Genomic DNA, 123489 nt, shown 5'->3' on the forward strand with positions numbered 1-123489 from the left:
GCTACTTGAAACGCTGAGGCAGGAGACTCGCTTGAATCCAGGAGGTGGAGGCTGCAGTGAGCCTCGATTGCACCTTTGCACTCCAGCCTGGGTGACAAAGCAAGACTCCATCTCAAAAATAATTAATTAATTAACTAATTAAAATAAAATACAGTTGTACCACTATAGAATGTAAACCTGAAGTTGCTTTCCAAGCATTTTGATGACCTTTGTTTATAAAACTTACAGAAATAGAAAAAGTTGTTTAACAATCATTAATTCCTATCAGGCTTTAACTGTGTATAGAGCATTCACCTTACCGCTGGGTCAGGAGACTACTAAAGAAGGGAGCATCATAGTCTTTGTTCCCAGGAAAAACTTATTTTAGCTGGGAGAGACCAAGAGTAGTAGGAATTACTACTTCATAAAACTCAGGGATAGGCTGGGCACAGTGGCTCACACCTGTAATCCTAGCACTTTGAGGAGGGTGGACTGCCTGAGCTCAGGAGTTTGAGACCAGCCCGGGCAACATGGTGAAACCTCATCTCTACTAAAATACAAAAAATTAGCTGGGCGTGGCAGTGTGTGCCTGTAGTCCCAGCTATTCGGGAGGCTGAGGTAGGAGAACTGCTTGAACCCAGGAGGCAGAGGTTGCAGTGAGCCGAGATCGCGCCACTGCACTCCAGCTTAGGCAACAGAAAGAGACTCCGTCTCCATTAAAAAAAAAAAAAAAATCAGGGATAGAAGGGCTCCTGAATGCATTAGTCTTACTGTTGTAAGATATGAAGAGGCCAGGTGCAGTGGCTCACACCAGTAATCACAGCACTTTGGGAGGCTGAGGCAAGAAGACCACTTGAGCTATGATCAATGACACTGCAATCCAGCCTGGGTAGCAGAGCGAGACCCCATCTCTAAAAAAAAAATATAGGTCAGGCGCAGTGGTTTATGCCTGTAATCCCAGCACTTTGAGAGTCCAAGGCAGGCGGATCACGAGGCCAGGAGTTCAAGACCAGCCTGGCCAACATAGTGAAACCCCATCTCTACTAAAAATACAAAAAAAAACTAGTTGGGCATGGTGGCAGGCGCCTGTAGTCCCAGCTCCTGAGGCAGGACAATCGCTTGAACCCAGGAGGCAGAGGCTGCAGTGAGCCAAGATCACGCCATTGCACTCCAGCCTGGGTGACAAAGCAAGACTCCATCTCAAAAATAAATAAATTAATTAACTAATTAAAATAAAATAAAATTCAGTTGTACCACTATAGAACGTAAAACCTGAAGTTGCTTTCCAAGCACTTTGATGACCTTTGTTTATAAAACTTACAGAAATAGAAAAAGTTGTTGGTCTAACAATTATTAATTCCAAAAAAGCTTTAATTGTGTATAGAGCATTGATCTTACCATTGGGTCAGGTGACTACTAAAGAAGGGAGCATCATAGTCTTCGTTCCCAGGAAAAACTTATTTTAGCTGGGAGAGACCAAGAGTAGTAGGAATTACTACTTTATAAAACTCAGGGATAGGCTGGGTGCGGTGGCTCACACCTGTAATCCTAGCACTTTGAGGCAGGCGGACTGCCTGAGCTCAGGAGTTTGAGACCAGCCTGGGCAACATGGTGAAACCCCGTCTCTACTAAAATACAAAAAATTAGCTGGGCATGGCGGTGTGTGCCTGTAGTCCCAGCTATTCGGGAGGCTGAGGTAGGAGAACTGCTTGAACTCAGGAGGCGGAGGTTGCAGTGAGCCGAGATCGCGCCACTGCACTCCAGCCTGGGTGACACAGACAGACTCTGTCTCCATAAAAAAAAACAAAAACAAAAACAAAAAAAACTCAGGGATAGAAGGGCTCCTGAACCCGCTAGTCTTACCGTTGTAAGATATGAAGAGGCCAGGTGCAGTGGCTCACACCTGTAATCACAGCACTTTGGGAGGCTGAGGCAGGAAGACCGCTTGAGCTATGATCAATGACACTGCAATCCAGCCTGGATGACAGAGCAAGACCCCGTCTCTAAAAAAAAAAAAAAAGCTGGCACAGCAGCTTACATCTGTAATCCCAGCACTTTGGGAGGCCAAGGCAGGCGGATCACGAGGTCAGGAGTTCAAGACCAGCCTGGCCAACATAGTGAAACCCCGTCTCTACTAAAAATACAAAAAAATTAGTTGGGGGTGGTGGCAGGCACCTGTAGTCCCAGCTACTTGGGAGGCTGAGGCAGGAGAATCGCTTGAACCCAGAAGGCAGAGGTTGCAGTGAGCCAAGATCGCTCCACTGCACTCCAGCCTGGGTGACAGAGTGAGACTCCATCTCAAAAAAAAAAAAAAAAAAGAAAAAAAAAATGATTTGAAGAACTGAAGGCTCAGTGAGTTTGTGTCCACACAGAAAGTCAGTAGCAGAACTGGGTCTAAAATTCCTAACCTAGAAAATAAAAACAAAAGATCAAATAGAAACTTGCACTGTAATTGTGATACCAATTGAAGAAAAACTTAACCAGGTAAGCAGAGGCCAAGGCTTCACTGCTGAGGCTGAGCTTCCCTGCTACACTCTGCTATTTAACAGCACAGCCGCCAGGAAGGGAGTTCGGGTGGGCAGATAAGGTAGAGTACACCTAACCAGCAGGTGATGTGAAACAAGAACCAAACGTTAAAATTTTTTTTCTAAGAGCTAGGCGCGGTGGCTCACGCCTGCAATCCCAGCACTTTGGGAGGAAGAGGCGGGCGGATCACGAGGTCAGGAGATCGAGACCATCCTGGCTAACACACGGTGAAACCCCGTCTCTACTAAAAATCCAAAAAACTAGCCGGGCGTGGTGGCAGGCTCCTGTAGTCCCAGCTACTCGGGAGGCTGAGGCAGGAGAATGGCGTGAACCCGGGAGGCGGAGCTTGCAGTGAGCTGAGATCGCGCCACTGCACTCCAGCCTGGGTGACAGAATGAGACTCCATCTCAAAAAAAAAAAAAATTTTATTCTAAGACTACCCTCCTGATTCTTACTATACACTTTTTTTTTGAGACGGAGTCTCTTTCTGTCACCCAGGCTGGAGTGCAGTGGCGCGATCTCGGCTCACTGCAAGCTCCGCCTCCCGGGTTCACGCCATTCTCCTGCCTCAGCCTCCCGATTAGCTGGGACTATAGGAGCCTGCCACCACGCCCGGCTAATTTTTTGGATTTTTAGTAGAGATGGGGTTTCACCGTCTTAGCCAGGATGGTCTCGATCTCCTGACCTCGTGATCCGCCCGCCTCTGCCTCCCAAAGTGCTGGGATTGCAGGCGTGAGCCACCGCGCCTGGCCTTTTTACTATACACTTTTTATATTAAATGATGAGAAATCAAAGCCCCCAAATGGTTCCAACTTAAAGTCTAACCTCAAATCCAACAGATTTTTTTTTTTTTTTTTTTTTTTTTTTTTTTGAGACGGAGTCTGGCTCTGTCACTCAGGTTGGAGTGCAGTGGCGCGATCTCAGCTCACTGCAAGCTCCGCCTCCCGGGTTCACTCCATTCTCCTGCCTCAGCCTCCCAAGTAGCTGGGACTACAGGCGCCCGCCACTACGCCCGGCTAATTTTTTGCATTTTTAGTAGAGACGGGGTTTCACTGTGTTAGCCAGGATGGTCTCGATCTCCTGACTTCGTGATCCGCCCGCCTCGGCCTCCCAAAGTGCTGCGATTACAGGTGTGAGCCACCGCGCCCAGCCAGATTGTTAATTTTTGTAAATTTCAACCCATAGCCACACCATCATCCTAGCTCTGCTGTCCTCAGAACCTTCCTATTCCATCTCCAAGATCACCACCATGCTGACCTAGAGAGACATCCCCCTGAAATTCATTATATACCAGCCATACACAGAATGCTCATGACTTAAAATTTTTTCCTATTTTCCTGGCATCAGGAATCTTAAGAGGGACTTTTCAGTGTCACCTGTTTCATAATACAGCAGAATCAGAATATCTGTGATGTTTCCAAAAGGAATAAAAGTAGCACAAAGAACTGTCCTTCACCCCCTTTGCAGATACCAAGAGCATTCTGAATCAATGTCTCCACACTTTTGGTGCAGTTGCTCCAACACCTTGTTAACATGAGCACAGGGAGGAGAGGAAGGGAGGGGTCCCAATACTCTTCTGGGTATAACAAAACCACTTGTGAGATACACTCCTCTCCCTATCCCTCTTCTGACCTACATTTTTTGCCCTGGTTTATGGTGACAATTTCCTGAATGGGATCGCCTTCTTTTTCTCTCCTCCGTTATCCCAAGAAAATACAAATACGATTATATTACTCTTCTGGTTGGTATTCTTCAAAAGCAGTCCAATGGCCAACGGAGAAAAATCCACATTTCTTAGTATAGCATATACTAAGTATGGCCAGACTCTGGGTTTTGACTCTCGCTGCTTGTCTCCATTCAGGCAACAGCCTGGCTCCCACCTTGGCTGCTTGGTTAACTTTGCATCTTTCAAACCCATCTCTGGACTCAGAGCATCCCGAAAGTTTACCCTCACCTCTCCGGATGGGGCGGTCATTCCCCAGTCTGGTTTCAACATCACCGTCCATCATACAATCGCCATCACAGCATTCACCAACTCGTGCAGTGAGGCTGTTCTCGTAATTTCCCAGCTATTCTGGGACCTCCTTCCTCTAATGGACCAGAGCTGTGGAGTTTGTGGAACGAACGAATGAGGGCTGACGTCACGGTAGCAGATCGCAACCACCACTCTGGGTCCAGGGTCAGAAGGGGTAGGGAAAAGGGATCTGGGCAGCTCTAGCAGGCACCACTCACAGGTCGAGAGCGTGAAGCACCACAAGAGACCTGGCCCAGGATGCGTAGGGCCATGGGTCCGCACCCCGCCCACTCTGCCCACCCCCAGCTCAATCTTGGCACTGCCTGCGAGGACCCTGCCTTGCTCCACACCACCCTACCCTTTGTGAACCCTCTCGGCGGCCGCCATCTTGCTTCCAGCGCTTCCGCCGGAAGCCCGCACCGTGCCCCACCCCATCCGGCACCAGATTAAGGAAAGAAGGGGCCGTCCGGAAACAAGGACATCTCCTTTAGATCTGTTAAGGTGACACCAGATTTTTTTTTTTTTTTTTTTGAGACGGAGTCTCGCTCTGTCGCCCAGGCTGGAGTGCAGTGGCGCGATCTCGGCTCACTGCTAGCTCCGCCTCCCAGGTTCACGCCATTCTCCTGCCTCAGCCTCCCAAGAAGTTGTAACTACAGGTGCCCGCCACCACGCCCGGCTAATTTTTTTTGTATTTTTAGTAGAGACGGGGTTTCACCGTGTTAGCCAGGATGGTCTCGATCTCCTGACCTTGTGATCCGCCCGCCTCGGCATCCCAAAGTGCTGGGATTACAGGCGTTAGCCACTGTGCCCAGCCGAGGTGACACCAGATCTAAAGGAGCCTGCCAAGAGGGATGAGCATTCTAAGGACTGCCTGGATGGGGCACTAAGGAAGCACCAAGCAAGCTCCAGGAGGGAAAGCAGGCAAGGCTGGAGCCGCAGGGAAAGTAGGCTGCAAAGGGATGTGATCTTGGCCTTTAGGATGTCATTTTACTGTCACTTTGAACATCAAAGAAACCACAAGCACTGAAGACTTCAGCACCATTTGCTATAGTCACAGACCTCCCATTTTCCCTGCTAGGGGAAAACTTGGTTGCAGAATCTGGGGAACTGGATCCGCTGACTCGAATGCAGCATAAACTGACTGCAGGAAATAAGAGGGGACAGGACACACCCCAACCGAGTTCAGGAAGGGAAGGACGGGGCTCAACTAACCAACTGGGATCTGCAGATCTCACCGTATGTCCTTGGGGTGTGCGCCAACCCCACTCTGCCCCAGATTTTCCTGGGCCAGACCCATGGTCTGCTCTGACCACATCAGATCTCTGTTCCCTCTAAGTTAAATGGGGCTAATGTAACAATCATACTGTAACAGAACAGTGTGGGACAGGATCATATTTAACAGTTCTGTGTATCTTGCTAATCTTTGTCAGCTTCAAGTCAAGAAAGAATAAACTATCACTGGAACCAATTCACATCCTAAAGTTACTTCCAGTGAAAACCGGAATTCATAGAGTAAAACTGTGGTCAGAGACAGAGGCAGTTTTATGGAGATTTTTTTTCTTTATTGGGAAACGTAAGACTTGGGTACATCAAATAAAACCAATTTCTGGGGGAAAAAATCAAAACCCACAATAAAAAAAAAGTTAACACTGTCTGGGCCACAGCAGAACCCAAAGAACATATTCGTATAATTGAAAAATTCTAGGTGCTTCATAATTGACCTTTTGATACAAAATGACCTATTAAATTTGCAATTTGTAATCCTTGGTGTTGAGGTCCATAGGACAAGCTAGGAAGTCTTCAAACCTTGAGTTGAATTCCATAAGGGGTTATTTGGCTTTTGAATCCTGTAAAGAAAAGCACCAACACAAATAAATGCATAATCAAATAATTTAGATTCATTAACATATAGTGGATAAAGGAAGGTATTCTAGAAGAGAGTTTCTCAACCTCAGTGCTATTGACACTTTGGACATTCTGTTGGGTCTGTCCTCCTGTGTACTGTACAACATTTAGCAGCATCTCTGGTCTTTACCACTAGATGACAAGGCTCCTGAGGCCCTTGACAAGAGGGTCATGACTATGCCAAGTCAACCCTCCCAACACACCAGCTCTGGTCCTTACCATGTGCTTTTTCCTTAGCTTATTTTACTGTCTCTTCTTTCCCTATCTGGAGACACCTACAACCATCAACCAGTACTAGTTTTATTATTCACTCAAGCTCCTGCAGACAAAGTCCACAGTCCTCATGATAAGAAGTCACCTGCAACACACTCCGTGTAACTAACTGTACTTATTGTATTCCCAGAGCTAAGCAGTGAGCATATATACAACCTCAGGTCAAACCACAAAGACAATGCTCATAGGAACAATGCTCATAGGAACAAAAATGAAAATAGCCACACATACGGTTTTTCCTTGTCTAAGAGGTAGCAGCAGCAACAGCGCCCACCTTCTGGGCAGCTTCTTTCTTGGCATGATGAGCCTGTAGAACTGCTACAGCTTCATCCACCTGCGAGAAATCTTCAGGTGGTCAGTGAATCTAGGAGAGCTACTCCACCCCTCCCCAGTGCCCAGACCTAGTGGTGGACCAAAGCCAACTGTACAGATGATCCCTAGGCTTCTGGTGCTAACTACTTTCCCAAATACCCACTGCAGCCTCCAGTCACAGTCAAGGCATGACGAGAGGGGTCCTGGGGGCAGCAGATCCCACTTTCTGCTGCACCTGGGCATCCAAGTTTGCCCCCAGTCTTCCCAAGCTGAGAACTGAAGCTGCAGGGTCTGAGCCCCAGCTCACCTTGGAGCGGAGAGACTCGGGGGACTCTAACATGTGCAGCAGCTCAGAGTTGTCTATCTCCAGCAGCATTCCCGTGATCTTCCCAGCCAGATTTGAATGCATTGTTTGGATGAGTGGGAACAAGCGTTCTCCTATGGGGAGGATAGTTAATAAAAAAACAAATCAAATCCCAGTAAACAATGGACACTGGTGTCCTAGCTGGCATCAGGCTCTGGGACCCTCTTCTTCTGCAAGCAAGTGGGTCACTCACCCAGCATCTGCTTCTGTTCCTGGGGGGGTGCTGCAGCCAGCATGGAGGCAGTCAGTGGCTCCTGCCCCTGCACATGGACCGCAGGCTGGGGTGCCTGGGAACCAGGAAAGGCAGTGGGTTAGCACTGAGGAAAGGACAACACCTGATGGTGGTTGAGTGCCTGTTCAATATCTGAACATCTGACTATGTGAAAGAGGAGAGGAGGTGGCTGTCCTTGCTCTAAAGGAACTAATTTCAGTCCTTGAAGGATTGAGGGGTGTGTTGAGGAACAGAGTGGTATGGACATAAACACAACCAATTACAATGAAAATGGCATGCTATCAGAAAGCGAAGTGAAACGTAAATAATAAAACAAACCTATAGTGCTAGGCAAGCATTTTCTGACATTTCCTTAATACACCCAAAGTTACTCAAGAATGAAAAGCCTTGATATAAATAAGGGTAAACACTTGTATATAACCTTTTCCTGAAAATTAGTTTTCCTTTAGGGTAAATCTCAGTGCAGATTGGATCAAAGGGAGTAAATATCAACACATTTATAATTACATTCCACATCACCTTAATTCTACCAAATGTTTTTGTATCAAATGCTTAAAAACGGTCAACATGCAACGTCAATGCTAGTCAAAGCCTTGCAAAGAAAAGGTATTTTACATAGCATCAAGTTCTAGGAAATCCCCAACTTAGAGAGTATGAGACAGGACAGTTAAAGAGTAATCTCCTAAGCAGCTTATGGGCCTGAAGGCTTAGGGTGACACCTCCACAGCAAATTGCTATTAGGCTCTGAAACAAACTAGTTGCATCTAGAGCACAGGTCTAGAGACAGCAAGTTACAGCTTAGAAAATCTAAGCTCTAGGTTCAACCCCTTCACCTCCTACACACACTTTACATCTTTGAAGCTGAACATCCGATCTGTAAGTTGAAGTTATTTCCTGCATTAATGTACCAATCATCTTGCAGAGCAGCCAAGGATCCAATAGGTCATTGGATGCGGAAGTGACCTGGAGGCTCAAACAGCTGAATGAGCACATTATTTCGTACAAACAGAAGAGGAAGCACTGGCTGCCCGCTCTGAGGCATTTCTGAGTGAACTGGCATCAGGCAGAGCACTTTTAAGCCCCTTCTTTCCCACTAGTGAGCCCCTGAAGGGCAGGGACAGTGAATCAGAACATAGCGTCATAACACAGAGCAGGCATTTAATACCTGTTGAAGGAATCAAAAGCACAGCTTCTTTTACATCAAGTGGAAATGGGGGAAATCCTTTTAAGCATTCTGTCTGGTGAACCTCACCTGCAGAGGCTGTATGGCAGGATGAGGGCTGCGGACACTGGAGGCGTATTTGTAGGGGGCAACAGCCCGGGGAGCAGCAGCAGCAACAGCAGCGCGTGGCGCTAAGTTCTGCACAGCTGTGGGAACGCCTTAGGGAAAGAACAAATACAATTAAAGCCCATCAGTCTGGGCAAAGACCCGTCAAATCCCATCTTTCCCCCTTCTGTGTGCATCCAATACCACCTCCAGACTGGCAGCTGTCAGTCAGCCCTTGCTGGGCGGCACCAGCCCCACCAAAGTCCATAGCCAAGCGGTCCGGGCACTCAGACCCTACAACAGACCAGCAAATGCACATCAGTGTTGGCGGCAGATGTCCAACTGGCCACGTCCCACGGAAGGAGAAATTTCAAAGCACGTTTACGCAACACATTGCACAGGGGGCCACTACTACTTTCGAGGATGAGCCAAAGGATAACATACAACTCTTTCCACATCTTGGAATACAAGACATATTCTGTATACACTGTTTCCTTGTATTCCTCACCCCACCCAAAAGAACAAGCTGCCTCTGTGGTCATCCAGCTAGCAAACTTCTACAACTAACCTTTTTCACATAGGTCACCGATGAGCAAAGAATGTTAAAAGCAACTGACACACCTAGAACTCATACTGTTTCTCTGCTCCTGAAGTGGCCACCTAAGCACACAGCTAAGATTACAGAACCAGGACTCGATAAATTCGAGCCCAACAAACTGACCAACCCAGGACAGAGCCTAGTCATCCTGACTCCCTCCTCCCCAGGCCACACTTCTAAAGGCCAGTTTGCTCACCGACTCTCTGAGTGGTAGTAGGGAGGCCACGAGAGGCCGGAGCATTACCAGTTGGAGCCAGATGGCGAAGAGTTGGACGAGGCCCAGACTGGCGTATAGCACTTGGCATTCCTTGGAAGCCTGGTGAAGAGAAAAATTGCACATCATTGAGAAGTGATGTGGACCAGAACCTAGGCTGTGCCTCAGAGTGGGGAAGAAGGAAAGGCAGGGGAGACCAGGACAGGTATATCCTGGGCTGTCAATTACTGTTCCCCACCACCTACCTTGAGGTCTCCCACCTTGCTGCCAGCGTGGATTAGGCCTCATCTGTGCTAACTGGTTAGGTGTATAATATGGAGGCCTTCCCTGAGCCTGTAAGACAGAAGAATACCCAAACACCCCCTTAAGGACTGAACCCATCCTAGAGAAGTATCTCATCTCATCTCACTAACCAGGACCTAAGCTAATTATTTAAATGTTCTTTCTATTCAAGAGCTGAGGGGTCAGCTAATGGGGACTGTTTTATGCTACCACTGCCACTGTGGGTGTGTGTTTGTGACCATGGGTAAGTCCTTCATTTTTACTTGAAGGGTCCTTATTGTGACATTCTAGAACTCTAATAACGAAAAATCCCTCTCCCCAACCACTGCAGAATACTGCCAGCCGGCAGGTTCCCAAGAGCTGTGACCAAACAGCACACCCACCTGTGGGACTGCTGGCACAAAGTAGCCACCCGCTGCAGGCTGGAACTGATTTAAGATGGCATTGGCAGGAAGTGCTCTCATTCCAGCCACTCGTTGCATATACTGGTTGGTCAGGTGAGCCTTTCTCTCTTCCTTCCTCTGGGCCAGGGCAACATATAGTGGCTTGGAGCCCACAATGCGTCCATTCATCTCAGTGACTGCTTTGGTTGCTTCTTCAGGAGATGAGAAGCAGACGAAGCCAAACCCTTTGCTTCTTCCATCCTCCAGCATTACCTACAAAATGAGACCAGCTACTTAAGAAATAAGGTGTCCCTGGCTGGGTGTGATGGCTTGTGCCTGTAATCCCAGCACTTTGGAAGGCTGAGGTGGGAGGGCTGCTTGAGCTCAGGAGGTTGAGACCAGCTTGAGCAATGTAGTGAGACCTCATCTCAAAAAAACAAAGGGCCAGGCGCAGTGGCTCATGCCTGTAATCCCAGCACTTTGGGAGGCCGAGGTGGGTGGATCACGAGGTCAGGAATTCAAGACCATCCTGACCAACATGGTGCAACCCCGTCTCTACTAAAAATACAAAAATCAGCTGGGCGTGGTGGCACACACCTGTAATCCTAGCTACTCAGGAGGCTGAGGCAGGAGAACCGCTTCAACCCGGGAGACAGAGATTGCAGTGAGCCGAGATCGCGCCACTGCACTCCAGCCTGGGCGACAGAGCGAGACTCCATCTCCAAAACAAAACAAAACAAAACAAAACAAAACAAAACAAAAACACCAACCAACCAAACCAACAAAAAAAACAAAACAAACCTACAAATAGGAAAAAAAAGGATGTCCCTGGGTGGGGAGGGAACTATTCAGAAGAACCAGAAAGCCTGGGTTCTGCTGCAGTCACTGAGTCTAGGTCAGGGTTCTGGCACAGGATTTACCCCAGACCAACTAAGTCACAACCTCTAAGGTATCTAGGTGTTTTCTTTGAGTCCCCAGGTGATGCTAAAGTTCTGAAACACTATGATATGGCTAATAATAAAACCAGGAACTCAAAGATGTTTCCTGATACCTGGTGGATAGCTACTCCGGGTAACCACAAAACATCTTGAGAGTAGTACTGAGCAATTTATTTTCATATCTCATATGCTTCAAGACCTCGGTGGACAAACTCTAACAAGCTCTTACCAACGTCAGGATAACACTTTTGGAATACCACGTGTGGACAGGAGTCCTAAAATGTTCAGGTAACCAATGACTGCCACCATTAATTCAATGAGATGACCAGCTCAGAGATAGGCAGCCTAGATTCTAGTCTCACTTGCCTTCCTGAGGCTCAATTTCCAAGAAATACTCCAAACAGCTACAAAACCACAGGTCTACTGGTTCAGGCAGTCTTTTCCCACATTAAGTTCATCATTCACAAATGGCATTCTTCCTAATAGACAAGGTTATTCACTGTCTTCTCTGGTGTGACTGTCATTGTTTTATGTCTTAGTTAATGGCCCAGAGAGCCTCCTGAAGTGGAGGATAGGGAAGTAAAGAAGTGCATCACTCCATAACTCTCTACCAATGAGATGGGCCAGTAAGGTATGTGAATAAAAATGCCACACCATCATAATGAAAATGGGGACAATTCAAGGTATGGCTCTTCTGCTCTCTTAACAAATGCCAACTTGACTACTAGGCAGATAAGCAAGGATAGAAGATCACTCCTTACACTGATGAGGGCCAGTCAAGGGGGGGGTCATAGCAAAAACGAAAGGGTAAGAACTGGGCAAACCCACAGTTGGCCTCTGGCCAACTCCCTACTACAACTGATAACATTGCTTTCCACATTCCCAGGTTGGGAGCAAAGTCCACTAAGAGCCAGGGCAGGGCCACTAAGCCCTTACCAGCCCACGTGGCTTCCCTTCTCATCAACTAAAGGATTTTGTGGCATCTGGTACACCTGTTTAGCAAGACCGGCGTCTGCATCCGGCCATAACTCAAAATGTTCAGATGGCACCAGTTTCCATCCTGCTCCCAAAGTGCCAAGGACAAGCAGTACACCATCCCCATGTAGTCAGCATTCTCTTGTTCAAGGACTAAAATTCCTTATCTTTAAAATGAGGTTCCTACTTACCCTGCTAACTTAGTTGATATGATTATCAAAGAAAATCAAGCAAATGATGCACACTACGAAACATAGAAAAACCTTCCACTCCCCTTTCCTCTCTTTTTAAGACCAGGGTAGAAGTTCCCAAGCCCACCTCCAAAATCTTCAAAATACCTTCATTCTCAAGGAGAAAATGTGGCAGAGCTGTAGAGACAGGCCCCAAGACAAATGGAAAACAACCTGTCTGGATTTCCTCTGCTCATTCTGTAGCACCATCTGTCCCCACACCGGCACGAGGCAGCAAGGAATGGGAAAGATTCAGGTGCTCTGAGTTGGCAAGGAGGGGCTGGGTCAAATTCCTCTCCAGACTCCAGTGCTTGGGAAACAGTGTAATGTTAACCTAATGAAATGTCATTCTCCAGAATGCATCCAGAAATTTTGCTAGAAAAACGTAGTAGCTACTTTCAGAAATGAACATAATTTAAATGCTATTCCTTCAATGGGACAAATGCCAATAAGCCTATAATGGAATACCACTGCTTTCAATCCCCAGATCGCAGTATAATACCTTAGCACTGGTAATTGATCCAAAAGGAGAAAATTCTTTCCTTAATTTCTCATCATCAATAGTGTCATCCAAGTTCTTAATGTAGAGATTCACCCCCTGAAGGAAAAAGATCACTGTTAACTACACTTCTATATCACAAATATTCCCTAAGAAAGTGGTTCCCCAAGGGTGGCCCCAGACCAGGAGCACCAGCATCTTTGGGAACTTGTTAGAAATGAAATTCTCGGCCGGACGCGGTGGCTCACGCCTGTAATCCCAGCACTTTGGGAGGCCGAGGCGGGCGAATCACAAGGTCAGGAGATCGAGACCATCCTGGCTAACACAGTGAAACCCCGTCTCTACTAAAAATACAAAAAATTAGCCAGGCATGGTGGCGGGTGCCTGTAGTCCCAGCTACTCAGGAGGCTAAGGCAGGAGAATGGTGCGAACCCGGGAGGCGGAGTTTGCAGTGAGCCGAGATTGTGCCACTGCACTCCAACCTGGGCGACAGAGCGAGACTGTCTCAAGAAAAAAAAAAAAAAAAGAAAGAAATGAAATTCTTAGGCCAGACCCCAAACCCAATGAATAAGAAAAACTCTGGGGCTGGAGCCCAGCTATCTGTTTTAACAAGCTCTGCTGATGAATCTGATGCAAGTCCAAAGTTGTGAAACTACTGCCCTGAAACTGACAGGATCATCAGTGCACTCACCTTTTGTCACCTCTCCCCACAGCTGTTCTGGTGACCACTCACCCACCCCAGCAGGGGTCTTCTTGAAGCCATGCCAAACAAAGGAGTCTCATTTAAGTAAAAGGAACCTACATGGCTAAAAGCAACAGGCTGAGGCTTCCAAAATAGAGAGCTTCTTGATGAATAAACCCATCTCTTGTTTCTGGTTCTATAATAATCAGTCATATGTAGTAGGTATATATCCTTTTAAACCTCATCTTTTTAGGTAAAATGGGAAGAAGAACACACTCCAAGTCCTCAAAAAGAAAGCCCGCTAAACATAGGGGTGTTCTGCAAATATTTCACAGCAAATCCCATTGCTAGGCTGGGCCAAGACCACCTTACCTGATATCGACTAATTCTCTCCTGTTTCAACTGTTCAAATTTCCGTTTTAACTCTGCCTGCCGTTCTACTTTCTTTTGTGCACGGCCTACAAATATGATTTTACCACTTATTTCTTTTCCATTCATCTCTTCCACAGCCTAGAGAGGAAAAATATGTCTTTAAAATAAAGTTGCAGCGATGGGGTCTTATTCTGGAGGTCTAAGTCCCAAAAAATATTCTTTCTACTATAGGACTAAAAACTAAATTCACTCCACCTCTGAAGTCTGTCACACAAATCCAAACTTCCTCATCTGTAAAGTGAGGTTAATATTTAAATGGGTTATTGATCCAGATAATATAGAAATAGTACAGGTGTATAAACACAAGTGTGCTGACATGAGCCTAGGGCGATATAATATTCCGGCTGCCAGTAAATTCTGCAGGTGCTTTTGTGGGTATTTAAGTGATAAATATTGAGGGTCTGGCACAATGCTTTGCCCACAAGTAGCTGCCGTGCTGTTATCAAATCAGCACTCACTGGGCTTTAGTTCTCTCACCTTTGCAGCATAACAAACGTCTGTCCTATTCTTTCAACAACTGATAGCTGAGGTGACAGGTATGTGCCAAGTGCTTTGTAAACACCTACATGAAGTTAACATGCGGAACCCAGGAAGATGATCCCAGAGTATAGTAATGGTACATCTACTACCAGATACTCAGACCGTCCCAGCTCTAGGTAGGTGCTAGCAAGACCCTACCCATACTCTGGGGCAACCTCTTAAAAGCTTTTCCCAATCTTTGTGGTATACTCACCTTATTGGCATCCTCGTGTTTTTCGTAACTCACAAAGCCAAAGCCTTTGGATTTCCCATTGGGATCTCTCATCACCTTGACACTTAGGGTCTTACCTATTACCAAAGGACAGAACTATTAGTAACACCATCTTGAGCACAGCTCAGGAACAGAAGGCTTCCCTCTGGAAACTCACTTGAAGCAAATCTCTGGAGCAGTGCCCTCATCTCTTAAGAAAAAACAGATGGGTCTGGTAGACTGTGAAAGGAGACAAGGAACCCCAACTTACCAAACTGACTGAATAGCTCTTTCAGACTCTCATCATCCACCTCTTCCCCAAAGTTTTTGATATAAACATTGGTGAATTCCTTGGCTTTGGCTCCAAGCTCAGCTTCCCGCTCTTTGCGAGACTTGAATCTGCCCACAAATCTAAAATGAAACCATGAAGAACAGTAATTACCCAGAGGAATAAAACATGATGTCCAGGGACCCAAAGGAATACAGGTTAAAGACTGACAGGAGAGGTTAAAACACGAGATCCCCATCCACCACCAAGGAGGCTCAGAGATACCCCAAGTCCCCAGCAGAAAGAGAAAAAGGCAGGACTATCCTGTGAGGACCAGCCCCAGGGCTCCTGGCTTAGACCAGGGCTATTCCTACCACATCACACTGCCTTCATGAAGAAACCTGATGGCCATGTTTTTAAAATGTTCATTTCTGTGCAACTATGTAAATGCATAGAAAAGGTCTGGAAGGATACAAACCAAACTGTTAACAGTGGTTAATCCTAGATATGAGATTGTTGGAGTGAAGGGGCACCCTTTGCTTTTTAAATTTATTTATTTTGGTCTGTTATACTTAAAAGAAAATTTATCCATGCACTGACATTTTTGTATTTCTTTTTAGTGATATCTGTAGATCAACCACTGCACACACAGACATTATAAAGATAACCCATCCTCTGGCATACTGAATGACACAAAGGACAAAAATTATTTTGGCTTGTAATAGCCAAGACTTATTGTCTCTTCTTCTCCCCATATGGCTTTGGTAAGTTCCCCCTCTCTGCATTCTACAGTAACAACCACATCAAAGCAACAAGGTCTGTTATGAAGTTTTTCTGCAAAGGGATGGGATTTTTTCATTGTCACCAAGTATTACTGTGGAGCCAGCCTTGTATTAGGTCACTGAGTCATAAGTTAGAAAATGGAGAACCGCGGGGACAATTTGGCATCAACCACTAGCGAGGGACCCATGGACAGACCTGAATCACAGGAAAGCCAAGGTCACACTGCTAGTATACAGCTCCTGGTCAGTCCAGGGCCCTCTCCACTCTGCCGCTGGCCAAGACCCCGACTCAGAGTGAGCTTAGAGCTGCTTTCCAGCCAGCCCCAGTTGTTGATGCTCACAAAACCCACAGACAGATGCCTTTAAGGGAGAGGCGGCAGGCAGGCCATGGCTTGGGCAGGAAGCCCACCTTGGCGAGTCAAAAGGGCTGCCACGGCTCAGGCAGGGAGACTCACCAGCCCTGGAGTGGAGAGGTAGGAGCAGGCCACACTTGGGCCGAGAACCAGTAGCCGCCTTGTGTGTGCCAGTTAATAGCGAGGTGGGGCCACGGCTGGCTCATGCGATGGTTGTTGCTCCGGACTGGGACACTCACACTTTGCGGTCATTGAGGAGCATGCCATTCATCTTCTCGATGGCCTTGTCGGCAGCCTCTTGGGTCTCGAAGTGGACAAAGGCATAACCCTTAGAGCCGTTCTCATCACACACCACCTGTCAAAGACAAGGCGGACCACTTTAGCAGAACTGGCCAGCTCCTGAGACATGAGAACCTCAGGGTATCTTGTGCCTGAGGAGACTCTAGCCCATCCATGGCCAATGGTGGTCAAGTACACCAGTATAATTTTTCTAACACCTAGCACAGCACCAGGTGCCTAGTAAGTGTTCCATTTACAAAGGTAGCCCTACTAAGATGCTTCTATTCCAAATGTTTTATTTTTATCAAAAACAAACAAACAAAAAATACTTAAAATTGGGTGCTGTGGCTCATGCCTGTAATCCCAATGCTTTGGGAGGCCAAAGCAGGAGGATCGTTGGAGCCAGATCGTTGGACAATGGAGACCCTGTCTCTACAAAAAAGAAAAAAATTAAATGAGTGTGGTGGCACGTGCCTGTAGTTCCAGCTACTTGGGAGGCTGAGGTGGGAGGATGGCTTGAGCCCAGGAGGTCGAAGCTACAATGAGCTATTACTAGACCACTGCACTCCACCCTGGGTGACAGACAGAGCAAGACTCTGTCTCTTTAAAACACAACAACACATTTTAAGAGATCTGGGTGCAAACCACGGTGATGCAGAAAACAAAACATTTTCCAAGGCCACAACAGATTTTCAGTGTAGTATGGCATTAAACATATACACCACCACCGTTTAAGTTTTAAAGTGCTCAGCATAGAACAGATACGTAGAAGGAATAGAGTGAATTTATGCTTCTAAAGTGATTAAGTTTCCTCAAGACTAGAGACACTTCTCTGGTCCTCTACTTTCCCCCATCCCAAAAGAAAAACGTGGGCTTTCCAAAGCTAAAGAATAGGAAGGATATTTCAGGCTGAGTAAAGAACAAGGGTATGAAAGCGTGTGCTGGTTACGCTGGGTATGGCCCTGAGATTACCTATGGGAACTTTTAGGATTCCATGTCCAGCATTTTGAAAATTCCCATATCTTGTTCCCCAATTCCAAGATAGTTCTCTGTTTGGTATTTATCTTGTTTTCAAGAATCAATTAATTATTCTGCTAAAATCATTTAATCAATGTTTACCTTGCAGGACAGTATGTTTCCAAAAGCAGAAAAAGTATCATAAAGTGCCTTGTTATCTATAGATTTGTCCAGGTTCTTGATGAAGACGTTTCCCACACCAGATTTTCTCAAAGAGGGATCCCTCTGAGACCACATGATGCGGATTGGCTTTCCCTTAATCACATCAAAGTTCATGGTGTCCAAAGCCCGCTCAGCTGTAAGAGAGAAACACATTTCAATAAGGAGAGAAAACGTCAGCTCCCACAGGCCAACAGCCTAAGAACAGATTACTCCAGGACTTTTCAAGGTAATCACTCTTGATAAAAGGCAACTCTATTAAAATAAAAGGGCATCAGATTCCTCCAGCCTGCACTGTTAGTAAGGGAAGCATAAGTTCCAGCTAATGACTCTACTTCATGACAGAAGTCTAAACACCCTTCTGGGTCTGTGCCCTTGTTGGATAAAGGGGCCACAAGTAAAGATAATCTAAATGGCCTTAATGACACCAAGATCCAGTGATAATACCTCACATTTGACTAAGCTTTACCACTTAGAAGAGACTTTGCAGACTACCACCCACCATGACTCAGGTGGGACAGCTGAAATTATACATTTTACAAAATGAACAAACTTATGTTTAGGGTAACTAAGCTGTGCAGCTAGCTAGTAATTACGAAACTAATACTAGATTATCTGATTTATTTTTCAGTGAGGTATTGCATCAAAGTTATCAAGTCATTTAGTCTGCAATCCACCTATGGAGACAAGTGACAAAACCTGTAAAGCAAATGATCTGGAAAAAAAAAAAAAGGTGCTATCCCTGAATTCAGAATTCAGTCCAGTTTATTTTCAATTTCTGAGAACAGAAATTGACTTAAACAAAAAAGCATCAGTCATCAAAATGGACACAACTGATCACACATGGAAAAGTTCTCTGTACTATCACAAGGATAAAACCACCATACCTTCTGCCTAAGTAGACAGTGCGCAGATGGCAGGCCCTGCACCCACCTTTTGAAGCCTTAATGGAAGTTCTGTAGAATTCTAGGACTTCAGCTACCCTGGGTGCTCAACCAACTTCCCCATCCAACACCTTGGAATGCTTCCTTAGCTTCCCAACCAAGTCCGTGTGTACACCAGAGACAATTTAAAGAACCAAAGGCTGGGCTGGGTATGGTGGCTCACTCCTGTAATCCCAGCACTTTGGGAGGCCAAGGCGGGTGGATTACCTGAGGTCAGGAGTTCGAGACCAGCCTGACCAACATGGTGAAAACCCCATCTCTACTAAAAATACACAATTAGCTGGGCATGGTGGCGGGTGCCTGTAATCCCAGCTACTCAGGAGACTGAGGCAGGAAAATTGTTTGGACCCAGGAGTCAGAGGTTGCAGTGAGCTGAGATCGCGCCATTGCACTCCAGCCTGGGCAGCAAGAGTGAAACAGTGTCTCAAAACAAACAACAACAAAAAGAACCAAAAGCTAAAAAATAACACCACCTGCCAGCCAAAACACTTCTCATCACTAATCGCAACAAGGATGCCCAGATCTGGTGGCCACTTTTCCTTAAGGCTATGATGGCATCTCCTAACGGTGACATCACCCAGAACCTCCTCCATGAGGGGATTTAGACAGGGTCAGAGCAGTGGAACCTGCTCCTTGCCTCAGGACAACATCTCACTTAAAGGGGGGACAAAATTCCCCAACTCTGCCGCTCCACAAGCTCAACTGTTTCATTAGCCGGGAGAATTTATTTTCACTCATTATTTCCAACAACTTTCCCCACCCCCTTCAGAAGGTGGGCCTCATCTGTGTGGGGGGTAGTTGGGAAAAGGGGAGATGACAAGACCGATCCAAGTCAGGAACAGTCCAGGGAAAGAGGACTTTGCTTGTGATGGCTATCAGAGATAGATAGCTGGGATCGCAAACTATTTCATTAATTAGCAGTAAAGGAGCCCACTTCAACAACAGCTCCTCGTCTATTTCCAGACAGCACTGCACAAGGCAAGCCGGCTTAGTCTGACAAATCTGGCTGCACTTATTTATAGCAGGGAGAAGTCCTGCAGAAGTATGTGTTGGCAGACACACTGACCAATAGCTTCTGCTATCTCTAAGTGACACGACTTTTGTTCAAAAGTCAGTAAGGCAGACAACAGCTAATGTGGTACATTATCCCTTAAAAAGACCACACTCAGCTACCTTTGCGCTCCTATGGCCATGGACAGAACTCAGCTTGGAGCACACTGGATTGACAGTAGCAATACCTAGTCCCTCTCAACATGTCCAATTCTCTGGTCTCAGCCGCAACCTGGGCAGGTAGTAACTCTGGGCCTCAGACAGAAAACAAAGGGGGGACCCCAAAACTAGGGACCTGGAGATGCTTTGCCATAGAATGGCTTGTTTCTCCCAGTAATGATCTCTGCAGTTGTTCCCTTTTAATCTGGAGTCACGTGCAGCCTCTGATCAGGTTTCCTCTGGCCTCCCTCCTGCCACGCCTGCAGCATACCTCTCTCCATGCTCCACGCTAAGGCCACAATCTGAGGTGGCAGAGCACTGTGCTGGGAGTCCTAACTTGGCTTCCAACTTTTTGCATTCGTTCTCCTTCTCAGGAGTCCCATTTTCTTCAGATTAGATGAAATAAAAGGGCTCTGACTAGTGCAAAGCACTGTTACAGCTGAGGTGACAAATGACACCAGATTTTCAAGTGACGCTTCCCTAAACTACCTCCACGACACTCTACAGCACAGAGCCTGGATACCATTTGTCCAGAGTAAAGCACTTCTCCACTCCAGTGGCAAACACACAGACCAAGGAGGTGGCCTGGCACACGCAGCTTTTGTGGCACTAACCTAAGTCTCTGCGAAAGTTTAACGCACAGAAACCTTCCCCCTGCTTCCTGCCTGCCCTGACTGATCCTTTATCAGCACAACATCAGGTAGTCAAGGTTAGTAAAGGTGGCGGAGCGGGCAGGAGCTTTACAATGTAAAACTTTCGCGGGGAATTGTGTTTCAAACGTCCCGCCTTTTTGGCCAGCCTGTGAGGGGCACAAGCAAGGATCTCTAACAGCCCAGCCCCACTGACAAGGACCACACGCAGTGGAATGCCAGTGGCTTCACTCTAATCCTGTTTTACAGTCTCCTTGGTTTCCAACCCCACTACCAGCAACACTAATAAGTAGCCCAAGGTCACCCAGTTAGCAAGTGGTAGAAACAAGATTGAAACTCGAGTCATCTGATGCCAGGTCCGCGTTCTCAATCTCCGCACCCTGCTCCCAGCTTCGGTGGCAACATGCTGTCGTGATGCCGCCCTCCTCGGCAGGAGGGCCCTGCCAGAAGACGACTCCCGGGGTCCTCCGGGCTCCCACGCACGTGTGGGCACAGCTTCTACTCACCGTCGGCCGGCTGCTGGAAGTTGACGTAGGCATAGCCCAGGGAGCGGCGGGTGATCATATCGCGGCAGACCCGGATGGACAGCACAGGCCCCGCGGGGCTGAACTTTTCGTACAGCATGGCCTCGGTGACGTCCGAATGCAGGTCGCCCACGTACAGGGAGGCCATGGGGTAGCTGCTGGCCGCAGCGTTCATCTCCCCGCCCCCCACCACCCCGAGCCCCGCCAGGAGGACTTCTTATCGGGCCCGCCGCAGGACAAAGGGGCGCCTTCGGAGCCCGGGCCCGCGCCGCGGCTCACAGGTGGCACCGGCGCGGCGAGGACGAGCTGGAGTCGGCGGGCTTGGAGACGGGACGGAAACGGGAGGCGGGGGCCGGCTCCCACGGCCGCAGCACCGCAGACAAAAGGCTCTCCGCACAATACGGCCCTCCCCGCGACTTTGCACTTCTCCGCGGTCCTGGTGCGAAGCTCCAAATTTCAAAAAATCAAAGTAGGAAAAAAATTAAACGGGGAATCCCCTTCCGAAGGGTAAAAATCCTTTAAGAGGCGACCGGACGCTGCCCACGGCGGCCTCGGGGACACGCGTTTCTCTATAAATATAGGCCTCGGGCTCCGGCGGTTTAAGATTACAACCGCCGGGGCAGAGGGAAACCAAATCTTTGTGGGCGCCGACTCGGCGAGCCCCGGGCGGGCGGCGAAGGGCAGCACGGACACGTGGTGCGCCGGGGCAGGCGCGGGGCGCGGGGCTCGGGGCCCGAGCGGGGGGAGGGCACGGCGGGCCGGGCGGGCGGCTCACCCCCGGACCGACGGACGGAGACCGACGGACGCCAAGCGCTGCGGCGGCGGGCGCGGGGCAGGCCGGAAGCGTACGAAAGTGACTTCCCCGCGGGTTCTCCGAGGATTCGTTTTTTCTTTTCCTTTTTTTTTTTCAGGATTTTGAAGCGTTTTCAGATTTTTTTTATCTTTTTCTCTTTTTTTCCTCAGGCTGCGAAGCCCGAAAGCGGCGGAGGCGGCAGCGACCCGGGGCGGAGAGAGGCGGCCGAGGGAGCCACCGCTCCATTTATACCCGCCCGCCCCGGGCGCTGCTGGTCGAAGGGCGCCTCGCGACCTGGGCGCAGTCGTGCCCGCCCACTCGGCCCGGGGGCCCGAGGCGGGGCGGCCACGCGAGAGCGACCCGGCGCGGCCGCGCGGCGCTACAGCGACCCCTGGCGCCGGGAGGACCGCCCAGCTCGCGGCTGCGGGAGACCCCAGGGCCCCTTTCTATAACAAATAAATCTTAACACCCTCCCACCCATCACCCGGGAATGGAACCTAGGAGCCATTTAACCTGCACACACGCATGAGGTTTAAAATTAAATGGTATGGGGCTGGGTGCAGTGGCTCACGCCTGTAATCCCAGCACTTTGGGAGGCCGAGGCGGATGGATCATGGAGGTCAGGAGATCGAGACCATCCTGGCTAACGCGGTGAAACCCCGTCTCTACTAAAAATACAAAACATTAGCCGGGCGTGGTGGCATGCGCCTGTAGTCCTAGCTACTCGGGAGGCTGAGCAGGAGAATAGCTTGAACCCGGGAGGCGGAGGTCGCGGTGAGCCAAGATCGTGCCACTGCACTCCATCCAGCCTGGGCAACAGAGTGAGACTCCCTCTCAAAAAAAAAAAAATTAAATGGTATGCCAAATTGTGAAATGAAGGTGACATAAAATAAGTTAAAATAAAATAATAGGTGGTCCAATAGGTAAATGTCTGGGTCCAAATACAATAAAGATTTGAGAAGTTTTCAGGATACCGTTGACCTAGAGGTAGAATCGTCAGGAACTAGAAATGCAAGCAGTATCCATGGGTGATGGGATTTTCTGAAAAGATGAGCACATTTTGGTAAAGCTTCAATGAAACCAAACACAAGCATCCCCTCTATTGACATGCTGGTGGCATTCCCGGACATTTAGTTTGTGTTTAAGGGCACAGAAATACTTTCTGTTCCTATGTTTAAAGTTTCTTCTAGGCTTGGATAATTATAAAAAGACTTTTCATCTGCATGAGAGTCTGGCAGGTCATTTGAAAGTCGTATCACAGGCCAGGCGTGGTGGCTCACGCCTGTAATCCCAGCACTTTGGGAGGCCGAGGCGGGCGGATCACTGAGGTCGAGAGTTCGAGACCAGCATGACCAACATGAAGAAACCCCCGTCTCTCCTAAAAATACAAAAAGTAGCCAGACATGGGGGTGCATGCCTGTAATCCCAGCTACTCAGGCGGCTAAAGCAGAAGAATCGCTTGAACCCGGCAGGCAGAGGTTGTGGTGAGCTGAGATCATGCCATTGCACTCTAGCCTGGGCAACAAGAGCGAAACTCCGTCTCAAAAAAAAAAAAGTCATATCACTTTATAGGACTATGTTATATGGGACTGTCCACACGCATTACAAGATATATAGCATCCCTTCTTCCATAAGTGCCAGGAACCACCTTTGCCATCACTGTGAAAACCAAAAACAGAAATTGCCAAAAGACACAGACATCCCCCTTCAAAAGCACTGATTTAAGTAAATGACTAAAGAAATATGTGTATTTATATATTAATTAATTCAAATAAATGGTTAATCTGAGCCTACTCTATGCCAATGTCAATACAGGGGCTGGAGATACCATGGTGGACCAGAAGTCACTCCCTCTCTCATGGAGTTTATATTCTAATAACTATATTAAATCAAGAAACATTGGCTGGGCACGATGGCTCACACCTGTAATCCCAGCACTTTGGCAGGCTGAGGTGAGCGGATCACCTGAGGTCAGGAGTTCGAGACCAGCCTGGCCAACATGGTGAAACCCCATCTCTACTAAAAATACAAAATTAGCCGGGCATGATGGCACGTGCCTATAGTCCCAGCTACTTGGAAGGCTGAGGCAGGAGAATCGCTGGAACCCAGGAGGCAGCGGTTGCAGTAAGCTGAGATCATGCTACTGCACTCCAGCCTGGGTGACAGAGCGAGACTCCGTCTCAAAAAAAAAGGAACATTTATGGGAGTGCTCCTTCTATAGATTCCCTCCTCAGGAAAGTCTTCCTAGACCTCCTGTGGTCTAAAGTAGCCGTCAACATTGTTAATCACTATCACACCAACTTGTCTTCTTGTCTTCAAGCCTGTTATTCCTACCCAAAATTATGTTGTTCTATATCTGTTTACCTGTTTAGTATCTATCTTTTCCACATTGGTATATAAGCTTCATGAGAACAGGAATCTAGAATAGTGCTTAACATAGCACGTACTAAATGTTCAGTAACTGGCCAGGCAGGTGGCTCACACCTATACTCTCAGTGCTTTGGGAGGCTGAGGCAGGAGGATCGCTTGAGCCCAGACATTTGAAACCAGCCTGGGCAACAGAGTGAGACCCTATCTCTACAAAAAAAAATTTTCTTTTAATTGGCTGGGTGTGGGGACACATGCCTGTGGTCTCAGCTACTTGGGAGTCTGAGGTAGGAGGATCGCTTGAGGCCAGGAGTTGAAGGCTGTAGTGAGCTATGATCATGTCGCTGCACTCCAGGCTGAGCAACAGAGTGAGACTCTGTTACTAAAAAATAAATAGATAAATAAATATTCAATATATGTTTGTGTGTGTGTGTGTGTGTGTGTGTGTGTGTGTGTGTGTTTTCTTGTTTTTTTTGTGGGGGGGGTATGAAATCTTCCTCTGTCACCGAGGCTGGAGTGCAGTGGTGCAGTCTCGGCTCACTGCAACCTCTGCCTCCCAGGTTCAAGCAATTCTCATGCCTCAGCCTCCCAAGTAGCTGGGATTGCAGGCATGCGCCACCACACCTGGCTATTTTTTTTTTTGAAACCAACTCTCGCTCTATTGGCAGGCTGGAGTGCAGTACTGCGATCTAGGCTCACTGCAACTTCCGCCTCCCGGATTCAAGCAATTCTCCTGCCTCAGCCTCCCGAGTAGCTGGGACTACAGGTGCGTGCCACCACACCTGGCTAATTTTTGTATTTTTAGTAGAGATGGGGTTTCACCATGTTGGCCAGGATGGTCTCAATCTCTTGACCTTGTAATCTGCCCGCCTCGGCCTCCCAAAGTGCTGGGATTACAGGGGTGAGCCACCACGCCCAGCCTTTTTTTTTTTTTTTTTTTTTTTGAGACAGAGACTTGCTCTGTCACCCAGGCTGGAGTGCAGTGGCGTGATGTCGGCTCACTGCAACCGCCACCTCCCGGATTCAAGTGATTCTCCTGCCTCAGCCTCCCAAGTAGCTGGAATTACAGGCACCCACCACTATGCCCAGCTACTTTTTGTATTTTCAGTAGAGATGGGATTTCACCATGTTGCCCAGGCTGGTCTCCGACTGCTGACCTCAGGTGATGTATTCGTCTCGGCTTCCCCAAGTGCTGGGATTACAGGCGTGAGCCACACACCCAGCCTGTGTATTTTTTTTTTTGTTTTTTTGTTTTTTTTGAGACTGGGTCTCGCTCTGTTGCCCAGGCTGGAGTGCAGTGGCGCGATCTTGGCTCACTGCAAGCTCTGCCTCCCGGGTTCACGCCATTCTCCTGCCTCAGCCTCCCGAGTAGCTGGGACCACAGGTGCCCACTACCACGCCCGGCTAATTTTTTGTATTTTTTAGTAAAGATGGGGTTTCACTGTGCTAGCCAGGATGGTCTTGATCTCCTGACCTCGTGATCCGCCCACCTTGGCCTCCCAAAGTGCTGGGATTACAGGCATGAGCCACTGCATGTATTTTTTTTTAAGCAACAAAGTCTCACTGTGTTGCCCAGGCTGGAGTGCAGTGGCCTGATCATAGCTCACTGCAGCCTCAAACTCCTGACCTCAAGCGATCCACTTTGGCTTCTTAAAGTGTTGGGATTACAGGCATAAACCACTGCACCTGGCCTAAATATTTGTTAAATAAACAAATGAATACTAGGCACAGATGAGCAAAACCCACACAAGCTCTGACCTCCTGAAGCTTATTGTCTATTGGGGGAGCTTATTACCTATATTACTTTGGGCAAGCTAGTTCACATCTCTGACCCTCAAATTTCTCATCTGAACTATACTAATAAACCTTATTAACAATTAAAAGGGTTATTGTGAGAATAAATGAATACATATAAATACACATAAATTGTTTGGATTAATTTTTTTTTTGAGATGTCTCACTTTGTCGCCCAGGCTGGAATGCAGTGGTGCGATCTCAGCTCACTGCAACCTCTGCCTCTCAGGTTCAAGCGATTCTCCTGCCTCAGCCTCCCTAGTAGCTGGGACTACAGGCATACATCGCCACACTGGGCTAATTTTTTGTATTTTAGTAGAGACAGGTTTTCACAATGTTGCCCAGCCTGGTTGCGAACTCCTGAGCTCAGGCAATCCGCCCCCACCTCAGTCTCCCAAAGTGTTGGGATTACAGGTGTAAGCCACCATGTGCCCAGCCTTGGATGAATGTTAATAGCTATTACTATCAAGCTACATTTGTACTAAGAAAGGAGGCGGAGGCCGGGCGCGGTGGCTCACGCCTGTAATCCCAGCACTTTGGGAGGCTGAGGCAGGCAGATCACCTGAGGTCAGGAGTTCGATACCAGACTGACGGACATGGAGAAACCCCATCTCTACTAAAAAAACAAAATTAGCCAGGCGTGGTGGTGCATGCCTGTAATCCTAGCTACTCCAGAGGCTGAGGCTGGAGAATCACTTGAACCGGGGAGGTGGAGGTTGCGGTGAGCCGAGATTGCGCCATTGCACTCCAGCCTGGGCAACAGGAGTGAAACTCTGTCTCAAAAAAAAAAAAAAAAAGTAAAATAAAAAGAAAGGAGGGGAGTCCCTAAATGAAGTCAGGGAGAACAGCATCTATAAAGGCCCTAAGTGCCAGGCGTGGTGGCTGCCGCCTGTAATTGCCTGTAATTCCAGCACTTTGGGAGGCCAAGGAGAGCAGATCACCTGAGGTCAGGAGTTTGAGACCAGCCTGACCAACATGGTAAAACCCCGTCTCTACTAAAAATAGAAAATTAGCCGGATGTGGTGGCAGGTGCCTATAATCCCAGCTACTTGGGAGGCTGAGGGAGGAGAATCATGTGAATCCGGGAGGCAGAGGTTGCAGTGAGCCAAGGTTGTGCCACTGCACTCCAGCCTGGGCGACTGAGAGAGACTCTGTCTGAAAAAAAAAAAAAAGCCCTAAGGGAGACAAACTGTGGAGTTGTGGGAAATGAAAGAGATGGCCTTAAAACACTTAGGATTTTATCCTCAGATCAAAGAGTAAAGCTGCAGGATTTTAAGAGCAAAGTGCCTTCGCTCAAATTACTTTTTTCTTTCTTTTTTTTTTTTTTGTTTTGAGAGGGAGTCTCACTCTGTCGCCCGGGCTGGAATGCAGTAGTGGGATCTCCACTCACTGCAAACTCCGCCTCCCGGGTTCACGCCATTCTGCTGCCTCAGCCTCCCGAGTAGCTGGGACAACAGGTGCCTGCCACCACGCCCGGCTAATTTTCTGTATTTTTTAGTAGAAATGGGGTTTCACTGTGTTAACCAGGATGGTCTTGATCTCCTGACCTCGTGATCCGCCCGCCTGGGCCTCCCAAAGTGCTGGGATTACAGGCGTGAGCCACTGCGCCCAGCCCAAATTACTTTTTTCTTTTTGAGACAGGGTCTCTCTCTGTTGCCCAGGCTGGAGTGCAGTGGCACAGTCATGGCTCACTGTAGCCTCAACCTCCTAGGCTCAAGCGATCCTCCTGCCTCAGCCTCCTGAGTAGCTGAGACCACAGGTACACACCACCACACCCTGCTAATTTATTTTTTGTAGAGATGTGGTCGCACTATGTTGCTCATGCTGGTCTCGAACTCCTGGGCTCAATCGATCCTCCCCTCCACGGCCTCCCAAAGTGTTGGGATTACAGGCCTGAGTCACTACACCTGGCCCCCTCAAGTTACATTTTTAAAAAACCTAGGCCGGGCACGGTGGCTCACACCTGTAATCCTAGCACTTTGGGAGGCCAAAGCGGATGGATCACAAGGTCAAGAGATCGAGACCATCCTGGCCAACATGGTGAAACTCCGTCTTTACTAAAAATACAAAATAGCTGGGCGTGGTGGCATGTGCCTGTAGTCTCAGCTATTCGGGAGGCTGAGGCAGGAGAATCACTTGAACCCAGAAGGAGGAGGTTGCAGTGAGCTGACACAATGCCACTGCACTCCAGCCTGGCAACAAAGTGAGACTCTGTCTCAAAAAAAAAAAAAAAAACCTGTCTGACTGCAAATGGAAAAGGATTAGAGGATAGGTACAAGGAGACCTATGAGGCGATGGCTGCTAAGGTGGTGGCCATGGAGGTGGAGGATGTGTGTCAATTAGGGACATACTTAGTATAATTTCTGATTAATTGGATGTAGGAGGTGAGAGAGTGAGGAGTCAAGGACGGCTCCCAAGTTTCTGGGAAACCAAAACAATTTCGATTCCTTGCATCTAAACACAAGGTTATCACTGAATTAGTCTTAGAGGGGAAAGATATGCAAAGCTACCAGAGGAGTCACCCAGACTCCAGGTCTGCAAAATCTAAACAGGCCTTCATGGGACAAAAAGTAGGGTTGGAAGAGGCTGGACAAGTAACCAGGCTAGTGATCTGAAAGGAGGCTTGTGCACATCAGTACAAATCTGCCCTTGCTGGGGTGGGAAGTGGTATGATTTTTTTTTTTCCACTGGGACTGAACCTATTCTTGGTGGGTCTATACTTGAGAGATGGTCTTGACATGTCAAGAGAAAGAATATGTTCAGGGTTGGGAAGAGGAAGAAGGAAGAACTTCAAGGTGGGGAGATGGATATAGAGGCTGCTCTCTGCAGCTATTTTTTTTTTTTTTTTTGAAACGGAGTTTCGCTCTTATTGCCCAGGCGGAGTGCAATGGCACGAACTCGGCTTACCATAGCCTCCGCCTCCTGGGTTCAAGCAATTCTCCTGCCTCAGCCTCCTGAAAGCTGAGGATTTTACACGTAGCAGAAATGTAAGAGCTTTGCCTTCTGGCATCATTTGTTTGTTCACTCAGCAAACTTATGTGGCATTCCTAAGAGCCAGGTTCTCTCTGCTCTGGGTGCTGGGGACAGAACTGTGAGCTAAACGTTCACCGAACAACCTCTTCTTGGAGAGAGTGAGAGAGACAAGCAGTGTGTGTGTGTAAGTTGTTGGAAAAAGCTTTGAATCTGAAGGTAAGAGCAAGGAAACCCCAGCCCCATCCACCCAGCAGGAGGCCAATTCTCCTCACAAAACCTCGATTTCCTGTAAGCAGCAATGGTTCTGCCACTCAGGGAGGAAGACTCTCCTTGTCCAGAGACAGGGTCTCTGAAATCCTAGAGGTCTGGCCCAAGCACCAAGACAGGCTGCACAACTGTAGACAGTAGTTGTCACATCTCCAAGCCTCCCATCTGTGTGATGAGCTCAGTAAGTCCTTTTAAGAATAGAGACCAGGCTAACACGGTGAAACCCCATCTCTACTAAAAATACAAAAACTTAGTCGGGCGTGGTGGCGGGCGCCTGTAGTCCAGCTACTCGGGAGGCAGAGGCAGGAGAATGGCGTGAACCCGGAAGGCGGAGCTTGCAATGAGCCGAGATCGCGCCACTGCACTCCAGCTTGGGTGACACTGCGAGACTCTGTCTCAAAAAAAAAAAAAAAAGAAAAAAAAGTCGGTTAGGTCAAAAGGGCTCTGCCCCTATGAATGGATTAATGCTGTTATCAAAGGAGTGGGTTCCTGATAAAAGGAAGAGCTGGGCCCTTTCCCTCCCCACCACACACTCCCTCACCTTTCCACCTTCTGCCATGGGATGACAGAAGGCCCTGGCCAGATGCAGGCCCTTCAGTCTTGGGTTTCCCAGCCTCCAGAACTGTGAGAAATAAATCTCTGTTCTTTATAAACTACCCAATCTGTGGTATTCTGTTATAGCAGCACAAAACGGATGAAGACACCAACATTTATTGAGCACCTACTATGTGTCAAGATCATTTTCAGACCTCAAACCAGGACTAAATGTGTGTGTGGCATGACCAAGAACCAGATATTAAAAGCTGAAACAAATGTGGAAAATCCATCATCTGTGGAGATCAGGGGTATGAACGAGGAGAATCATAACTGCTATTCTCCTGTTCAAGTCCCCAGGCTGAACACTGGCTACAAAGATGAGTAAGACATTATTCCTTTCCTGGAATTGGTCACAGTCTAGTGACCAACTGACTCCTGGATCAATTATTACATCCCAAGGCATATGGAGATGGGCGCCACAGACAGGGTCTCCAGGCAAAAGAGAGAGGTTTTTTGTTTGTTTGTTTGTTTGTTTGAGGCAGAGTCTCGCTGTGTCGCTCAGGCTGGAGTGCAGCGGTGCAATCTTGACTCACTGCAGCCTCTGCCTCCCGGATTCAAGCAATTCTCCTGCCTCAGCCTCCTGAGTAGCTGGGATTACAGGCACGCGCCACCACACCCAGCTAATTTTTGTATTTTTAGTAGAGACGGGGTTTCACCATGTTGGTCCGACTGCTCTCAAACTCCTGACCTTGTGATCCACCTGCTCGGCCTCCCAAAGTGCTGGGATTACAGGCGTGAGCCACCGCGCCTGACCAAAAGAGAGAGATTATCTGTACCAAGGGTGATCAGGGAAGGCTTCCTGGAGGTGGTCATGGAGCTGGACCTTTAGAAGATAGTTGCTGTTGTTGTTGTTTTTGTAGAGACGTGGTCTCACTATGTAGTTCAGGCTGGTTTTGAACTCCTCAAGAGATCCTCCCACCTCAGCCTCCTAAAGTGCTAGGACCACAGGTGTGAGCCACCACGCCTGGCCAAGAAGATAGTGTTTTGGAGTGGAAGTGGGAAGAGCATTCTGCAAACAGAAGGCCAGAGGCAGACAAGCCATTTATTGGCTTGGGTAAGTCATTTCCCAGTCCTTGGCCTTAGTTTCCTCATCAATGGATTAGAAATGGTATAAGATAATATATGTAAACCTTTACACGGTGCTAGGCACACAGGAAGCATTTAATGTACAGTGGATAATAATACTATATTATTATAATGTGACATTTTCAAGGTTGCTGTGAGCAGCTGAATAGGACTAGAACTCAGAAGTGTGTATGTGTGTGTGCATGTGTCTAGTGAGGAAGGAAACTGCAAAGTAAAGTTGAGATCTTGCAGGGGTCCTTGAATGCCATCTACAGTATGGCCTTTCCCAGAAGTAATTGACCCAATACTATTATTTGGAAATAATGACAGAAACAGACAATACTACACAGTGCTTCCTACACGCCAGGCACTGCTGTAGGCCCTGTGGAGTAACTGGCCAAGATAACAAAGCTGGCAAGAGTGGGTTGAGACTTAAATATTTTATTGCTCTAATTCCAATGCTGCCTACAATCACTTGAGGGTAGGAGTTCAAGACAAGCCTGGGCAACATAGCAAGACCCCATTTCTACAAACATTTAAAAAATTAGCCAGAGCCGGGCACGGTAGCTGATGCGTGTAATCCCAGCCCTTTGTGTGGCCGGGCGGATCACCTGAGGTTGGGAGTTCAAGACCAGACTGACCAACATGGAGAAACCCCGTCTCTACTAAAAATACAAAAACATTAGCTGGGTATGGTGGTGCATGCCTGTAATCCCAGCTATTCGGGAGGCCGAGGCAGGAGAATTGCCTGAACCCGGGAGGCAGAGGTTGCAGTGAGCCAAGATTGCGCCATTGCACCCCAGCCTGGGCAATAAGACCGAAACTCTGTCTCAAAAAAAAAAAAAAAAATTAGCCAGGCATGGTGGCATGCACCTATAGTCCTAGCTACTTGGGAAGCTGAGGCAGGAGGATCACTGGATCACTTGAGCCCAGGAATTTGAGGCTGCAGTGAGCCGTGATCACACCACTACATTCCAGCCTGGGTGACAAAGCAAGACCCTGTCTCTAAAAATAAATAAATAACCAAAAACTAACATTTACTGGGGCTTACATGCATCATTTTCTTTTCTTTTCTTTTTTTTTTTTTTTGAGATGGAGTTTCTCTCTTGTTGCCCAAGCTGGAGTGCAATGGCGTGATCTCGGCTCACTGCAACTTCTGCCTCCCGGGTTCAAGCGATACTCCTGCCTCAGCCTCCCGAGTAGCTGGGATTACAGGTGCACACCACCATGCCCGGCTAATTTTTTTTTTTTTTTAGTAGAAACAGGGGTTCACCATGTTAGCCAGGCTGGTCTCGAACTCCTGACCTCAGGTGATCTGCCCGTCTTGGCCTCCCAAAGTACCGGGATTACAGGTGTGAGCCACTGTGCCCGGCCTCATGATTTTACTTAATGTTCACAACAGTCAAGGAAAGTAGGTATCATCACTACTTTGCAGAGAGAGACCTGAGGCTCAGGCAGTTGAGTAAACTGCTTATGGCCTGGCCCCTGGCAGCTGGTAGAAAAGTGTGGCAATCACGGGCCGGGCGCGGTGGTTCACGCCTGTAATCCCAGCACTTTGGGAGGCTGAGGCGGGCAGATCACAAGGTCAGGAGATCAAGATCATCCTGGCTAACACGGTGAAACCCCGTCTCTACTACAAAAATACAAAAAATTAGCCGGGCGTGGTGGTGGGCGCCTATAGTCCCAGCTACTCAGGAGGCTGAGGCAGGAGAATGGCGTAAACCCAGGAGGCAGAGCTTGCAGTGAGCCAAGATCCCGCCACTGCACTCCAGCCTGGGCGACAGAGCGAGACTCCGTCTCAGAAAAAAAAAAAAAGAAAAGAAAAAAGAAAAGAAAAAGAAAAGTGTGGCAGTCACGGAAGTGTGCTACTCCTAACTCCTTCAAGAGACGCTGCCGTGGGGTGTGTACTTGATTGATAGCTATTGTCCCTTTGGATCCCCTGTCACATTCACGTAGGGACTATGCTTCCACCAGGCCACTCCAGCCAATGGTGAGCATAGTGGAAGCATAAATGCCAGCCTATTCCTGCCTGGCATGGGACTCTCCTAATACATATCCATTGCTTGAGAACTTATCTACCAGGACAACATTTTCTTAAAACTGTGCTACAGTGTGAAGCAATTTGTACCCAACCTTCTCTTCCACTTTTTTGCAAAGCTGACAAAGATTCTTGGCTTGGCCAAACTTTAGTCAGGTTTTTTTTTTGTTTGTTTTATTTGAGGTGGAGTCTCGCTCTGTCATCCAGGCTAGAGTGCAGTGGCATGATCTCGGCTCACTGCAACCTCCGCTTCCTGGGTTCAAGCAATTCTCGTGCCTCAGCCTCCCAGGTAGCTGGGGTCACAGGTGCATGCCACCACGCCAGGCTAATTTTTGTGTTTTTCGGTAGAGATGAGGTTTCGCCATGTTGGCCAGGCTGGTCTTGAACTCCTGACCTCAAGCAATCTGCCCGCCTCGGCCTCCCAAAGTGCTGGGATTACAGGCGTGAGCCACTGCGCCCAGCCTAGTCAGACTTCTGAAACTTCTCCTAGGCCAATCCGTGCACTTCCTTGTAAAATACAGCTTTAATAAAAGAACGCTGCTGAGTCAGTTTAGCCAACCCCCCCGACCCCAATCCGTAATATCAGATTCCTTATTTTCCACCATCCCCAAGGTGATGTCTGATCACCCAGGCCTGCATTCAGCAAGAATCCTGTTAGGTCTGTTTAGCCAGAATTCTCCTTACTTCTGATACTTCCTCTTAGAAATTTTCCATCCACTGACCCCCACCCTGCTCCTTGGCAGTAAATTCCCTCTTGTCCATGCTGTATTCAGAGTGGAGCCCAATCTCCCCCACTGCAAGATGGTCCTGAGTAAAGTTTCCTTACCATGTTTTAACGAGTATCCTTGAACAATTTTGTTCTTTAACACAACTATCAGACGTGCATCATGGTATGAAGGCTTGCCCCACCTACTTCTACTCCCTTCCCCTCCCTTTTTCCTTACAGGAATTCCCCAAATAAATTTCTTGCACATCCTACCCCATTTTGGTGTCTGTTTCTGAGGACCCAAACTAACACAGACTCTCAACGATTGTGCCTCTTGTGGATGGCCCTTAAGGTAGACAAAGCATTTCTTTTTTTTTTTTTTGGAGACCGAGTCTTGCTCTGTTGCCAGACTGGAGTGCAGTGGTGAGATCTTGGCTCACTACAACCTCCACCTCCTGGGTTCAAGTGATTCTCCTACCTCCTCCTCCCAAGTAGGGGGGATTACAGGTGTGCACCACCATGCCCAGCTAATTTTTGTATTTTTAGTAGAGACGGGGGTTTCACCATGTTGGCCAGGATGGTCTCGATCTCTTGACCTCGTGATCCGCCCGCCTCGGCCTCCCAGAGTGTTGGGATTACAGGCCTGAGCCTCCACGCAGGCCTTCCTTTTTTTTTTATGGGGTCTCACTCTGTTGCCCAGGCTGGAGTGCAGTGGCACAATCACAGCTCACTGCAGCCTCGACCTCATGGGCTCAAACAACCCTCCCACCTCAGCCTCCTGAGTAGCTGGGACTACAGGTGTGTGCCATCATGTCCAGCTAATTAAAAAAATTTTTTCTGGGGCCTGGTATGGTGGCTCACTACTGTAATCCCAGCAGTTTGAGAGGCCGAGGCGGGTGGATCACCTGAAGTCAGGAGTTCAAGAGCAGTCTGGCCAACATGGTGAAACCCCATCTCTACTAAAAATACAAAAACTAGCCAGGCATGGTGGCGTGCGCCTGTAGCCACAGCTACTCGGGAGGCTGAGGCAGGCAGATTGCTTGAACCCAGGAGGCGGAGGTTGCAGTGAGCCAAGATTGTGCCACTGCACTCCAGCTTGGGCGACAGAATGACATGCCATCTCAAAAAAAAAAATAATATTTTTTTTAGAGACGTGGTCTCACTATATTGCCTATGTTGCCAAGCTTGGTCTTGAACTCCTGGGCTCAAGCAATCCTTCTGCCTCAGCCTCCCAAAATGTTGGGATTACAGGCATGAGCCACAGTGCCCTGCTGGCAAAGCAGTTCATACCCACAAATTCATCTCATGTCAACAGGAAGCATGTTCAGCAACCCAGTTCCTGAGCACCTGGGACCAGGAGCCTGTCATGAAAGTCTGGTGACCAAAAGCAGGAAGAGGGATGCTCAGGAGAGAAGGGGACTTGCATGCTGCCCAGGATAGCTCTGCAGGCAAGCGGCTCAGCTTCCTGACCCATGATCTGGCTCTGACCCAGAAACAGATCCAGAGAAAAGAAGCCTCAGCAGTCTCCACTTACAGCTGTACCAAATCATCCCTTAAAAGTAGCCAGCTGGCTGGGCGCGGTGGCTCACGCCTGTAATCCCAGCACTTTGGGAGGCCGAGGCAGGTGGATCACGAGGTCAGGAGATCAAGACCAGCCTGGCCAACATGGTGAAACCCCGTCTCTACTAAAATACAAAAAATTAGCCGTGCATGGTGGTGCGTGCCTGTAATCCCAGCTACTCGGGAGGCTGAGGCAGGAGAATCACTTGAACCCAGGAGGCTGAGGTTGCAGTGAGCCAAGATCTCGCCACTGCACTCTAGCCTGGCGACAGAGCGAGACTCCATCTCAAAAATAAACAAACAAATAAATAAATAAATAATAAAAATAAAAACAGCATCCAGACTCTTTACTGTGGTTTGCAGGCCCTGCATGTGCTAACTGATTCTTGCCTCCTCAGTCTCATTCCACTTCATGCCTTCTTTATGATGCTCCAGCCACACAGCTCTTTTTTCTGCTCCTTGAACCCTTTGCATTTCAGGGCCTTTGCAAATTGCTCTTCCCTCTGCGTGGAAGGCTCTTTGCCCGATTCTTTACTGCCTGGCTCATCTTCACTCTGTAGGTGCCCCTTCAATATCACCTCCCACCAGAGGCCTTTCATGCCAATCCCATCTAAGATAGCACCGCCTCCACTTTGCTTTGCTACTTACCTTCTCTGCCTATTGTTCTCTAACAATTCTAGCACACCTGTCTTACTAGACTATAAACCGCACAGAGTCAGGCGACAATGTCTTCTCCACCATTGTGTCCCTACTGTCTAACACAATGTCTGGAATGGAGTAGTTGCTCCAGAAATGTTGGCTGAGTGAACAAATGACCACATAGGCTAGTGAGTCATCAGCATTTGCATGATGGCAGAAGTCGGCGGAGAGGAGAAGGTGAAACACTGGAACCCTTTGGAATGCCTGCACTGAAGGGCCAGTGAGGGGGCTGAGGAGTAGCCCGAGGGGTGGCAACGGTGGCAGTGGTGCTAGCTAGGTGGGATTTCCAACTGTAAATCCAACCAGGGAGGCTTTTCAAGATGGCAGTGACTAGAGGGTGTTTGTTGCTGAAGATAAGCTGGTTGAAGGGAGAAGATGGAAGATCCCGGAGAGAGTGAAGTGTCATGTGGCGAAGTTCCCAGGGAATAAGGAGGGGGTGGGACCTGGGGCTCTAGGGGAGGCATTCAGCCAGGACAGAAGAGTGTGTTGCCTTCCACTGTTCCTCCCAAGGAGGAGAGGAAAGAAACAAAGGATGGGAGGAGGATTCTGGAAAGGGGAGGCAGCTCCTGGTGGATGACCTGTTTTCTGGAAAAATTGGCTGAGAATGAGGGGTGCTGAAGTGGGCAAAGGGTGCAGATCATATCTTATTTGCCTTTCTGGAGCATTTGATACCATTGCCTGCCTCCTCCATGGAATGTTTCCCTTCCTTGGCGTCTGTGAGTTGACTTACATCTCCCCAACTCCATTTCACAAACACTGGTGTCTTCTGGGACCAGGCTCTGTGCTACGTTGCTGGGGATACAATAGAGACCAAAACAGCCCTGACTTCCACCTTCCTAGAGCTTATGGCCTAGTGGGGAGACAGATATTATTCAATTATTCACACAACTTCTTTTACCTCTCCAGTTGCCCCTTCTCAGAAATGTCTTTACAAGTTGGTCTTTCTCTATCATCCCTTACACGGTCCTGTTTCTTACTGTTAGGTGCTCTCTCCCCATGTAATATCAATGGTTCTTAAAGTGTGGCCTCTGGGCCAGCAGACTCACAGTCACCTGGGAATGCCCAAGACTTACTGAATCAGGGCCAGGCACGGTGGATCACACCTGTAATCCTAGCACTTTGGGAGGCCGAGGTGTGTGGATCACGAGGTCAGGAGATCGAGACCATCCTGGCTAAGACGGTGAAACCCCGTCTCTACTAAAAATACAAAAAATTAGCCGGGCCTGGTGGTGGACACCTGTAGTCCCAGCTACTTGGGAGGCTGAGGCAGGAGAATGGCACGAACCCGGGAGGTGGAACTTGCAGTGAGCCGAGATCACGCCACTGCACTCCAGCCTGGGCAACAGAGCGACACCCTGTCTCAAAAAAAAAAAAAAAAAAAAAAAGACTTACTGAATCAGAAACTTCAGGAGTGGGAGCTCAGCTCAGCAATGTGTGTTTGTTTGTTTTAAGATACATGATGGTGGGAGTCTCACTACATAGCCCAGGCTGGTCTTGAACTCCTGGGCTTAAGCGATCCTCCTGCCTCAGCCTCTGGAGTAGCTGGGACTGCAGGCTCATACTACTATGCCTGGCAGCAATCTGTGCTTTAGCAATCCCTCCAGGTCATTCTGCTGCAAGTGCAAGTTTAGACCTGACTCTGTATGCTGCTCTCCCTGGGTGGTTTCCTCTAATCGCCTGGCTTTGATTACTATCCACGCCAGTGACCCCCACAGGTGCATCCACAGCCCAGCTCCACTCTAGCGAGCTCCAACATGCTCCCTGGATGAACCATGGGCCACCTGAAGTTCATGAAGCCCCAGGCTGAACTGAGGGTCTTCCCCTGCCCCTCCTCTTGTGTCCCTGCCTGGTGTATTCAACACCGCAGGCACTTCCTCTGGGCCCTGATGGTGACACTCAGGCCTTTAGTCTCCAGGCTCTCCTCCAAGCACTCCTCCCTGGTGTATGACATCCCCTCCAGCTACCCTGGCCCTTTGGGTCTTTGCATTAGCTGTATCTTTATTCCAGGACTCACTTTCTCTGGCTGGAGCCTTTCTCATCCTCCAGGTCTCAGCTCACACATCTCCTCCTCATGGAAGCCACCCTTCCTTAGTAGGTGCGTCTGTTTCTCTATCGTGGTGCTCTGCTTATTACCATCCCAGAACATATGAAAATCCCAGAACATATGAAAATAAATGAATAAATTCATTTATTTGAAGGGTAAGCTCTATGAGGGTAGGGGTCTGGTAGGTCTTGTTTGTGCTTCAGTTCCCAGCATCTTCAGTTCCCAGCATAGGGCAGGTACTCAATTGGTCCTTCCCATTCACCCAATTGCCCACATCACAAGAGCCTGGGCATAAACCTGTTTCTCTTTTCACTCTACTCCCCCATCCAGCCACATCCTGCTCATACCTCATGGGATCCCTAGGCCTATCCTAATTCTCCCTTCCACTCCAAACAGTCTCTCAGCCTGGGTCTCTTCCCACCCCCTTCCATTCTCCCACAGCAGCCAGAGGCATCTTTCTTTCTTTTTGTTTTTCTTTCTTTTCTTTTCTTTCCCTTTTTTTTTTTTTGAGATGGAGTTTTGCTCTTGTTGCCCAGGCTGGAGTGCAATGGCCTGATCTCGGCTCACTGCAACCTCTGCCTCCTGGGTTCAAGCGATTCTCCTGCCTCAGCCTCCCGAGTAGCTGGGATTACAGGCATGCACCACCACGCCTGGCTAATTTTGTATTTTGAGTAGAGACAGGGTTTCTCCATGTTGGTCAGGGTGGTCTCAAACTCCTGACCTCAGGTGATCTGCCTGCCTCAGCCTCCCAAAGTGCTGGAATTACAGGCGTGAGCCACCGCGCCCAGCCAGCATCTTTCTAAAATGCAAATCCAGGCTGGGCAAAGTGACTCACACCTGTAATCCAGACACTTTAGGAGGCCAAGGCAGGAGGATCATTTGCAGCCAGGAGTTTGAGACCAGCCTGGGCAACACAGCAAGACCCCTGCCTCCACACACACACACACACACACACACACACAAAATTATCTGAGCATGATGGTGCCTGCCTATAGTCCCAGTGAGAGGACTGCATGAGCCCAGGAATTAGAAGCCGTAGTGAGCTATGAGCACACCACTGCACTCCAGTCTGGGCAACACAGTGAGACCTTGTCTCTAAATAAGTATGTGTGCGTGTGTGTGCGTGTGTATGTATGTTTATATACATATGTATGTATGCATAAATAAACAAATCTAAATCCAGTCCTGCTCAATTGCTTCAGTAACTCTCCATTGCCTTCAGAGTAAACTTTGTTTTTTTTTTTCCTTGAGATGGAGTTTCATTCTTTCACCCAGGCTGGAGTGAAGTGGCGTGATCTTGGCTCACTGCAACCTCTGCCCCCGCCCCCCGAGTTCAAGTGATTCTCCTGCCTCAGGCTCCTGAGTAGCTGGGATTACAGGCGCCCACCACCACGCCAGGGTAATTTTTGTATTTTTATTAGAGATGAGGTTTCGCCATGTTAGTCAGGCTGGTCTTGAACTCCTGACCTCAGGTGATCCACCCGTCTTGGCCTCCCAAAGTGCTAGGATCGCAGGCATGAGCCATCATGCCAGGCCCAGAGTAAACTTTAAATGTCTTAACAAAGGCTTCCAAAACTGTCTTTTCCTTGTCTCTGCTTTCCTCTCCCTCCTTCTCCAATCCATGACTGTGCTTACCACCTTCCAGCATTGCTCCAGTCTTTTTGAAATCTTCAGCTCAGAAATCGCCTGCTCTAGAAAGCCTTCCTTCCCTTCTTTGGGTGGACGTCCTGGAATTGCTTCCTTTCCCCACTGCATGGGGGGTGCCAGGTTGTGTCACTCTTGGTCACCATTGCACCCTGGTATCTAGCTCATGGTGGGCACATTGGCGCATCCCCCTTCCCCAACTCCTTCATCATATACCTTGTGAACTGGAGGAGTACAGGGCAGTTTTGCAGCAGTCTTAAAAGCGGAGAGATTTTGTTGTTTTGCAGGAGATGGAGGAGCAATGGTTTAGAAGCAGCAATGGGGAAGGGCCCTTCCCAGAGGAGGCTGGGAGAGCTGACAGAAGCCCTTAGGGAAGCAATGTCAGAGGGAGTCAAGTCTTCCTGAAGGTAGAAAGCTTGGGAGTGAGGAAGGCTATGAGGGATAGGTCATGAGGGAAAAAAAGCAGTATGGCCCAGTGGTTAAGGGTGTGGACTTTGGGCCATGTAGACTTAGGGGTCATCAATACGTAGGTGATAGAGTGATAGACATCATATAACTTCTGAGCTGGGAGGATCACATGAACCCAGGAATTCACTAGCCTGGACAACATAGTAAGACCCTATCTCTAAAAAAAAAAAAAAAAAAAAAAATTCGCCAGGTGTGGTGGCACACACCTGCAGTCCTACCTACTCGGGAGGCTGAGGTGGGAGGATCATTTGAGCCCAGGAGTTTGAGGCTGCAGTGAACTGTGTTCACACCACTGCACCCCAGTCTGGGTGACAGAGCCAGGCTATATCAAAAGAAAGAAAGAAAGAGAAAGAGAGAGAGAGAAAGAAAGAAATCATATAACTCAGTTCCTGAAACATGCACAGAGTGGCCTGTCTGTGGATGCTGTTGTTGCTGCACTGGAGACCACAGGGCCTGACTGGGTGTGACCCAAAGTCCCGACTGTGGTCAGCCTGACTGGCCCAGGGATCTGGGCTCTCACAGGGGCACTGGACACACCGTCCTGAATCCTGGAGCTGACACTGAGACAGGAGGATCACAGGAGGATCACAGGAGAACCCACTGAACTGGCCTTGAGTCAGCACAAGGACACAAAAGAAAGAAGATTTTGGTTTTGGAGGGCAGGGCTTGTGTGGGCACTGGTGGGAAAGCCCAGCTCCCTTCTCCTCCTGAACACCCAAATCTGATCCCCCAGTGGTTCCTCCCGGATGCCTGCAACAGCCTCCTTCTCCGTCTCCCCTGTAATCCACTCTACACATGGTAGACAGAGTCCTTTTTCAGAAATGTAAGTGAGACCATGTCGCCAGCCTCTCACCCAGCTGAAATCCTGCTAGAGGCTTCCCAAGGCTCTTAAGAAAGGAGCTGGCAAAAGTCTTTTCCAAACTGAGGTGATAAGGTGGACAATTTTAGGTGGATGTGGAAGGACATTTTAAAATTTCACCTGTGAATTAGAAAAATAGAAGTGTTATGTCATTCTTTAATTTCATGAATATTCTTGCTTAGGAGGATATAAAGGGAGCCAATTTAAAGAAAAATATTAAAGAAATGATAGTACAAGAGGAGCCACCATCGATGGTACTAGAACAAGGCTCAGGAAATTAGACCTCTCTTCAGTTTCATCGGGGGCTGTCTGTCCCTCCCTCCCTGGCTCTAGCTACACTGGTCTTGCAGGTCCTTGAAGATGTCACATGCTCATCTGCCAGGAACGTTCTGGAATGCTCTTCCCAATCTCACCCTTGCACTATATTCCCATCTTTTGCTAAAATAATGGCCCTCAGATCGTGGCTCCAGTGTCCCTCCCTGGGAGTCTCGTGATCAGGGGACCCTGCCGTCGTTATCTCATGGTCCTTCTACTTTTTCTTCATAGCACTTACTGCCATTTGTGATGATCTCTTGTGTGTCTGTGATTACATCTATGCCCCCTCTAGAATGTAAGCTTCTCAAAGCTGGACTGTGTCTTGCTCACCCTCTATGCTCAGGGCCCAGCCGGGCCAGGCACGTGCTAAGCACTCATCTGAATGCAGCATGTGCGAACAGATGCATGCACCCAGTTACTCACCCTGGTGGCTCCTGCCTCAGTCCCTGGCATGTTGACACCACTCAGATTGTGGCTGCCCCTGTGGAGTTAGGAATTGCCTCGGCATCAGCCTTCGAACAAGGGGCTCCACGCTGTCATTTTGCACCTGGCCTCACAAATGATGTAGCTGATCCTGAGCAGAAGATTGAGGAAGGTGGAAAGTAAGGACACTGGGGTGGATGACCCCTTTCAGAGCACGCAGAGAAGGCAGGAGACATGGGGTCAGGACAGTCTCTCCCAGCTTGGACCTTGTGCTGGCTTTTCTTTGAGGAGTCATGGAGATTAGATCTAGGACCTCTTCCTGGGCAGGGGAAGGGTCCCAGAAGAGCCATGCGGGTGGGGTCAGAGTTTCTGCCTTGGGTCTCAAAGGGCCTCAAGCCTGCGCCCCCTAGCCATGGCTTGGCCTCTTCCTCCTGGCCTCTCCCCACACTTCAATGTTTGCTTATCCTGGACCCCACAACCCCCTTATGCTATAGGAAGGCATAGGTCCAGAGTATGCATTGTTTTAGTTTAAACATTTAAAATATAGAAAGCTCAGAGGTGAACTTAACTAACGCCCATGTGCTTACCACTCAGAATAAGCAACTGTTAACATTTTTGCTTCAGATTTTTTTTTATATAAAACAAATAGAGCATCATAGACAGAGCTGAAGTTCCCTTTGTTCCTCTGCCCAGTCCAATTCCTCCCCTCCTTTCAATCCCAGGAGCAGTTGTTACTACTAATCTGATGTGTTTCCTTCCAATCTATTTCGATGAGCAAAACAGAATGTGTGTTAATGGAAGCATTATTCCTCACAGCCAAAAAAAAAAAAAAATGGAAACAATCCAAACGTCCATCAACTGATAAATGGATAAACAAAATGTGGCCTATCCATATAATGAAATATTATTAAGCAATAAAAATAAATCAAGTGCCAATCCATGCTAACATGGATCGGCCCTTTTTTTTTTTTTTTTTTTTTTTTGAGACAGGCTCTGGGTCTGTCACCCAGGCTGCAGTGCAGTGGTGCGATCTCTGCTCACTACCACCTCTACCTCCTGGGCTCAAGCCATCCTCCCACCTTAGCCTCGCAAGTAGCTGGGACTACAGGCACGCACCACCACACCTGGCTAATTTTTGTATTTTTTGTAGAGATGAGGTTTTGCCATGTCACCCAGGCAGGTCTCGAACTCCTGGGCTCAAGCAATCTGCCTGCTTAGGCCTCCCAAAGTGCTGGGATTACAGGCGTGAGCCACCACACCCTGTGTGATCAACCTTGAACACATTTTAAGTGACAGAAGCTAGATGCAAAAGGCTACGTATTATATGACTACATTTATACAGAATAGGCAAATCCACAGAGACAGAAGCAGATTAGTGGTTGCCAACGGGGAAGAGCAGAATACAAGTGGCTGATTAACGGGTGTGGGACTCCTTTTTGGGGTGATAAAAATGTTCTAGAATTAGGCAGTGGTGGTGGTTGCAAAACATCTGCAACCACCACTAAGATGGTTTTCCTTTCTTTTTCAAGGTCGTATAATATTCTCCTATGTGAATAAACCACATTTTCTTTATTGTTGCATCATCAATGACCATTTTTGGGTTGCTTCTAAACAACAGAAAAAACACTGAATTATATACTTTAAAATGGTTAAAATGATGACTTCTATGTACTTGAAAAAACACATAACATTGTTTACCCTCTGACCCATTTTAAGTGCAGGTTCAGTAGCCTTAAGTGTATTTAAAGGCTTGTGAAACAGACATCTAGGACTTTTTCTGGCTGCAAAACTGAAACTGTGTATCTACTAAACATGAATTCTCCCTCCCCCACCTCCACACTCAGCAATCACCTTTCCACTTTCTGCTTCTATAATTTTGACTGCTTTAGATTCTTCACATGAGTGTAATCATACAGTATTTGTCCTTTTGTGACTGGCTTATTTCTTTCTTTCTTTTTTTTTTTTTTGAGACAGAGTTTTGCTCTTGTTGCCCAGGCTGGAGTGCAATGGCATGATCTCGGCTCACTGCAAACTCCGTCTCCTGGGTTCAAGCAATTCCTGGGTTCAAGCGATTCTCCTGTCTCAGTCTCCCGAGTAGCTAGGATTACAGGCACCTGCCACTACGTCCAGCTAATTTTTTGTATTTTTAGTAGAGACAGGGTTCCACTATGTTGGCCAGGCTGGTCTCGAACTCCTGACCTCAGGTGATCCACCCACCTCGGCCTCCCAAAGTGCTGGGATTACAGGCGTGAGCCACCGTGCCCCGCCAGATCAACCTTGAAGACATCTTAAGTGACAGAAGCCAGATGCAAAAGGCTACCTATTACATGACTACATTTACACAGAATAGGCAAATCCAGAGACAGAAAGCAGATTAGTGGTTGCCAAGGGGGAAGAGGAGAACACAAGTGGCTGATTAATGGGTGCTGGGCTCCTTTTTGGGTGATAAAAATGTTCCAGAATTAGGCAGTGGTGGTGGTTGCAAAACATCTGCATATACTAAAAACCACTGAGTTGTGTACTTTAAAATGGTTTAAATGATGACTTCTATGTACTTAAAAAAAACACGTAACATTGTTTACCCTCTGACCCATTTTAAGGGCAGGTTCAGTAGCCTTAAGTGTATTTAAAGGCTTGTGAAACAGACATCTAGGACTTTTTCTCGCTGCAAAACTGAAACTGTGTATCTACTAAACATGAATTCTCCCTCCCCCACCTCCACCCTCAGCAACCACCTTTCCACTTTCTGCTTCTGTAATTTTGACTGCTTTAGATTCTTCACATGAGTGTAATCATACAGTGTTTGTCCTTTTGTGACTGGCTTATTTCACTTAGCATAATGTTCTTGAGGTTCATCCATGTTGCAGCATGTGACTGGATTTCCTTTCTTTTTCAAGGTCGTATAATATTCCCCTATGTGAATAAACCACATTTTCTTTATTGTTGCATCATCAATGGCCATTTTTGGGTTGCTTCTACCTCTTGGCTATTGTGAATAATGTTGTAATGAATGTGGGTGTGCAACTATCTCTTTGAGATCCTGCTTTATTTCGGACAAAAACTAAGAAATGATATTTGCTGGATCATATGGTCATTCTATTTTTAATTTTTTGAGGAACCTCCATACCGTTTTCCATAGTGGCTGCACCATTTCCCATTCCCACCAACCCAATGTTCAGAGAATTGGAACCCAGGGCATAAGGGTTCCAATTGCTCTGCATCTTCATTAAGAGTTCTTATTTCCTGTTCTTGTGATAGTGGCCATTTTAATGGGTGTGAAGTGATTTTATTTATTTGGATAATTTTTACACCTGATCTTAGCCCAAAGGCCAAGAAGTTATATCATTTTAATAATTTTACAAACTGTAATTTAAAAATATTTGTCTGTAGACATATTACTGCAACTCGTTTTGTCACATTGTATTTCTACATACAGAACTGGTTCATTTATTTTACTTTATTTTGTGTTTTTTTGAGACGGAGTCTCTGTCACCCAGGCTGGAGTGCAGTGGCGTGATCTCAGCTCACTGCAACCTCTGTCTCTCTGGTTCAAGCGATTCTCCTGCCTCAGCCTCCCAAGTAGCTGAGATTACAGGTGCCCGCCACCACGCCTGGCTAATTTTTGTATTTTTAGTAGAGACGGGGTTTGGCCACATTGGCGAGGCTGCTCTTGAACCTCTGACCTCAGGTGATCCGCACGTCTCTGTCTCCCAACGTGCTGGGATTACAGGCGTGAGCCACCGTGCTCAGCCGGTTGTGTGGTTTTAATTGGCATTGTTTTTCCTTTATTTCTAGTTTTTTTTTTCTTTTCTTTTCCCTTCCTTCTTCCTTTCTTCCTTCTTTCCCTTCCCTCCCTTTTGGTCCTTTCTTGCCTAGTCGTGGACCTTTATTGATTTTTATTATTATTATTTTTTAGATGGAGTCTAGCTCTGTCACCCAGGCTGGAGTGCAGTGGCCTCATATCTGCTCACTGCAACCTATGCCTCCCGCGTTAAAGCGATTCTCCTGCCTCAGCCTTCCGAGTAGCTGGAATTACAGGCGCCTGCCACCACGCCCAGCTAATTTTTGTATTTTTAGTAGAGGCGGGGTTTCACGGTGTTAGCCAGGCTGGTCTCGAACTCCTGACCTCGTGATCCGCCTGCCTCGGCCACCCAAAGTGCTGGGATTACAAGCATGAGCCACGGCGTCTGGCCCGACCTTTTTATATCCACGTGGATCTGGAATCAGTTTGTCTAGTTCCATGAAAAACGCTGGTAAGTTTGTTTTGTTGGAATAGCTTTGGAATTACAGATTTACTTATAGGTTAACTGCCACATTACTATATTGAATATTTATATCCATGAACAAATTAAATATTTCCATTTATTTAGATTTTTCTTAATTTTTTAGAGAAGTTTTGGGTTCACAGCAAATCTGAGTTTCCACACATCCTTTGCCTCCCCGCCAACCAACACACAGCCTCCCCAATATCCATATCCCCTATTTCCCACATCAAAGCGGTGCATTCCTGACCAGAGTGAAGCATTTGTTGCAATTGATGGACCTGCAATGACACATCGTCGTCCAAAGTTTATGGTTTACATTAGGTTTCACTCTTTGTGTTGTACATTTTATGGGTTTTGACAAATGTAAATGACATGTATCCACCATTATAATATAACACAGAATGATTTCACTGCCCTAAAAACCTGTGCTCTGGGCCAGGCGTCGTGGCTTACGCCTGTAATCCCAGCACTTTGGGAGGCCGAAGAGGATGGATCACCTGAAGTCATGTGTCCAGAGTTGGTTCTTGATGGTGGGTTCGTGGTATCGCTGACTTCAGCAATGGAGCTGCAGACCTTCATGGGGTGTATTACAGCTCTTAAAGATGGCACAGACCTGGCCGGGAGCAGTGGCTCACGCCTGTAATCCTAGCACTTTGGGAGGCCGAGGCGGGCGGATCACGAGGTCAGGAGATGCAGACCATCCTGGCTAACACAGTGAAACCCCCTCTCTACTAAAAATACAAAAAAATTAGCAGGGTGTGGTGGCCGGCACCTGCAGTCCCAGCTACTCAGGAGGCTGAGGCAGAATGCTGTGAACCCGGGAGGCGGAGCTTGCAGTGAGCCGAGATGGCGCACTGCACTCCAGCCTGGGTGACAAGAGAAAGATTCAGTCTCAAAAAAAAAAAAAAAAAAAAAAAAAAAAAAAAATATATATATATATATATATATATGGCACGGACCCAGTGAGTGAGCTGTAGCAAGCTTCATTGGGAAAAGCAAAAGGACAAACCTTCCACACCACGGAAGTGGACACCAGCAAGGTGCTGTGGCCGGCTGGGGTGGCCAGCTTTTATTCCCTTATCTGTCCCCGCTCATGTTCCATTTCTGTCCTATCAGAATGCCCTTTTTTCAATCCTCCCTGCGATTGGCTACTTTTAGGATCCTGCTGATTGGTGCATTTTACAGAGCGCTGATTGGTGCATTTTACAATCCCCTTGCTAGTTACAGAGTACTGATTGGTGCGTTTTACAATCCTAGCTGCGAGTGTTGATTGGTGGGTTTTACAATCCTCTTGTAAGACAGAAAAGTTCTCCAAGTCCCCACTCCACCCAGGAAGTCCAGCTGGCTTCACCTCTCAAGTCAGGAGTTTGAGAACAGCCTGGCCTACATGGCAAAACCCTGTCTCTACTAAAAATGTAAACATTAGCCAGGCGTGCTGGCACATGCCTGTAGTCCCAGCTACTCAGAAGGTTGAGGCAGGAGAATGGCTTGAACCTGGGAGGCAGAGGTTACAGTGAGAGGAGATCATGCCATTGCAAAACAAACAAACAAACAAACAAACAAAAAAGTACAACAACAAAAAAATCTGTGCTCTGCCTATTCATCCCTCCCTTCCCCTTAACCCATGACCACAACAGTCCTTTTTACTGTCTCCATAGTTTTGCCTTTTCCAGAATGTCAATTAGTTGGAATCATGCAGTACATAGCCTTTGCAGATTGGCTTATTTATTTTTATTTTTTACTTAAGATGGAGTTTTGCTCTGTTGCCCAGGCTGGAGAGCAATGGCACGATCTCAGCTCACTGTGACCTCTGCCTCCTGGGTTCAAGCGATTCTCCTGCCTCAGCCTCCCAAGTAGCTGCAGGCGCACACCACCACGCCCAGCTAATTTTTGTATTTTTAGTAGAGACAGGGTTTCAGCATCTTGTCCAGGCTGGTCTCGAACGCCTGACCTCAGATGATCCACCCGCCTTTGCCTCCCAAAGTGCTGGGATTACAGACATAAGCCACTGTGCCCAGCCTCAGATTGCCTTCTTTCACTTAGTAACATGCATTTGTTTCCTCCATTTCTTTCTGTGGCTTGATAGCTGATTTATTTTTAGAGTTGAATTAATATTCAATTGTATGGATGTACCACAGTTTCTCCATTTACCTACTAAAGGACATCTTAGTTGCTTCTAAGTTTTGACAATTATGAATAAAACTGCTATAATCATCCATGCACAGGTTTTCTGGGCGGATATGTTTTTAACTCATTTGGTTAAATATTAAAAAGCATGACTGCTGTGTTGTATGGTAAGAGTATGTTTAGTTTTGTATTCCTTTACATTTAAAAATGTTTCATAGTTTTCTGAGAAAACATCTAGCCATCTTTTGTTATATGTATATTTTGTATATTGATCAATGCAGATCAATATGTTACATGTATATTCCTAGGTGCCTTATAATTTTTGTTGCTATTGGAAATGCATTATAAATAATACATTCTTTCTTTTTTTTTTTTTTTGAGACAGATTCTCACTCTGTCGCCAGGCTGGAGTGCAGTGGTGTGATCTCGGCTCACTGCAACCTCTGCCTTCCAGGTACAAGTGATTCTGCTGCCTCAGCCTCCCGAGTAGGTGGGACTACAGGTGTGTGCCACAACGCTCACCTAATTTTTGTATTTTTAGTAGAAACGGGGTTTCACCATGTTGGCCAAGATGGTCTTGATCTCTTGACCTCGTGATCCACCCACCTCGGCCTCCCAAAGTGCTGGGATTACAGGCGTGAGCCACCCCACCCAGCTTTTTTTTGCTTTTTTTTTTTTGAGATGGAGTCTTGCTCTGTCCCCCAGGCTGGAGTGCAGGGGAGCCATCTCGGCTCACTGCAACCTCCGCTGCCCGGGTTCAGGCGATTCTCCTGCCTCAGCCTCCTGAGTAGCTGGGATTACAGGCAAGCACCACCACACCTGGCTAATTTTTGTATTTTTAGCAGAGACAGGGTTTCTCTATGTTGGCCAGGGTGGTCTCAAACTCCTGACCTCGGTGATCCACCCACCTCAGCCTCCCAAAGTGTTGGGATTACAGGTGTGAGCCTCCAAGCCCAGCCACATTGAGAGGTGAAGCCACCTGGACTTCTGGGTTGGGTGGGGACTTGGAGAACTTTTCTGTCTTACAAGAAAATTGTAAAATGCACCAACTGGCACTCTGTAGCTAGGATTGAAAAATGCACCAATCAGCGCTCTGTGGCTAGCTAGAGGTTTGTAAAATGCGCCAATCAGCACACTGTAAAATGGACCAATCAGTGCTCTGTAAAATGAACCCATCAGCAGGACATGGGTGGGGACAAATAAGGGAATAAAAGCTGGCCACCCCCCCCCACCCCAGCCAGCCACCACAACCGGCTTGGGTCCCCTTCCAAGCTGTGGAAGCTTTGTTCTTTCACTTTTCATAATAAAACTCGCTGGTGCTTACTCTTTGGGCCCGTGCCATCTTTAAGAGCTGTAACACTCACCGGGAAGGTCCACAGCTTCATTCTTGAAGTCAGTGAGACCAAGAACCCACCAGAAGGAACCGACTCTGGACACAATATGTTCTTATTTGTTGTTACTCCAATAAGCAATTAACAAGAGTGCTGTCAGAATGTGTGGGATGATCTTGTATTCAACTAACCTGTCAAATACTCTTATCAATTCTAATGCTCTGCATGTAGATTTTTATTTTCCAAATAGAAAATGAATCATGCATATAAGAATGGTGTTACCTCTTCCTACTTCCTAAGCCTCTGATTTCTATTATATTTATTACATTAGCTAGAAATGCCCATCAAATTTTGAATAAAGGGCATTCATATTTTTAACTTTTATGGGAATGCTAGAGTTTCACCGTTGAATTTGATGTTTAGGAATTTGGCAAATATCCTTTATAGGGTTAAGGTATTATCCTACTAATCCTAATTTGCTAAGATTTGAAAAATGAATGAATTCATCAAATGATTATTTATTTAAGTGATTATATACTTTTTATCTTTTAATGTATTAAGGTTCAGAACAGGAATTCTTTCCCTGTTGTTAACCTATCCTTGCATTTTTGGCTAAACTCTACTACATATTTGCTTCTAATTTAGATGTCATATGGATTCTGTTTTATTATTTAGGATGTTTGTATCTATAACCGTAACTAAGCTTGTTCTAAAATGTTCTTACCTTTAATTGCCCTGTCGTGGGCTGATGACAAGGGCATACTAGTATTACAAAACAAGTTAGGCAGTTTTCCCTTCTTTTCCACCCAGTAAAAACAGTTTGTATAAAACAGAATGTATTAGTCAGGGCTCGGCGTGGTGGCTTACGCCTGTAATCCCAGCATTTTGGGAGGCCGAGGCGGGCAGATCATTTGAGGTCAGGAATTTGAGACCAGCCTGGCCAACGTGGTGAAACCCCATCAATACCAAAAATACAAAAATTAGTTGGGTGTGATGGCACATGCTTTTAGTCCCAGCTACTTTGGAAGCTGAGGCACGAGATTCTCTTGATCCCGGGAGGCGGAGGTTGCAGTGAGCCGAGATAGCGCCACTGGACTCCAGCCTGGGTGACAGAGCAAGAGCCTGTCTCGAAAAAAAAAAAAATGTATTAGGGCTCTCCAGAGAAACAGAACCAACAGGACTTATTTTTATTTATTTATTTTTTTTTTGAGATGGAGTCTCGCTCTGTCGCCCAGGCTGGAGTTCAGTGGCACAATCTTGGCTCACTGCAATCTCCACCTCCCGGGTTCAAGCGATTCTCTTGCCTCAGCCTCCCGAGTAGCTGGGACTACAGGCGCCTGCCACCAGGCCCAGCTAATTTTTGTATTTTTAGTAGAGACTGGGTTTCATCATATTGCCCAGGCTGGTCTTGAACTCGTGACCTTGTCATCCGCCCACCTTGGCCTCCCAAAGTGCTGGGATTACAAGCGTGAGCCACTGCACCCGGCCAGGACCCATTTATTTATTATGAGAAACTGGCTTATGTGATTATGAAGGTTGAGAAGTCCCAAGATCTGCAGTTAGCAAGCTGGAGACCCAGGAGAGCCAATGTGTGTTCCAGTCTGAAAGTCTACTGGCTTGAGATCCAAGAAAAGCCAATGTTTCAGTTCAAATCTATAGAATGGAAAAGACCCATGTCCCAGCTCATACGGTCAGGCAGGAGACATTGCCTCTTACTTGAGGGAGGGGTGGCCTTTTTGTTCTATTCAGGTCTGACTGGATGAGGGCCACCCACATGGGGGCATGCAGTTTGCTTTATTCAGTCAAGTGTTAATCCCATCCAAAAACAGCCTCACAGATACACTCACAATGTTTGACCAAATAAACCGAGCAGTCCATGACTCAGTCAAGTTGACACATAAAATGAATCACATAGTGAGAATATATTCTTTGAAGGTCTGGACAACTGAGCTGTGAGTCCCAACAAGCCTGTTATCCTTTGCTCATTTGTTTGGGTGTGGAAGTGTGGGTGACGTATTTTTCATCAGGGTAATTCCCCTGGAGCCATTCTCTCCTACAAGGGCCTACATGGGATGATCCTCCCTGGCTCCTTTGGAGAAACCCTGATCTTAGTCCTTGAAGACTAACAGCATCCAGGAGACTAAAAAACGATGGGCTGTTTTATCTGTAGAAACTACTAGCCTTTGGGCGACACCATTTGGGGAGTTTGTATTTATCATAGCAGTTATGCCGTTATTCCAACTGACCACTAGAGGGCAGTAATGGCTTATAAAACCGGATCCAGTGTGACAAAAGGGCTTTAAAGAAGCTAACGTATGGTGGATTAAAAGGTAGATTTTTGCCTGTAATCCCAGCACTTTGGGAGGCCGAGGCGGGCGGATCACGAGGTCAGGAGATCGAGACCATCCCGGCTAAAACGGTGAAACCCCGTCTCTACTAAAAATACAAAAAATTAGCCGGGCGTAGTGGCGGGCGCCTGTAGTCCCAGCTACTTGGGAGGCTGAGGCAGGAGAATGGCGTGAACCCGGGAGGCGGAGCTTGCAGTGAGCCGAGATCGAGCCAGTGCACTCCAGCCTGGGCGACAGAGCGAGACTCCGTCTCAAAAAAAAAAAAAAAAAAGGTAGATTTTTTTTTTTTTTTTTTGCCCGGGCGTGGTGACTCATGCCTGTAATCCCACCACTTTGGGAGGCCGAGGCGGGCAGATCACCTGAGCTCAGGAGTTTGAGACCAGCCTGGCTAACATGGCGAAACCTCGTCTCTATTAAAAATACAACAATTACCCAGGCATGATGGTGGGCACCTGTAATACCCAGCTACTCGGGAGACCGAGACCGGAGAACGTTTTGAACCCGGGAGGCAGAGGTTGCAGTGAGCCGAGATCACGCCCCTTCACTCCAGCCTGGGCGACAGAGCAAGACTCCGTCTCAAATGAAAAAAAAAAAAAAAAGAAAAAAAAAGGTCGATTTTTTTCCCCCTTCTCTGTCCTTAGGAACTTCAGACTTCAAGAATCTAAGAAACTTGGTCGGGCACGGTGGCTCATGCCTGTAATCCCAGCACTTTGGGAGGCCGAGGTGGGCGGATCACGAGGTCAGAAGATCGAGACCATCCTGGCTAACATGGTGAAACCCCATCTCTACTAAAAACACACAAAAAATTAGCCAGGCATGGTGGCAGGCGCCTGTACTCCCAGCTACTCGGGAGGCTGAAGCAGGAGAATGGCGTGAACCGGGAAAGCGGAAGTTGCAGTGAGCCGAGATTGCACCAACGCACTCCAGCCTGGGCCACAGAACAAGACTCCGTCTCAAAAAAAAAAAAAAAAAAAAAAAAAATCTAAGAAACTTGTTCAGGCCAGGTGTGGTGGCTCATGCTTGTAATCTTAGCACTTTGGGAGGCCGAGGTGGGAGGATTGCTTGAGCCCAGAAATTTGAGACCAGCCTGGCCAACATAGGGAGACCCCATCTCTACAAAAAAATAAAATTAGCTGGGCCTCCTGGCGCGCACACTTGTAGTCCCAGCTATTCAGGAGGCTGAGGCAGGAGGATCTCTTGAGCTCTGGAGGTGAAGGCTGCAGTGAGCCGAGATCATGCCACTGCACTCCCACTCCATCCTGGGCAACAGAGTGAGACCTTGTGTGAAAAAATAAAAATTAAAGAGAGAGAGAAAAGAAAGTTGTCCAAATCATATATTCCAGTACACAGCAAATCTGGAATGTTAACCTAGGTTTTTCTGACTCCAAATTTCATGGTTTCTGGTGTGGGTACAAATCAATTATTCTTCTTTCATTCTTTTTAAAAAAAATTTGGCCGGGCGCGGTGGCTCACGCCCGTAATCCCAGCACTTCGGGCAGTCGAAGCAGGCGGATCACGAGGTCAGGATATCAAGACCATCCTGGCTAACATGGTGAAACCCCATCTCTACTAAAAAATACAAAAAATTAGCCGGGCGTGGTGGCTGGAGCCTGTAGTCCCAGCTACTCGGGAGGCTGAGGCAGGAGAATGGCGTGAACCCGGGAGCTGGAGCTTGCAGTGAGCGGAGATCGCGCCACCGCACTCTAGCCTGGGAAACAGGACAAGACTCCGTCTCAAAAAAAAAAAAAAAAATTCATTCACTCATGGAAAGCAGCATAACAGAGTGGCTAAGAATTCAGTCTCTGGAGTCAGACCATTTGGATTAAAATTCTGGCTCTTTCACATACTAGCTAGCACCATAAGTGATCTGTGCCTCAATTGTCTGATCTGTGTATGGGGATATTAGAACTTACCTTGTAAAATTATTGCAAAAATGAAATGATACATTAAAAGTGTTTAGAACAGCTGAGTGCAGTGGCTCACGCCTGTAATCCCAGCACTCTGGGAGGCCGAGGCGGGCGGATCAGTAGGTCAGGAGATCGAGACCATCCTGGCTAACACGGTGAAACCTCGTCTCTACTAAAAATACAAAAAAATTAGCCAGGCGTGGTAGCGGGCGCCTGTAGTCCCAGCTACTCTGGCAGCTGAGGCAGGAGAATGGCATGAACCCGGGAGGTGAGCTTGCAGTGAGCCGAGATCGCGCCACTGCACTCCAGCCTGGGCGACAGGGCTAAACTCCGTCTCAAAACAAAACACAAAAAGTGTTTAGAACAGCGTATGGTCCTTAATAAGTACTTAAATTCAAGCTATTATTAACTCAACCAGTATTTCTTAAGCAACTACCCTGTTCTAGTACCACTGTTCTAGGTACTGGGGTAGCAATCATACTCGTACAGAGCTTACCTGTTGGAGCTTATATTCTAGAAAGGGAGATGGACAACAAAATAAGAAAAGTTTGTATTTTTTTCCCCATGAATATGAACGAATATGGCCAAAAATAGAGCATGGAAGAGGACTGGGAGTGCTGGTGGAGGAAGGCTTGCTACCTAAATGGGGCTGTCAGAGGCAGCTGCTCTGAGGCGACATCCAGAAAAATCCAAAGGAGGTGAGGCAGCCAGCTAGGAGGCTAAGACTCATGCGCATGCGTAGGAGCAGAATATTGCGCAAAGAGGAGTGAGGATAAGGGCTGGAGGCTGGACCACACCGGCCTTCAAGAAAGGGGAAAGGGACCATGTGATGCTAATTTTATGTCGTCTTGGCTAGGCTGTGGTGCCCATGGTTTGGACAAACAAGTCTAGCTGTTGCTACGAAGGCAAACTTTGGAATGTGATTAACATTTAATTAGTAGACTTTGAGTAAAGCAGATGACCCTCTATATGGTGGGCGGGCCACTCGGTTGAAGACCTTAAGAATAATGACTACGGTCTCCCGAGGAAGGAGGATTTCTGCCTCCAGACCGCAACATCGAAATTCGACTTGAGTTTCCAGCGTTCGCGCTTGAAAATGCAACATCAACTCTTCCTGAATTTCCAGGCTGCCAACCTGCCTGCCCTGTGGATTTCAGAGTTGCCTGTCACCTGAACATCAAATGAGCCAGTTCCTTAAAATAAATCTCTCTTCTCAGGAATGCTCTAATACTGGCCACGGTCGCAGAAGGGAGGGAAGAATGGGGCGAGGACGATGAAACAGGGCCAGCGGTGAAGTGAGGTGGGGAGCCGATGGTGAGCCTGGAGCCACTGGGAGGGCGCCGGCCTTTGCACTGGTTGGGAGTCCCTGGAGGGCTCAGAGCAGAAGGGAGACTCGGTGGCCTGCAGTGTTCAAAGCGCCCTCTGGCGGCCGGGAGGAGCGGGGGCTGCAGGGACCCGGGTGATGGGAGGGAGCCTCCGGAGGAGGCGCAGGGGCGAGGGGACCTGGTGCGGGCTTGGACCTCGGCCGTGGCGCCCACGGTGAGACACGGACACTTTCTGATGTATCCTGAAGATGGAGCGGAGAGGATGTGCGGGCACTCTGGGTGCGGGCTGTGAGAGAAGAGGTGTCAGGGTCAACTCCAGGGCTTTCGGGCTGAGTAGCTGGAAGAACAGAGTTGCCATTTCCCGAGAGCAGGAAGATTTGGGGAGGAGTCTGTCCCGGAGCCGGCCGCGGGGGCAGGAGCTGGGCTTTGGACGTGTTCGTTCTGGACGCCTCTGGGCCTTGGCTGCTGATGTCCAAGCCTGCACCCTCAGGGGCCTGGGTTGCAGATGTGAATTTGGCGGCTCTGAGCCGGGCCTCGTCCCGACCACACAGGGAGGACAGCAGAGCCTGCGCGGGACCGGGGCCTGTGCTCCTCCCTCTGCTCCTGCAGCGCGGGCCTTGTCCTCAGAATTTCTCCCAGCCGCCCTGCGCCTCCCCAGGCGGGGTCTCCCACCAGGAGCACCGTCCTGGGGCCGAGGCAGCGGGGGTGACACTGACTCCTGCCCCCGTTCAGTGCATGGGGCCAGGCCCTTCAGGTCAGTGACTCACAGACAACAGGAACAAGCTTAGAAATCTTCAAACCCAGTCACCCATTAACTGGGTCCTGAGTGAGGCCCAGCAGACAGGCCTCAGTTTCTCACCAGAGCTGGCACCAGTTGGTCCAGGGAAGGCAAGTGGGTCTTGTCTCCTATGCCTCCCTTGATGAGTTAGGTTTAGCTTTGGGCAGGGATGTCTTACTGTGTTCCAGAATTGGTGGGTTCTTGGTCTTGCCGACTTCAAGAATGAAGCTGCAGACCCTCACGGCGACTGTTACAGTTTTTAAAAATAACGTGTCCAAAGTTTATTCCTTCTGATGTTCGGACGTGTTCAGAGTTTCTTCCTTCTGGTGGGTTCGTGGTCTCCCTGGCTTCAGGAGTGAAGCTGCAGACCTTTGCAGTGAGTGTTAAAACTCTTAAGGCAGTGCGCCTGAAGTTGTTCGTTCCTCCCGTTCGCAGTTGTTCATCTCTCGCAGTGGGTTTGTAGTCTCGCTGGCCTCAGGAGTGAAGCTGCAGACCTTCACCACGTTACAGTTCATAAAGGCATGCAGACCCAAAGAGTGAGCAGCAGCAAGACTTATTGCAAAGAGCAAAAGAACAAAGCATTACACATGCTGAAGAGAAACCCAAGCAGGCTGCCACTGCTGGCTTCGGCAGCCTGCGTTTATTCCCTTATCTGACCCCACCCACATCCTGCTAATTGGTCCACTTTACAGAGAGCTGATTGGTCCAGTTTACAGAGCTGATGGGCCCATTTTACAGAGCTGATGGGCCCATTTTACAGAGAGCTGATTGGTCTGTTTTGACAGGGTGCTGATTGGTGTGTTTACAAACCTTGAGCTAGACACAGAGTGCTGATTGGTGCATTTACAATCCTTTGGCTAGACACAAAAGTTATCCAAGTCCCCACTAGATTAGCTAGACACAGCACTGATTGGTGCCTTTACAAACCTTGAGCTAGACACAGAGAGCTGATTAGTGCATTTACAATCCTTCAGCTAGACACAAAAGTTCTCCAAGTCCCCACTAGATTAGCTAGACACAGAGCACTGATTGGTGCGTTACAAACCTTTAGCTAGACTCAGAGTGCTGATTGGTGCATTTACAATCTTTTAGCTAGACACAGAGTGCTGATTGGTGCATTTACAATCCTCTAGCTAGACATAAAAGTTCTCCAAGTCCCCACCAGATTAGCTAGATACAGAGTGGTGACTGGTGCATCCACAAACCCCCAGCTAGACACAGAGTGCTGATTGGTGCATATACAATCCTCCAGCTAGACATAAAAGTTCTCCAAGTCCCCACCTGACTCAGAAGCCCAGCTGGCTTTGCCTAGTGGATCCTGTGCCTGGCCGTGGGCAGAGTTGCCCACCAGTCCCGCACTGCGTGCCCGTGTGCCTGCATTACCAAGGGTGAAGGGGCAGTAATCCAAAAGCAGTGGCTGCCAGGGGGACAGGCACAGTGGGTGGCTGTTTGTACTGGATATTGGCCATTTGCAATTTACCTGCAAATCCTTGTGGGCCTGTGCTTCAAAGGGGCCATCAAGTCACTGTGCAGTGGCGGTCAGTCACCCAGCTTTCTGACATCACAAGTTGAATGAAAAGCTTTTAGTCCTGAATCAACAGGAAGAGCTCTAAAGCCTGCAAGGGGCTCTGTCTCATTCCCAGCCCAGCTATAGAAACAGGCCTCTCAGCAGCCCTTTGGGGAGAGATTCAGTGGCACAAACAGAATTTGTGCCGTGCTGAGGGCATGGCTGGCCACTGCAGCCCCACAGGTGTCTTTCTTAGTGGGCACATGATCTCAATTAACTGGGAGGACTGTGGTTTTTTTTGGTCTGTTTTGTTTTGTTGTTGTTGTTGTTGTTGTTGTTGTTGTTTGAGACAGAGTCTCGCACTGTCACCCAGGCTGGAGTGCAGTGGTGCCATCTGGGCTCACTGCAAGCTCCGCCTCCCGGGTTCACGCCATTCTCCTGCCTCAGCCTCCCCAGTAGCTGGGACTACAGGCGCCCACCACCACGCCCGACTAATTTTTTGTATTTTTAGTAGAGACAGTGTTTCACCGTGTTAGCCAGGATGGTCGCGATCTCCTGACCTCGTGATCCGCCCACCTCAGCCTCCCAAAGTGCTGGGATTACAGGCGTGAGCCACCGTGCCCGGCCTTTTTTTTCTTTGTGGAACACATCTGTAACCTTAGAAGATGAAAAATTAATTAACCTCTGTTACCGGTGATGGAACTTTCTTCCTTAGAGTGTCCTTGATGAGGATACTTATGTAACATAACCTCAGGAAGATTTAGAACTAAGACTAGCATGCTAAACCAAAAATTTAAATCTTAGCATTGGCCGGGCATGGTGGTTCACGCCTGTAATCGCAGCACTTTGGGAGGCCGAGGCAGGCGGAACTCTTGTGGTCAGGAGTTCGAGACCAGCCTGACGAACATGGTGAAGCCACGTCTCTACTAAAAATACAAAAATTACCCAGGTGTGGTGCTGCGTGCCTGTAATCCCAGTTACTGAGGAGGCTGAGGCAGAAGAATCGCTTGAACCCGGGAGGCAGAGGTTGCAGTGAGATGAGATTGCATTACTGCACTCCAGACTGGGCTACAGAGTGAGACCCCGTTCTCATAAAAAACAAAGACAAAAAACCTTAGCATTAATATTTCTGTTCAAAGAAATAATCTAGATACATTTAGGGTTTTTGTTTTGTTTTCTGTTTTTGTTTTTGAGACAGGGTCTCACTCTGTTTCCCAGGCTGGAATGCAGTAGCTGGATCTCAGCTCACTGAAACCTCTGCCTCCCCGGCTCAAGTGATCCTCCCACCTCAGCCTCCTGAGTAGATAGGATCACAGGCGTGCGCAACCATGTCTGGCTAATTTTTAAATTTTTTGTGGAGATGAGGTCTCACTATATTGCCCAGGCTGTTCTCAAACTCCTGGGCTCAGGCAATCAGCCTCAGCCTCCCAAAGTCCTGGGATTACAAGTGTGAGTCACAGTGCCCAGCCCTAGTTTTTTAGATAAACAGATTTTTGAGAGAACTTAAGATTCATCCTATTTATAACTTGGATTTACTTGATGTATAAGAATGATTTAAATCTTCAGGAAGGTTTTGTTTATACAGATAACTGAGCGTCCTGTGTGGGAGCCGCGGGAGCTGCGTGAGGGGAGAAGAAAAGGCACACACACAATACCTTTAAGGGTAAACAAGCTTTATCCCACGTAAATGGCAATGCAGATATAATAAGCAAATGATATAATAAGGAAATTAATATAATAAGCAAATTGATATAAGTAAATGACATAATAAGCAAATTGCAATGGGAAGGGGAGAAGGGAAAAGAGATATACACATATTTACACTCACCAGACTATGGAGGATTCACCACCAGACTGGGAAGCAACAGCCTGGGCTCCAGAGTCGGCCACTCATCCATGCACAGATGAGGAGAGGTCTCATGAAGCTTCAGCGCAGCTGGGACCCTAGCTCTTTTTGTAACGAGTTGTTTGGCATGAGGTCCGGTCACGAGGGCCCTTCATTATCGGTCTCAAGGAACACAAAAAGGTCAACTTGTTTTTGCGATTGTGTGTTGTTTTTCAATAACTAATGTATAGGAATAGATTGAAATAGAGATTCCTCCGAAACAGTGCTGGATGAACGCCTCAAGGGGCTCACACAACCTGTTCAGGGACTTGGTGACCATTGTTTGTGTCCATGTTCAGTTGAGTTCAAATTTAATATTTAACTTTTCTTCCACACTGAGATACTGAAAAAGAAAATCAAACCTATTCATTTACGTTTGAAGATATAAAGTTGTAAAAAGCCCCTTAGAAGCATTTGCTAAAATCTAGATTTTCAAACAAGGTTTGTAAGCTGAATTTTATTTATACTTTTTAAATATTTTATTATTATTAAATTTTAATTTTTTGTAGACATGGGGTCTTGATATGTTGCCCATACTGGTCTCCAGCTCCTAGCCTCAAGTAATCTTCCTGTCTCGGCTGCCTAAATTGCTGGGATTACAGGTGTGAGCCACCACGCCTGGCCAATAGGTTGAATCTTAAGGTTAAGAAAGAATTAGTAGTGTTTTGAACTAGTAACTTTAATAAATAGAAACTAATTGTTTACTCCAGAAATAAACTTCCAAATAGTCTTTTCTGTGACTGAAAACCATCCTCAGGACTCAACCCAAATATGCATCAAAAGGTGAATGGATAAACAAATTGGGATCTATCTGTACAATGGAATACTACACAGCAACGAAAAGAAAGAGCAACTCATTCACAGAACTTGATGAATTTCTAAAGCATTACACTAAGCGAAGAAAGCCAGACTCAAAAGTTTCCCTGCTGTCTAATTCCATTTATACATAGACAAAACCATGGTGGGCCAGGCGTGGTGGCTCACGCCTGTGATCCCAGCACTTTAGGAGGCCGAGGTGGGCGGATCACAAGGTCAGGAGTTCGAGACCAGCCTGGCTAACATGGTAAAACCCTGTCTCTACTAAAAATACTAAAATTAGCTGGGCATGGTGGTGTGTGCCTGTAATCCCAGCTACTGGGGAGGCTGAGGCAGGGGAATGGCTTGAACCCAGGAGGTGGAGGTTGTAGTGAGCCAAGATTGTGCCACTGCACTCTAGCCTGGGTGATAGAGTAAGACTCCGTCTCAAAGCAAAAACAAAAACAAAAACAAAAAACAACCATGGTGGCAGAAACACAGAAACCAGATCAATGCTTGAGACTGGAGGAGGTGATTGGCTGCAAAGGGTTTAGAGGGAGTTTCTGGGTGATAGAAATGCTCTATATCACAATTATGAGGTGATTGCCTGAGTGTTTACACTGGCATGACTCAGCAAATTTTACATTTAACATTGGCGAATTTTGTTGTACATAAATTACACCTCGATAACACAGATTTTTAAAAATAATACTATCCTGGAGACTACCAGAACCCTCCGTATTCAACATGAGGCATGAAACAGGACCATTTTTTTGGAGAATAATGTGGGAAAGGGGAGGGGGCTGTGAGGAGAGAGGCCAAGTAATCACAGAGTCACCATGGAAACCAGGAGAGCCAGCCGGGTGCAGAAGTAGAGTAGGTTCCCCCACTCAAAGTCACCGTGATTGAATGACTCTTTTCTTTTTCTCTCTTTTTTTTTTTTTTTTTTTTTGAGACAGAGTGTCCATCTGTCCCCCAGGCTGGACTGCAGTGGCGCAATCTCGGCTCACTGCAAGCTCCACCACCCGGGTTCACACCATTCTCTTGCCTCAGCCTCCCGAGTAGCTGGGACTACAAGTGCCCGCCACCACGCCTGGCTAATTTTTTGTATTTTTAGTAGAGACGGGGTTTCACCGTGTTAGCCACGATGGTCTCGATCTCCTGACCTCGTGATCCGCCCGCCTCGGCCTCCCTCAGTGCTGGGATTACAAGCGTGAGCCACTGCGCCAGCCTGAATGAGTCTTTTCTAGCAGGTGTAGAGCAGGAGTCAGGTTTCGCCTGGTGTATTAGTTACTGATTGCTATGTAACAATGACCGTAAACCTAGTGCTTTCAACAATGCCCATTGATTATCTTATAGCTTCTGTGGCTTAGGAGTATGGCTTGGCTTGCTTAGCTGGGTCCTTGGCTCAGTATTGCACAAGGCTACACGCAGGTTGTTGGCCAGGCTCACCTGGAGGATCCTCCAGGAGAAAAGCCACTTACTCAGGTTGAGTAACTTACTCAGGTTGTTGGTAGAATTCATATCCTTGTGCCATATGACTGGGCCCTGGCTTGGGCACCTGGTCTTTTTCTGGCTGCCAGCTGCAGGCTGCCCCTGAAGCCCTTGCGGCCACCCACAGTTCCTGCCACGGGGGCTTCTCCAACATGGCTGATTACTGCCTCCACCCAGCAAGGGCGTCTCTGCCTCCAGCCGGCTGAGTCAATTTTTTTTTCTTTTTTTTGATGGAGTCCCACTCTGTTGCCAGGCTGGAGTGCAGTGGCACGATCTCGGCTCACTGTAACCTGCGCCTCCCAGGTTCAAGCGATTCTCCTGCCTCAGCCTCCCAAGTAGCTGGGACTACAGGTGCACATCACCATGCTCAGCTAATTTTTGTATTTTTAGTAGAGACGGAGTTTCACCATGTTGGCCAGGATGGTCTCGATCTCCTGACTTGGTGATCCACCTGCGTTGGCCTCCCAAAGTGTTGGGATTACAGGCGTGAGCCAACTGCACCCGGCCCTGAGTCAGTCTTATACAAGGTAAGGCAGTCATGGGAGCAGTATCCCCTTATCTGTGCCACGTGATGCAGCTTGCTCACGGGAGTAACATCCCTCACGTTTGCCATATTCTTTTGGTTAGAAGCAAGTCATGGGTTCTGTCCGGATGCAAGGGGACCACACAAGGCATGGACATCATGGGGCAGGGGCAAGGAGCCACTCTGAAGTCTGTTCCACACCTGGTGACGGCAATGGAGGGAGAGATGGTTAAAGGAGAGAGGCTGCTTGCAAGGGGCAACGACAGAGATGAGGGTCAATGGGCCACTAGCTAGGGAGGGAGGGACGTGAAGCCAGGAATGGCTGGTAAGCGGGTGGTAAAATCAGTGGTTTGAAGACCTCCTTGAAGGGGGAGAATTTCTGCGACAAGGATCCTGAGCAGAGGAAGAGGAAGGAAGGGAAGTGGTGGCTGGAGAATGGGATGTTTGAAATCAGGATTCCTGAAATGAGTGGCTTTGAGTGATGGTGGGTTCTGTGAGGGATGATTGAGGGGGTGGGAAGGAGGTCAGTGGGACTGAGGGGTCTAATGGCCTGCCTGCCTCCACCCTATCCCATCTCAGTTGGCTCTTCCCACTGGGCCCCCAGGCCCCTCCTCACAGGGAATGCAGGTTATGAATCTCCTCTTCTCTGGACCTTCCAATGCCCTCTTGCCTGCCTCAGAGAAAATCTAAACCCTTCCCGTGACCCGCTCCCCTTCCCCCTGGTGGACTGTCTCCTGCCACTCTCTCCTGCTGTCTACACTGCAAGTCCACTCTAGGGTGGCCCTTGCTGCTCCCGGCCTGGCCTCCCTCCCCTCAGAGTCTCATGGCCCCCTCCCTCCCTGAAGTTTCTGTCCACGCTACCTTTGGCCTTCTCTGTCCATCTTATAGAAAAATACCACCTCTCCCATCACTCTCTGTCCCCTAATCTCCCTTTACCATCAAACATGGTACATATATATTTGCCTAGTGGTTTCTCATTTGTCTCCCCCAACAGGAACGCCAGCTCCATGCATCTGGGGTTCCGTTTTCTTCATTGCTGTATCCAGCACCTACAAGAGAACCTGGCACAGACTCGGTGCCCCATGAATATTACTGGATGGAGGCAGACAGAGCTGATCTCTGTGTCCTGAAGGGTTGGTGAGTTGATACTGATGAGTCAGAGGCCAAAGCCTTGTGATATAAGCCAGGAGCTGTTGAGAGGCCTGGATACCCTCTCTCAATTGTTTGGAAGGAGTGGATACAGAAGATACAGCATTTCACAGGCTGTAGAACTTGACAGCTAAGAGCTCTGACCCCTAATAGCTGTGTCTCCTTGAACAAATTAGTTGATCTTTTTGAGCCTCTGTTTCCTTATCTGTAAATTGGACACAATAATCAACTGAAACCTAAATCAGGGAGTCATGCAGATAAGCCCAGACTCTGCATGCAAAGCCCTTGGTACAGTGCCCACCTATGGTGAGTGCTTGGTAATTGCTGGGTAACATATATTATTTCTCTGTGGCTGTTTGTGATTGGATTTTCCACTATGATCCAAATAAGCTTTGCTTTTTTTTTTTTTTTTGAGATGGAATTTCGCTCTTGTTGCCCAGGCTGGAGTGCAATGGTGCGATCTTGGCTCACTGCAACCTCCGCCTCCCAGGTTCAAACGATTCTTTTGCCTCAGCCTCCTGAGTAGCTGGCATTACAGGCTCCTGCTACCATGCTCAGCTAATTTTTGTACTTTTTAGTAGAGATGGGGTTTCACCATGTTGGCCAGGCTGTTCTCAAGCTCCTGACCTCAGGTGATCCACCTGCCTCAGCCTCCCAAAGTGCTGGGAATACAGGCGTGAGCCACCATGCCTGGCCAAGCTTTGCCAATTTAAAAGAGACGAGGTCTCACTAATGTTGCCCAGGCTGGTCTTGAACTCCTGAGCTCAAGTGATCCTCCCACCTTGGCTTCCCAAAGTGGTAGGATTATAGGTGTGAGCCACCATGCCCAGCTCATTTACTGTTTTTCTGATCTAGGGCAGATCATTTTACTTGAAATAAGATTCAGTTTCCTCATCTGCATAATGGAGATAATAATTCCTGCCCTGGCTCCCTCAGTTAAACTGTTGTCAGGTGTGCATGAACTAACACATGTGAAAGCACTTTGAAATGTTAGGTTGCTGTATGATATGAGGTATTAGTATTTTTTCTTCTGGTTGATTGGGTCCTTTTAGGGTTGCTGGAGTTTTAGGCAATGGATGGTTCATTAGTTTTCTTTTTTCTTTTTTTTTTGTGTGTGTGTGTGATGGAGTTTCGCTCTTGTTGCCCAGGCTGGAGTGCAGTGGTGTGATCTTGGCTCACTGCAACCTCCGCCTTCAAGAGATTCTCCTGCTTCAGCCTCCCGAGTAGCTGGGATCACAGGTGCCCACCACCACACCCGGCTAATTTTTTGTATTTTTATTAGATATAGGGTTTTACCATGTTGGCCAGGCTAGTCTCGAACTCCTGACCTCAAGTGATCCACCCACCTCAGCCTCCCAAAGTGCTGGGATTACAGGTGTGAGCCACTGCGCCCAGTTGGTCCATTAATTTTCAGAGGCTCTAATGGAATACATGGGGTGCCCAGAATATGGGGGGTGACTATACTGGACTTCTTGGAGCAGAGCAGTGGAACCCAGATTTTGCTGAAAGCCCTGAGCAAAAGCATAGGCTTGAAATGGCCCTTGGGCTGAGGGCAGTGTAGGTCAGTCAGCCAGCTTTCTGAGCTTCAGGGGCTGAACAACAGCCTTGCTCCTTTTGATTCCCACATGAAGCAAAAAGAAAGAGTCCAGAGATCCTGGTGTCTATCTTTGGATATCCAACACCTGCCCTGTTTTCACCTGCCACTACCAAGTAATTAACGAGCGCCTCTCAGCAGCCCAATCCATGAGAGATTCAACTTTCACAAATCACCCCACAGCCCTCTGAGGTCATGGCCTTGCACCAGAGCTACAGGGCTCATTGTGTCTTGGGCAATGGGGAGGAGAAATCAGTGACAGTCAACAGGACAGGGAAGGTGTATGCATCGGCCAGTACCTCTTGCCTAGGCCAGAGCCAGGATGGTGACAGGAGCCCCTCAGGATGCCACATGGTACTCAATCCCTCCAGGTCATGCTGATCACCAGGCAGCTTGTGGCCCTTGGCCATCCTAAAGCAACAAAACTTCTTGTCTTACACTAGGTTTTCTGAGGGAGTTCTCTGGGGAGGCAAGCCCAGTACAGACACTGCTCCGCTGGGAGGCATCCAACCCACCCTTGTGGGATCAGAGTGGCAGGTGGTGCCTCTATACCTAGTTCCTCAAGCTCAAAGTAAACTGACCTCCAGGTCAATGTGTGCGTGTGTGCGCACACACCAGTGAGTAGCTTCTAATGTCCTTAATTCCCTCATTCCTCTCACTTTTTGAGCCATGAGGTAAAGGTGAGGGGAGAGAGACTATCTGCCAATATCCATTCACGTGTATTTCAAAGAACTGGCTCAAATGCATTTCCAGCCTCCTTTGCAGTTTGATGCAGCCAACTAAGTTCTCACAAGTGAAACATGGCTGGAGGGAGATGTGCTCCTTCTGAGTGTTTAGGACTGTGGTCAAGGCTGAGTGTGGTGGCTCACGCCTATAATCCCCTCACTTTGGGAGGCCAAGGTGGGAGCATCACTTGAGTCTAGGAGCTCAAGACCAGCCTGGGCAACATAGGGAGGCCCTGTCTCTACAGAAACTAAAAAAGTAGCCAGGTGTGGTGGTGCACACCTGTGGTCCCAGCTACTTGGGAGGCTGGGTATTCCTTGGGCCTGGGAGGTCGAGGCAATAGTGAACCAAGATCCAGTGAACCAAGATCCAGCCACTGCACTCCAGCATGGGCAACCAAGCAAGATTCTGTCTCAAAAATAAGTAAATAAATAAAAAATAAAAAAGACGGTGGTCATGTCTCTACCAGGCTCTCTTCCCTTTCCTGTTGGCTTGAACTTGTGGACACCTAGCTGCAGCCTTGTAGGCACAACAGTGCCCTAGTGGGTGGTGAGGGATCAAGACAGAAGGAATCCGGGTCTCAGGATGTCTGTGTTGAATGGAGCTTCCTGCTGACTTGGAAAGTTCACCAGGCAGTTACATGGGAGACAAATAAACTTCCATCTTCTTTCATCCACAGAATGATTGCTAGGCCTCTTTGTTATAGAGGCTGAGCCTTACCCTTCCTTACTAAGCACAGGGGAGAAGAGCATGGCAGAACCAAAGGCTTCCCAGGCTAACACAGCAGTCCAGCCCCCAGGCCTGCATGGCTGCCATGGAACATCGCCAGGATTGCATCCCAAGGGGAAGCCTGGGAAGGAAGCAGTGTCCTGTATTGGCTAAGACTGAATCAGACAGGCCTAGGTCTTAATTTTGGCTGGAATATTTATTAGTGTTGTGAACTTTGGGCACTTTCACTAACAAATTGAGTCTCAGTTTCCTCTTCTGTAAAATGGTGATGATAGCGGTAGTTACTCACAGAGCTATGTGAGAATTTTATGAGACAGTGTAGATCAATGGCTCACAAATGTTTACTGTTATTAATGGGATCAGCTAATAGACCTGATTTTTCCTACTGTCTCTCTCCAGGAAGGAGGGAAGGAGGCTAATGTCTTGAGTTTTCCACAAAGTCATAAATATTCAGTGCTAGTAAATTACAAGTTCCTAAGGCTTTCAGCACACCTAATATTTCTTAGGCACCTACTATGGGCCAGGCACTATGAGAGGGACCAGGGGACAGAGAGGCCCCTGTGGAAATTAATTTCTGCATTGCTCCTCAGAAAGCATTAGCTTTCTCCAGGCCTACAGGTTCGAGTCCAGTCACCTACTGAATGCCAATCTACCTCAGCTTGGAAAGAAATCCCAACCCTTCTTCCCGCCTCCTGATGAGGTGCCTGGGCCCCACCCCACGCAAGTTAAATCATAATCTCTGGGGCCTGGGTACCGATATTTTTATTTATTTATTTTTTGTTATATTTATTTATTATTATTTTTGAGACAGAGTCTCGCTCTGTCGCCCAGGCTGGAGTGCAGTGGTGCGATCTCGGCTCATTGCAACCTCTGCCTCCTGGGTTCAAGCGATTCTTCTGCCTCAGCCTCCTGCGTAGCTGGGACTACAGGTTCACACCACCATGCCCAGCTACTTTTTGTATTTTTAGTAGAGACGGGGTTTCACCATATTGGCCAAGCTGGTCTCAAACTCCTGACCTCATGATCCACCTGCCTCAGCCTCCCAAAGTGTTGGGATTACAGGCATGAGCCACTGCGCCTGGCCACGGATATTTTAAAATAGCATCTAAGTGTTTCCCATGAATAGGTGGAGCTGAGTCTGAACACTGCTCCTCCCCAGTCACCCCACATCACTCCAAGTGCCAAGTTTCTTTTTTTTTTTTTTCTGAGATGGAATCTCACCTGTCGCCCAGGCTGGAGTGCAGTGGTGCAATCTTGTCTCACTGCAACCTCTGCCTCCCGGGTTCAAGCAATTCTCCTGCCTCAGCCTCCCAAGTAGCTGGGATTACAGGCGTGCACTATCATGCCCCGCTAATTTTGTATTTTTAGTACAGATGGGGTTTCACTATGTTGGCCAGGTTGGTCTCGAACTCCTGACCTCAGGTGATCCACCCGCCTCGGCCTCCCAAAGTGCTGGGATTACAGGTGTGAGCCACTGTGCCCGGCCAAGTTTCTTAAACAAGGTCCCACCTGAGCATTCACTTGGCAAAATCTTCCAGGGCTCTCACTGCCTATAGGCTGAAGCCCAGACTCTGCATGATGCTCCTGGCCTTTCAATTTGGATCCAGCCTCCTCTCATTGATGACACTAACGGCTAAGATTGGTGGAGCGGTTCATGTGACCCAGGCACTCTATTGAGAGCTTTACATGTTATCTCATTCAATTACCACCTAACCTTAGGAGATGATGTCTTAGCTCAGTTTCCTCATCTGTAAAATGGGACATTCCAAGAAAAGCATTAGGTACAGTGTCTGGTACACAGTTATCACTCAACCAATAGTAGCCATTACTGCATCTTCCCCGCTTTATTGATGAGAAAGTTGAGGATAAGGGAGGTTCAGTAACTTGCCCAAGACTACATACAACTCATTAATAAAGAAGTCTGGCTTCAGTGCCCAGGCTAGCCCACCTCTCACCCTGTCACTGAGGGCCCGTGCTCAACTCAGAGCCAACGTCTACAGCTCTCCTTGATGAGGTCTCCAGGTCTTTGCACATAGAATGGTTCCCTTCCTTCTCCTCCTGGAAAGCTTCCTCCCAGAGCCCCCTACCCGCTTGACACCCCGGGCAGGGCCACATACCCCAACTCTGCTCCCTTCAGCCTTCCTAACAAACCTCCCTACTCTCATCTCACCAAACTATCATCCTGATGGAGGGTGTGCCCCCCACTCAAAGCAACTGTGTCCTTCCCAGCTCTGGCTCCACTGTGCCTGGCTGGCACAGAGCAGACCTCTGTGTTCGTTGGATTTGTTGCGAGCCAAATCCATCACAGAGCCAAGCCAAGGGTGGAGAGCAATGCCTGCTGGCAGGACAGCCTGCCTGCTCCCAGCTGTCAGTGTGCACTCGGAGTGGACACTCGCACTTGCCTTTGGCCAGGGCCTCCTGGCCACTTGCCAGAACTTCCAGTCCCTTGGCCCTGGCTCTCCCTCTGCTCTGCAGCCTCCCCGCAAAGTTGGCCAGCAGGGGGTTCACACCTAAAGGGGCCTGGACCATCCACGGCATGAGTCCAGAAGATATCTCACCTTCTCAGTTCACTTCTTCAACAAGTATTTATTGAACGCCAACTATGGACCAGGCCCTGTGCTCAATGCTGGGTACAGAGTGGAGACTGAACCAGGCATGGCACCTGGCCTCATGAGCTTACACTCGAGTGGGAGGCACAGTCAACCAACAAGTAAATTACACAAATGGATATGCAGTGGCAAATTCTCCATGAAGGGAAAGAACAGAGGCCTTGTGATAGAGGAACTCCACAAGTAAAGTAGTCGAGGAAGGCCTCTTGGACGAGGCAACGTTGAAGCCAAGGCCTGAGGGTCTGCAGAACTCAGCCATGCACAGGGTAGGGGAAGAGCATTCTTGGCAAAGGGAACAGCATATGCAAAGTGCTGGAGGTGGGAACAAGGCTGGAATGTCGAGGAAATGAAGGAAGGGCAGGTGGCAGAAGCTCAGGGAGCAAGTCTGGGACTGGCAAGAAATGAGGCTGGAAATGAGGTTGGGACCAAAAGAAGACCTTTAGAACAATAGGGTAAGAGAGTGAGGTTTTCAAACTAAAGATGATACGATATGACCTGCAGCTTTCAATTTCTCTCTGCTGCTACTGAGAACTGATTGACAAAGCAAGAGGGAAGACCTTTCTGAGGCCAGGGCAGTGATCTGGGGGAGGTGATGTGGCCTGGCCAGGATGGCTGTGGGTGCAGACAGAAGTGGATGGACTCCAGAGATAGTTTAGAAGTAGAATCTACTGGAAGTTTCCAGAAGCACTAAAAAAATCTTTATTGGATGTCCGCAACAACCCATGCAATGGGGTAGGAGTTGGAGACACCAGGAAGGCTTGGGGATAGAAACACAAGATGCAAGTCCTTGACCACAGAATCAGATCACACAGTCACCTTTCCTTCCACAATATCCCAGGGACAATGAAAGCAAGTTCAACCAAGATGCTGAAAGAGCTGGATCATTCCCATCTCATTTCAGTGGCATCACAGATTCTTTGGAGTTGCATGCTTGCAACGTGGAAATGTGTTTCCCACAGCCCCACTAGGGATTCTCAGGCTAGGAAGTTGCCAAACTGCAAGACTACATCACTGACCTGGTATCCCAGGAGCAGCAGGAGAGGAGGAGGAGGAGGAGGAGTTGTCCTTGTTCCTGTCCTGAGTGGGCCCCTTCATGATAACGGGGAAACTGGCCTTTGCCTTCTGTTACCTCCTCTGTCCCTGTCCCCAATCCTGGGAGCATGTGTGAGTTCTGTCTTCCTTCTACCACAGTCTCCCCTCTGCCTCCCTCCGGAGCACTCCCTGCCAATGACCCACTCTCTAAAATGATCCCCCCTCTCCTTGCTACTGCACATCTCAGATGGGTCCAGGAGGACAGCAGTCTGATGGAATTAGCTCACACTAAAAAATGAAAGAGGTGCTTTCCTCTTTATCTCTCCTTGAGGAGTCTGTCTTTTCAAAAGAGCTTTCTGGGTCACTCAATGATCTCCTCCCTCTTATCCACTTCTTTGAAAGGGCCCTTTTCCCCAAGGTTTCTGCAAACTCACTTTTCAGTCTGTGGAGTCTCCTCAATGCAGCCTCTGGGGAGGGTGGTTCCATCAAAGGGAGGAGGTGGGAGAATCTTCCCAGGGGTGACAACTGAAGTATCTAACCAGTGTGGAATGAGCACCAGTGAACTGCTGGCTCTGGGACTCCACAGCCTTGGATCGGCCAGGCAGTAACCAGATCGTAGGAGTCCTGGGGGAAGTGCCAGGCGGTGGGGGGCACCTGGAGTCACTTGGGGGAGTAGATATTTACCAACGAGTACAGAAGGGTTTCTGCATTTTATCAACTGGTGTGGCAACACTGGTCCCACTGGGTGTCAGTCCAGGCTCCGCTGTTCTGCTGGGAACGACTGCTGGACCATTTGTTTCCTCTGTTAGAAAAAGTGGCCTAGGGTGGAGCCGGGGAATGAAATGGCTTCTGAGCAGAGCCAGCTCTGTGGAGTCCTGGTGAACAGGATCTCAGGCGCTCGACCCACTGCATGACCTTGAAGGGCCAAGGTGCCTCGAATCATCCTTTCTCTTGCCCCTCCTTGCAGTTATTTTTGTCCAGCCTGACAGTCCTTGGCTGTTCCAGCAGTCTGGGCTCTGTGAGCCGGATGCAAACCAGGCAGCACAGACGTCTGGTGCTGAATCCCAAGAGGTTCCTCTCTGCGCACCATCACATGGGGCCACGGCCCCTCTGCACTGTGCACCCAATGGGGAGGGACCACACGCCTGGAGGATGGCGACTGTAAGACGTGGGGGCTGGGCTCTCCATTGCTCAACCCTGGCTCCTGTCTGGGAGAGCTGTCCAAGGCCTGGTGTGAGGACACCCTGTCACAGAGTTTTGCTGCTGCCTAGAAACCTCCCAGCTGGGTTTACCAGGCCAGCTGTGTGCAGGGACCTGTTAGTCAGTGAGAGGGTGGGTGTCTGCTGCTGGGAGGAGGGTGGGAGCAGGCTCTGCTGGGCCCCCAGTCTCCAGGCCTTGGCTGTGGTGGAGAAAGGGTCTGTCCTGTGGTTCAGTGTGATGGTGTGGCCCAAGGACAGGTGGGAAGGGGCAGACAGGGTTCCCAGGAGACCTCTTTGTAGCCCCTGCTCAGTTACTATCTCCAGGAAGCGAGGCAGACACTATGTTCCAGCCTCTTGGCGTGGGAAGGCTGCAGCCAGTCAGTCATTGCTCCTGACTGGGGTCTGACCGCCCCAAGGAACAGCCTGCCTTGGGTCCTGGTGCCCTGCAGGTTAAAGCTTTTTCCCAGACCCAAGGTTCATGCCTGCTGCTGGTGTGCAGAGGGCAGGAGAGGGGTCTGGGCGGATCTCTGAGGGTCTCTCCCAGGACTCATCTGTTCAGGTGAGAAATGGAACCAAGCCTCTGAGACCAGAACAGCTCCAGGAGAGCTGGGTGGATAAGCTGGGATAACAGTGAGAAGGAGAGATGGGTTGGAGGAGGAGGGGGCCTCTGATGGCTGGAGAACGTGCCTTCACATATGAGCCAGTCCATGAAGCAAAGCAGAAAAGGCAGTGCCCTTTTTTGGGCTCCTGGTAAAAGAACCTTCCTTATTCCTTGGGGCGGGGTGGTGAAGGGGCAGCTCAGAAAGCCCCGATTTCAGTGATTTCAGAGACCCAGGAGTGGTAGAGCATGGCTCCCGCTGGCCTCCCAGCTGGCCCTGGGGAGGATGAGTTGGGGGTGGGAACAGCCACGTAAGCAGCCGACCCTGTAGGACCAGGGGGTGTTGGGGAGGAAGACTGCAGGAGGGGAGCGATGTGGCTGCTCCTGGCAGCCCTGCTGCTGGGGGCGACAGGCACAGGGGTCGCTGGCCTCTCTAGGGGGCGGGCCCTCCGGGTGGAAGATGCCCCTCGACTGGGCAGCACATTCCTCCGGGCTGGCAGGATGATGCCTGTGGCTCTGCGAAGGGGAGCGGTTCGGAGGGCTGGGATGGGGTAAGCAGGAGAGGAGACACCGGGGAGGACAGGGCTGGGCACTCTTCCCAGGATGGCGAGCTGGTTGCTCAGGGCTGGCAGCCCTGGACAGCTATGGAAGAAAGACCAGGGCCAGGCAGGGAAGGCCAAAGGGCCAGTGGGCGTGGGCGAAGGCTCCATCTCGGCTGCGTAGCTGTTGAGGTGGGAGAGAAGGCGAATCCGGACGGGGTCTGCACGGCTGCTGGGCCCTTCAAGGACCCCCAGGTACCTGATGACCTCAGTGAGGCACTCCCGAAAACCAATGCTCCGGAAGTCAACTGCCAGGGCTCGGGCATCAAAGAATCCTGCAAAGGGAGGCGTGATGAAGGTCATGCCAGGTGTGGGGAGAAGCATGGAGCCTGGGTCTGACTGTCTGAGTTCTGGACCTGCCTCCTCCACTCACTCCCTGGGCAGCCGTGGCCATGTCATCCTGCCTCTCTGAGCCTGTCTCCCCATCTGCAAAGTGAGAACAAAAATCCCTTCCTGGGGTGGAGGATGATGGGTTATAATGATCAATGAATTCACTAAACTATGAAGCATTATAAAATGTAAAATATTGCTTTCATCACAATTCATGATTAATGCAAAGAAAAAACTTTGTGGCCAAGATAACTTCATTGAAGTAGATACTTGACAGATATGAAAGGTTATGCACTTGGAGGTGTAGAACAACTCTGCCTGCTGAGAGGGGCAGATGCCCAGGAAGGGAGGTGGCGGCAGCAGCCATCAGAGTGAGGAGGCCCCTTGGAGAAGGCAGCGTAGTGTAGCAGTGAAGTGTGAGGTCGTCGGAAGCCAGGAGAGCTGGGTTCAAATCCTGGCTCTGCTACTTAACTAGCTGCCTGATTGTGGACAAGTCTCTTTATCTCTCTGTGCCTCAATTTCCTTAGCTGTAAAATGGGGATATAGCAGTGCCTACCGTATAGAGTTATGAGGGTGAAATTAAAATAGTGCACAGAAAATGCTGAATAAATGAAAAGTTAGCTATCACTTATATTACTGGCTTGGCCTTGTTGGCATCTGAGTTTGTCCCTTGGCTCAAAAGGCAATCTGGAAAGCAAGACCCCACTGTGATCCTCAGCTGCTGTTATCGGCCAGGGACCCTCTCTTTGATGGATAACCAGGTGAACTTCCTGTACAAATATTCACATCCTCACTGCCTCTCCATACCTGTTCCTCTCTTGACCACCTTCTGGGCAAAGACACAACAACCCCAGCCAGCACTGGTCTCATGACGATGGCAGCAAATATCTAGTCCTTGGTTCATGGCCCCCACAGAGGAACAGCTCAGCTGGAGACTATGTTTGGAGTCAGGTCAACTTGTGGGTGAGAACCAAATCTGCTATACACTTAGCCATGTAAGTTCAAGCAAATCCCTTCACCTTTCTGCGTTTGCTGTTCTTTTTTTCTTTTTTTATTTTTTTTGAGATGGAGTCTCGCTCTGTCCCCCAGGCTGGAGTGCAGTGGCACGATCTTGGCTCACTGAAATCTCCGCCTCCCAGGTTCAAGAGATTCTCCTGCCTTAGCCTCCAAAGTAGCTGGGATTACAGGCAACAGCCATCACAGCGACTAATTTTTGTATTTTTAGTAGAGACAGGGTTTCACCATGTTGGCCAGGTTGGTCTCGAACTCCTGACCTCAGGTGATCCGCCCACCTCGGCCTCCCAAAGTGTTGGGATTACAGGTGTGAGCCACTGCGCCTGGCCTTTGCTGTTCTTTTCTTTTTCTTTTTCTTTTATTTTTGAGACGGAGTCTCGCTCTGTCGCCCAGGCTAGAGTGCAGTGGTGCGATCTCGACTCACTGAAAGCTCCGCCTTCTGGGTTCATGCCATTCTCCTGCCTCAGCCTCCCGAGTAGCTGGGACTACAGGCGCCCACCACCACACCCGGCTGATTTCTTTTTTTGTATTTTTAGTAGAGATGGGGTTTCACCGTGTTAGCCAGGATGGTCTCGATCTCCTGACCTTGTGATCCGCCTGTTTCGGCCTCCTAAAGTGCTGGGACTACAGGCGTGAGCCACCGCGCCCGGCCCGCTGTTTTTTTCTAACATTTGCTGAATTCTTACTAAGCATTTCATCAAGTTATCTAATTTAATCCTCATAAAACCCTCTAATTATTCCCATTTTAGAGATGAGGAAACTGAGGAGGGGAGAGGTTAAATCATTTGTCTAAGGTCATACGGCTAGTAACCAGTAGAGCCCGATTCAAATCTAAAGCCTATACCGTGAACCACAGTTCTGTCTTCCCATTAGTTCACAGTCAGAAAATGGTGGTAACACTAACCCCCATCTTGCAGGTTCTTGTGAGAATCAAATGAAACAACACAAGTGAAAGCATTTTAAAACTGTCAAATGATATCCACATATTAGTCACTACTTTTCTTTTCACTGGATAACCATAAATGTAATTTGAATCTCCCCCATTGGTTCATTAGAGATGGAAGTCTCCACTCTTAGCAATGCATTTTTTTTGGCAGAAGTTCCCAAATGGACCACCTGCACCAGGATAATTGGGTGGCTTGTTAAACTTGCAAACTCCTAAACTTCAATCTAGACCTACTGCCTCAGAATCTCTGGGGGATGACTCCTGATTCTGCCTGCCCCAAGGTGACAATGGTATACACTGAGGCTTCAGAAGCACCAGAATGGGCCACTTAAAATGCTACTGTCCTCTTCTGTAGCAGTAAGTTAGGTCTCTGGAACTTAGGTCTTTGTGGCCAAGGCCTGTGGAGCTTTCAAGGTTTCCCAATTTTGAAATCACCAAATACACAGAGAAACTTTGAGTAGACAGAATTTCTATTTGTCTGGAAGTGTCTTTAAAGCCACTGTTCCCTTACTTTATTGTAACTGATGGGCTTAAAATAACAAAATGAGTTAATTTGTGTCCTGCTACAATCCTGAGACCTGTGGTGAGCATGATATGTCACCCCAGTTCTGCCAAGGACCCCACAGTAGCCCAGAAGGCTAGACCAGTGGGTAGGATACCAGGCTCCTCCCTGGGTTAAGGGGGGTCAGATTGGGATCCCAGTGAGAATTAGCTCATTCAGGTGAATTCTTAATGAGGTCCTGGGTTGGACAAGAGTGGGACCCATAGGAACAGTCTGTTACAGAAGAAAGCGCCTCCCAGGTCTAAGACTGGAGGGAGCTGAACTGAGGAAAAGGTTGCGACAAATGGAGACACTGAAAGTGGAGAGGGAGATGCTGAAAGGAGAGAGAGAAGCTTTGCAAATGTTCCCTCCATTGACTGAGCTCCTCAGAGTGGGCAGCGTGTGGACTTTGCTCACCAGCATATCCCCAGGGCCCAGCCTCAAAATATTTGTTGTATGAATGACGCCTGAAAGAGAAGAGCATGGGTACCTGTCCCACCAGTGGCATGGAGCATTTTCAAGTGATCCACCGTCATCTGCAAGACCTCGGCTTTCTCCAGCTTGGAAGAGCCCTGCGGGTACAGAAGACAGAAGGGTGGAGCCTGCAGCTGACCATGTAGCTGTGCGGTGTCATCAGCACTCACTGTCTCGATTTTCTCACCTTCCTCCCACTCCACTGCTGCCTGCAAATGGGCTTCTGCTTTGGCCAAGTTCTCCAAATCTAGAACATTCTTTTCAGTTCTCCTCTCAGACCATCTGTCCACTGTACAGCTGCCGATCATCTTTCCTGAAACCACTCCTCCCTTGACTTGCACGACACCACTGTTTCTGGGCTCTCCTTTCACCATGCCTCTTGATCTGCCGTCTCTTAACACAGTACTGTCCCTTCTGTGTCACTTCGCATTCTGCTGCTCCCTGCAGAGAGGCTTGTCACCTCCATGGCTTTAGCCACCATCCTCAGAATGCCTCTTAAACCAGCTCTTCAGGGAATCCAACTTCAGACTCAATGTGCCCAAGATCTAGCTCATCATCTTATCCCCAGACCACTTGTTCTTCCTCTTTTCTCTCTTGGGAAATGCTTCCTAAGCTTTCCAGGTGAAGCCTGAAGATCAGAGGCTCCATGGGAGTCCCTTGAGGGCAGATACTAGGTCTAGTTCATGGCTGGTCCTGTGATGGTTTTAGTGAACATCTGTGGGATGACTGACTTGTTCTCACCAGCATAAAGGAAGGCAGAGGACCCGTGACCTATGCCTTGGTGCATAGGGTGAGAATTTCTGAGGCTGAGTCCACTGTCTGATTCCCCGCTGTAGTTCCCCCACCTAACATGCTCAATGGTAGAGTGCTCACTCCCTGAGCAGCCTTTTCCACTTTCAAGTCACTCTAGAAATGTCTGTAGTGCAGAGGGATGAGGGCTTGAGAATCACACAGTCCTGTGCCCTGCTATTTACTAGCTGCGTGATCTGGTGTAAGTTACTTCACCTCTCTGTGCTTCAGTTTCTTTACCTGTGCCATGGGCATAATAATCCCTAACCTTTGGGATCATTTTGAGGAGTCAATTCAATGGGATGATAGACATAAAGACACCTGAGACACCTAAGTATAAATTTCCATTCCTTTTACCCTGGCCAGTGACAGATATTGGTAAATGATCACAGCATCTCAGGCAGCTGCTACCAATCAACAAGAGATGCCATGAGAAACGAACCTTATCTGCCACCCACACAGTATTTCCTCTAGCACAATCAGCAATGTCACATACCTGTTTCTCAAAGGCAGTGGGGACCAAGCGTCGCAATTCAGAAAGGCTACTGTTGATGCGGTCTCGACGCCGTTTCTCTATGATCTAAACAATCATGACAAGAAGTTACTCACAGGTGTGTCATCACAGTTTCCAAAGTGCCTTGATGGTCATCAACTCATATTTACCCACACAGTATTTTTGTGAGGGAGATCAATCTAGTCTTACTTTATGGTGGAGAAAACCAAGGCCCAGAGAAGGACAGTGATTTGCTTAAGGTCACACAGCAAGAAAGCGCAGAGCTGGGAGTACAACTCAGATCTCTTGTCTCGGTCTATAGGGGTGATATTCAAGATGTTTAACCACTGGTACAGCAGGGCACAGCCAATCACAATGAGGACACCAGCCACGGTGCTGGAGCAGGCCCTGGAGGCCCGTGCTGGGCCAGGAGGGTGACCCCGTCATCTGTGAGGTCATGAGATGGTTTGGGGAGTCCCACGTGTTGCTCTCTCTAGCTGCAGGGCCCTTCCACCCACACACTCTCATTCTTCCCTCCAATACTGGTAGCAGAACACCGGGAGCAGGACAGATATGACCCCATTTTACAGATAAGGAAAATGAGGGCTGGAAGGAAGTGGTTTGCCTAAGGGCTTACAGTCAGTGAGTGTCAGGCTGCTCTCTGCCAGACCCCAGGTGTCTGGACTCCCAGTGCAGAAACACAGCTGCATCCTGGGAGGAAAGTGGGGCTGAACATGATGGACAGATGACAGCGGCAAGTGGGGATCCTTCTTCTGTCCCCTCCCCCACCCCGGCACACTGAGGGGGATGAAAGTTCTGGACTCAGAGAGGAGACAGAAGATAGGAACAACAATCATAATGGCCTATTGTGTGTCTGCTATTGTTTAGAGCATTACATTAATGCACTTAATCTGTAAAGCAGCCCTTTGAGGTGGGCCCTCTCATTATTCCAGTTACACAAAGGAGCAAATCAGGCTCAGAGAGGTTAACAGGCTTGCCTGGAATCACCCTGATAGCTAGTGACAGAGCCGGGATTTGAACCCAAGCAGTTAGCTTCATGGTGAAATTTCTGCCTAGGGTTCTCCCCGCCGCCAGACTGCAGGGGATTCATGGCAACCCTTTGTTGGTCAACTCAGAGGCTGAGACGGACACTCACCCCTCTGTGTTTCTTCCTGGCTTGCATCTGCGAAGAGCTGGGGGTGGACAGCGGCCTGGCCATCTGGCTGGAAAGGAAAAGAAAAGCTGATTTTTCAGGGCTGGGGGACAGTCTCCCCGGCCTGGGCCGACCTCGGGCCAGGAGGAGCCACAGGCTGGGCCTAGAAGGAGCAGCTTGCTCTCCCCTTCTTCCTGGGGGCTCATTTCAACCCGGGTCAAGTCCTCTCATGCACTCTGGGCCCACTTTGGGCTCTTGGTCCGGACCTGCTCGGCCTCGCCCTTCGCCCCTCGCTCCTCGCTCCTCGCCCCTCGCGGCGGCCGTCGGGGAACCGCGTACCGCGGCGCGGTGGCTCCGGCTCCTGCAACCCGATCCCCGGGGGCGGGGCGGGCGAGGGCACTGGCCGGCGGCGGCGGGGCTGGGCCGGGCGGGTTGGGTTTCAGAGGGAGCCGCTGGGAACGAGCGTGGAAAGAGCAGATGCCGCTGCTTCCCACGGGCCGGGCGCGCCGGCCGCCCGCCCTCCGCCCCGCCTGCAGCTGCCGCCTCCTCCCACGCGGTGCGGCCGGGGGCGAAGGGGAGGCGGCATCTGGGTCACAGGCCCCTCTCGGATGCTCTGGGACACTGCCCTGGCCTCCCAGAAGGCCCCGTCCCTCCAACCTCGGCCTCTCCTCCCACTCCGGGCCTTCCCTCTGCGCCCCGGTTGAATGATGGATGTTTGCTCACACCCCAGGAGCTCCCATTACAGAGAAGAGGCTCAGCCCTGGGGGGGCTTTTCCTGCCCAGACTCTGACCAAAATAATCTCCAGCCCAACTGCTAACCCTTCTTCAGGTTTTCTGCTTCAGAAGCTCTCTTAGAATGGTGAGGATTCGCTGGGTCCACTGAGGCATCATTCATTTGGCCAACACTTCTAAGGCCCTATTCAGGCCTGGGTGGGTGCTGGTGCACTCAGCCAGACCCCAGCCCTTCCCTTCCTCAACTCAGCTCCAGTGGGCAGACACTGCACCAACAAACAACAAACAAGGTGACTCCCCTGCCGTTTCAGAAGACACAACGCCACACATCTGAACAGGAATCTGCAAGCTGGCCTTCACCCACACCTGCTCCTGCTGCCCCTGGGTTTCCCCATCTCAGTGAAGGTACCCCAGTTCTGCAAGGTGGAAAGCTGATGCTGTCTTTGATTCCTCCTCCTCCTCACCCCCACCTCATCAAAACCTGCCCACGCTATGTCTAAAATATATCTCACGTCTGTCCTCTTCCTCTCCGCCACTTCTCTCAATGCTACGCCTTTATCATCTTTCATCTGGGTGACTGCAAGAGCTTCTTGTTGGGTCCTTTTACACCCTCTTTTACTCTCTACAAGCCTATCTCCACACTGCAGGCAGAGTGATCATTGAAATCTGATCATATCACTCACTTAAAACTCCTCAGTGGCTCCCCAACTTTTGTTTGTTTGTTTTGGGTTTTTTTTAGATGTAGTCTCACTCTGTTGCCCAGGCTGGAGTGCACTGGCATGATCTTGGCTCACTACAACCTCCGCCACCCGGTTCAAGTAATTCTCCTGCCTCAGCCTCCGAAATAGCTGGGATTACAGGCACCCACCACCACGTCCAGCTAATTTTTGTATTTTTAGTAGAGACGGGGTTTCACCATGTTGGCCAGGATGGTCTTGAACTCCTGACCTCAGGTGATCTGCCCGCCTTGGCCTCCCAAAGTGCTGGGATTACAGGCATGAGCCACCATGGCTGGCCCCAATGTTTTTTAAGATCAAGGCCACCATCTTTCAGGTGGTCCAACTGGCCCCTGTCAACCCCTCTAGACTCAACCGTCTTCTTCTGTATGCCCCAGCCTATGAATGCACCAACTCCTTCATTCAGTTGCATGCACTGTCCCCTAGCCTAGGTCCACCATCTTTGGTTCACCCATCACCCCAAGCCCCAGTCCCTTTGCCCCATAACTTCTACAACCCATCAGATCTCAACTCAGATGGCACCTCCCTGGGGAGCCTTTTCTAACATTCCTCCTCCCACTAGTGTCCCCTGCTCAATACTCTCCTAGCACCCTGCTTTCACAGCATTTATGCCAGTTCATTGTTTTATATTTATATGGTTATTTGATTGATGTCTATCTCTCCAACAAATCCATAAGCTCCATGAGGCCATGAACCATGTCTGTTACATTCACTATTGCAGCTTCAGTACTCAGCAAGGGCTTGGAATACAGCAGAACTCATGGTAGAGCTTTCTTCTCTCACCCATGTCTTTGGCATCACTGGGGAACAGAGATGTAAGCACCATAAAATCTATGGCCTAGGACTTTGTGGAATGGGGGCGTATATGACTTAACACAAGGGTCCCAGCCCAAGGGTCCCAACCCTTTTGGCATTTGAATTTGGATCATTTTCATCAACTGCTCAGAGAAGGTTGCAGAAGAGACCAGATAGCATTTGTCAAATCCTACTGCTATGTCTCTGGCTTTGTCCAGACACATCTGGAAAAGGATATCTCCCACCCAAACATCTGGACAAGCCGACCTGGTAAGAGGTCTATAATAGCTCCTGGGAGGGAGGACCCAGCAAGCTAGGTCCAGGGCTTGTAAGGCCAGATCTTGAGATCTATGGGGCAGCTTGTTTACAAAGCCTCACTGGTTCACTGGGGACAAACCCCAAGAGCCAAGACACACTAAGAAACACGGCCTTTGTTCCCCCCAGCTTGATAAAGCGTCTTTCCGGGTATTAGGTTAGCCTTGCACACGTCACTGCCTCTCAGCCTGATCCCTCCGCTGGGACCATCTGTTGGAGGCTGACGCACCCATTTCAGGGCAAAGCAGTGCTGCCATTCCTTTTTCCAATCTCCTGGTCAGCTTGTCCCTGTCGTATTATTTCCCCCCTTCTCCTCTTCCCATATCTCAGAGGCAAACCTCACATTACAGTTTTCTTGGCAACATTATATGTCTTTCCCTCCTTTGAGCCTTACAAAAGCCCATATTACAGATGAGGTTGCTGAGCTTCAGGGAGCTAAAGCAGGTTGCCCAGCCTACCCAGCTGCTAAGGAGCAAAGCCAGCAGGGAATCCGCATCTTCTGGCTCCGCTTCAGCATTTTTTCCCTTCTAATTCCTACTTCCTGTCTGTCTGAATAGCCCTCCGGTCCCCTTATTTTTAAAGTTCCCAAGAGCCCAGCCAGAGCTCCCTTCCAGCCCGCGATCTGGCCCTGACAGTGGGATGAGGTGTGGGATTCTCTTGTCTGAGAATCTGAAAATGACACAGATTTTCATGGACCCAGAGAAGATATGTTGACCATCAAGATCTGCTCCATAGGCCTCTAGTGGCTCCTAGCCAGAATTCTGGGGCGGTCTCTTATGGGGGGAAGCTTTCCAGGTGGTCCTGACCACCCTCAGTGCTGACTTCCCCTGGGAACTCCCCCGTGGAACCCTTGCAGATGACCCTAATCATTTTGTGTCAGCCAAAGGCAGAATCACAATGTCCCAAATGAAGGAATCTCAGAGAGAACTGAGTCCATTTGTAAAATAAGGAAACTCAGAGGGGAAGGGATCTTCCCCAGGCCACACAGCAAATTAGAGGAAAATCGGAACTACAGCCAGGTCTACTCTAGTAGCTTTTTTTTTTTTTTCTTTTCTTTTTTGAGACAGAGTCTTACTCTGTCACCCAGGCTGGAGTGCAGTGGCACAATCTCAGCTCACTGCAACCTCCGCCTCCCAGGTTCAAGTGATTCTCCTGTCTCAGCCTTCCAAGTAACTGGGACTACAGGCACGTGTCACCATGCCCAGCTAATTTTTTGTATTTTTAGTAGAGATGGGGTTTCACCATATTAGCCAGGATGGTCTCGATCTCTTGACCTCGTGATCCACCCACCTCAGCCTCCCAAAGTGCTGGGATTACAGGCGTGAGCCACCGTGCCCGGCCTCTAGTGGCTTTTAATCTGGGGCTTTTGCCAGTGCACCCCATATATACATCATCCCGTCATGTAGATCTCAGAGCCAGTGCTTTTTGTTCTATACTGCACTTCCACATCCATTTGTCTAATTTATTGCACAATAGCACTGTAAGTGAAGTATTTTTTGGGCCATTTCACATTTAGGAAAAATAATCATTTTACAGGTGGAGTGACAGAGACACTGGAGTTAAGAATCACTCCAGTAAGTCCAGTCTTCACACTTCCGGTCTTTTCATTAGACCATGCTGTCTCATAAATATGTTGCCCCCCAACTGAATGGTGACCGCTTTGACAGCAACGTTTATTGGAAGTTACTTTGTGCCAAAGCAGGGAGCTATGTAACTTTATGTATGTTACTTCATCAAACCTTATCCTGCGAGGCAGGAGTGCTAATGTATTCCCATTTTGAACGCGAGAAAACTGAGGTTCAGAAAGGGGTAAAAGTCACTGGCCAAAGTTAATGGTGGTAAAATTCAAACTCAGGTCTATCTGACTCCAAGACCACCACCTTATATTGTGCAGGAACAGGACCCTGATCCAGTGTCTGACATGTGGCAGGTGCTCATTAGATGTTTGCAGAGGGAGAGGAGAGGCTGTACTCTCAGTTTGGACTCATCCTGCGTCATGGGGCCAGGTTGAGATGAGAGCTCTGTGGGTGAGTTTCACAGATGTGGCAGGACTGCCACCAGGCAGATGCCACAGTGATGGTGGAACACACCCTGCTCTTTACTCTCACGTTTCTGAGTGTGGGGGTTTTGCGCCCTGCCCCTGACCCCGAGAGGCTGGCTGCCTCCGTCCTGCGGCCTTTGTCAGTGTTTATCTGCTTTCTTTGTACATGAAGCTCTTCTTCCCTGAGAGTTCCCTGAGGGCAGAGGCTGAGCAGGATACATCTGGGCCCCCTATGCCCAGCCCAGGGTCTGGGCCACAGCAGGCATCGTTCAGTGCTCCCTGAATTGAAGCATTGATGTCTGCTGGGGGAAGGGCCCTTTGGTGAGTGCTACAAAGGGGCATCTATAAGTCAGCCTCTGCCAGATGTCCAGCTGCTTTCTCTCCTCAGAGGGGTCTGCTCCTCTAAGAACAGTGTCTAAAAATGGGCTCTGTATATATAGGAAATGCTGTATGTATAGGAAAAAACTGCCCACTGATCCTTTATGCCTCATGTAAGCAGTTGCCCAGATGCTACTATCTTCAAGAAGCCCTCCTTGCCATCTTTGATTAAGAGTGACCTCTCTTTGCTTAAGTGCCCTCACAGCCCACAGTCTGTCTCCTTTCCATCCTGTCCATGGTGTTTTTATGACCTGGCAGGTCACTGACTGGGCTGCAAACTTGTGGAGGACAGAAGCCAGCTCTGATCAACCTAGTTCTCTGGCATCAATTTTGTGCCTCTGATCTATGAAGACCCAATGCCATTGAATTTGAGACCCCGCTCCACCACCACCACGTGGTGCTGTGCCCTTTCCTGGCCCTTAACAGGCACAGGCTAAGATAACTGCTTTTCTAAATAGCAGTTTCTGCTAAACAATTAAGAAAGGCTAATACGTTGCATAGCGAGTTGTGTTATACTCCCTAAAAACAAATGTACAGGCTGCAAGAGGAATATCTATTATGGCATTTTCCTGGGATTTGAGACTGAGGCAGGATCCTTGGATCTCAGAAAACTGGAGAGCACTAAAATTACAAAATGTCCTCAAAAACATCCCTAAGAATTAACTGGGCCTGGCTCACTGGCTTATGTCTGTAATCCCAACACTTTGGGAGGCCAAGGCAGGAGGATCACTTAAGCCCAGGAGATCAAGGTTGCCATGAGCTATGATCATGCCACTGCACTCCAGCATGGGCAACAGAGTGAGACCATGTCAAAAAGAAAGAAAGAAAGAATTAACTGAATTCCCCTCCAATTCTGTTCTAGAGAGTCAAGTCTAGATGAGCCAAGAGAGATGAAGTATATCCCTTTCTTTTCCACTGCTGTCTTTGTTTTACTGATGGGGAAACTGATGACAGACTCTGTCAGGGAAACCAATGGCCCAAGACCACATAGTGAGTTGGTGGCAGATTTGGGGCTGGGACCCAGGTCTGCAGACTCCCAGTCAGCCCTGCAGCTCTTTCAGGGTGCTGGGAATCACATGGTGTGTACCTAGGCATGTGCTGTGCTAAGCCCTTGACATACTTTGCCTCATTTGGTTTTCCCAATATTTCCATGAAGTTGGTTCTATTATTCATGCTCATTTAACAGATAAGGAAACTGAAGCTTAGACAGTTTACAGAACTGCGAGGTAGCAGAACTATACAAGCGCAGTTTGTTCGACAGGTTTGAAGCAGGTCAGACTATCTACCAGGAGCTGAAAGACACTGGCAGTATGGGGGCACGATAGGAGGAACATTGGAATTAGAGTCTAGGCCCTTGCAAGTCGCTTATTATTTTCTTCAATACTAAGTCCCTAAATCCAAACTCCAATTTGCTCAAAGGAGGACAAATTTTCTTCTTCCTGAAATAATTTGTGGACTACATGAAAACTGCATCCAAACTAGGGTAAAATTGGGAAAGGATGGGGTTACTCTGCATCGTCAGCAGATTCCAGACAGGGGCCAGAGTACCATCAGTCTATGAGAGTTTTCTAAGATCTCCAGGGAAAACCTGCCAATGGCCTCCCCTAGGCCACTTCAACAGATAGATGATAACCCACTAGCCACCTGATCCCCCGAGCTGAACTCTCCCTCCCTGCCAGCATCCCCAGCCCTGCACGACCGAGAGCGCGCAGGATCCAGGCACTCGTGCGTGTAACGGCACGGCCCGCACACGCCCCCTACGCCGACACCTGTGGCCCCCGCGCTCACCTGCCTCTGCCCAGGCGGTGCTGGAGGGCTGGCCCGCCTGCTCGGCGAGCCCGTCGGGCCGACCCCCACCCCGCTCGCCCTCCGCCTGCTCGGTCCCCGCATCCCGGCCCTTACCTCAGCTGGCCCTCTTGGCCCACGTCGATGGGTCCGTCGGACTCCCCGTCGGAGCCGCTCGGCTCCTTGGGTCGCTTCATGGCGAACGCAGGCTGCCTGGTCTCAGCCCCGCGGCTAAGGCTCCCAGTCGGGAAGTCAGGCCCCGCCCCGGCCCCGCCCCGGCCCCGCCTCGGGGGCGCCGCCACCGCCCTTTCCCAGGGCCCTTTCCTGCGCCGCAGCTCCGGGCGCCCAGGCGCCCCCTCGCCCCCGCGGTGACGCGCCGCCGAGCCGTGGGAAGGCCCTAGGCGGTCGCCGCCTTCATCGACGGCTGGGAGGTCCGGCTCTGCTCCGCTGTCTCGGCTGCCGCGCGCTGGGTGGCCTTGGGCAGGTGCCCTGGGAGGCCCCGCGGGGAAGCCAGGAGTCCCCGTCTGTCCCTGGGTCGCCTGGGCGCTGCTGGCCTGTAGAGGCGCCGCTTCGATGCCCGGGATTCCGCAAGGGTCAACCCTGCGCGCTCCTGCCTCCTGGTGTTCTGGAGGCAGCAGACACATCAAGTTTGTCGAAGTTAGTCGTGGTGGTTGTGGCCTGATCCTCAGCAAGAATTCCCCAGCAGCAACTCCATAGGGGCCCAAAGCAAGTGGAATAGTGTGGTGGGGGCAAGGGGAAGACACTTACACTTCTGAGAGGTGGCAGTCACCCCCAAAAGGGACGGCTGAAGTTGTGGCCACCGCATCTGAGAAAGCTGGGCTCTGGCCGAGGTCCCTAAAGGCCTGGCGTGGTGGCAGTGGTGGGTTGTCCCTGGGAATCAGTTCCCAGTTCACCAGAGGTCGAGTTGTCCTGGGCGGCCAGGAGGCCAGGAAAGGGCTCCTTCTAGACGCTATGGCAGGGCCTCAAAGTGGGAGAAGGAGAGGAAAAGGGAAGATACCTTCCAGCCTCTCTTCCTGGGGCCTCTGCTTCTGGCAACCCATCAAACTGTTCACTCAGGGAGGGCTCTAGCTGCCCTGTCCTTAGGGGGACTTGTGGGAAGTTCTCAGATTCACCGGTCATCCTCAGGCGCCCAGTACCTCAGAGAAGCTCCTAAGGCTCCAAAGGAAGCTGCATGAGAGCATCCTGGAGCTGGACTTCTTGGGCAGGGAAGAGGAGATAGAGGAGGTCTTGGTGTGCTGGGTTAGATATGAGAGGTCTTTTCCTTTTTACCCGCCACCAGGTCAGGACCTGAGGGAAGCCACCCCTTCAAGTGGGAGAATCGGGTTGGTCATCTGAGAATAACTGTGCTTCCATCCCCACAGCAAGGCCTGCTTGCTGGGGGACACTTGATTACTTGATGGGAAAGAATGTTCCTGTGCCCCCGTCCACACACATCCACAGACACAACCATTTGGCCAGGTATGCAAACACATACACACGGACAGACTTACAAATATATACTGGTAGGCGCAACTGTCGTGAGCAATCAGTACCAGGAAGCCCTGGTGGTCGCCCCAGCCACAACTATGGACTCTCATTCCAAATGCCCTCAGCACTCACATCACTTCTGTGGGCACATGCCAGTCAGTGGAAACCTCAACTAACAGAGAAGTTGCACAATGTGTTATGCATTCCCTGGAAAGGCGGAAGTCAAGGAAGCCTCCCAGATAGCTGCCCTGTGTAATTGGCTGAGATAGCAAAGATTGGAAGAGGAGCAGATTTGCAGGGGAAGGTCAAGGGCCCCGTGATGGACGTTTCATGTGAGATGTCTTGGATCATCAAAATACAGTGCACAGTTAAATAGAGGGTATGGAGTTCAGAACAGAGGTCTCAGCTGGATATTAAATTTGGACGTCATTAGGTAATTGATGGCATTTAAAGCTATGGGAGCAGATGGGATCATTCAGAAAACGTGGATGGAGACAGAGCAGGGGCCTAGCTAAATACTTAACATTTGGTGAGCCCTTATTATAAAACCTGAAACTATTCTAAGTCTTTTGTAAATATTAACTCATTTAATCCTTGACAACCCTATAAAGTAGTAATATTATAATCCCCACTTTACAAGTGAGAAACAAAGGCTGAGAGGTAGACTAACTCCACCTAAGGCCAACAGGCAATAAATGGAAGGGCTGGAATTCAACAAGGCAGTTCAGTTCCAGAGCCAAAACATTAGGCTTTATTACTTTATACAGTACTCCCCCTTCTTTTAAAAATAAAGACAAGGATTCACTCTGTCACCAGGCTAGAGTGTAGTGGTGCCATCGTAGCTCACTGAAACCTTGAACTCCTTGGCTCAAGTGATCCTCCCACCTCAGCCTCCTGAATAGCTCAGACTACAGGGGCATACCACCATGCTCAGCTAATTAAAAAAACAACATTTTGCCAGGTGTGGTGGCTCACGCCTGTAATCTCAGCACTTTGGGAGGCTGAGGCAGGCGGATCACAAGGTCAGGAGATCGAGACCATCCTGCCTAACACGGTGAAACCCCATCTCTACTAAAAAATACAAAAAATTAGCCAGGCGTGGTGGCAGGCACCTGTAGTCCCACCTACTCGGGAGGCTGAGTCAGGAGAATGGCGTGAACCCGGGAGGCGGAGCTTGCAGTGAGCCAAGATGGCGCCACTGCACTCCAGCCTGGGCGACAGAGTAAGACTCCGTCTCAAAAAAAAAAAAAAAAAAAAAAAAATTTTTTTTGGTAGAGATGAGATCTCACTATGTTGCCCGGGCTGGTCTTCAACTCCTGGGGCCAAGCAATCTTCCCACCTTGGCCTCCCAAAGTGTTAAGATTACAGGAGTAAGCCACTACACCCCGTCAATTATACAGCTCTTAAACATTGTGATATATTATCCAGTACTGAGCCTAGAGCTATGCCATCAATATAATAGCCACGAACCCCCTATGGCTATTAAGTACTTGAAATGTGGCTGGTCTGAATTGCTGTATGTGCAGTGAGTATGAAATACACACCAGAATTTTTTTAAGTGTGAACTATCTCATTGATATTTTTTGTTATGATTACATGTTGCAATGATAATATTGTATAAATATTGGATGAAATAAAATACATTAGTAAAGTTAACTTCCCTTGTTTTATTTTTAGGTTTTTAAAAATGTGACTACTAGAAAATGTTAAACTGCATATTTGGCTCCCATGATATTCCTATTGGATGGTGCTAATCTGGTGCAGGGTTTCTTAACCTCAGGACTACTGGCATTTTGGGTCAGGTCATTCTTTATTGTGTAGGGCTGTTCTGTGGATTGTAGAATGGTAAGCAGCCTCCCTGGCCTCTATCCACTGGATGCCAGTTATACCCGCTCCAGTTGTGACCATCAGAAATATCTCCAGATAAAATACCAAATGTCCCTTGGGGGAGAAATCGCCCCCAGTTGGGAACCGCTAGTCTGGAGAAACTCCAAGATTTAAAGGTTGTAGAAGAGAAAGAGCTGCCAGAGAAGACTGAAAGGGCAGTGGAGGAGAGTGGGGTGTGTGTGGGGGGGTGTGGGCAGGAGCCAAAAGAGTGTTTCAAGGACTTGGTCATGATCCTTTTAAAATGCCAGTCAGATCATGTCACTTCCTGCTCAAAACCATCCACACGCTTCACATCCCATTTGAAATAAAATGCCAACTGCTTACCATGCCCTATACACAGAACAACTGTAATAACCTGGGCACCTTTGAGAGTGAAAGGAGGCAATACTAATAATCATGCCAGGGCAGTTCAGGGCACACTGGAGGTACCATCTCCTAAGCTCAGGCCCCTGCCCATCTCTCCAGCTTCATCCCCAACCACTTTCTGCCTTGTCCACTCACCCACGACAGCCTTCTTGCCATTTGTATTGGGCCATTCTCACATTGCAGGGGCCAGAGCTTAGGATGACAAACATATAGCAACACATATAATGTAATGTCAGTGATATTAATAGATGCTGTGAAATAAGATAAAGTGAGGTGGAGACATAGGGTGACTGGGGGATTGGTGGCTATTTTACTTAGGGGTCAGGAGATCGTCTCTGAGGATGAATCACTTATGCAGAGACCCGAATGGAGAGAGGGAATCTAAGAAGATCTGGGGAAGAGGATTCCAGGCAGAAGGAACAGCAAGTGGAAAGCCCTGAGGTAGGAACAAGCATGGAATATCAATAGAATGGTGATATGGTTTGGATCTGTGTCCCCATCCAAATCTCATGTTGAATTGTAATCCCCAATGTTGGTGGTGGAGCCTGGTGGGAGGTGAGGGAGGTGGATTTTTCATGAATGGTTTAGTCCCATCCCCTTGGTACTGTTCTCATGATAGTGAGTTTTCATGGATCTGGTGGTTTAAAGGTGTGTGGCACCTCCCCTGCTTCCTCTCTTGTTCCTGTTTTTGCCATGTGACGTGCCTGTTCCCCTTTTGCCTTCCACCATGACTGGAAGCTCCCTGAGGCCTCCCCAGAAGCAGATGCTACTGTGCTTCCTGTACAGCCTGCAGAACCGTGAGCCAATTAAACCTCTTTTCTTCATAAGTTACCCTGAAATACAGGGAGGTTAAATAACTTACCCAAGATCACACAGCTACTAAGTGGTAGAAATAGGATTTTAACCAAGCAGTCTGGCGCCAGAATTCATGCTGGTAACCACTGCAACCTGCATTAGAGCTGGGTGGACCAATCAGGAGACTCTTAAAATAGGCCAGGCAATAAGGACTGGATTCGAGTGATACTGGGTTCCTGTCTGGGTGACTGAATGGATGAAGGTGACAAGCACCAAGGGGAAACACTGGAGAAGGGAAGGAGCTCACTATGGCCATGCTGTTTGTGAGACCTAGCGCACACCCAGGAGGAGAACCCAGGGAGAGGTCTGGGCTGGAGGAGAGATTTGGTGGCTGAAGACATGGGATACATGACATATCTGTCCCAAGGAGCTAGTGCAGATCCAGAAGGGAGGAGAACCTAGGCTAGGACCCTGGGAAACAATAGCCAAAGATTCTCTGGGAAGAAGGAGGAGAATCCTGCGAGAATGGAGCACCAGGGACCAAGGCAACCAGGAGCCGAGAAAAGGGGCTTGGTCACCAGTCCAGGGGCTCTAAGAGGAAAGAAGTGTGATCAGGAGGTCACAGATGCCTTGGGATGAATGAACAGAGGCAAGGGAGGCAGAGACAAGGGCAGGATGTCATGGACTGGGAAGTGTCTGGGGTAGAGGGTTGCGGAAGCAGGTTTAAAAAGGGGGCACGTCAGCCAGGCACAGTGGCTCATGCCTGTAATAGCAGCTACTCAGGAGGTTGAGGTGGGAGGATCACCTGAGCCCAGGAGGTCATGGCTACAGTGAGCCTTGATTGCACCAATGCACTCCAACCTGGGCAACAGAGTGAGACCCCATCTCTAGAAAAAAAAAAACAAAAAAGAGGGGCAGGTCAATGAGAGAGGGCACGCCATGCAACTCCAGGGACCAGCAGAGCCTCAGGAAGAATTTGCTCACTGATGGAGAAGGAGTCAGAAGTAAGGAGAAGGGTGAGAGGCCCAGGAGTAGCAGGCAGCCTCAATCCAAAGGGAGGGAGGACGAGACGGGCCCTCTATTCTACCTTCCGCTCCTTTCTGTCTGTCCCAGAGCTGAGCGAGCTGGAGATTTTCAGCGACAGGTTTCAGTTGCAGCAATACTTTCTCTATCACTGAGCCCACACTAGGTCAATCCCGTCTGCTCTTGGGGCTGGTATTCAGATCACTAAACTGATATGGCCTGGGCTCTGAACGGTTGGCTTGCACATAGACTATACACTGGAACAGGATTCCAGAGACCACTGTGGCAGACACTGAGCCTCTAACTGCTGCATGGTGGAGGTATCTGGGGGGTCTCAGAGGAGAGGATGATTGGCACAGAGATGCCCAGGGTGGTGGTTGGTGGTTATTAATTGTGGAATAGTTTATGTCTGTCTGAGGCCTGGGCTGTTATCCCTGTAAAAGCAGGAACCATGTTGGGTTGTTCACTGTGATCTCCCTGATGCCTACCGGCGTCTGGCACAGGTAGGTGTTTGGTAAACATTGGCTGAGTGTCCAGTGATGGGGAGGGGAACTGAGGGGCTCCTGAAGGCCTCCACCTTGTCTGGGAAGGAGGTGCTTCCTTGTTCCTGGAAAAACAGCAGAGACATACAAGGACTTTCCTGGCCCATGGCCCAGGATGAAGTAGGGGGAAGAAGGGACCTGGAGCACCCAGGTGCCACTCAGTCTTCCCTCTGCAGGACTTTGTCCTGCCTTTGAGCCTAAGGACACTGAGACCCAGAGAGGGACAGAAGCATCCCCAGGGCCACACAGTGAGACAGAAAGTGAGCCAGGACAAGAGTAGCCTTTCCGTGCCTTGGTTTTCTCATCTGTAAAATGGGATGATACCAAAGCCACTCACTCCACAGGGTTGTTGTGAGGGTTAAATGAGGTAAGATGCAGAGAGTGATGCCTGGTGTTGAGAGTGGGTGCTCTAATGCTACATTTGGGTTTGGCCTCTGTCTCCATCCACTCTATCCCTAATTGGTTCACCTACTCCCTGGCTTTTCTTTCTATGAGCCAATGATTCCCAAATTTATATCTCAAATACAGACTTTTTTTCTCAGGTTCAGACCCATAGATCCAACTGCCCAGTCTTTTTCCTTACACTCATGTTGGTCCACCCACATGTCGAGACCTAGCCGGGGTGTGCTGGGCCTGTCCTGGACCTCTGCAGGCTCTCTGTGCCACATCCAGATGTCAGGCAGCCCCATCATCACTTTCCTGCTCCATGTTCCATCCTGAGAACAGTCTGAGCCTCCTTGCCTCCTCCTCCCCCCACCCCCTGCTCATCCCAGGCCCTTCCTGTCCTCCCCTTGCCCTCCTCCCCCGCTCCTCTGGGACCCATCTGCGCTCACTTTCCACCTCCACAGCTGCTGCCACAGCTGGTCACTGACGGAATGTGCAGCTGCTGGGAGCCACATGTGCAGAGCAGGCGGAGCACAAGCTACCCCTGGGGCTAGCGAGGGTGGGGGCTGGGACCATCTGTCTGTGTCTGTCTGTCTACAACACACACATGCATGTACACGCACAGACTTCCAAGCTCCTTCTCTAAGTAAGGTGATAAACATGTTGGTTTGGTTCCCCTTCCCTGTCCCTGGGCTGCAGAGTTCATGCTCTACTTATCTGGGCCCCTGAGAGCAAAGCAGCTGGGCTGGCCCTGCTGTCTTGAAGCTTATGCACTCCCACCCCTATGTTCAGGCAGTACAAATCCCGCAGGAGCCACACAGGGGCGGAATGGCAGACTGGGTGTTCAGAGCTTCCCTAGCTTTCCCAGGCCCTGGAGGGTGGCCCACCATGGAGGAAGCCAGAAGCTTCGGACACATTCCAGAGCCCCCTTGGCAGCACCCAGAGGCTCTGGAGGCGTGGCAGCCTGGGGGCAGGGCCAGCAGCATCTGTCCTGGTTCCCACACTCTGGCCTCTCTGGAATCTCACATATTTCTCTTCCGTGTGTGCGTGATATCAGCAGGACAAGGACACTGGGGGTGGTGGCAGGGGAGGGACTGAGCTCCTTGAAGTCAGATGGCCATGGGGGTGGGGGTGGGAGCTGGGGGAGGGCCTGGTTCCTGCCATTGGTCACACAGTACGAAGAGGACGCCCTGGCCTCTAGCTCCCAGGCCTGACTGGGTCCTGATACCGCCCAATGCATTCCCATCAGAGCCCCTTTCCATCTCTCTGGGCCTTAGTTTCCTCATCTGTAAAACAGGAATAAGACAAGCATCTACCTCTCAGGGTAAGAGTAAACGTTGTAGAACCCAGATCCTCCTTGGAGTCCTTTTTGCTCTGTGGACAGCTTACTCTCCCATCACTCCCCTGACCCCTACCCCAGTCCTGCCACTTTCCATGTTTTCTGGAACATCTAACACAGGTTCATGTGTATTAGATGGGCCTTTGTATTCTGTCTTGAAAGCCTTTCCCTTTCTCTGTCTGGAAAACTCATACTCATCCTACAAAGCCCAGCACAAAAATACCTCTCTGGGAGTCTTCCCTGCCTCCCCCTGGCAGCTAGTCCTTCCTCCTTGTACTCCTGTGGCTCCCTGTGAACACCTCCAGGGCAGCCCGACCTCCCTATTCTGCCACTGTTTGTGGCATCTCACGAAGCTGTGGCTGAATGGGAGCTGCCCTTCCTGGGGCTGATGGCCACCTCAGGAGCCCAGGCACAACACCCCACAGCTGGTGGGTGTCAGAGCACAGTCAGGACATGGTTCTAGGCCTGGCCCCCAACCTGATCCTTCCAGGCAGAGCTTCCCACCTATACCATTTAGTCTGGACATAACAGGCAGAGGAAGGAGCTTGGACCTCACCAGCTGCGACAGCATTTCTTAAACCAGAAGCAGCCATTGTTCTCCTTCCTCCATCCAGGCCAGCCAAGCCACAGTCCTGCTGTACAGATGGAGTAACTGCAGCTTAGGCAAGGGAAGCCAGTAGCAGGGACTGGATTAGAACCCAGGGCTCTCATCCCCAGTTCAAGACCCTAGGCTCCTTTCTGCCCCCAAACTCCCTCTTTGATGAAGGATATGGAGACTGGGAAGTGATCATGGGGTTGAGGCAGAGCCTGGGTGAGATGGGAACCCAGGGCTTGGGAAGCAGCTGTCCCTAACCTCTGGGTATAGCTGAAATTGGAATCCACCATGTCCTCTGATGTTGACAGGAAACCCACACTTCTATTTCACCACTTAGCAATGATGGAGAATTTTAACACCATCAGGCATAGCCCTAAGCTATCCTAGGGGTGGGGGAGAAGATGGATGAGCATGGGTCCTATGGCTCAGAAAAGGTGTGTCAGTTCAGGCCTTCTAGGAGACAGATGCTAAGGCCAATTGGAGATGCAGAACATTTACTAGATAAATTGCTTATAAGGGTAAAAGAGAGGGAGCAGGAGGAAGCAGAAAGAGCCTTTTGACCATGATGCAGGTCTGACATCTGTGAAGGAGAGTGAGAAGGGAGATGGCTTGGTTAGGAAGAGCCTTGGACTGCAATGCAGCTCTGAGAAAGTCCTCATTGGGCCCAGAGTAAAGATGGGGTCCCACGTAGGACAGAAATAGCCTGGTGTTAGCTTCCCCACCATGCCCAGTCACCACTGGGAGCAGGCTAGGAAAAGCATGCTATCTGCCCCATGAAAGCTGCAGCAGACCCAGAGGGGCAGCTGCTGCAGGCTGTTGGGTAATCATGCTCCTTGCAGCAGGTTCTCTCGAAGGAGATGTGAGTTATGCACTCTCCTGGCAGCCACAGAGGATACATGTTTTGCAAGGTCACCCAGCAAGCAAGTAACAAGTTCATATCCTTGGGCTGTGGCTGTATTATTCTCACACTGGGGTGAGCTTTATACCACTTGGAGCTTCATAGGGCTTCTAAGGGGAACTTTGCCAGAGGAAGGAAAGAATGAAGATTCATGGGTGGGTAGGTGCAGCAAACCACCATGGCACTCCTTTACCTATGTAACAAACCTAGGCCAGGCGCGGTGGCTCACGCCTGCAATCCCAACACTTTGGGAGACCGAGACGGTTGGATCACCTGAGGTCAGGAGTTCAAGATCAGCCTGACCAACATAGTGAAACCCTGTCTCTACTAAAAATACAAAATTAGCTGGGTGTGGTGGTGCATGCCTGTAATCCCAGCTACTTGGGAGGCTGAGGCAAGAGAATCACTTGAACCCAGGAGGCAGAGGTTGCAGCGAGCCGAGATTGCGACACTGCACTCCAGCCTGGGTGGCAGAGCGAGACTCCATCTCAAAAAAACAAAACAAAACAAAACAAAACAACAAAAAAAAACCCAAAAACCCTGCCTGTTCTGCACGTGTATCCCAGAACTTAAAATTAAATTAAATTAAATTAAATTTTAAAAAAAGAATGAAGATTCAAATTGCTATGGTCTGAATATACCTCTCCAAAATTAATATGCTGAAACCTTATCACCAATGTGATGATATTAGGAGGTCGGGCCTTTGGGAGATTATGAGATCTTGAGGGTGGAAGCATATGCCACCATGCCCAGCTAATTTTTGTATTTTTAGTAGAGACGGGGTTTCTACTAAACATGTTGGCCAGGATGGTCTCAATCTCCTGACCTCGTGATTCACCCGCCTCAGCCTCCCAAAGTGCTGGGATTACAGGTGTGAGCCACCGCGCCCGGCCAAAAATAATGTTTCTTTAAGTGACCTATTGGAAAATAAAACTGGCTACTAGTAAGCACAAGAAAAAAAAACAGAACACATAGGCCTTAGGTCATGGATGAGCTTTGCAAGTTGAAAAGGGAGTGCACACGGGAGGAGAAAGAATTATGTCTGTGATTTCTTTATCTGGTGGTTACTCCTTTTTTTTTTTTTGGTTCCAGCTCCAAGCCACAGTCACATCTGTATCACATCATGGGGTTTTTATTCCCAAATCCAGTCCAAGACCATGTCAGAAAGTAGAGGATTCATTTATGGCACCAGAGGCTGGGGCTGATATCCAAGGCCTAGGAAGGAGGGGGTGTTAGGATGCCACCCTTCCCCCACCCCTGCCTTTCCCTCACCTTGGACATGGGCCACTGGTCATAAAACAGGACAAACAGCTCTGGGACCACTGGCCTTATGGACATTATAAAAATTTTACCATGAGACTAAGACATCTCAGAACACAGTTTCGATGATGTCCCCAAGTAGGTGACTCCAAGGCCCCTGAAGGAATGTTGGACAGGAGGTGTGGGAAGGAAGTAGATGAAGAATCATATTTCTCTCCATTCCTGGTGACTGGGTGGGGACAGGTGGGAAAGCAAGGGGACTTCAGGTTGGAGAATCCAGGAGACACATTCAAGTCTAGTCTTGCCACAGGGCAGAAGAACGGTTAACATAACCTTGGGGGCCCCTGGTATACCAGACTGATGGAGGTATAATAATATGTGGTAGCCAACCTCCAAGATGGCCCCTAATCATCTCCACTTCCTGATATTCACCTCCTTGCGTAGTCCCCTCTCACCTTGTATCAGGGTTTGTCTGTGTGACCAATGGAATATGCTAGAGGTGATGACATGTCACTTCCAAGGCTAGGTCATAAAAGATGGTGTGGCTTTTGCCTTGCTCTCTTGGATTACTCACTCTCAGGGAAGCCAACAGCCATGTCATGAGGACACTCAGGTAACATTGTGGTGAGGAACTCTGGTCACCTGCCAACAGCCATGTGAGTGAGCCATCTTGGAGGCAGCTCCTCCAGCCCTAGGCAAGCCTTCCATTGACTGCAGCTCCACCTGGCAGCTTGACTACAACCTCATGAGAGGCTCTGAGTAAGAACCACCCAGAAAAGCCACTCTTGGATTCCTGCTCTGCAGACACTTTGAGGTGCAGGAAGACCCTGGGGTGTAGGAAGACCCTGGGGTGCAGGAAGAAGAATGATGTGAGGGCTGGAGTCTGAGTTATCCCCTTCTTCCTTCATCTCACATCCTTTCTCATCTTCTCTTCCTCCCTCTCCATCCCCACCCTTGGTAGTTCCAGATGGGAACACCGAGTCCATGTGAGGAGCCCTGTTGGGGGAAGCTTGCCTTCTGATGCTCTCAGGCTGCTGTCCATTGCGGAATCTCCCCTCAGGGTGGTCTTCATGTGCTGGGACAGATTCTACAGAAAGATCCCAGCACTAGTGGATGAATCGGGTCCCAGGCCTCTTCATTACCTACGTCACCATTAGCATTTCATGAGGGGCCATATGCCAGTTTGTGAATACAATTGTGGGGAAAAAACAAGACAACGTAAGTTAATTAAAACCCTCTCCATTTATTTGAATGGCTTTTAAGAAGCAGAAGCACATGTGGTAAAATTAAGGTATAGGACATGCATGAGAAGTGACAGGGACCCACACTGGCAAGCACTCAGCACCCTTTATCATGTGACCAGGTAAATGTTACAAAGAGCCAGACAGGTCTGGATCGATGGGGTGTGCTACTAGTAGGCCAAAGAGGGCAAAGCTGGGAGAAGTACAAGCAGTCTTATTCCCAGACAAGGGAAGTCACAAAGACGAAGAAACACATGCTCTAACCATTTACGGAGGCACTTAGGTTTATCATAACAAGCAACCCAGAGAGGTTGGGTGATGAGGAAGACTGAGGCAGCAAATGCTATCAAAGCAAAGGGCTTCTGACAGGTAGATACAAGCACATTATGCACACAGGTTTCATTTTTCATCGTATTCTATATCGGAGGTTATTGAGATGCTCTTAAGTAGAAACCAGAAGTTAAGTATATGTGCGCTATTACATTAATAAAGAAGTTCGTAGGCCGAGTGTGGTGGCTCACGCCTGTAATCCCAGCACTTTGGGAGGCAGAGGCTGGTGGATCACCTGAGGTCAGGAGTTCGAGACCAGCCTGGCCAATATGGTGAAACCCCATCTCTACTAAAAATACAAAAAATTAGCTGGGCATGGTGGCGGGCACCTGTAATCCCAGCTACTCAGGAAGCTGAGGCAGGAGAATTGCTTGACCCCAGGAGGCGGAGGTTGCAGTGAGCCAAGATTGTGCCACTGCACTCCAGCCTGAGTGACAGAGCAAGACTCCGTCTCAAAAAAAAAAAAAAAAAAAAAAAAAAAAAAAAAAAAAGAAGTTTGTACATACGCAGTTTTGAACACACAAAGGCTGAGCTAGGTCATCTCTGAGGTCTCTTAAATATCCATCACTGAGAATCTGAGTGTAATATCCTCAGACTCTCAGTGACTTGGGTCTTAAAAACCCAAGTCTCTGGGCCTGGGCCAGCGGATGCAAACTGGAGATTCAAGGGCCGGATCTCGCCTACAGAATATGTTTTATTTGGCCCAGATGGTGTTTTCTAAATTCAAAATAGTTGCCAACATTTAAAAGTCCAGATTCCCAGCTTCTCTTCAAAAATGGGGCGGACTATCCGGCAACCTCAGGCCACATTCCCATGTGGCAGCAACCATGGCAGACCACAGTGTTCTCCATTCTCAGTGAAGAACTGGCTTAATCCTCTCCACTCATTTATGTTTCCTGCCTCGCCCCTGTAGGCATTGGGGTTTGTGACCCTGGCCCAGGCATCCAGTCTAGGGTGACCTCAGTGATTTTCTTGGTGGCTTCTTGGTGGCAGTTAGCTACAAGACTAGCCTTGAGGCCTTTACCCTAATTCCGTGGCAGATGGCCATGAAGGCATATATTCACCCACAGGCCAGGAGTGTGGGAGTCAGTGACCCCAGTCTTCACAGCTTTGGTTTGCCTTACAGAGGCTTTCACTTTGCAAAGATGAGTAACTGAAAAGTTCCCAGCCACATTTCACTTTTATAAATGGAATTCCAAAGGCCTCTAGGGGATGGCCCATCAGGGAGATACTTCCCAATTAAGGTCAATGGTAAGTCACTTCTGGGCCACATTAGAACACTCAAGCAGAGGCAGGAATCTTTGCCTAGGTTGGGCAGGGCTGGTAGTGGGGAGGGAAGGCAACTTTCGTAGCCATGGCCATGAGATGACCAGGGCATCTGTATACAGTTGGCAGGTTGTGCAGGTGTCTAATAGGTACTACCCATGTCACAATACCAATGGCGCCCTCTAGATTTTTGCAGTGCACAATCTGCCCAACTGGACACGTTGGCCTTGGCACTGTTAGGGGGAGGGAAGAAACAAATGGAGATGATGAGGCAGGTATAGTCAAAAGGATTGCCCTTACACAGATTCTACCACTTCCTTCCCAAGGCTCAGGAGTAGGGGTAGGAGGCAGAGGGTTAGGAGCCAAGACTTTCTTGGCCAGAGGTTGGGGGCTGGTCTCGGTGGCCCCCAAGCTGCACATACGCAAATGCCCATGTTATGATGGAAATGGGTACAACTATCCTAGGGCTGGCCATCAGTATGTGGGTCCCAGGACACTCAGTTAACAGAGATAACCATCTGTACACATAGTGAGTACACACACACACACAGAGTCATTGGCTGAGATATCTGGCCCATTACACACACCCACATAAATACACGTACGTGTACGATTTTTATCCTGTTGCACAAACTTAATATGTGTGCATCCATACACACAATCACAGTAATTGCCGGCAAGAGCAATCGGCTCGTCACTCGGGCATATTTAGCAAACATTTCCAGAGCACCTGAAGTCCTTTTTGGCTGGCTAGAGCTAACCGTGGGGAGAGTCCAGCGCAGCACTAAGTCAGTGGGAGAGAAAAGTAAATCAGTGGGTAGAATCACTTGACTACTGCCAGCAGCTGCGTGCCGGCCTGCAGTGCCACCTACTGGCAGAAAGGAGGTGGTTTTGTGTTTTGCTTTAAGACTAGATAAAACCCGTGATCTGGGAAGCCGCCAGCCACACGATGCTATTCATCCACCTCCTTGTGTTCTACCCAAGTCAGGTGAGGCTCTGACATCCTCAGAGTTGCATCATATCCTCAGAGGATGAACATTCTGGGCCTTGCATGCCTCTTGGATAGCAAAACCCAACACCAATAGGGATGGCAAAATAGGTTTCATCTTTCACACCAGCTCCAGCCCGCTGGTAGTGGCTGCCTGGAATGCTGGATAGAGAAAGATTCTGAGACCCAGTCTGGGCTTAGTGGAGAAGAGTATCATGATGGCATAGCGACAGCAATGATGGCTGTAGATGGGGCGTCTTCCATACTGTCTGTTCTTGCAGTGGATCCTGGAAGCCTGGTAAATCTCTAAATTTGCAGAGTCCTAGAATTCTCCTGATCCACAATTCCATTATGAGGGGTATTTGTGTTTATTGCTCACGTGCCTTCATGCCACAAGAAACTGCCATTCCAGCTGTTACAGGAGTTTTCTCTCTCACTTGATCAGTAACTTCTGAACCGGCTAAAGTCCTCACGGGACCCTCTTCACGACGGACTTGTTCTTGCTTTCACAGAAAGTACATGGATGACCTTGTTGGCTCGGAGCTGCTGAAATCAACACTGGGCACTTCAATCTATCCAAAACTCATGTTTAGCTAATGCGCATCCACCTACTAGGCTGATCATTGCCTAAGAGGCCCCATGAGGAAATGAGTCGGGAATACAAAGCCATGCTGGACAGCCAGCTGGGCTCATCCCCAGCCAAGGGCCCTGCTCCTGCCCTCTCACTCATCAGCTTGGGAGAGCACATTCAAGTCAAATCAGTGCATCAACAAAACTGCAAATTACCATGAGCCATGGGTCGCTTGAAAATAGTCAAAACTTGGAATCTTCAGATGGGCATGGAGCCCCATGTCCCTTCCCTTTGGCAGTGGAGCCAGCCTCCGCCCACAGATGCATAGGTGGATGTGACCTGGCTCATCCCACTGAGGCATCAGCCAGGCTGTCTGCCTTGGCCCAGGGGTCCGCACATTTTTCTGTAAAGGGCCAGATAATAAATATTTTTGGCTTGCAGCCTCTGTTGCAACAATTCAACTCTGCTGTTGCAGTGTGAAATCAGCCATAAACATATGTAAACAAATGGGCATGGCTATGTTCTAATCAAAGTTTCTTTTATCTTTTTTTTTTTCTTTGAGACGGAGTCTCACCCTGATGCCAGGCTGGAGTGCAGTGGCGTGATCTCGGTTCACTGCAACCTCCGCCTTCCGGGTTCAAGTGATCCTCCTGCCTCAGCCTCCCGAGTAGCTGGGACTACAGGCGTGCACCACCACGCCCAGCTAATTTTTGTATTTTTAGTAGAGACGGGGTTTCATCATGTTGGGCAGGATGGTCTCGATCTCCTGACCTTGTGATCCACCCGCCTTGGCCTCCCAAAGTGCTGGGATTACAGGCATGAGCCACTGTGCCTGGCCCCAGTCAAAGTTTCTTTACAAAAACAGGTGATGGGTCAGATTTGGCCCGTGGGCCCAGAGTTTGCCAAACTCTGCATTAGCCCAAAACAGGGGCCTTCACACTGGGTTTCTCAAAACTTGGGATTGTTTGGAAGTGCTTCTGGGGGTTCACAAACGTTTGGCTCTAATTTAAATTATTTGTAGGTGTTTAGGAAGCTATAATAAAAGCATGCACTCAAATGTATTCCAGCATTTCACCATGCAGGAAATCAACATATTAACTGTCAGGTAAGTAAACTCCTTTAGTGAAGACCTCAGAATGGAGCTTCTCTGGCTATCTCCATGCATATGTATGAGCAGTATGACAAAATGGTTGAAAACCTGGGTCCTAGAATCAGATGGACATGAGTTTGAGTCCCAGCACTGCCACTTACTAGCTCTATGGCTTTGGACAAGTTACTTTGCCTCCCTAAACCAGCATGGCCAGGACACCACAAAACAGAGTAGACACTGGCCATAGTGCCGCTGCAGCCTCCTAGAGGCTGCATTGTGGGAAAATGGAGCGCTCACAGTGGAAAGGTCAGCTGAGGCCACGAGGAGACATTCAGGGGACTCAGCGCAGCATTATCTACCAACTGCTATGGAGGTATTTCAAGTTTTAGTCATCAGTTTGGCTGTACTGGTGCACACCAATTGAGTGTCATTATAATGCCAAATCCATCTTGGCTTTGAACTTCTTGCTAGTTTCTATTTTTTTCTGGCACATTCTGATATATCCCCACTACTCTGATTGGGCTCTCAGATAGGAGAGGGGGATGTTTTGCAACTGGCTGAGCAGTCTCAGTGCTTAGTAACAGGGCTTCCATTTTTCTGCTAAGCAGCAGTCCCATTGGCTCTGGGATTTTGCTGGCAGGCATCTCCTGGAACCAGTGTTCTGCAGGGCTTGTTGGGGAAGTGGTGCTCTCAGCTAAAGGGGTCCAGTGTTTCAGAAGCCGTGGCTGCTCCACCTCAGTGCTGCATTCCCTGGTTAGGCCTGGGACTTTGGTGTTCACCTGGCTTTTTAATTTACTGGTGAACAACACTCAATGTTCCTCATCCCTGGGCACCTCCTCACCTCTAAGACAATCAGAAGGCCCGTGTAACTGCTGCCTAAGACTGCCCCTCAGATTTCTGGCTTTTTATTCCAGTGACTGAAAGCTTTTTTCCAGGCCTGAGATGCTCATTTGTGATTTCAATAATAGAATTTAGACTCTTAGTGTTTCTCCATTGCCCAGGGCTGTCTGTGTCTATTAATGATGGCTCCAGTGAAATCCATGGCTTTTACTGCACCTTATCTTTCTGCTTCCAGCATCATATTTTCCTGCTTCCTGAGAGACATGGAATCATCAGTGGTGTTCATCACCAGGCCCTGGGGGCAAGACCACACAGGTCCCAGAATCCCTGCAGTTTTTCTTAATTAGGTGACATCTGGTGCCGTCCCCAGTGCACAGGTCCACCCTGGTCAGTCAGCCTGTTGCCATGCTGTGAGCCTGGGCTGTGCCCGGCCTTGTAGGCTTCTTGCAGTCACTGGTTCTGTGAGCCTTGGAGGCTCTTCCACGGGGGTGATTCTGACCCCTGGGAGTGAGAAGGAGAGGGCCTTTCTGCAGTTCAGCCAAGAATAAAGGAGACTCAGGGCTGAGCTCCCTCCTTCACTTCTTTTTTGTTTCCTTGAGGTTGTTCTTGGCCCTCACAGTACCTCTGTCTAGGCTTGGAGCTCTGGAAGTAGACACAACCCGGGTCTTCTGCCCCAAGGCCTCCTCTGTTAGCCAGAAGGATCCTGGCTGTGCAGTGGAAATGACCTCGTGCAAAGACATTATCATATGCCCTTCCAGGGGCAATAATGCCAGTGTCCCCTGATAAAGCAGTCACTGTGGGTATCTGTCCCAGTCACTCCACACAGCCATACCCTTCCTCCCTGGGACCAGCCTCATGGAGACCTCTGACAATGACAGTAAAAACTCAGCCCAGCCTTTCTCTTCTGGCCCAAATCGTTGCTCATTTGAGAACCGTCTCTGCCTTCTCACTTTGTTCTCCTTCCTGGAATATCTTTCTGCATCTCTTACCCTGCCCCACACTGCACAGAACCTGTGCCCTTTCAGACCCTGAGCTGAGTCCCCAGAAGGACAAAGATCAAAAACCCCAGGGTGTTCTCTTCCCCTATTTCCTACCACCACATCTCCAGGCTTCTGCCCCTCTCATGATACTTTTGGTTTTCTTTACAAAGTGCTTGCTCATGACTAGGATTCCTCCTAGAAGCCTGGCAATCAGTCCACACACAGATGTCTGCTCACCCCTTCTGTCTCCCTGGGGACCAGCCATTGGTGCTTCCACCCTCCCTCTGGAGAGAGCCAGGGATGCTCAGCAAAGGAGGAGGCTGACTCATCAAGCGGTGAGAGTTCTCCTCTGAAAGTGGTGAAGAAGGGGCCGCAGGGGCTCTTGCAAATGTGGAGGATCCGCTGATGCATTTCATGGGGAGGTTATCTCATCCTGGAAGCCCTTGCTCAGCATCCACTGATGGAGAGCTCATTACCTCCAAAGGCAGCTCTGACTGGCTTTCCACTAACAATCCCATAGCTGGAGAATTTTGCTAGTGCACATTTCAGCTCCTTCCTCTCCAAGCATCACTGTCTCAGTACCTTCTGTCTCACACCAGACCTCCTGACACTTCCCACTTCACCCCAGGCAGCACCTCACCCTGGGGCTCAGCCTGGACAACCGCCTACCTCAGCCACTGCACTTTCTTCCCCTAGAATTGAGGCCACAACAGTAGACACCCATGCTCTGTCCCGTTCCCCACCAGCAGAGCTGCTCAACAGGATGCAATAACTGGAGGAATGAGGGTGGTGGAAGTGAGGGTCTTGGCAGGCAAGAGCAACTGAACTTCGGCTCAAAGCAAGAGCAAAGGAAACACTGAGCAGGCAGCTACTAATGCTTCTCCCGGGAAGAGCCTGCAGTGCCCCCTGCTGGCTGGAGGAGAGTTTGTATGCGTGTCCAATTCACTCCCCTTGCTTCCTGGGCTGAGCCCTGATGACCATTCAGGTTAGAGAATCACATGAGCAGATAGGTCATCTTGTCCAGTGGTTTCAAAATGTGTAAAATTATAGATAGAGTTGCTGGGGGCGATTTTGCATTTTGTCCATTTGAGAAAGGCCTCTGAGCTGAGGGGACACATGGGGGCTGAAATCCAGCCTCTATCCTGCTAACTAAGCTGTGTACCCCACTATGGGACTGGGTCAGGCCAGAGGAAGGGATGTCTTTTTGTTCTTCATTCACCTAGACAGTGTCCTTTTGTAATTTGCACAAAGGTGCCATACATACCAGCAGCAGCACTGACACAGAATGCTTCCTTCTAAGAGGGCGATCTTAAAGAACCAAGCTTCTTTGGCTAAAAGGGAGCTTGAAAACTGCCCAAAAGATGGGGAAACTGGGGGCCATGAAGGGGAGGGATTACTCAAAGTCATGCAGTTAATACCAGGACAGAGCTTAGAAGCCAGATCCACTCTCTCCCATAGCAGTGTTGTTTACACCACATTGAGCTAGTTTTCATCCTAAGTCACTATTGAGAAATCCTGGCTTCTCTGACCCTCCCCCTCTCAGACCCATTAACTTCCCCCCTGAAATCCAGCTACTCTGCACAGTCCTACTCTCCTACTCAGGATCATGGCACAGAATTTGCCCCAAAGGAGGGATGTTGAGAATGCCAGACCCGTCTGCATAATTTCCTACAAGTACATCACTCATAGGGATGAGGGCAGACAGGCAGAAGGACAGAACAGTGAGAAACTAGAGGGATCTACCAGAGGAGGTGTCGAAGTATGTCAGGGAGCCTGGAGCAATGTGGATCAGTAAAGCCGGTGGTTCAGCTACTGTGCAGATGGGGCCTGCTTTGCAGGTGCAGTCCGCCGGGGTGTCTGTGCCACACCATAAGGCACATGGGCGGCCACAGTGCCCATCTCCTGAGCCCCAGCCACATGGAACATCTGGTCATCAAAGAAGATGTGTGGGCGGATCTTCTCAAGGAGAGGGCCCTTGGGCGCTCCAGCAAGGAACAAGGCTTCATCTGTCTCCAGGCCCCAGCTGCGCAGGGTCTTGAGAGCCCGGGCCCCGGAACTGGCTGCACTGCGTGCTGTCACCAAGTAGGTACGAATTGGGCACTCCAGCCGCAGGCCTTTGGAGTAGAACTTCTTCTGCAACCTACCCAGTGCCTCCAGAAAGCCCTTTAAGGGGCCCTATGAGAAGGCAAGGGGAACATTGTTAGCTCTACCACCTCCTAAATATTTGCCCCCTGCTCTCCCTAAAGCACTAGTGTCTTGTTTGGTGTGGAAAACTTCAGGATCCCTAAATCTTTCAGTTAGCTCTGCTTATGCCTGCTTAGGCTACTGTGTGCACCAGCGCGGCTCTAGTCAGGGGATCTGTGTTATTGTATATTGGTGCTGGGTCAGGATAACTATCAGGGCAACTGTTGATATGTATCATCCATCCATATGCCCATCAAGGTATACAGATGTCTGTCCTGAAGGTCTGTAACTGTGGCCTTCGATGCCCATCAACAGGGGGGATATTAAAACCATTTAGTAACTATGGCATGGGCGCCCTCCAATCAGAATGGACTCCAGCTATAAACAGCTGGAGAAGATGGACCAATGTGTAAGTGTTGAGTATCAACCGTGCCCATCTGGCACCCAGGTGGCTCAGGGTGTCATCCTCAAGCACTCTAGGGTCAAGGACAATTTATTCTCTACAGTGCCCAGAACAATGAAGCTTCCTGAGGATGTGAGAATAAAAAAACAGACAACGATGAAGAAAACTGCTTATTTCCAAAGCAGCTAGAAATAAACAAAAGTGGGCTCCTCGTCTTGGAGACCTCTCGCTTGCTAGGTAAACTGGAATAAGCAGTGGTCTCCTGGGCCTCTGCTTACCACTTAGTAGGAAAACTCTCCTGCCCTGGATTCCCAAGGATTTCAGAGGCAACTCGCAAGAACAGACATGAACTGAATATTTAGGAGCCACAGCGGAAGCCTGCTGAGCTCTTGGAGAGGGGCTCTGAGATTATTGAGCTCCCGGGTTTTTGTTAAAAGCTCAAATAAGAGCTCCCAGCAGAGCTGGAGAATCCCAACAGCCCCAACTCCAGGGAATTTCCACCAAGCTCTAGGGTATATTCTGTTCTGAGAGACACTGAGCAGTTTGAGGGTGAGTGAGGGTCCCTGTGCCCCCAGCCAAGGGATGGATGGCAGGAGATGTCCCAAAGCAAATGGTCTGCCCCAGATGTCACACCCAGCTGGATCTCCCTACCCCAATGAGGCGCCCCAGTCCAGCAATTCCTTTCCTCCTGTTTCCAGTGAGGGAAACAGGCTTCTTAAGAGGGTGGGCATGGTCTCAGAGGGGCGGGGGATCTCAGGGAGGAAGTGAGGGTTCCAGAGAGAGAATGGGAGCTTCAGAGAGACAGGATGAGGCCTTCAGAGCAGGGCAGGGACTTCAGAGAAGAGGTGGGGACATAGAGAATGGGGACGTCAGGGAGGGAAAGGAGACCTCAGAAATGGGGATTTGAGCTGCAGAGGGGGGATGGGCTTAGAGAGAGGCTTAGATAGAGAATGGAGGCTTCAAAGGAGGGTTGGGACTTCAGTGAGGGGATGTGGGCTCAACAAAGCAGGTGGAAGCTCATTGATGGGGGGTCAGTGGTCAAGTGAGAGGGTCGAGGGGACCAGGCTGGAATCTGGGCTGAGCCTGGGGTTTGTTTGCTTCCAGGCTGGGAGTGCAGGCCAAGGGCAGGTCTGGGGAGCTGCCTTGTTCCTCTCAGGGGTTCTGGGTCTATGGGGAGCACCTGAGCCAGAGGTTTGTTCTCGTGGGCCTTCTCATGCTCGAAGAATCGGTCCAGCCCGTGGGCCTTGACGATGCGCTCCGACTCGTCCGAGAAGAGCACGGCGTCCCCATCGAAGGCCACGCGCAGCTGACTCTGGGACACAACCACATCCCTGCTGGGGCTGAAGATGGTGGCAGCTGCGATCCCTAGGCAGAGAGAGGCAAGCATTGTCTGCCTTCAGGCTGGGCAGTAGGGCTAGAGTGGGCTATCTTAGGCTATCCTTGCCCCACCTGCCTCATACAGGACTCAGGGCAAGGCTGATGAAAACTAATATTTAAAACTTGTAAAAACTGGTAGTGCATGGATCCTGGCCAAGAAGAGGGCAGTAGCAGTGGCTCTGAAGGAGATCTCTAGGGCCCTTGCCTTGCCAGGTTACCCTGTTGGTTATTGCTTTGTGGAAAAGTCTGGGAGGAGTCCCAGGGGGCAGGAGGGCACTCAGGACTCAGGGCAGGAAATATTTACCAACCAGGGTGAAGGAAATTTCAATACTTTAATACCTAGTAAGATCATGCTGCTGTGGACCAGCCAAACATGAGTCCCATCGGCCACTGCCTTCGTGCCAGGGGTGCCTCACAGCCCCTGATGTAGACCGACAGTGGGGCTGGGAAGGAGCCCCAACTCTGGGTTGGCCTCAGTCACTCCCTCACCATTGGTTCTAGCAAGTCACTCACCTTCTCTGGACCACTGTAAAATTAAGGGCCTCTCAGCTCTGGGGCTGAGACCACAGGCTGCAATCGGGTGAGGTGAGTACGTGCACCCTCAGTCTACAGCCACAATGACACCCAGGTATGCCCTGCTGGCGGCTGGCTGTTCAGGGTTCCAAAAAACAACCTAAGTGGCCCTGGGAGACAGCACAAGTGATGGCTAGTTGTGTGCACAGACTGCAACCCTGGGCTCCTCCAGGGGTCCAAGGATGCCTCTCAGGGGTTCAGGCTCCAGGCTAGAGCTGCACTAGATGGCAGAGAGCCAGTGCTGGGAGGCTGGAGACCTGGGCAACTGGCCGAGCTCATTCCCTAGTCTCCATCTCTTCAAAGACCACTTCAGCCCAACTCTTTGAAAACTGAGGATCACAGAGGCTGGGCTTAGGTGAGCTTTGGGAGGAGTGAGCAGTGCTACCTGCACACAACTTCACTAGCCTGAGGATACTACAAGCAGGGCCAGTGCCAGGCATCAAGCCAGGTACCCTCTCAGCTCTGCCAGCACTGGAATCAAGATGACCCAGAACCACCCCTACCCTCAACAGGGCCTCCCCGTGGACCATTCTCCTGCTCCCTAGCCTGAGGTCAAGTTACAAACACACAGAGGCACACCTACATGCCAGTGCCAAGGCCCCAACCAGAGGGTGTGACATCTGTCTAGGGAAATGGCTCCTGGTTCCTGGTTAAAGAAAGCCTCTAGGAGCTCCCAAGCAGCTCAGGAGAGTGAGTTATCAGGGGGAGAGGGGCCAGGCTTCCAGGCAGGAGACAACATGAAAGAGGAAGAGAAAAGTGAATATATTGTTGGTTGATAAAGAAACTTGCCACTAGTGTTCAGCCTAAGGAACCCTCTCAGGTACCTGGCCAGTCCTTGCTCCTCTATGGGCCTGTTTATCTCATGTGCAATAGGATACGCACCTCGTTGGGAGGACTGAGACTATGGATACCACCCAAAACTGCCCCTCGAAAGACACACATAGAGGGACATTCTCTTTGTCAGTACTTGCATCTGGGTCTCCTAAACTCCCCTAAGCACTGGCCAGCCCAGCTGCTGGAGATGCTGGCCATTCCCCAGACCCCACCACTCAGGCTTTCAGGCTGGACTAGATATGAATCCTCCTTCCCATTGGCCCAGGGCAGGGCAGAGGCTGCCTATGGTCCTACAGGAATCAGAACTCCTTCTGACTTGGAGGAATCATAGAAGAAAGTAGCTTTCTGGGCTGTAGAGAGGGTTTCCATGGAAACAGAAGGCTGGGTGATGCTGAGAAGTAAAAGCATCCATGACACAGTAGGGCCAGATGTAGGAAGATGGAATGGGTAGGGCCTTGGTTTCAGAATTTATAGGACAGATTATAAGAATTAAGGAAAGTATTGCTCAGCCTTGCCTTCTAGTTACCATGGCAACTCCCAGCACCTGCTCGGAACTTCAGGACCAGGCCTCCCACCTCAGGGACCCCTTTGCTGCACTCCCCATATTCTTCCTCTTCACTTAGACTTACCCTCATCAATGGCTTCTCGCACTTTTTCCGCATCGGCTGACAAGTAGAGGTTGGTGTGATAGGCCTTGAGGTAGCAGATCGGGCTGTTCCCACCTGTCATGCAGAACCTCTCGATGAACAGGTCTGGGAAGGAGGTAAAGGACCCAGGTGAGGCCAGGGTCAACCCTGGGCTTCAGGGCAGTCTCTCTGTGCCCAGTGCACACCATCCTAGTTCTGGGTGTGGTACGGCAGCACAGCGTGTCTCAGTGTAATTTTAGGCCAGTGTTCCCCTCTGAGCCCCTCCATCCTTCATGAAATGAGGACGATCACATCTCTAGAGCAATTGCCCAGCTCACAGGGACATCCTCTTGTCAAGGAATCACAGTGCTACATGCCTGTGTGACCCCGCCTCCTGGCCATAGCTGCCATAGCTGATTGGATAAGAGCAGACATCTGGCCCAAGCTGGGCCAATCTGATTACCTAGGCTGCCAATCCGCTGGTCCCCATTACTGCAAAAGTTGTAAAGTATTTGTTGGTTGATAAACGGCTGCTGCTCTGAGCCCATTAAGTTACCCGTCACTCTCGCAGCCCCTTACCCAGGACCTCTGTCCTCTCCAGAGTCCACAACACAAGGCGGTAATGCCTTGTACGGCAGGGGTCCTTCAGGGCCCTGCTTCAGCACTATAGGGAGAGTCTGTCCTGATTACGCAGTGTGTATGTCACACAGGTGGTTAAATATTTTTACGATCAACCCTGCTCCCAAGAATTTGAAATTAGGATTTAAAAATGCCAACTAGACTCTCTTGGTTGCTAAAAACCAGGCCTGGTAAACCTATAAATATAGGTGTATTCTTTTTCTTTCTTTCTTTTTTTTCGTTTTGAGACAGAGTCTTGCTCTGTCGCCCAGGCTGGAGTGCAGTGGCGTGATCTCGGCTCACTGCAAGCTCCGCCTCCCGGGTTCACGTCATTCTCCTGCCTCAGCCTCCCGAGTAGCTGGGACCACAGGCCCCACCACCATGCCCGGCTAAATTTTTTTGTATTTTTAGTAGAGACGCCGTTTCACGGTGTTAGCAATCCAATCTCCTGACCTCGTGATCCCCCGCCTCGGCCTCCCAAAGTGCTGGGATCACAGGTGTGAGCCACCGTGCCTGGCCAGGTGTATTATTTTTCTGTCTCTCTCTCCCCAGAGTGGATTTCTCCTCCTCTCCTCTCCTCTCCTCTCCTTTCCATCTCACTCTGTCACCAGGCTGGAGTGCAGTGGGGTGATCTCGGCTCATTGCAACCTCTGCCTCCCGGGTTCAAGTGATTCTCATACCTCAGCCTCCCGAATAGCTGGGATTACAGGTGTGCGCCACCACACCAGGCTAATTTTTGTATTTTTAGTAGAGACAGGGTTTTACCATGTTAGGCTGGTTTTGAACTCCGGACCTCAAGTGTTCCACCCGCCCTGGCCTCCCAAAGTGCTGGGATTACAGGAGTGAGCCACCGCACCTGGCCTGCTTTTCTTGAATACGGTTTTTATTTAGGAAAAGCAGAGAAATCCAATTTCAGGGGAGAGAGGAAAAAAAAAAAGAGCAAACTTGCTAGAGAAGCACAAATAAAGGTTCATGTGGCCTGAAGAAAAGAAGAGCCGGGAGAGATTTCTAGTACTTGGATTCAGGTCTTTGTAGGCCCAATTTTATTTCCTGCCCTCTGAAAGACACCCCTGTAACCTAATAAAAAATTCTCCTGGGCTTAAGCTAGCTCTGGAGGGGCTATTATTTTTAACCTTGAGTTTAGAATAAGACACAAAGCCCTTTCACTCTGACAGCTGCACCTGATTCTCCCAGCAGCCTTGTGAGGCCTGTTAGCCCCATCACAGTTAGAGAAACTGAGGCAGGGAGGCAGTAACTGTCTCACCTAATCACACGGAGAGTGGGGTGTGCTGGAGCTGGCTTGGACTGGCTTGCAAGAGCCCACAGTTAAACATTCAGAAATTTTGTGAGCCATTTGTGTTGTTCAACCACTGACAGCTTGAAACCAGTCCTGGTGGAAATATTTTACACCTGAAAACTAGCAACACTACAAGTCAGGGTTTTGTTTGTTTGTTTAAAGAGCGAATTTACCAGCACACACTGGACTTGGGGTTCTGGTCAGTACAACTCCATCCTGCAGAGGTGTGGCCCCATCCCTGGGGGGTCTGGTAGGGGTGTCCCAGGGCAAACCCCCCATCCTCATGCTCATGCTCACCATAGTGGTTGATACTGTTGATGAGGCGGACACCCACTTGAGCATGGTTGTTAGTCATGAGGACGATGTCGAAGACGTCCTCACTATCAGGGTACAGCTCCCGCAGCCGCCTGTTCACGGCCTCCAGAGCCTGGAAAGGAGAGGGCACCCCCCAGCTTAGACCCCCAAGGATTGATACCTGAAGTTGGTGGCCAAGGATTCAGTGAGGGGAGGTGAGGAGCCATGCTTGGGATGAGATAAGTGCACATGAACTACCTTCTCCTAATGCAAGTTGCTTACCACTCAGGGGTACCTCGCTAGAGAGAGTCGGGGCTGAAATCCAGCCCGCATTCCACTCACCAAGCTGGTTACCAGGCGTGGGGCTGCATTTGTCCAGAGGGTGGATGAATTTTCTTCCCAAAAGACTCTGTCACCTAGCCAAGCTGTGTACCTGTGTGGTTACATCTGCCCAGAGGGGCCCTTTCACCTTACTCAAATACTCATGGGAGTGCTTTTTTCTAATCCCCACGAAGGCGCTATATGAGCTAGTGGTGGAACTGCTCCCTCACCTTCACAAAAGGGAAGGCTGGCCCGGGACTGAAGGGTTCGTTCTCATGTTCCAGCTGGTAGCGCACGTACTCCTCCACGCCCTGCTCCGTGTAGATCTGCTGCTCCTCGTCCATGCGAAACAAGGCTCGGGAGGACACAGCGATGGTGACTGCATTCTGAGGCTTGGGCTGCAGAGGTATGGGAGAAGGGGTTGTCACTCAGATGACTGCCCCTGAGGCAGGCTCACATGTGTGAGTCTCCCTGGGTAGTGAGGACATGGAGAAGACCCAGACCCAGTCTCTACCTAAAGAGGCCCAGCCTTGAGCAGATGTGGACTTAGGTCAGGACCCCATCTATGACGGACCCAGATGGGGGTTGAGAGAGGTGCTGGCTCCCTTGCTGGAAGCACAATCTGATGGAGGGAGGGCCATGCCCTTGGGAGTTTGCAATCTAGCCAGGCATCTGGACACAAGAAAAAAATGAAGCCAATGTATGTGGCCAACGTGTGACTGATGCTGGAGATGATCTCAGTTGGTTTCCATTGTAAAATAAGAGCTGCATGCCCTTAGGAAGAAATGATGCCCATAAATATGACAATTTATATAAAAAATGTATCTGCAACCCAGATCTGTCTCCTGAGCTCCAGATTCATACATCCATCTAACTGCCCCAGTTGACTAACAGCCTCTCAAAGTTAACATTCCCAAGGCTGAATTCCCATCACCTTCTCCCCTCCCAAACCTGATCCCTTCTCCCTGTAACTCATAGCAAGGCTTAGAACCACTATCCACTCATTACTGAAGCAGAAGCTGGGAAGTCAGCCTCAACTCCCTTCCTCATCAATCGATTACCGAAATGAGTCAACTCTACTAGAATCCACCCACTTCTTTCGTTCAGGCCATCATCATCTGTCACATTCTCTAATCTGTCATTCATGCTGCTGTCAGGGGATTTTTCTAAAGTTCAGATCTGACCACAGCCCCCCTCTTTAGTGGTGCACACTATTCTCAGAATATGGCTGGCAGCCTCTAGTGTGGAAATAGAAAGCCCTTCACAACAGACCCCTACTTCTCTTTCCATTCCCCTCTTCCAATCCCCTAGCTTTGCCCCACCTGGGCTTTCTCACATCAGGTCATACTTTCCCCCTCTTTTTTTTTTTTTTTTTTTTCTGAGATGGAGTTTCACTCTTGTTGCCCAGGCTGGAGTGCAGTGGTGTGATCTCAGCTCACTGCAACCTCCACCTCTCAGGTTCGAGCAATTGTCCTGCCTCAGCCTCCCAAGTAGCTGGGACTATAGGTACCCGCCACCCCAGACAGCAGCTGGACCTTTATAGTCCCTAGGGAGGATCAGAATATGAGTGCCCAAGGGATTTACAGATACCCAGAGAATCCCACCACATCTCTGTGTCCTGAGCAGTCCTGGGGTCCTGATTCCCACTTTACAAATTAAAAATGAGGGGCTCAAATTGAGGTCAAGGCTCATAAATGCACCTTGCATTCTTGCCTCTCCTGATCATCCGTGGGTCATGTACTCAACCCCATTTCTTCTTCCTGGGGTCAGTCCTGGGCTCCAATCAGTTGACAACATTGAGTGGTTACCATCTGAGAGACACCGTGGTGGACATGGCAGGAAACAACACAAGTGTGATCCCTGTCCCCATGGAGCTCATGATCCAACCCCAAGACAGAGGCCAATGCCATCTTTTAAAAGAGCAATGTCCAATGGAACTTTCTATGATAATGGAAATATTCCATAATCTGTGCTCTCCCTGTGGCTGTGGAACAATTTGAAATGTGACTAATGAGACTGAGGAGCTGAATTTTAGATTTTACTTCATTTAAATGAACTTAAACAGCTATACGTGGCTAGTGGTAAATGCAGCTTTAGAACCTTATAATAGGAGTGGAAGACAAAAGAGTTCCCCAAGGTCATGTGGTAGACCTCAGTTTGCATTTGACTTTTAACCCCAACCAAGATGGTGTATGTGGCCAGCAAGGTCTGCATAAGGCAGTGGCAGGACAGGTGCTTCTTCTTGGAGGTTCAACCCAAATACCTTTCTCAGTTGCTGACTACCACCATGTGTGTGTCCTAAGGGTGGGGTTGGTGGTGGAGTGGGGAGACCCACTCTCATAAACCCTGGAAGCCTGGAGGCCTTTGGAACAGGAGCTGAGCTTGCTCCACCCACTGGGCTTACTGCCCCAGGGACAGGGCCATCACCCCTCTAAGGACAGAGAGTCAGCTGCCCTCCCAGCCCCATTAGGCAGGTTCCCAAGCCTGCCACTCCAACCCTGGCAGCCAGCTAAGGTCTCGCTCCTCACTTTCTGTCCCACAGTCCCTGCCAGACTGCCAAGTCCTGGGCTCCCTCTGGCTGAGCTACCCAGACAGACCCCAATCCATCCCGCCCCTGGTTGTTGCAAGAAAAACGTCCTGGTTGCATTGGCCCCAAGAGTCCTCTGCTTCTCTCTTTTCCAGATGGGGAAACAGGCCCAGAAAGGGGCCTGTTACTCTAGGTCAAGGCAGAGCAAGATGACATCTCAAGTCTCCGGCCTCTAGCCTGGCCTCTATCCACACTGCAGTCCCCTTGCTATTCCTCTCCTCAACAGTTCCCAGAAGATTCTATCCCTTGCTACTTCCGCCTTCCCTGGAAACATCTCCCCCAGCCTTCACTTTCCAGATTTGGGAGAAATGATCAGGGCGTGCCCACAAACTGAGGTTTCTAACGGCAGGTCTCTGTTTCCCAGCAGAATGGGGGTCCCAAGGGCAGGACTGTGCATCCCCACTTAGACTGCTGTGACACAGTATGAGTGAGGTGGAGTCTAAGATCCCAGAGGCCATGGCTGTGTAAGAAATATGGATCCCAGCTGGGACTGATGAATGACCTGTCCAGGCTCCAGGTGGAGCTGAAGGAGCAGGTGAAATGGGCTGGCCAGAGATAGGGACAAGTTGTGGACATAGAGACCCTCCTGGGCCTGGCCGCAGAGGTGGCCATGTGTTGGCAGGGGCATCTAGGAACAGTTCCTCCAGAGAGCAGAAAGAAGCCCTGATCTCAGACTGGGAATTGGGTCAGAGTGACTCAAGGGCTCACTCTGGGAGCTCTGAGCTCCAGGAAACCAGGGTGCTGGCAGCTCTCTCTGCCTTTCAGGGTCAGGCTGATGGCTCCGGCTAGGGGATGGGAATGGAAGAATAACAGAGTGCAGCCCACCCCCACCTGGACTTCCTGAGGAGCTCCCATTTAGGCTAACGTAATTCTGCCTATTGGGTCCAAGATAGAAACATAGGCAAAAAGCTGTTATTCCCAGTAGGACTTAGAGAGGGAAGGGCTGCTGAAAGAGAGAGGGACAGGAGAGTTTTGGATTGAAGAAGTGTTCTGACCCCATGAGGTGAGGGCCTCCAACAGGCCTTCAGGCGTTAAATATTTTACTCAGGCCCCTGGGAATGAGAATTAGCCCAGGCCAGGCCATGATGGGGCCCATGAGGCCTAGAGCCCCCAAAATAGCCTGTGGGAAGAGGGGCTTCTGCAGGAAGGAATAGGAGCTGGGAAGCCTCCAGGCTTCTTGCCTCCCAGAGAACCATGAGAGTCAGGGGCTGATCCAGGGGTCATGACTGACAACTGGGCCTGAGCTCTCCGGTTCCTTGGTGCCTGGGGAGGAAATGGATTTTGAGCACTGATGCTTTCACTGCCCCAGTCCCCAGTCTCCATCCCTTCTTCTGCATCACTCAGGCCACAGCATTGACATTCATCCAGCTTCCTCTTCAGAGAGGCACCAGCCTTCTCACTGGTGGGTTTGCTGCCGGACTCACCCTTTCCAATCCATCCCAGAGTGATCTTTCTAAAATAAAAATGGGACCCAGTTAATCCCCTGATGAAAAATCCTGTAATAGCTCCATAATGGTATTCATATGTTTGTTTAAATGTAGGTTGACCTTTTATTTAAATGAATTCAAATAAACTTTGAATTCAATATGTAAGCCAGATATTACCATATATCTCATACCATATGGTACCAGATATAACATATATAATTGGTGTTTATTTATTTTACAGATTCAAATGCATTACATTTATTTATTTATTTATTATAAAGTCAACCAATGAAAACAACACAGTTGTTTGCATGACAACAAATTTGAAACTAGCGGCTAGAATGCCAGTGCAGACTTAAGCTTCAGCATCCGGCCAAGTTGTTGCTGTGTTTGTATTTGTACAGTATTGAGAAAGTCCTGATTCAGACCAATAAGTGGTTGGAAATGCTAAAAGGTTTTTTGTTTTGGTTTGTTTTAAACTAAAGGCCTTACAATCTCAAGACGCTCTTTGATGGAACAGATCACAGGGGAAGCCTTATTCTGAGCTTTGCTTTAAAAAAATCTGCAGCACAAGCTAGTGGCCTTCAAGCTGCTAAAATGTCCACCTAATACATTAGAGTGAGTTGGGTTTTATTACACATTTTTAATTGTTTAAAACATAGTCCGAAGAAGAAAGAAAATAAATTGGATTCACATGTGTGCAGACTCCCTGAAACATGGGGCTTGGGGAAGCTAGTTTGGAAATCCCTGACCCCCTTGAGTAAGGTCCAGACTCCTTAACATGATCCCCAAGGCCCTCTGTGGGCTCTTCCACATCCCTCCAGCTCTTCTTCCAACAATCCTGCATTCTTCATTCAGTACTTATTCAGGAACACAGTCCTGAGCTTCAGAGACATCTGCATGACTTTTGCCTGTCCTGTTTCCCTCTCCCTGGGAAACTCCACCTACTCAGGCTTTAAGATCAGGATACGTGCCACTTCTACAAAGCTTTCCCCAGTGTGATGTCACTACTCTACTCCCCCCCCAACTCCCCTAGGCTCTCATCTCTGGAGCCTCCATCATTGTGCAGTGAGCTCCTGAGGCAGGGACTCAGGTTATTTAATTCTTCAATCCCCACTCTTGAGCAGAGCTTGGAGGTGCTAATTGAATGATTGCTGATAGGGTGGACCTGTTGGGGAAGGGTTCTTGGAGGGAAGCAGCAAATTGCTTTAAGATCAAGCTGGAGCTCTTTGGAGGACCGCTGTGGGCCAACCTCTATTCTCGGTTTTCTCCTCAAGCTCTGAGATCTGGGAAGTTGGAGACAGCAAGGTCCAGGGGCAGACCAGGGCATCATCAACTTGTTTGATGGCAGAGAGGAGAGAGCTCCTCTGTGAGGTCCCAGACGGTTGACACCACCACAGGGTCGTGGGGATGTTAATGCCCACTGCAAGGGGAGCAGAACCCGAGCTGGGGGGCAGAGTCCAGCGCTGGGAGCCTGCGGCCAGGGGCGCCGATCGCCCCCCAGCGCAGAGTGTGGATCCCAGTGCCTGGAGAGAGCAGCTCCCTTTCCTTAGGACGCGGGGAGCGCACTGCCCCCAGCCCAGGGCCCAGGACCCAGAGCCAGACCCCAAACGCAGAGTCTCAGGTCCGGAGCCCGATGCCCAGATGGCGGAGACCGGAGCGCACAGCCAGGAACCGGGTTCCCAAAGTCTGGTTACCCGCGCCTGGGGCGCTTCTGGAAGCGCTGCGGACCAGCTTCGCCAACAAGTGCAATCCGCGCTCCCCGGCGGCCCGAGTGGGGAGGGGCTGGGGCTGCGGGCCTCTAGCTGGGCCCTGATGACAGCATGGGGGAGGGGGAGCCTGGCGTGGAACCCGAGTCCCGGTAAAAAAATACACCAGAGCAGAGCTCCCAAAATAAACCCGAGCCCGCGCCAGCTGCAGGGCGCATTCTGGGGCTGAGGAGCTGCGTCCCCTCCCAGAGGGGCGCCACGGGTCCCTTCCCAAGAGACTTATGACCCCTCCTCCGGGGTAACCCTTCCCCCGTCCCCCGCATACCCGTGCATTGCTTTTACCGATTTGGGTTTCTTCTTGGGCGCGAGGTTGTCGTAGAAAATCTTGGCTTCCTCCCAGACCGGGGCCGCAGCGGTCTCCGCTCCTGGCCCGGGCTCGCGGGGCTCCTGGGGCTCCCGGGGCTGCCCAGGTTCCATGCTCCGGCTCTGACCCGGCCCGGCCAGAGCAGGCGGCGGCGTAGACGCGGAGGTGGCTGGGGCTGGGCTGCAGGAGGGAGGCGAGTCCCGGCGAGGGAAGGGGGCGGGCAGCGGCGAGGAGGCTGTGCGTGTGAGCTGGGCTCCCCGCCCGCCGGGCGGGGGGAGGTCACACTGGCCCTCTCGGTCGCCCGTGTGTCGCTGCCGCTGCTGCTGCTACTGCTGTACGGTATGAGGGATAGCTGGGCTCTCCTTCCCCGACCGACCCACGCCAGCAGCCGGTTGGGTGGTGAGGGGGGCTCTCTGGCTCTCTGGGTTTGTGGGCTGCAGCGGATTGGGGATTGCGAAAATGATGTTCTTCGCAGGCGCTGCAGGGCGCGGAGACAGGAGAGGCCTGACAACTTTTTTTTTCCCCCAGGATAGTGATCCCCAAAGGACAAAATGAAAAGCTAGCCGCTCCCCTCCCAAAAGCTAGCTGCCCATCTTTCCTTTAGGAGCTAGGACCCTGGGATCCTGACGATGTCCCCTTCCCTCCGAGGCCAGTCCATCCGGCAGACGGGCAGGAGGTGATGCATGGATGGCTCCTCTCACTAGCAGAAGCCTGCTCCCAGCGGGAGCTCAGTGAAGGGCCCAACCCGGCAGCTCCTCCACACCACCTAGGAGGGGCCCTTGAAGTCCATGTTGAGACCAGGCTCGGGTGGTCTCAGGTCGAGACCTTGGCCTGGGGTGGGGACCCAGGCCAGAGAGACTCCCAGGGACTCTGAACCCGAATTCTTGCTGGCCCTTTGGTGGTCAGCAGAGGGCGCGCATTCCTAGGCCCCCACCTGCCCAGCTTGGGGTGATTTGTTATAGGCCATGAAGGGGCTGGATAGAGGGAGGGCAGAAGAGGGGCCTCGGAACTACCATCCTGGAATTCCAGGGTGTTGTCCCTCTTGATGCAGAGCTCTGTACTAGTCTCAGGGTGCAGACACAAATGTCACCCATCCCAAGGTACAGGCCAGGAAGCAGACAGCCTCTCTCAGAGGTGTGCATGGGTGGGTGGGAGAAGCAGGAGAAAACACTGGCTTAGCTAGGAGGGCCTCTGACTGGGGAGGTGAGGGGGCTACAGAATGGAGTGATCCCCTCAGCCTCCACCAGGTCCTGGGAGGAATAAACCAACCCTTGTGTGGGAGGAAGGGAAAAATCATAATAAAATGTTAGGATTGGGGGAAGTGTGTTTAGACTTACTTCTAGAAGATTGTTTCCAGAGATGGCCCAAAAACCTCTTCCATCCTGCCTGTCCTTTGGAAATGTGACTTTGACATTCCTCCCATTCAGAGGTGGAGTCCAGTCTGAGCTGGCCCTGTGACTTGCTTTGACCAATTGAATGGAGTAGAAGTGGTGCTCTGTGGTTTCCAAGCTTACGTCTTAAGAGGCCTTGCAGATTCCATTTTTGCCCTCTTGGGAGCCAGCTACTATGTAAATAAGTCTGGACTATCCTGCTGGAAAGGCCACGTAGTGAGACAGATAGGACCTGGAGGATAAGAAGCTAGCGACAGCCCAGGTGACTATAGGCACAATTGACAGACATGTGAATGAGGCCATCCTGGCTGTCCCAGCCCCAGCTCAGCTCCCAGTGGAGTGCAGCTATGTGGGTGACGCCAGCCAACACAACCTGAAGCAGTAAAACCTTCCAGCTGAGCCCAGCCAACTCACAGAATCATCAAAAATAATAAATTGTTGTTTCAGGCACCAAGTTTTGGGGTAGCTTGTTACACTGCAATAAATAATTGAAACTCTAGGAATGAGGTCAATTATTCTCAGGTGCCTCATGGAGAAGAATGATGAAGTAACTCAGGAAGAATACATAGAGTGGTTACTTGGATGGAGGTGGGCACTTCACACAAAAGTGAGCCACCCCCATGCTGTCCAGCGGCCTTTAATCTGTGTGATTGGCTTGAAAAGATGACCTGGGCCAAGCAGATTTGTCTTTCTCAGGAATTTGGAATTGGGAAATGGGCTGGGCAGTCAACCATTGGAATAGAAGCTGAGGATGCTGTGAAATACAGTTGGCTCCGAAGAGACCTGGGTGAGCCTCAGCAGACTGCAGTTATATGCAAAGTAAAGCTCGGCGCAGGTGGAGACTCTCTGAGCAGAATGAGATGAGCAGCAGATCAAGATGGGAAAGGATGTGCAGAGAGCAGCACATGAGAGAAACCATGCTGCCCTGAGATGGAGCCGCCTCTGCTCCTGACAGTTTCCCAAGTTCTAGCTAAGGCCTGGCTCTGGTGCCCATCTCTACACTTTCATGAGATTCTCCACATTGTTTCAACAAATGCCCCCAAAAGGAAATTTGGTGGATTGTGGTTTTGCTTGAGTGGCCACTTTTCCCGGCCTCTCTTTCTAATAAAAAGCCCTGCCTCCCTGGTTTTCTGGTCAAGAAGTACCAGACCTGGTACAGAGACCTGTAACTGAGACCTGACCAATGGCGGAGCCCTGTGTCCCTGGACACAAGGATGAGCATGTGACCCCAGCTGAGACACTCTTCACTCTTATTTAGGGCTTCTGGGAGATTTGGCTCTTTTTCTCTGAGGTTGTTAATTTGGGGCAATGTGAGCTGGGAACCCATTTGGCAGGTGAAAGAACATGGAAGAAGCACATCTGGAAGGACAATGGTGCCACAGAGAGAGAAGCAGAAGGAGGGAGGGAGAGAGGATGCAACTGAGTTTCTGGACCCAGCCATGCCTGAACTTCCCAATTACATGAGCCAATAAGCCTCCCTTTTTGCTTAAGCTTGTGTGAGTTGGATTTCGTTCACTTGCAACCAAAAGTCCCAACTAATCCATTCCCCTTTACTCACCCTGCCATGAGTAGGCACTGTTCCTTGCCATCAAGGAATCCTGCCCAGACTCCTGGTTCAGTCCCTTTAAGAACTTTCCCCGGGCCGGGTGCGGTGGCTCATGCCTGTAATCCTAGCACTTTGGGAGGCCGAGGTGGGTGGATCACAAGGTCAGGAGTTCAAGACCAGCCTGACCAACATGGTGAAACTCCATCTCTACTAAAAATACAAAAATTAAAACTGGGTGTGGTGGGGTGCGCCTGTAATCCCAGCTACTCAGGAGGCTGAGGCAGGAGAATTGCCTGAACCCGGGAGGCAGAGGTTGCAGTGAGCCGAGATCATCGTGCCACTGCGTGCCAGCCTGGGTGACAGAGCGAGACTCTGTCTTAAAAAAAAAAAAGAACTTTCCCCAGATCCTTCTTTGGAAGGATTAGAGAACTTGATCCTTAACTGTTCTTTCCACCCTTCCAGGCTTCTGGCCATGCTCTCTGGCTTGCCTGTCACTTGCTAATAGCTGGCTGGGTGCAGGGCTTCCCTGGCTCAGGGTTTCTGGACTCCAGCCAGGACTTTGCCTCCAGGTCCAGCACTTCTTCAGATGAATAAGCTGGGAACAGACCCTGTAGGGCATGACTCCAGGAGCCCCACACCTGGCTGTTCCCTTGGAGAGCCCTGCTCCAGCATGCCTGGCCCTGTTGGCTAATGTTTAGTAAGACCTGGGGCAGATGCCACCTCCTCCATGAAGCCATGGCTGCCCTTTGCTCTTTACCTATTCCTCACCTCTCCCCAGTCAGGTAAGACGCTTCCTCCTCTGAAGCTCAGAGCTCATGGGTTTTTTGTTTTTGTTTTTGTTTTTGTTTTGAGACAGAGTCTTGCACTGTTGCCCAGGCTGGAGTGCAGTGGCACGATCTCGGCTCACTGCAAGCTCCGCCTCCCGGGTTCACGCCATTCTCCTGCCTCAGCCTCCTGAGTAGCTGGGACTACAGGCGCCCGCCACCATGCCTGGCTAATTTTTTTGTATTTTTAGTAGAGACGGGGTTTCACCGTATTAGCCAGGATGGTCTCGATCTCCTGACCTCATGATCCACCCGCCTCGGCCTCCCAAAGTGCTGGGATTACAGGTGTGACCCACCGTGCCCAGCCGGTTTTTTTTTTAATCTCTTTTCACATTCTGACTTGGATTCACTCCCGTGGCTGAGAAGGCACAACAAGCAGTGGCCTTGATGTTAGGAGACCTGAGATCAAGTCCCAGCTTTACCATTTTCTGGGCCTTTGTTTCCTTGTCTTTAAAAAAAAAAAAAAAAAAATGACATGGCCGGGCACGGTGGCTCATGCCTGTAATCCCAGAACTTTGGGAGACCGAGGCGGGTGGATCACCACAGGTCGGCAGTTCGCGACCAGCCTGACCAACATGGAGAAACCCCATCTCTACTAAAAATACAAAATTAGCTGGGCATGGTGGCGCATGCCTGTAATCCCAGCTACTCGGGAGGCTGAGGCAGGAGAATTGCTTGAACCCGGGAGGCGGAGGTTGAGGTGGGCTGAGATCGTGCCACTGCACTCCAGCCTGGGCAACAAGAGCGAAACTCTGTCTCAAAAAAAAAAAAAAAAAAAGGAAAGAAAAAGAAAAAGAAAAAAAAAGACTTAAATGTGTGCTTGGCTCAGCCAACAGCAGATCACATGGGAAGTGTTTGTTGATTGTGAGGGACTGTGTACACGTGAAGGGCCAATCGTTGGAGAGTTGGGAGGGTTTCATAGAGGAGGAGATAATTCAGACAGGGGAATGGGTGACCCAGGGAGGAGCAATGGCTTGTGCACAACACAAAAGCATAAGAGACCCCTTAGGAAATGGGGGCCATTCAGGATGGCTTAGTGCAGGGTGCAGGATGAAAAGTGAGAGGAAGAAAAAAACCTTCTGAGATCGGCTGGTGCCCGATCATGCAGGACCTGGAGGGATATTTAAGGAGCAAATCATACAGAGGGGCAAGGGGAGCCTTTGAAGAGCTGACATGGTTAGATTTGTGCTTTAGGAAGGTCACTGTGGCTTCTTAGTGGCAGCTAGATGGGGCAGAGGGCAAGGCTGAAAGTAGGAGGTGGACTAATTTGGCTGGGTTAGAGATTATGAGGGCCTGAGTGGGTAGTTTTTGGGAGAAGGCAACCCAGGACCTGTGTGCCCAAAGTAGACAGGGGACAGGACTTCCCATCCCCCAGCGTGGCCTCAGCTGGGAATAGCAACCCCAAGTTCTCAGGCCTCTGAGTCACCTCCTTAGTTAGGTTCATGGTTGCCCCGAGGCCAGGTCAGCCTCCTTCCTCTGTCCTAATTACTTCCTGCCAAGGGAGCTGGCCACCTCCAAGTGTCCTTGACGCAACCCTTGTAGAAGCAATTGAGCATTTCAGGAGAAGGCAGGCAGCTCCAGCCACCACTGCCCCCAACTCTCTGCAGGGAACAGTGCTTCTTGGACTGTCAGGGGACATTCTGAGAGGAACACTTCACCACCAACTCCCACCCCAACCCTTGACCATATTTCAGGTCAAGGTGGAACAGGTTACGCACTATGCAATGACCCGTGACCAGCAGGAGAGGCAGGCTGAAATGCAGCCTGTGCTCCTCTTGTGAAGCTGTGCACCCTAATATGACAGGGCTGTATTCACCTGGAGGAAGGGAGATATTTTCCTAATTAGCCCAAAGGCGCTATCCACTGCCCAGCTGCGTACTTATGGGGCTGCTTCCACTCAGAGGGGTGCCTTTTCCTAAGTCATACAAAGGGCGCCATATGGACGAATTGTAACCCTGGCTCTTGGCCTTTCTTTCCGCTGGCCACTGTCCTCTCATTTGGGCTCTTAAGAGGCCTTTCACTGGGCAGAGGGGGAAACTAAGTCCCAACGTCTGCTGCCATTAGCTTCCTTCTGAGGGAATTGCTCACAGGTCCCACATATCAGTGTCCAGTCAGGCTACAGATGGTTGGGCCAAGGGAGGACACCTGACCTAAGGGATCCCGCCAAAAGCTAAGCCAAACCAATCAGATCCTTTTGCTTGTGAATTGAAACTAAGAGGCACAGAGGGGAGTTGTCAGTCACTGGTGAGTCTTGATACCGAGTTGGAGATTCAGCCACTGTGTGCAACAAAACCAAAGAAGTCTGAAGAGAAGCCCAGGAAAAGAGCATGGATGCAAATACTGCCCAGGGAACAAGAGCCTGCAAGACCCAGAGATGGTAAGGAAGAGGCCCAGTTGCCAGTTCCAGTTCTCTTGAGGTTCAGCCAGTTTTTATTTTATTTTTATTTTTATTTTTTTATTTTTTTTGAGATGGAGTCTTGCTCTGTCACCAGGCTGGAGTGCAGTGGTGCGATCTCGGCTCACTGCAACCTCCGCTGCTCACTGCAACCTCAGCCTCCT

At 49.5% G+C, this 123489-nt stretch overlaps 3 protein-coding genes, 1 long non-coding RNA gene, 1 other non-coding gene and 1 pseudogene across 13 annotated transcripts in view, besides 18 other annotated features; 1 reads left to right on the top strand and 5 right to left on the bottom strand.

Moving 5' to 3' along the window:
• PPIEL (peptidylprolyl isomerase E like (pseudogene)) overlaps positions 1–4942 on the bottom strand; it is a 37419-nt pseudogene extending 32477 nt beyond the window's left edge. For 3 of the 5 annotated variants that reach the window (NR_144354.1, NR_144357.1, NR_144356.1), the window contains exons 1-3: positions 4878–4942; positions 4460–4609; positions 1843–1982 (exon numbers count right to left, since the gene is read on the bottom strand). The product of NR_144354.1 is annotated as a peptidylprolyl isomerase E like (pseudogene), transcript variant 2 (transcript). Of the gene's footprint in view, positions 1–1377; positions 1446–1842; positions 2388–4459; positions 4610–4877 lie in introns of all 5 variants that reach the window. The other 2 variants (NR_144355.1, NR_003929.2) reach the window with 2 other exon arrangements.
• A 1117-nt stretch (positions 4943–6059) lies between these two features.
• PABPC4 (poly(A) binding protein cytoplasmic 4) lies at positions 6060–22034 on the bottom strand. Of its 3 annotated transcripts, none has more exons than NM_003819.4 (16): positions 21003–22034; positions 17637–17830; positions 16478–16593; positions 15107–15246; positions 14839–14933; positions 14046–14183; positions 12995–13090; positions 10350–10622; positions 9930–10017; positions 9715–9786; positions 9080–9166; positions 8858–8985; positions 7567–7660; positions 7317–7447; positions 6929–7031; positions 6060–6366 (listed from the first exon to the last, which is right to left on the bottom strand). In NM_003819.4, the coding sequence occupies exons 1-15, from the start codon at positions 21193–21195 to the stop codon at positions 6942–6944; spliced, it is 1935 nt and encodes a 644-aa protein (NP_003810.1). In that variant the 5' UTR covers positions 21196–22034; the 3' UTR covers positions 6060–6366; positions 6929–6941. The 3 variants fall into 3 exon arrangements, with proteins under 3 accessions (NP_003810.1, NP_001129125.1, NP_001129126.1); NM_001135653.2 differs by having other exon boundaries at positions 9667–9786; NM_001135654.2 differs by lacking the exon at positions 9080–9166 and having other exon boundaries at positions 9667–9786.
• On the top strand, positions 10314–18447 carry PABPC4-AS1 (PABPC4 antisense RNA 1). Its single transcript, NR_125979.1, has 4 exons — positions 10314–10463; positions 15724–15867; positions 17699–17922; positions 18325–18447. It is a non-coding gene; the product is annotated as a PABPC4 antisense RNA 1 (long non-coding RNA).
• SNORA55 (small nucleolar RNA, H/ACA box 55) lies at positions 12618–12754 on the bottom strand. The gene has a single exon (NR_002983.1). It is a non-coding gene; the product is annotated as a small nucleolar RNA, H/ACA box 55 (small nucleolar RNA).
• Positions 15839–16340: an enhancer, noted in NCBI's record as "H3K4me1 hESC enhancer chr1:40036267-40036768 (GRCh37/hg19 assembly coordinates)". NCBI's record gives its function as "activates a minimal SCP1, AML or CMV promoter by ChIP-STARR-seq in primed H9 embryonic stem cells {active_cell/tissue: H9 hESC(primed)}" and the evidence as "EXISTENCE:reporter gene assay evidence [ECO:0000049][PMID:30033119]".
• Positions 16341–16840: an enhancer, noted in NCBI's record as "H3K4me1 hESC enhancer chr1:40036769-40037268 (GRCh37/hg19 assembly coordinates)". NCBI's record gives its function as "activates a minimal SCP1, AML or CMV promoter by ChIP-STARR-seq in primed H9 embryonic stem cells {active_cell/tissue: H9 hESC(primed)}" and the evidence as "EXISTENCE:reporter gene assay evidence [ECO:0000049][PMID:30033119]".
• Positions 20719–20838: an enhancer, noted in NCBI's record as "active region_812". NCBI's record gives its function as "activates an Ori minimal core promoter by ATAC-STARR-seq in GM12878 lymphoblastoid cells {active_cell/tissue: GM12878}" and the evidence as "EXISTENCE:reporter gene assay evidence [ECO:0000049][PMID:35858748]".
• Positions 20859–20908: an enhancer, noted in NCBI's record as "active region_813". NCBI's record gives its function as "activates an Ori minimal core promoter by ATAC-STARR-seq in GM12878 lymphoblastoid cells {active_cell/tissue: GM12878}" and the evidence as "EXISTENCE:reporter gene assay evidence [ECO:0000049][PMID:35858748]".
• Positions 21409–21478: an enhancer, noted in NCBI's record as "active region_814". NCBI's record gives its function as "activates an Ori minimal core promoter by ATAC-STARR-seq in GM12878 lymphoblastoid cells {active_cell/tissue: GM12878}" and the evidence as "EXISTENCE:reporter gene assay evidence [ECO:0000049][PMID:35858748]".
• Positions 21979–22288: a silencer, noted in NCBI's record as "silent region_703". NCBI's record gives its function as "represses an Ori minimal core promoter by ATAC-STARR-seq in GM12878 lymphoblastoid cells {active_cell/tissue: GM12878}" and the evidence as "EXISTENCE:reporter gene assay evidence [ECO:0000049][PMID:35858748]".
• Positions 42993–43082: a silencer, noted in NCBI's record as "silent region_704". NCBI's record gives its function as "represses an Ori minimal core promoter by ATAC-STARR-seq in GM12878 lymphoblastoid cells {active_cell/tissue: GM12878}" and the evidence as "EXISTENCE:reporter gene assay evidence [ECO:0000049][PMID:35858748]".
• Positions 43833–43962: a silencer, noted in NCBI's record as "silent region_705". NCBI's record gives its function as "represses an Ori minimal core promoter by ATAC-STARR-seq in GM12878 lymphoblastoid cells {active_cell/tissue: GM12878}" and the evidence as "EXISTENCE:reporter gene assay evidence [ECO:0000049][PMID:35858748]".
• Positions 55381–55550: an enhancer, noted in NCBI's record as "experimental_7951 CRE fragment used in MPRA reporter constructs". NCBI's record gives its function as "activates a minimal promoter by MPRAs in K562 erythroleukemia cells, with activity observed for both the introgressed and non-introgressed 1:40075894 variant alleles {active_cell/tissue: K562}" and the evidence as "EXISTENCE:reporter gene assay evidence [ECO:0000049][PMID:34662402]".
• Positions 57024–57193: an enhancer, noted in NCBI's record as "experimental_7954 CRE fragment used in MPRA reporter constructs". NCBI's record gives its function as "activates a minimal promoter by MPRAs in K562 erythroleukemia cells, with activity observed for both the introgressed and non-introgressed 1:40077537 variant alleles {active_cell/tissue: K562}" and the evidence as "EXISTENCE:reporter gene assay evidence [ECO:0000049][PMID:34662402]".
• Positions 58733–58902: an enhancer, noted in NCBI's record as "experimental_7957 CRE fragment used in MPRA reporter constructs". NCBI's record gives its function as "activates a minimal promoter by MPRAs in K562 erythroleukemia cells, with activity observed for both the introgressed and non-introgressed 1:40079246 variant alleles {active_cell/tissue: K562}" and the evidence as "EXISTENCE:reporter gene assay evidence [ECO:0000049][PMID:34662402]".
• Positions 68679–84887, bottom strand: HEYL (hes related family bHLH transcription factor with YRPW motif like). Of its 2 annotated transcripts, none has more exons than NM_014571.4 (5): positions 84790–84887; positions 77893–77959; positions 76740–76823; positions 75471–75552; positions 68679–72424 (listed from the first exon to the last, which is right to left on the bottom strand). In NM_014571.4, the coding sequence occupies exons 1-5, from the start codon at positions 84867–84869 to the stop codon at positions 71751–71753; spliced, it is 987 nt and encodes a 328-aa protein (NP_055386.2). In that variant the 5' UTR covers positions 84870–84887; the 3' UTR covers positions 68679–71750. The 2 variants fall into 2 exon arrangements, with proteins under 2 accessions (NP_055386.2, XP_005270802.1); XM_005270745.4 differs by lacking the exon at positions 84790–84887 and adding an exon at positions 78156–78259.
• Positions 84664–84733: a silencer, noted in NCBI's record as "silent region_706". NCBI's record gives its function as "represses an Ori minimal core promoter by ATAC-STARR-seq in GM12878 lymphoblastoid cells {active_cell/tissue: GM12878}" and the evidence as "EXISTENCE:reporter gene assay evidence [ECO:0000049][PMID:35858748]".
• Positions 84854–85243: a silencer, noted in NCBI's record as "silent region_707". NCBI's record gives its function as "represses an Ori minimal core promoter by ATAC-STARR-seq in GM12878 lymphoblastoid cells {active_cell/tissue: GM12878}" and the evidence as "EXISTENCE:reporter gene assay evidence [ECO:0000049][PMID:35858748]".
• Positions 91663–91712: a silencer, noted in NCBI's record as "silent region_708". NCBI's record gives its function as "represses an Ori minimal core promoter by ATAC-STARR-seq in GM12878 lymphoblastoid cells {active_cell/tissue: GM12878}" and the evidence as "EXISTENCE:reporter gene assay evidence [ECO:0000049][PMID:35858748]".
• On the bottom strand, positions 96473–117351 carry NT5C1A (5'-nucleotidase, cytosolic IA). Its single transcript, NM_032526.3, has 6 exons — positions 117148–117351; positions 111313–111480; positions 110765–110894; positions 108556–108678; positions 106323–106507; positions 96473–104730 (listed from the first exon to the last, which is right to left on the bottom strand). The coding sequence occupies exons 1-6, from the start codon at positions 117280–117282 to the stop codon at positions 104365–104367; spliced, it is 1107 nt and encodes a 368-aa protein (NP_115915.1). The 5' UTR covers positions 117283–117351; the 3' UTR covers positions 96473–104364.
• Positions 103300–103369: an enhancer, noted in NCBI's record as "active region_815". NCBI's record gives its function as "activates an Ori minimal core promoter by ATAC-STARR-seq in GM12878 lymphoblastoid cells {active_cell/tissue: GM12878}" and the evidence as "EXISTENCE:reporter gene assay evidence [ECO:0000049][PMID:35858748]".
• Positions 103300–103615: a biological region, named in NCBI's record as "Sharpr-MPRA regulatory region 4263".
• Positions 103321–103615: an enhancer, noted in NCBI's record as "tiled region #4263; HepG2 Activating non-DNase unmatched - State 12:CtcfO, and K562 Activating DNase matched - State 5:Enh". NCBI's record gives its function as "activates a minimal TATA promoter and a strong SV40 promoter by Sharpr-MPRA in HepG2 and K562 cells {active_cell/tissue: HepG2 | K562}" and the evidence as "EXISTENCE:reporter gene assay evidence [ECO:0000049][PMID:27701403]".
• Positions 117134–117543: a silencer, noted in NCBI's record as "silent region_709". NCBI's record gives its function as "represses an Ori minimal core promoter by ATAC-STARR-seq in GM12878 lymphoblastoid cells {active_cell/tissue: GM12878}" and the evidence as "EXISTENCE:reporter gene assay evidence [ECO:0000049][PMID:35858748]".

Source organism: Homo sapiens, chromosome 1, assembly GCF_000001405.40.
Source record: "Homo sapiens chromosome 1, GRCh38.p14 Primary Assembly".
Classification (NCBI taxonomy): Eukaryota; Metazoa; Chordata; class Mammalia; order Primates; family Hominidae; genus Homo; species Homo sapiens.

Excerpts from the sequence above, each read along its gene's own strand:
- PABPC4 (NM_001135653.2), bottom strand. The coding sequence starts at position 21,195 with ATGAACGCTGCGGCCAGCAGCTACCCCATGGCCTCCCTGTACGTGGGC. Across the intron at positions 17,831-21,002 it reads CTTCCAGCAGCCGGCCGACG|CTGAGCGGGCTTTGGACACC; the intron begins GTGAGTAGAAGC and ends TCTCTCTTACAG. Across the intron at positions 7,448-7,566 it reads GGAACAGAAGCAGATGCTGG|GAGAACGCTTGTTCCCACTC; the intron begins GTGAGTGACCCA and ends TCCTCCCCATAG.
- HEYL (NM_014571.4), bottom strand. The coding sequence starts at position 84,869 with ATGAAGCGACCCAAGGAGCCGAGCGGCTCCGACGGGGAGTCCGACGGA. Across the intron at positions 76,824-77,892 it reads CCAGGAAGAAACACAGAGGG|ATCATAGAGAAACGGCGTCG; the intron begins GTGAGTGTCCGT and ends ATGATTGTTTAG. Across the intron at positions 72,425-75,470 it reads CCATGCCACTGGTGGGACAG|GATTCTTTGATGCCCGAGCC; the intron begins GTACCCATGCTC and ends CTCCCTTTGCAG.
- NT5C1A (NM_032526.3), bottom strand. The coding sequence starts at position 117,282 with ATGGAACCTGGGCAGCCCCGGGAGCCCCAGGAGCCCCGCGAGCCCGGG. Across the intron at positions 111,481-117,147 it reads CCAAGAAGAAACCCAAATCG|CCCAAGCCTCAGAATGCAGT; the intron begins GTAAAAGCAATG and ends ATACCTCTGCAG. Across the intron at positions 108,679-110,764 it reads CAACAGTATCAACCACTATG|ACCTGTTCATCGAGAGGTTC; the intron begins GTGAGCATGAGC and ends CCTCCTTCCCAG.